The 115,970-nt window shown below is 45.8% G+C and overlaps 9 protein-coding genes across 20 annotated transcripts; 5 read left to right on the top strand and 4 right to left on the bottom strand.

The window, feature by feature from the left end:
* Positions 1-10,200: 10,200 nt before the first annotated feature.
* On the top strand, positions 10,201-17,971 carry dll4 (delta-like 4 (Drosophila)). Its single transcript, XM_077017591.1, has 11 exons — positions 10,201-10,649; positions 10,778-11,035; positions 11,396-11,453; positions 12,080-12,343; positions 13,592-13,652; positions 14,171-14,301; positions 14,685-14,854; positions 15,061-15,280; positions 15,520-16,243; positions 16,680-16,788; positions 16,907-17,971. Exons 1-11 carry the CDS (start codon positions 10,596-10,598, stop codon positions 16,910-16,912), a joined length of 2,055 nt encoding a protein of 684 aa, XP_076873706.1. The 5' UTR covers positions 10,201-10,595; the 3' UTR covers positions 16,913-17,971.
* Positions 17,972-22,605: 4,634 nt separating this feature from the next.
* chac1 (ChaC, cation transport regulator homolog 1 (E. coli)) lies at positions 22,606-24,464 on the top strand. Its single transcript, XM_077017590.1, has 3 exons — positions 22,606-23,339; positions 23,449-23,484; positions 23,590-24,464. The coding sequence occupies exons 1-3, from the start codon at positions 23,169-23,171 to the stop codon at positions 23,992-23,994; spliced, it is 612 nt and encodes a 203-aa protein (XP_076873705.1). The 5' UTR covers positions 22,606-23,168; the 3' UTR covers positions 23,995-24,464.
* Positions 24,465-25,194: 730 nt separating this feature from the next.
* On the bottom strand, positions 25,195-58,184 carry ino80 (INO80 complex ATPase subunit). 2 transcript variants are annotated; one of them, XR_013133248.1, is made up of 39 exons: positions 58,004-58,184; positions 55,823-55,899; positions 55,601-55,662; positions 55,097-55,278; positions 52,111-52,280; positions 51,941-52,008; positions 51,701-51,847; positions 51,453-51,573; positions 51,167-51,369; positions 50,960-51,013; positions 50,627-50,830; positions 50,341-50,539; positions 50,178-50,245; positions 49,862-50,071; positions 49,707-49,787; positions 49,198-49,293; positions 48,614-48,673; positions 48,372-48,514; positions 47,658-47,742; positions 47,438-47,555; positions 47,185-47,270; positions 46,922-47,089; positions 46,687-46,820; positions 46,473-46,540; positions 46,171-46,264; positions 44,125-44,305; positions 42,061-42,204; positions 40,319-40,544; positions 35,494-35,621; positions 33,591-33,685; positions 32,942-33,014; positions 31,985-32,143; positions 31,455-31,557; positions 31,084-31,172; positions 30,808-30,969; positions 30,232-30,391; positions 28,875-29,093; positions 28,643-28,782; positions 26,635-26,773 (listed from the first exon to the last, which is right to left on the bottom strand). XR_013133248.1 is itself a non-coding variant. In XM_077017589.1 (38 exons), the coding sequence occupies exons 4-38, from the start codon at positions 55,237-55,239 to the stop codon at positions 26,571-26,573; spliced, it is 4,662 nt and encodes a 1,553-aa protein (XP_076873704.1). In that variant the 5' UTR covers positions 55,240-55,278; positions 55,601-55,662; positions 55,823-55,899; positions 58,004-58,184; the 3' UTR covers positions 25,195-26,570. The 2 variants fall into 2 exon arrangements, 1 of the variants encoding a protein (XP_076873704.1); XM_077017589.1 differs by lacking the exon at positions 28,643-28,782 and having other exon boundaries at positions 25,195-26,773.
* A 556-nt stretch (positions 58,185-58,740) lies between these two features.
* vps18 (VPS18 core subunit of CORVET and HOPS complexes) lies at positions 58,741-63,413 on the bottom strand. Its single transcript, XM_077017588.1, has 5 exons — positions 62,980-63,413; positions 62,701-62,842; positions 62,338-62,429; positions 59,942-61,812; positions 58,741-59,850 (listed from the first exon to the last, which is right to left on the bottom strand). Exons 1-5 carry the CDS (start codon positions 63,077-63,079, stop codon positions 59,122-59,124), a joined length of 2,934 nt encoding a protein of 977 aa, XP_076873703.1. The 5' UTR covers positions 63,080-63,413; the 3' UTR covers positions 58,741-59,121.
* A 791-nt stretch (positions 63,414-64,204) lies between these two features.
* Positions 64,205-66,746, top strand: rhov (ras homolog family member V). Its single transcript, XM_077017587.1, has 3 exons — positions 64,205-64,559; positions 64,747-64,805; positions 65,067-66,746. Exons 1-3 carry the CDS (start codon positions 64,361-64,363, stop codon positions 65,511-65,513), a joined length of 705 nt encoding a protein of 234 aa, XP_076873702.1. The 5' UTR covers positions 64,205-64,360; the 3' UTR covers positions 65,514-66,746.
* An 11,791-nt stretch (positions 66,747-78,537) lies between these two features.
* On the bottom strand, positions 78,538-80,079 carry pigh (phosphatidylinositol glycan anchor biosynthesis, class H). 2 transcript variants are annotated; one of them, XM_077017584.1, is made up of 5 exons: positions 79,697-80,079; positions 79,327-79,536; positions 79,099-79,182; positions 78,838-78,925; positions 78,538-78,729 (listed from the first exon to the last, which is right to left on the bottom strand). In XM_077017584.1, exons 1-4 carry the CDS (start codon positions 79,874-79,876, stop codon positions 78,851-78,853), a joined length of 549 nt encoding a protein of 182 aa, XP_076873699.1. In that variant the 5' UTR covers positions 79,877-80,079; the 3' UTR covers positions 78,538-78,729; positions 78,838-78,850. The 2 variants fall into 2 exon arrangements, with proteins under 2 accessions (XP_076873699.1, XP_076873701.1); XM_077017586.1 differs by having other exon boundaries at positions 78,844-78,925; positions 79,697-80,078.
* Positions 80,080-80,096: 17 nt separating this feature from the next.
* Positions 80,097-86,820, top strand: zfyve1 (zinc finger, FYVE domain containing 1). 2 transcript variants are annotated; one of them, XM_077017574.1, is made up of 12 exons: positions 80,097-80,563; positions 81,585-82,106; positions 82,196-82,700; positions 82,918-83,132; positions 83,497-83,603; positions 83,698-83,806; positions 83,908-84,005; positions 84,101-84,218; positions 84,318-84,488; positions 84,773-84,953; positions 85,088-85,204; positions 85,625-86,820. In XM_077017574.1, exons 2-12 carry the CDS (start codon positions 81,624-81,626, stop codon positions 85,855-85,857), a joined length of 2,337 nt encoding a protein of 778 aa, XP_076873689.1. In that variant the 5' UTR covers positions 80,097-80,563; positions 81,585-81,623; the 3' UTR covers positions 85,858-86,820. The 2 variants fall into 2 exon arrangements, with proteins under 2 accessions (XP_076873689.1, XP_076873688.1); XM_077017573.1 differs by having other exon boundaries at positions 80,097-82,106.
* A 321-nt stretch (positions 86,821-87,141) lies between these two features.
* On the bottom strand, positions 87,142-91,473 carry wdr21 (WD repeat domain 21). 2 transcript variants are annotated; one of them, XM_077017576.1, is made up of 13 exons: positions 90,885-91,473; positions 90,561-90,658; positions 90,305-90,466; positions 90,117-90,195; positions 89,871-89,973; positions 89,558-89,701; positions 89,416-89,465; positions 89,232-89,311; positions 88,960-89,052; positions 88,769-88,866; positions 88,286-88,465; positions 88,041-88,155; positions 87,142-87,909 (listed from the first exon to the last, which is right to left on the bottom strand). In XM_077017576.1, exons 1-13 carry the CDS (start codon positions 90,977-90,979, stop codon positions 87,650-87,652), a joined length of 1,557 nt encoding a protein of 518 aa, XP_076873691.1. In that variant the 5' UTR covers positions 90,980-91,473; the 3' UTR covers positions 87,142-87,649. The 2 variants fall into 2 exon arrangements, with proteins under 2 accessions (XP_076873691.1, XP_076873690.1); XM_077017575.1 differs by having other exon boundaries at positions 88,769-89,052.
* A 467-nt stretch (positions 91,474-91,940) lies between these two features.
* Positions 91,941-115,704, top strand: dpf3 (double PHD fingers 3). 8 transcript variants are annotated; one of them, XR_013133246.1, is made up of 12 exons: positions 91,941-92,086; positions 98,934-99,094; positions 99,912-100,019; positions 102,556-102,689; positions 102,909-103,004; positions 103,261-103,333; positions 107,360-107,401; positions 108,436-108,576; positions 108,714-108,845; positions 111,588-112,303; positions 113,695-113,807; positions 113,919-113,942. XR_013133246.1 is itself a non-coding variant. In XM_077017582.1 (12 exons), the coding sequence occupies exons 1-12, from the start codon at positions 92,055-92,057 to the stop codon at positions 114,449-114,451; spliced, it is 1,182 nt and encodes a 393-aa protein (XP_076873697.1). In that variant the 5' UTR covers positions 91,941-92,054; the 3' UTR covers positions 114,452-115,704. The 8 variants fall into 8 exon arrangements, 6 of the variants coding, with proteins under 6 accessions (XP_076873697.1, XP_076873694.1, XP_076873698.1 ...); XM_077017582.1 differs by lacking the exon at positions 111,588-112,303 and adding an exon at positions 114,384-115,704 and having other exon boundaries at positions 113,919-114,000; XR_013133247.1 differs by lacking the exon at positions 107,360-107,401.
* Positions 115,705-115,970: the final 266 nt, after the last annotated feature.

Raw genomic sequence — 115,970 nt, 5'->3', positions numbered from 1 at the left:
TGCTAGCTGTTTAATGAGGGCGGCCCCCTGATGCCATCACTACAAGAGAACCAGGCAAGACACCACCACTCATCAAACCAGAATTCTTATATATATATATATATATATATATATATATATATATATATATATATATATATATATATATATATATATATATATATATATATATGAGTGACAATTGTTTGATACGTATCGGATGTGCCTGTGGTAAAGCTGTCTCACATTAAAGATTAGATCTCTACCACAAATCGTGAACGTCCACATTCCCTCGTGTCTATATTTCAACCCCGCAGTAGCACCAGAACATCTCAGTGACGTCTACGATCGCCCACTGTGCTGCCGAAACATCTACCGTGTACATCTACCCGCCGGTACCTTCCCTCCAAGAGCGGCCCGATGGCCGTTTGTCCTTCGCACTTCGAGTTGTCTGCGGCCCTGGTGCTCCACCGCCACGTCCAGCAGGAAGAACGGAATATTCCAGGCCCCGTTTCTACGCCGCGTTTCTGTTTGTGAAAAGAAAAGAGAGCAAACAGGAGACAGTGTTCCTCTGCACAAGAGGTTTTAGCACGTGGGGGTTTATGTGTTTGTTTTTTAAGAGTTTTCTAGAAGACACCAGTCCAGATCCTTAAGGACAGTGCAGATTGTTATCTTGACCTTCACGGTGATCTAGATTTACTTCGTTGTGTAGTGACAGGCCAACCATAAATGTGTGTGTAAACCTAAGACACCTTCTATTTTTGGACAAGCACTTTTTGTTTATTAAATATCATTATGTTGTGTGCATTTCAAGGATGATTCGTGTAAATTCCCTATATCACACCTTGATACAAAGATTTCTTCTAATTAAGTTATTTTCTTAAGTATTTTATTAAGACATGTCAGGGGCTGTGTAAATGTAGGTGCAGAATTTATCGCCACCATGACGGCTGACAGTGTGATTTCAGAGTGTCCATGAATCATCTTGACATCAGCAGGCTTTAAAACAGACTGATCCAATGTCCTCTCATTTAAGGAAGTGGTTGGTAGCCCTGGTGCTTGGGTCATCTGCACATTTTTGGGTTTTCCTAATCTGACACGGCTGACCCAGATAACTGAAGGTCTGATCATTAGCTAACGAGGAATATCAAACTGAGGAAAAAGCACAGCTGACCTGTGGATGGTGCTCCCAGGAACCAGACTGTGAGTCACTGATTTAAAGGTTCGAGCATGTGCATCCTGTTGCATTGTGGAAGAGGGTTTTTTTAATGCAATAATAAAACTGAAAGCTTCGTTTTCAAAGCTGGTTTGCACTTGTTGCAGATTCATGATCAGTCACAGTGTGTTTGGGAGGGCTACATGGTGTACATGGTCTTGTGTAACGCCTACAAGCTTTTATCTATTGTACACAAGACAAAGATTAGTAGTAACTTAGAAAAATGAAGGTTGAATTTTAAATCAAGTGTTTTTCACATTCAAAAGTTGTCTGTCGATGTACTGTTGCATTTGCGGTGCAGAACTATTATGCATTACATAATGACACACTGCAAGTGGAATATGAAATAAATATGCAGAACAAAAAAAATAGAAAATAGAAAATAAAGATACATCATGGAGGGAAACACCAGTGGTCTGATGGCTTTGTTATTGGGGAGATTAACAAAGACAAACCAGCAAACTCGACCCTGCAGTGCACCGCTACCATAGTTAGCCGGAACCTGCCACTTCCCTGATTGCTTTGATATTACATGTGGTTCAGGGGCCTCCACCAGAACCAGACATTTCATTAATTTGGAGTGTTTGACACATTTTTCTTTTAACACTTTATTTAAACAAGCCCACTCTATGTTATGCTTAAAGCAGGGTGTCTTAGGCAGAGATTTACAAAGCGAAGCTTTTGGTTTACTGGACACAGCCTCTTGTATGAAACTAGGAGAGAACACGGCGAAATGTTGATGGTTGGGGTGAGAACGTCGCATGTCATATCCTGCTTGAAGTGACCTAAAAGGACATACTCTTGTCCCGAGTAAACAAACGTCCGAGTCATCCGATGGGTGAATCGTACCAGCAGGAGATAAAGGTAGGAGGCTTCCTGAGTTCAGAATGAATGACAGAACTTGTAAGGAACCGGCATGAAGCCTGCGGCTTAACTAAGAGTTCAAATTCAGTGTCGACTGCTCACCATCGTATGCTGCTCTAGACAAGAGCGTCTGCTAAATGCTCTGCATGTAAATGATTTCACACTTGATTACTGGCCACGCCCACAGATGATTGACAGTGCTCAAGATGCTTTTAGGTCTGCCATGTCATGCACTGCTAACCAGAGCTGTGATACTGTAATGAATCACAAGGTCCATTATTACTCCACCGTCTCCATTCTGACAGTCACCTTAGCTGGGGGGGGTCAGCATAGTAGACTGGAGACAGCTGGGATTATCCGGCACTTCAGCTCTTAATCCCATTGTGGCGAAGGCAAGCAGCGCCCATATCTGCAACAGTTGGCCGCGTTTCCAAGGTGCCATGTGTCTTATGACTCATATCTGCCATCCTGTGCCACGCCTAATCCACGAAGATCAGAAGCCAAAGGTTACAGGAACGTGTGCGGACAAAGGGGTTATAATCTGATAGCGCCAAAGAGGCATATTAAACAGACTCAGATTAAGGATTTGAGAAGGGTTTCAAGATTTGGGAATTTCATCCTAAATATAGAGTGCCCACATCAGGGCTGGTTATGGAATGGCGTAATGCACACGTGCCTGGTGCAGTAAAGCCCTCATACAGCTGCAGGTGGTGTCGTTATTCCAAACTCAGAGCTTCAGCCTTGTGTCATCTATAATGACAGCGTGGATCTAAATACAGAGCCCAGCTGCTCCTCTCTCTATCATCGTGCTATCTGGATTTATCAAGTTCACCTGCTGCTTTGCAGGTTTGGGAAAAGCGGGTGGGGGTGTGGGGGGGGGGGGTGAAAAATGGCACTTAGAGATTAATTCGGCTCTATCCTTAGTCTATAGATTATGTTTCCATGGTTACCTGCATCAAGCGCTATGGTCTTTAAATAGGGATATTGTCAGTCTCAGTAGCATCCTTGACAAGATATCTGGGTAATTTTGTCTTTATGGTGTTTTTTATTTTTAGATGTTCTACAGTTTTCTTTCTTGACTAAGTTTGTCTTCTGAAAACAGAGTTCGTATGGAGAATCCAAAAAAAGTCACAAATTTAACAAAATTATTTCGTTTATACAAAGATATTTCACTAGTCTTTATGTAAATTTTTTAACTAAAGCTATAAATACACTATATTCAAATAGTGAACTACTGTATATTATAATGTATCTTTAAAAAACCAAACCCAAAAGAAATTAAATAAATATTGGTGCTAAAATGTTTGGCATAAAAAATTCCATCTAGGTGGCGTACAGTCATGGGTCAGTGCTTCAGTAAATAATATTGTTTCAACAGCTCCCAGTTGAACGCATTAGTGTTTGAAGCAGGACTGAACTGACCACAGACAAGCACTATTTGCTAAACACAAGAGGGAGTGCACAGCAGTAAAGTGCCAAAGTTTTAGAGTGCACTTTTATGTAGGAGTGATACACTCGCACACTTTCTAGTAGGACTAAAAGCTGCACGTGCAAGAATGTTGCGGTAGTCGGACAAATATGTCATTATATCATCATATCATGTGTCATTGGGAATCACATTTCCTTTGAATATATAGACATACATCTATCACACACTTTTTAGATGTTTAGTAGAAATGTTTATTTGTATAGAAACTTTGAAACAGCTCATGTTGTATAAGGTTTATGAGACATCAAATAAGTGAAAAAGTGACATGGAACAAGATTAAGGATCTTAAGTAAAGAAAATAGAAAACAATAAACAATGTTCACACCACAACCCTTCACAGCTGTTTGGAATAGCAGTGATCTCGATGGAGAGGTGATCCAGGGTGTTGGGGTTCAACTCCAAGTAGCCAGTCACCCTTCAGGGTTCTCCCCACACCGGAGGAGGGCTTCTGAAGAAGCTGAGATCTTAGGGTTCTTGGGTTTATGAAGATGAGATGCAGTATGTTAGATTTGCAAAAGTCAAGCTCATTTAGTACAAAATCAGGAAGCTGTAGACTGATGTGAGATTGGTTTGGTAATTGTGTATTTTTGTGCAAGTGCGCTGCAGCTTTTTTGGACTAGTTTGGACACTGTAGGAGTGTCAGCTAGGACGAACAGTTACAGTCAAAACTGAATGAGGTTCTACACGTGAACCACTTTCTCCAGGTCACTGACATACAAGAACACTTGGATCACACATATATATTTTATACATATGCTATTAACCATCTAAGTGAAGGACAAATGTCCAACATTCACTGAGTTTTGCCTTTCAGGACACACTTTATTTGCAGAGCAACACTCATTTGATGGTCTACCACGTCAAACGCAACACTCAGACCTAATAAAACTCTGAAGTATTTCAAAATATTAGAAACACCTTAAATGTATATAGATGCTATGGCCTTTACTATACAGCACCTAATGAATGGTTAGTTATTGAGCACAGCACTCCTGGGGTCTGGATATTTCTGGGGGGGTCAGACCACTGTCGGTACACGTACTGATGTTTCTCACACTCTGTCCTGCTGCTACTAAGAATCTCAGACCTCTAGAAACATGTGGCCCTGTGATTAAAAACAAAAACAGGAACAAACTAAACAAAATAAACTGATCAGCGATGAACAGGGTACAGGCGGTGGCCAAACTGTATTGAAACAGATGTACTACAGTCTGTAACTGGACACCTAGAAAACACACCTATAATAATATACCTAATATAGTGGCATGACAGTGTACATTCAGTGTAAGTGTTTCTAATAGTGTCTGGCGAGCGCAGATATAATTCACACCTTGCTTTGATGACCATGATTTTACAGACAGATGGATATTTTTAGGAATGCCCTTTAGTTTCCAATGAAGAGAAACCCTGATGTCTGGAAAACACGTGACAGGATGTCTAAATGGTATCAGACCTCTCCTGTGAGACAGCAGTCGTCCGATCAAGAGAGTGTTTTACAACACGACTCAGGCTCAAATCAAACATCATGGAACCAGCTGTGCATTTGTGCAGCAAATACAGTCTGGGGGTCAAACGATCCTAACAGGTGGCTTATATTGCTCCGATATGCCGAACCTTAGCAGGGGAGCACGCCAGGCGGCCGGTGGATCGGCCACAAACAGGTTGCGGCTCAGAGATCAAATGTAGCATTAAGTAGTGTGAAACTGCCGTGTTTTTAATAGGGGTGTAATTCAAGTTGACCAAGGCCATCTGCCTTCTCTGCCTGTGCGGGATAAAAAAGACGTGTTGATGGACGTTTTCCCTACTGATCTGGGGTCAGCACTTACAATCTGGGACAGAGCAGCCCTCAAGGGAGCGTGCGCATGGATCATTTAAAAAAAAGCAGTTGTTGCTATGCTACAGCAAACTTTTTTTTGCAGAAATGGCAGCCAGTGTACATATCGTATCATACTAACACTAATTGCCAAGATAATATTGTGTACTGGCAATGTGTTGTATTAAACACTGTTTGCTTCGAGACGACGGCTCCAATGATGCTATCAGAGGCTGTTATGTAGTGCTGCACACTTATACACATTTTCACTGTAAATATCATCCACTGTAGAAATTTTAATCAAATACATCATATAACAGGCTTAATCTTCCTGGGGGGGGGAGGGGGAGGGGGGTGTTGGTTCAACAAACGCACTTCCAAAACACAAAAAGACACAGAGCACCAGTAACCAGCACAAAATCTCATTCCACTCAAAACAGTTTGAATTAATCTGTCCGTTTAACATCGTTCAAAGAGTCTGTGAGATCGACAACAATCTGAGCAGAGGAGCAGACGTGAGCAGACGTGAGCCGAAGTGAGCAGGCGTGAGCAGGCGTGAGCAGTCATGAGCAGGCGTGAGCTGACGTGAGCAGAGGTGAGCAGACGTGAGCAGGCGTGAGCTGGCGTGAGCTGACGTGAGCAGATGTGAGCAGACGTGAGCAGGCGTGAGCTGACGTGAGCTGGCGTGAGCTGACGTGAGCTGGCGTGAGCTGACGTGAGCTGACGTGAGCAGACGTGAGCTGGCGTGAGCTGACGTGAGCTGACGTGAGCAGACGTGAGCAGACGTGAGCGTCCATGCGTTCTGTCTCCCTATTGCAGACGTCTTCTCCCTGTCCCCAGCCGTGGAGTTAAGGGAAGTGGACTAGACACAGGAGGAAAAACAGTTCCTGATCCTATCTTCCACGCACACCATGGGGCGATGGGGGGGATCACAGGAAGTTTGGTCGAAAAACCCACTTACCCCTCTGTCACAAAGGAACATAGATCAGTTCTGGCATGTATAAGGGTCCGTATAGCCCTGTCTTGTGGTTTTTGTCAAGGCAACAAACGCTCTTGGCAACAAAAATTTTATGTGTCGGTTTCATCTGCTCTGTCATGTTGCAAGACTTACAATAATTCTGTCTCGGACAGACATAGGAGACCATTGTCTTCACTTGTGCTTTGAAACAATTGTGGGGGCAAACGGGCAAACAACAAGCAAATGGACGCACAAGCAAACAACAGATCTGAATCTCATCTCTCCATTCAAACCTGTTTTCATCACTTACTGCATTAAGACTTTTATGTCCCACATGTAAATCTAAACAAAACATTTGGATTAATCTCTCTGTGTACATTTAGCAGTATCCACATGTGAAATACAACTATAAAACACATGCAATTGTTGACATGGGATTCCAATTGTTACCCATTTATGATATTTGTTCAAATAGAGGCATATGGTGCAGGGATAGATAAGACAGGATATGTTTACTAGCGAATCCATAATCCAGCCTCCTGTCATTACAAGCTCTGTAGCGCAAATAATATAAAATGATACCATCTGACTGAAGACCTCCTTTAATGGCCATGTAGCGTGACTTTTGATACCATACAAAATCATAAAATTTAATCAGGACAAATTCAATTTTGAAAAGCTAACAAAGGCAAAGCCATTTAAACAGGTGCACAATTGTTAGTGCAGTAGTATTTGTAATACTTTTTTATCCAGGTAGTTTTAGTTTAAACTCATTTATATAGTGGACTTAATCTATAGTCTTCAGGTCTACAGTACTTTGTTGGTTCCAGTGTGCTGTCTGCATATATGAAGTGTTCTCCTTCTGATTAAAAACAAACCTTTTGGATTATCAACAAGTCAGATATGCCAGACACATGGATTTTTTGTACTGCTTTACTGCCAAAGACAGCAACAACACTTAAGGGTTTTCTCCAAGAGCAGAGAACAGTTAAGAAAGGAGATCTGAAACAGGTTTATTATCATAACCACTTCTAGGCAAGAGTCTGAAACATGCTAACTTCCAGAAGAATTTCCACGAGAGAATTCATAAATAAAGCCTGAACTTATATACAGTTATGTGAACTACGTTTACTTGAGATGGGAAACTATGGTTACAGTTACAGTTACAACTCTGTTCACTCTTTTCTTTTCATGTAAGTGTATATTTCACGAAATAAGTTGTTGATAAACTGTACTAATCACTATTGTCTGTACTGGTGTCTTTTTGAAAAACAAAAATAGCCTAAATGTCCATAAGATTGCGTGTTACGAAAGGCTGAATATCATGAAGTTGATGTAGTTCAACTTTATAAATAATGTAAAAATCTTTCTAAAAAACTTTATAAAAAATTTAAAAAATATATCTAAATCTTTTTGAAAATCAAATTCGCCACTTGGAATATTCAACGAGTTACAGTTAAATTATCTTTTTTTATTTTAATGTGACTAAACCTCCTTTACATGATCTAATATAATGAAAACATATTCTACAGACGAATTATTCGCCATTGTTTGACAGCTCAAACTGCAGTTCCTTTGTACCATTTTGCTAAGTCTCTCTGAACTATATTTCCGTGACCCCCCCCCCCCCCACCCCCTCCTCTGTGTTTCCTAAGCGTCTCCGTGTGCGTGTGCTATGATTTACACCGGCTTTAGATCGCAGCATCTGTGTGCGTGTGATAAAACTTACAATGGGTTAGGGAAAAGTCCGTTATATTACTGAGCAGAGGACGAATATGTAGTCAGTTTAAAATGTATTGTGGCTGTTATTTATCGACTTACATCACTATAGTGAGTTTAAAATGCTAAATTGGCATCAACAAGTGATACAGAAAAACATTTCGGAGACCTGAATGATTTCTTTAATGAATGACGTAAAAGGCGCTTAATAATCCGTCACGTCAGATCTCGGTGAATGACGTGTCGTTTGAGATGCACCTGCACTACTGTGTATATTTAAAAAGTCGTAGTTTCATAGATTAAATTATCGAAAATTATTATCTTCTGTAACCAAAGAAACTGGGCGACAGATTATAGCGGTGAAAACAGCTCAAATGTCAGCGCTCACCACAAAGCAATTAAAGCTTCTTTCATAAGCTCCCACCACCTGTGCCTAAGTCTAGCGTTGTCTTCTGACTGCCACACCGCTCAAAGTGCCCTGGCCAATGCACGCACTGGTTCATGTAATTATTCACCATTCACCATCATTATATTGCAATTAATGTGCTTGTATTCAGATGCACTCGTTCGTTTTCGGTACAAGACAAGCGAAGCCAACTGGAATTTAAATGAACGGTTTTAGCAGCCTGCGGTTTCCGCCGCTAAAACAGACGTGAGTAATAGTGCACGAGCTCAATCTAGCACCAGATGGTAAGTGAAGAACCCTCCAGTGACACGACAGTCATATAGCACAACCATAAATCTCTGTGGATATTGACAACCTATCGAGAAAATTGGAAACTTAGAGAGAGAATGAACCTGTGGTCAGACTGAATTTCTCGAATGAATTTCCCCATCACTTGCATTGACAACTATGGGAATAGTGCAGGTTACACTTTATCAAGGAGCACCCATATAGCTAATGAATTCTTAAACCGTATATCTCAAGTAATCCGTGTACAATTCGTATATTCGTTGTATGCAGTCCTGTAACATAAAAATAAGTGATCTTGGAGCCTTGGCTAGTTTTACATCAGCCCCTTCCATGGTTTTACTACATTGTGTTGCTAAGACGTGCCTGACCGTGATTTAAAATAAACTCCCATCCCACTGTAGATAGAAGGCTATGCGTTATCCGACCACACCAGTCATGACACGACAGGTAGCCTTAATCTTTGGCAGGAGAATTCAGAAAGTGTAATATTTTGTTTATTATTGTTATTATTAGTTACAATAATAACAGTTACCATCTTTATTCTGTCATTTTAAGTCGAGTGCATGGAATATTATACGAATTATGGCAGTTGTGAATTTAAATAAGTGCTCATTAACATACAGCTGAATAGTTATCTCACCCCCCATCTCTGCCACAGGCCCGTATAAAGCCACATGAAAGCGCCCTCTGCACGAGAGGCACGCGCCTCCACAATAAAGCGCGCGCTACAGTTCAGATAGAACCCGCGTGCAAGGCGGGATGCGGCAGGGTCGCTCACTCTCTAGGATTAATAATCCTGTTTATTTTTTACCATTTTCATTTAATTCAGACATACGTTACAATCATTTCATGCTGAATTTAGAGCACAAGTAAGGTAAATAATATAATCAATTCTGAAGGTAGCCTAAATATAAAATACGATACGAATCTTTTTGCAGCCTAAAGGCTTATCTTTAATCCGTAATATTTAAAAGCTTATTATATGATAGGCAGGGTAGCAGTGCATTATATCAAGATTTTCAATGACGTTGTTTAGGGGGCACTTTCCTCCTGAGGAAGAGTGTATTCATTTCGCATTAAACCGAAACTACAGGTCGGGATGTGACCTTGCTGTGGTCGTGCTCTCATTTAATGATGTACTCACTCATGCAAGTGACTGACTGGACCGTACCGCCATACTGACCAAAGTATAGTCATTACTTTTTGTTTTTTTTTTGTGGGGTATTTTTCGCTTATATTTATCCAAAAACGACGTTTAAATATTAAAAATGCGTCCGTTGTAAATATATCCGCAGATAATCACCACAATTGGTGGTCGACATGGAGGTGGTGGGTATTAAACGTGGATATTGTTGTTCTAGCAAAGGGGGCGGCTGCATAAAGTGGGCGGGGTTTAGTGATGGACAGTTGATGTAATGAGCGGCGCGGACACAAAGCCCATATAAATACCCCAGGACGCAAGAAGTAAGACTTTATTCACCACTCAGAAGAGGAGCGACAGGACGCGCACGTTGCAACCCCCAACGCACAAAGTAGCAAAGCAAGATATCACCACTGACACCACACGCATCCAGGAGATCTCTGTGGAATACTGGACCATGCACGGTGGACAAGCCCAGGATCAGAGGGAAAAGACTGGATATTGATATCTTAACCTTCACCTTTCTGGATAACCTGGATATTTGAATGTGCCCTTTGCGCGCAGGAGTGAAGGGCGAGGGGAACCGAAGCTGTCGTGCAGAGGAATATCTTCTCGTTCTCGTACTTTTTGTGTGTTTTGTGGTGAACCCGTACGTTTTGGAGTAGGAGCTTTTTAGGGAATATAACCGTGGGTGACGCGGCTGCCCGGGAGCATCTAAAAGTATGGCAGCTTGGTTCACCATTCTCATCCCGTTTTTCTCGACGCTTTTAACGCAGGTAAATAACTGGAGGTGGTAGGTGAGGAGACCGGCGCTTGTCAACACTCAGAAAACTGCAGCGTCTGTCTTGGCCGTGCAGATATTGCAGTGCAATTGTTGTAATTCGTGTAATTCTTTTCTCTTTAGATATTTGCATCTGGTGTTTTCGAACTTGACCTCCACGAATTCAAAAATTTCAAAGGTTTGCTTGCAAATGGGAACTCGTGCAAACCCGACTGCAGAACGTTCTTCCGAGTTTGCCTTAAGAACTACCAAGCGGTCGTATCTCCAGGAGATTGTATCTTTGGAAGTGCCATCACACCAGTACTTGGGACAAATTCATTCAGAGTTGGAGGTGACACCTTCAGTACACCGATTCGACTGCCATTGAACTTTGGATGGCTGGTAAGATATAGATAATTTGCTTTTACAGACGTATGGACTGAAAGGTCCTTAAAAACCTGTCTAATAACAACAAATGAAGTTTGTAGCAACAAATGAAGCTTGAAGTATGGACTAGCCATAACTCATAAAGTATTGAAATACTGTAGTCATGGTTCAGGAAAATATTGCAAATGTATTTCTATATCACGTGTTTAATTCATTGTTTTTATATATAGAATTTCTAAAAGTTTGTGTAACATCCTATGAATGACCTACCCATGTAGGCAATACAAATTAGCCGTTAAAATGCTAGTATATTTCATTTAATGTCCTTTGAGGATGTAATTACAGATGCAGATATCTGTTTTTCTGATCCCTCAGGGTTCATTTTCTTTGATTATTGAGGCCTGGTATTCACCTTTGGGGGATCCACCTGTAGGTAAGTGGATCTAATTGTGGCCACTAGAGGGCAACACTACAATATATATATATACATATATATACATAGATATACATATACCTTACAGGGCACAAAGCATATTTCTAATTTCTTGTTAAAATTATAGTGTAGGTGACTTTAATTGTTATGTATTTTTAATTTTTCTATTAAAAAGCTTATTCGTAGTAAACAATTTCAATTTTTTTTCACTAAGACACGACACTTTCCTCTTGCTTCAAAACACCTTCACGTTCTCATACTCGAACACAATTGAACTTCCTGGGGTTTATTTTTGGCGTGGGAAAGCGCAGCGGGCTTTGGTGAGAATACTCACCGCTTGCCAAAACCATCCGACTGCATTTTCCTGTATTTTACACCTTTCTGTCTCCCACCCTTTGGAATGGGATAATAGCATGGGAATGTTTTGCTTTACTTAAAGGAAAAGGAAATTAATTTTACCCTATATGTTTCATGAGCCCTGAAAGGAAAAGCAATTTGCCAAAATACAAATCAAAAGTTTAAAACGTATTTCAAAAATACAGTAAAAGTAAAAACCCAGTAAATCTTAAATAATAACACAAACTAGGAGGCTAAAATGTGACTATGTTTTTTTTCTTTTTCCCTAGACTCAAAAAACCCCGAATTACAGATTAGCTCTTTTGCCATCCAAAGAGAGTTGGAAGTAGGGGCTGAGTGGTCTCAGGATGTTCAGACCAGGCAGCAGACGGAGCTAAGGTATTCTTACCGGTTCATCTGCAATGAAAATTACTACGGCGACAGTTGTTCCAAAATATGCACGCCCAGGGACGACCGTTTTGGCCACTACACCTGCAACCCAGATGGGCAGTTATCCTGTTTCCCGGGCTGGAAGGGAGAATACTGCGAAGAACGTAAGAGACCACAACCCACTGGCCTCCAGCTGAATGAGGCTTCACCTTGTGTCATCAAACAGAACTGTTGTTTTCTCATGCGCAAACATGGGCCCTTCTAGCTTATACAAAGCGTCCGTCTGAAGATCTTTTAAAAAAGAAAATACCGAAAAAAGGAAGATAAATATTACTTTCTGTGGAAAAAAATCTTAACATGCTATTTAAAACATAGCGTTCAGTGTTGGTTTATTTTACACTTTATTCATATTCAGCCCTTCCGCTTAATTTATGTTTTTTTTTTATGTAGGCTAATCATTTTCTGGACAAGAGATAAAGATATGTTTGTAGTTTCACGGTTGTGGTTAGTTTGGATATAGCATCAATACAACTTCTATGAGCCGTTTGGAGTGCCAAAGGTTTTGTCATCTTTATTTTATGCGCTGCGGGTTACAAGTTATACATATACGACGTGTACGCCAGAAAAACTAGTTTATCTATGGCCAGAGACACAGATCTTGGAGAAATACACGGGCAGTTATTACACTGGCATACTGGTTTGTGTATACTCCACGCGCGTGCTTGGTAATTTAATCCCGTGCGAGCGGCACGCGCCGGGTTAATCGCGCCATTATTATCCGCCACGCGCCATCAAATTGTAGTCCCCATTGTTGCTCTGCGGCGTAGCAGCTGCAAATATGGCTCGTGCAGACTACATGCAACAATAGGGACAGCTGTCCGTTATTGAGACCGAGCATCTGTTCTGGACTAACCAGCAGCTCCGTGCGGGTCAGATACCAACTCAAAATCAATGTCACATACAGCCCAACACAAACAACAGTAAATCAACCTGCTTACATAGCAGCTGGCCAGTTGAACAGGTTTTCCTAAATTGTGTGTGCTAGCAGAGGAGGGTTTAATCAATCTTTTTATTTTCGTTTTTGAACCATGTGGAAAATAAGCACGCAACCCATCAATACTTGTTTTTAACGTTAATTTGACCAAGATAACATTTGGAATATTAGATTGAAATTCATTTTAAATTCATTTCATCAACTTCTAGCACCCGGTGTGATCTGATACTTTGAGTGTGAATATGCGCTGTGCTGAGTGGTGAATTTAAAATGAGTTGGGCGTTCATTTCAAAGCTAATGCTAACAAATATCCATGTGGCGTCGTCGATGAACTGAGCTCGCCACCAGTAGTCAGGGCTGGAAATACTGGCAGCACGGAGCCTCCTTCTCTAACAGCAGTCTCTGTTTGTTGTTACAGCAATCTGCCTCCAGGGGTGCAGCGAGGCAAACGGCAACTGCTCCAATCCCGGAGAGTGTGTGTAAGTGCAGGCTGGGGGGGGGGGTGGGTTGTGTGACACACTTCTGAATGGATTAGCATCGCTCAAACACCCCTGTGTCATGCCAGGACACTAAAAGGGGACCATCCATCTGTTTGTACAACTCCCATAAAATAATGTCCGCCTGAGCACAGCACGCCTGACACCGTGATCCCGACCTCTCCCCACAAGTCTGTCTTTTCACCTCAGGCTCTGTTCATCCTGTCATTTTATTTTCACTCCGCTGGCCATTTCTGACCTATTTATAATACAAATCCCTGCAATGTTTGGAATTTATCCAAGATTATCTCATTGTGGTTGATGCAGAATTTATTTCCAAATTCCCCCCCCCCCCCCCCCACCCCCCCCCCCCCGTTTGGTTGCTAGTGAGATAAAGCCAGCATAACTGTAGTTAGTAGTAGCTGTGATGATTAACACGCTCATACACTTATAAAAAAATTTGGCCTTTTCTTTAATGGGCGCTTTGCGCTGTGCTAATGTGGATGTGTTGTGTGCTGCAGGTGCAGAGAGGGCTGGCAGGGCACACTGTGCACAGAGTGCAAGAAGCATCCCGTGTGCAAGCACGGCACCTGTCAGCAACCCTGGCAATGCAACTGCAAGGAAGGCTGGGGAGGGCTGTTCTGTGACCAAGGTGAGCCTGAGCACCACCTCCGTCCCAATATTGTTCAGTGTACTTATTGTGATGTCATTGTTATGATGTCATAATGTCATTGTTATGATGTCATAATTGAGCGTAATTCTAATCAAATAACGAAACGCAATTTGAGAGTAACTGAGCACTGCATATAGGGGCTTTTATGCATGAGTCACTTGTATATAAGCTACTGTAGGAATGGGGGGGGTGGGGGGGGGGGGGGGGGGGGGCAGAGGCCGAGATGTTGATCCATAGTCAATCGGCGATAAGAAGTGACGATTTAGAAATGTAACCACCACGCAGTGTGCGCAACTCAAAACAAAGAGTGAAGTGAAAAGTGGTGTCCTATCTTAAGTGGTGTCATTGGCGTTTGACACTAGATTTGAACTTCTGCACTCACCACAAGCCGTGCATGAACGGAGCCACGTGCATGAACACCGGCCAGGGCAGCTACACGTGCACGTGCCCTCCGGGATACACTGGAGTCAACTGTGAGCTGGAGGTGCAGCACTGTGACAGCAGCCCCTGCAGCAACCGAGGACACTGCACCGTAAGTCGTGGCTCCGCCTACATCATCATCATCATCGCGCTGCCGTTTGTAGCATTTTAGGCTGCATTCGAGTAACGTGCTCATCGCATTTTCGCCGTATCCTCGTCAGGTCGACTTAAACGTCATGTCCGGGTTTGTGTTACGCTTAGCAGAAGAGAAAGGGGCCGCGCGGTGCCCTAAAGGCTGTGTCTTCTGTCTCCATTCAGGAGCTGGACGATGGCTACTTCTGCACGTGCCTTCCAGGCTTCGGGGGCACGCACTGTGAACACAGCCTGCTCACCTGTGCCGACCAGCCCTGCTTCCACGGGGGCAAGTGCCACGAACGAGACAACGGCCGTAGCTACTCCTGCGACTGCCCCCGAGGCTACACCGGGCTGAACTGCGAGAAGAGGGTGGACAAATGCATGACACTGCCCTGCACCAACGGTACATTATTGTGTTCTTACTATGCTAACGTGTTTCATTGTGCTTACCGTTTGCCGTAATATCTAAAGTCTGGTTATCGGAGTGGTGCTGGTGCTTGTAGATCAAGCATCGTGTATTTCAGATCTACAGTAATATGATTCATTCCGATACCCCTTATTTCGATGGCCTGATCAACCAGTTAGGGCCCGTTTGTGTCTTTTGCACATGTGTAACTGACGTGCCCCTGCGTGACCCCACAGGTGGCGCGTGTGTGATGCTGGCGGGTGTTCGCGTGTGCAGCTGCCGGGCCGGCTTCACGGGCCCGCGCTGCGAGATCAACGTCAACGACTGCGCGTCCAACCCCTGCGCTAACGGCGGGACCTGCCACGACCGCGTCGGGGACTACGCCTGCTCCTGCCCGCCCGGCCGGGGCGGCCGCGACTGCCGACAGCTCCTCGCCGCATGCTCCTCCCAGCCGTGCCTGAACGGAGGCTCCTGCGGTTCCGCCCCGGACGGGCTGGCCGCCTGCTTCTGCCCCGCCGGCTTCACGGGCTCCCGCTGCGAGTATTTCGCCGTCACGCTGCCCATGGCGCCCGCCGCCGTGGAGGGCCAGGACGGCTTCCAGTGGGCGGCCGTGTCCCTGGCGGTGGGCCTGGTGGCTCTGCTCGTCCTCCTCTGCATGGTGGGCATGGCGTTGAGGCAGGTCCGCAGACAAGCCGCCGCAGAAAGGACCGAGACGGACGCCATGAACAATCGGTCCGATGCTCAGAGGGACAACCTGATACCCACCTCACAGCTGAAAAACACCAACAAGAGAGTGGGATTACAGGTGGACTGTGGCTCGGAGAAGTCCAATTACATACACAAGAACTACCACTTGGACTACAACTCGAAAGATTTCAAAGAGACCCCTTTGCAAGAGGAGAAAAGTCACAACTATGAAAAGTGTTTAGAAGACAAAATACCATTGAGTAGAATGTACAGGTAAGATGTGGCCATTAGCATTTAGCATTATATTAAACCTGGCGCTGCTGTTGAATTTACTGTAATATGACCACGTGGGTTTGTGGCTCTCCAAACTTAAAAGTGTATAACCTCAAAGGCCCCCATCAGCTGTCCTCATATTCACGTGTAACTTATGCAGTCCGTGAGGAAGGAAACTGCAGTATTGAATGACAAAACCTTCCTTGCCTTCCAATAATATGGTTAAAGGGGACATTTAAATGTCTTTGTATACAGTAGAAAACGGAAACATCTCGTAATATCATCATAAAGTCTTGTAGCACAACAATACATATACATCTCCTTATAGTTCACATTTGATTGTGGGAACCTTTCGTCTCTTGACCTCCTGTGCCCCCCCCCCCCCTTCCATGTGCTTTTACTTGGATTTAATGCTGTGTGTGATTTGTGTGTGCAGTGAAAAGCCAGAGTGTAGGATATCAACGATATGTTCCCCAAGAGACTCCATGTACCAGTCTGTGTTTGTAATAGCAGAGGAGAGGAGTGAATGCGTCATAGCAACTGAGGTAAGCACGGACAAGAAATACCCACAATTCCTCGATACGCCCTGTTGTTATTTGCGTAACGAACTCGCTGTACGTAACGTACGTCTCAAACCTTCTTCTCTCATGGCTCTCTCCTCAGGTATAAATGACAGGAGGATGTATATGAAGAAAGGGGCGGGGAAAACACAATCAAAGCAGAACTTTCCGGATTGTTTACAAAGACTGAGAGACTGGAGATGATTAGTTTGTGAGGTCCACTGCTGCTCTGAGAAACTTGAGAAACTGGAGAGATCAGAAGTCTGCTCACTGAACACAGTGTTAGTGTTCTGTTGACGTGTGTTTGTGTACAAACGTGTACAGACCTGGATGGTGTTTTTTTTTTTGTTGTTGTTTTTTTTATATCCCTCCTGCTACGGTATGTTTTTTTTCCCTCACAAACTGTAAGTAAAAAATGGACTTACACTGCAAGAGGAAAAAAAAAATGTCTATGGCAGAGAGAAGTGGTCCCACCCCCACATAGAGTGAGAATTCTGTCTATCTCTAGCTCTCTCCCTCCCTCTCTCTCTCTCTCTCCTTCACCCTCTCTCACTCTCTTGTGGTAATCACGGACACATTATCTGCCAACTAATCATGAGAAGGTGCCAGGGACCGCCAACCCTACAGCCAGCATCGCCAGCTATGCAAGAACAGAGAGGGGGGGGGGGGCGTTCGAAGCCTGCCCACCCCAATCAGGAGAAGAAACGAATGTCTGAAGAAAAAAATGTACAAATGTCAATCATATCAAACAATTCTAAGATTGTATACAGTCCAAATTCACAAAAAAGCCTTAAAAGGAATGGATGTTCATTTTCTTGGATTGCTTGTAAGAAGGGAAAATGTTTCTGTTAAGAACAGGGGGGGAAAGCAGGATTGCAGTGTATCGAGCCATGCCAGGATCCGAGAGGAAGTGTCATTGGCTTCTTTTATGCAATATGGCCCGCCAGTACAAGACTGAAAGGACAAAATCCTGAAACGATGACTGCACACCACTGACTGCCTGGCATTCATTTTGAGACCAATAATGTAATTTTTAAGAAAATGATTATTTCCAGAGTTAATTTAATTATGACACACTGCTCTTTATATGTTTTATACTATTATTTTGTATATAATGCATATTTATAAGAACCAAACATCTGAAGAATAAAAATGTTAATTCCTTTGACGCATGATTTTTGATTGCCTTGAGAAACATTTGAGATGCAACATTGCAAACGTGGATTTTCTACTTTGCAATTGTCTGCATTTCGCTCCATCTAACAGCTCCTCTCAATCCTGAAAAAAAAAACACCCTCAGCACCCCAAACACACACATACACACACACTTCCTCAGTTGTAAATTGGCTTGAAATTCAAATCCGTTGCCTCGGATACAGGCCCCTTGAGCTGGCGTTGAGCGTGCGCACCACAGGAGTGGCCCCTCCTCAGAAAGCCCAAACAGATGCCCCAGGGTGCGACCCTGCGCCGTCATAAAAACAGCGGCATATGCCACCCTCTCTCTCGCCCGGCTCCGTGTGGCCGTGCGCATAGCGTGCGCGGCGACCATAAAGAGCCCACACGCGCTCACGAGAGCCCACACGCGCTCATGAGAGCTCACGGAGCCGAACGGGCCCCGGGCGCCTCAGCCGGCCCTCGCCTGCAGGGCAGGAGGAGAGAGGTCTGCTTCTGCCTATACCCCCCCCCACCCCACCCCCTTCCAGTAAACCACAATAAATGGGTGGGCAGATCCCACTGGCACAACACGCCTTCAGCTACAGGGCGGAAAGGCTACAGAAGTCCAAGTGAGACGAGGGAGCAATCTGCTCCGAGAAGCGGAATTATTTATTATCACTTTTCAATATGGCTGAAACAGGGTCACCTGGGGTCACCTGGGGTCACCTGGGGTCACCACTTAAGGGAGGAAGGGTCAAACTGTCGTCTGTCATGCGGACTAGAGGTAGAAGGAGATTTATGCTGGCCATTTTGTGCTGCGCCAACTCGGGCCTTGACCTCGGTGAGACTCGACGAGAAATAAATGAGATATTGAGAATAGCGCTCACAAGAAATCCCAGAGTGGATGATATGGGCCAGCTATCCACATTATAAGGGTCCACATCAAGCCAGAGTCAAGATCGCCTAATTGGTCGAGACACGCAGAAGAACACCCGCCCTACCCTGTGAACCACCACCTGGGCCATGTTAGTGCTGACAGGACACAAGCAGGACAGGACACTTTAGAAGACATTAATAGAACAAAAGTGCCACAGACGATGTAAACCAGCGGCTGGACTTCCTGTCAGGTGCCTCTGTTATCATTTACACATGCTCTATCAGCAGCAATCCACAACCGATACCGAAGTCATTCTGTCCTACAGACACATACACGCATGGACAGGCCACGAGCATACAGGCAAGCAAGCGGTTCTTTGGGGCTGAGCATAGTTGGACTGTACTTTACTGTACAGCAGGAAGATGTTTTGATCCAAAACATACTTTAAAACATTTTAGAACTTTTGAAACAGGAAAAAACAGCAATGGAAAACCATATGGCCCACACAGTCACAGGAATTTGACCAGTCGAAGCTCTAATGCGAGGAACATGGCCGCTCAGTAAGAACAGCAAGAGTAGCTGTCAGAAATGACTTCTGGAAGTACTTACGTGCCACACCAGTGACTTACTGAAGCTTCATGAAGGGACACTTCAAATATGTCAGAATGCAGTGGAAGCCAATGAAGGATATTTGGAAGAATAGAAAATGTAACAAAGTCAAAAGTTATAATCAGTTATTTGTGTGAATAAATATATTTATTTCTGTCATGTCTTGCACAAATATAAATGTTATTTTGACAAAGTGGATGTTGTTTCCAAATTGCTGGCCTGTAGTATAACATGGTATTAGTCAGTGTTAGCCATGTCTTATCACGAGTCTGAGCGAAAAGGATACCCAGAGTGAAACACACACATTTCACAAGGTTAGGAGAGCGCTTCCTTTAGCAGCCTGAGTGTAAAACACACTCTTTATCACAGCAATTAGTCATGAGCCTTCCACTGAAACCTGTTCCCTAACCCTGTTTCAGGGAGAAAGAGTGAGAGAGAGTGTGTATGTATGTGTGTGCCACACTCTTTGGCCTCTGGGTCTCCATCACATGGCCAGGCATTCTCATTGTGTTATAATCACAGCATCCTGTTTGTGACCTAGTGACATCATTTCCTGTTTCCTTTCTGATTAAAAAATGCAGAACATGCCGGCACTAGCCAAACGGTTTTCTCACGCGTCTTTTTTCTCTTTCTCTCTCTGTGCTCCAGGGTTGCGTGGATACCACAGATTTTAGGATCTCAGTACATAACAAACAAAATGGAGGAGGAAATCAAATTAAGAGTATTATTATTTTATTTCCAGTTCCTGTATATATTGTGCATAAGGGCTGTAGCAAGAAAATGTCCATCAGACACAATTACATTGCACAATTACACTTGACACGTTCTCAATGCAGTAAGATGAGGAGACAGAAATAGTTCTACAGCAATGTTAAGATGCAAATGGTCGTCCTCACTGCAAGATCTACACAGCACACCGTTTTTCACGTCAAATGGCTCAAAATGACTGATAACGGATTCTAACCTGACATCTGCAGTTATTTCTAATTAACGCTAGGGGTCAGTAAAATGCTCACTGAGGAACTGGGGGAGCTGCAGCACTAGTGAAGGTGTTGTGTCCCATTGATGCTCGTTTTAGCATCTTACATTACTGTGAAACCAGCTTTGGTTTATTGGATTTGAAAAGGTATTGGGCAGAGATTAAAAGGAGCTCCTTGCATTTGGATTCCAACTCTCCACATCTGCCTATTTACTAAAACGCTCTACTGTTTCTCATAAAATCCGACGTCCTGTTACAGTTCTGTTTCATATGAAAACATGAAAGCAGTAATGTGTTAGCTGCCCAGTGTTTCTCTCATGGCATAGTGCTTCTCACTTCTCTTGGTTAGTTTGTGTTTATTTACAGATTACAAACCCCCTAGCCCAAGGGCAATGTGTCCCATGGAGCGCATTCTTCAGTTTGTTTGTTTGATTTTTGAAAAGGGTGTTTTTACTTGGCTTTCTTTTTATTTTATTTATTTGTTGTTGTTGTGGGGGGGGGGGGAGGGGGGCTTTTCCTGTAAAACTGTGCCAGCATGTAAAGCACACCGCACCTATAAAGCATGCTCACTAGGCTTGGAAAGAAATATAAATAGAGGAATGAAAACCATCCTGTGGAATCGGCACGTACGCGTTTTCCCTCTGCGCTGTGTTTACTATGTACACAAGGGCACCCAGCAGCCTTGAATGCTGAGGCCTAAGGTTACTGGCAGGGAGTTAGTAAACAAGCTGCTCCTTGGAAGGTACAACCATGGGAGATCCACCACCCAGCCAGCCATTCAGCAGGCAGAGAAAACCCGTGCATCACGTAGACTTTTAAGGAGCTTACGCGCGCTTGTATCTTATGATACCAGCTAATGCCTCTATTTATAGATAATCCTATTTTAACTAAAGAGGAAAGGGGAGCCTGCACTAAAAACATAAGGAAGTGTTGAGAGAGGTGGGGTGGGGGTACTTTGTTTAGCAAGACCTGGAATGGGCCAAATTAGGGCAAAGGTCATATGAAAAAAGAAAGGGTCGTTGGGGGAGGATTTAGGGTTCTAGGGTTCCAACGTTCCGATTTTGTCCTGTAAAACCTGTTGTGTTTCTCAGTAGGTGTTTCTCATACATGTAGCTTTAAACACAAGGGTTAATTACCCGTAAGGCTAGTGCACTCTGTAAATGTACCAGCTCTTTAAATTTATAGACCTGATGACGCCATGACTGAATATATTTATCCAGAGTTACTAATGGGACACTGCAGGGCAATGACAGCGACGCAGGAAGTTGGTTCCTGTTTATGGAGAAACTCAGATATGCTGGCAGAATCTTAATACGTGAATTACAGTGATGTCTCACTTGGACTGTCCTTCCCAGTCTCTCTTTTAGAGCAGGGTGTCGTAACTCACTCCACGGTCTACGTTATTATTATATTCCAGGTCACAGTGCACTTTTATTAGGTATTATTGGTTCAGTTCAATTCAACTAGCCTTTAGTTACTCAAAAGACCAAGCAGTAGACATAAAAACAAATGTCACACACCCTTCACAAATCAAGAGCGTATATGTAATTTTTCCTGATGGCTTAATTCAAGCATGCTTGGACTTTGGATAAAGGACAAACATATGGGTTTAATCAGCTGGGAAAAACTGTCGGTATTTCCTTCTCCAACAAAAAAAAATCATCAAGAGAGTATCGAGACTTGCCAGAGCTGAACCAAGTATCTGAACAAGGACAATAACAAGGATTTGGAAAAATAAACATTTATGGATTTATAACTCAAGGGCTTTTTGGAGCTATTTATTTGTTTTTTTGCTTGAAAGAGAAAATCAGCTTACATTTAGACTCTTACGAAGTGGCAAGAGTCTAGGCCTACTGATGTTCTAGGAGTCCTTGCATGAAATGCTTCTGACAAGTTGCATCAGCCTTCGCGTAGAAAATAAAGACGCAAACGTTTTAAATAGCAGTCCTGTTGACGAATAAGCGTTGGGAACAACTATGATTGACAGATACCCGACCAATAAAGAAAAAGAAAAATGCGGGCTCCAGCGATTCTCCTCGTCCAATAAGATGTTTGAATCATGATGCAATAAGGGTTGTGAGACATCTGAAAAGCAACGATTGGATACCATGACTTGAAGCCCGCCTTTTCTGATCTATCATTGGTGTAGAATTTGTGCGCAATGATGCACACCCATGGATGCCAACAGCATATATGTAGCCAACACCCCGAGCTCCATTTCATCACCCGGCGAAGAGCGACGCGTTAGCGGCGGTAGGTAGTAATTAAGCTAGTTAACGAGCTAGCTAGGACAACATCGATAACGAACTCGTTAATAACGCCGTCGTTACTAGACAGCCGGGGATCACGGTTTCTCTTTTCTCTAAGAACTCTACACAGGCCGGCTAGTGCGCTAGCCAGCCGGGCATTTTCCGTTTTGGTTTTGAGTTAGTTTGAGCCGAAAAGGCGAAATGGCGTTTTAAGGCACTATGCGGCAACACTAATGCGTCGGCATGCACCAGGCAAAGAAAAACGGCTCCCGCAATTCCATCTTCACAACTGCCAAGCAGTTGGGCTCCGGTACCGTTCGCGGTATAGCGGTGAGCCAGCCGATACCTCTCCTTCTTGACCGAAGGAAGCTAACGCTGGGGAGTTAGCTGGCTAGCGTTTGAGCCTAGGGCCAAGCTCGCTGTTTTACGTCGAAGCCATCGAGTTATTCCATCAGTTCTTGTAAACGTCATAATCGAAGATCGCTACGCCGTCACAATGAAGCCCCATGACGTCATGGGTGGAAAGGGCAGCCTCTGGATTTTCGGGTACGGTTCGCTGGTTTGGAAGCCCGATTTCAAGTACAAGAGGAGCAAGGTCGGGTATATTCAGGGATACAAAAGACGTTTCTGGCACGGGGATAATTTCCATCGTGGGAATGATGACGTGGTGAGTTGATGTTTGTTTATAGTTGTAGTTTAATGATCATATTTTAGAGTGTGCATTCGAACTCATTGCGGTCATGCTAAATCCTTTTATTTATCTGACGTCATAACAGCCCGGAAGAGTGGTGACGCTCCTTGAGGAGGAAGACGTAAGTAGAATTTCCACTTGGTTTCAAATCTGGCACCGTTATTGAGTTGTTGTATCATTGGTAATAATAGTAATCATGGTAATTTTAAAATTGCTTCTTACACAGGCCTGCACCTGGGGTGTTGCCTTTGAGGTGACTGGTTCTCAAGTAGAGGAATCTCTCAAGTACCTGAACGTCAGAGAGGCGGTGCGTGGAGGCTATGTTACGCGAGTTGTCGAATTCATCCCGCGTGGTGAGAACCAGGTGCCTGTCCAGGCCCTGGTTTACATCGCCACAGCTGACAACCCCATCTACCTCGGCCCTGCCAGTGTGGAGGAGATCGCTGCCCAGATCTCTGTATCCAAGGGCAAGACGGGCCACAACATAGAGTACCTGCTTCGCCTGGCTGACTTCATGAGGCAGAGCTGCCCAGATGTGGATGACCACCACCTGTTCTCCATTGAAGCAGCTTGCCTGGCTATCATTAGGCCCATACTGTTGGTGGCTCAGCTGCCTGTACCTGCTTTGTAAAGCTTGAACAGGCTGCCAACACCTGGCCCATTCCTGTAACTCCCCAACATGATCATGAATGCCACTGTTATTTTGTTGATTCCATCCCAGGCACTAAGAGCATGAATGTATTCTCAATGTCTACTAATGTTAATTGTCTACTAAGGAAAGTCACTTTATATGTGTTGTAACTAAGTAGTGTGGTGTTTATCCTCATGTTCCTTGGGCCTCTGTTAAATTAACTAAGATAACACTATAAAAGGATGTGTTGCACCAAAACAAATCCACAGAACCTCTGCATAATTGTGATGCATGCACCATGGCTTGGCTACAGATTTCTCAATGCGGTTCTCATTTGGTTTGCACTCCTAAGCCGATATTCGGCCATCCTAATATATTGGATTAGCTTTCATCCATGAAAGGTTTCTTGGTTGTATACGGTTCCTTGGTTGTGATTCATCAGTACGCTTAAATAAAATCTGGAAATGTAATCAATAGTGTTTCATTATTTTGGCTTTTGTATTCCAGTTTGAATGTTTTGGGTTTATTTTATTATTTTTTTTGATCGCTTTTAACGGAAAATTAATTGCTGGTTCTTTTTGCCAGTTACATTTGCAGTCATACAACACTGCCTCCATGTTTCAACACAGCTGCCTGGACCACTTGGCAGGGCTTTGGGCCATGCCCCCCTTCCCTGGGTCCACACACACAGGGTTTTGCAGCTGGAGCAGGGAACACGCTGCCCTTGAGAGACCCGTGTTTACAGCGTGCTCTGCAGGAAGCACAAGATAGTTAAAGCCAAGAGTTGTCTTGGCTATGAACCTGCATGCGTTAGGACAAATCCTACCACCGTTCACGCCATTACTGACAACTCGTCAGGAAATTGGTGCACAAGTGCACAGGACTTTCCTGTTAAACAAGATCCATCCACTTTTATTATAATGAACATTTCCTTACATGCAACTAAAAGAATTCTGCATACCACAAACAAAATTTGCCTCCATTTTAGTTATTTTGTAGCCTATGTATTTTGTCTTGGCAAGTTAAAAATACATAATACCACACCCAAAATGAGCTATAAGAGAACTCGGCCCTATCAGCTGTAGACTTCGGCTAGTTAACTTGCTGTTGCTGGCCTGTGGAGCATTTATAACAAAATAGTTTTGTTAGCTCGTTGTACAGTAGATTAGTAGATTATAAAAATACACAAATGCCTTTGAAGTTATTTGGAATTTTTATTTTGCATTTACTCCAAGTTAGTAAAATGACCACTTTTCTCTCTCCAGTATGTACACAGTGATCTATAAAAATATATGAGCATTATGGGAAATATGGAGGGCTCTGAGCAATAGCCACTGCAGTATTTACAAACACTGGACAATATGACCACATATAGAGACGAAATCCTCAAAAATCACTGATCCCACAAAAATTTGCTAACTTTCAACACGTTTATCTTTTAAAAAATAAATGGCTTCAATACAATTTACAGGTAGCACAAATTTTCATAAATTACCAACTTTTAACTTAAGCTATGATACATTTTACATCCATCAAAGAAGCCGAAGTCAGAACTGACCCCACAGCAAGCAGAGTAGTGACATTTTCAAGCAGCACTCCCCTCTACGTTACAGTCCCTACAAAATACCTCTCATCTCCCTCCAGGTCAAAATATATATTAGTATTTAATGCCAAAATCTAATCTGCAGCAAATAGCTGTACAAAGAGAAGGCTGATTGGCATTTTAAATGGTTAATGTTGAACCTGGAACAACATCCATGAGGCTGTCCAAAGAATGACAGTATTGTTTGGACCGATGGATTGAAAGTGATTTTAGCCTCTTATTATCGTTGGAGAGGTCAAGAGTCATTTTACTGTTCTCCAGTTTGACGGGTTGCGAGCCGTTTTCCAATTGGCGTACGACCCTACGCGGTGCCCCTCTGATCTGGGATCAGATTAAGTGCAAGTAGAGGAGCGACATTTGGAATTCATGCTTTACTCTTGGTCACCAAAACATCACCACCTGTTTTGATGTAGAGACTGCTGAAACTGGAAAGAGAACATGTTTTTTTCCTATACTGAAAGTAAATTGTGGAAGTAACTGAACTGACTTTTATTCCAGAAAGGGGAGAGTGAGTTGGGCATGCTGTTTGGTCCATGATGGTGTTTTGCGGTGCTTTTCAAGTTAACATCTGATGCTGTTTTACTACCTCATACTGCATGTAACATTTCATGTGTTCAAACTATTGGTTGTTTTCTTGCTCATAGTACTCAAAAATATTTTGTCCTTCACAAACCAAATATGTTTAACAAACAAACTGATTGAAATTAACAGGAATCTGCATTTTACCACAAATTTAAATGATTGTGGTCATAATCAGCCCTCCCAATATAACATTCTCCTCTGATCTATAAGGTCAAAATCACTGCAAAATTCCCAGGAAACAAAGCAGAGGTTCACAGTGACAGCAGGGCTGGTGAAATGTTTCGGGGTGGCTGGGAACCCCTTAAACTGTGGGTAGCCCTGTCTCGAGACAAACATTACTGGCCCAGCTAGAAATGCAAACAAGCCTCTCCCACAAACAGTCCACACACCGCTACCGCACCCCATGACTGCTTGGTCCTTTGCCTCGCTTGGAGGGAGTGTGGTGGATGTGTGAGCTGCCGTGTGCCATCATCTGTCCGCTGGGGCCCACAGCGCCCCCTTTAGCCTGGGAGGAAGAGGTGCCCACAGGGATGAAGGTGGAAGCGGGTGAGGAGCGGGCTAGAGCAGGCTGCAATTGGCCAGAAGCGGGAATACCTGAGAGGGGCGTGAAACACAAGGCTCAAATAAACCAGCGGGTTTAGTTCAGGGGAAAAGGCATGATGAAATATTCAGAGCAACTTCAGAACAAGCAGAGTGACTATTCGTTTAACACAGGTGTGTTCACAGACTGGCACATGGTATATGTTTATCAATTAGTGGTGGGCCGTTAACGGCGTTCGTTAATTTGATACTCTTATCGGGCGATATAAAAATTCTCGCCGTTAATCTATTCTTAAAGTTGGGTTGGGAACTGGTATCAAAATGGGTAAGCAAACTATGATGACTTTCAACTTGATAGTTTAGCTCGGCTGTATTCCTAACTAAATTGCACAGTAGGGGCGAGAACGAGTTTTTAAACCTGTGAATTACAAATCGTACGTGTGTTTACATGGATGCAGTCACAAAGTCGCCAGGTTTGCTTCATGGAAAATTCATTTTTAGGAACGTAAAGTGTTACCGGAGCGGAGCTCGGAGCGGTCGTTTTCTGCATGGTCCTAGTGCTAGATTCATTTACATTTACATTTATGGCATTTGGCAGACGCCCTTATCCAGAGCGACTTACATTTTTATCTAATTTTTTATACAAGTGAGCAATTGAGGGTTAAGGGCCTTGCTCAGGGGCACCTCAGTCATGGCCTGGGGATTGAACCTGCGACCCTCCGGTCACAAGACCAGTTGCCTAATCGCTAGGCCATGACTGCCATGAATAGTTTCGTCGCTATTTAAATATTTCTTTTTAACTGTTAAAACTGCAGAGGACCAAAACCAGCTTTTGAGAAAGTCCTCCCCAAATTACGTCCGTAAGGTTAAATGTACTAAATGTCATGTTTAGCTGAATAAACATGTTATCAACCCCTTTTAATGTACAATATGTAGGCTTACAAATTCATGTTTAACTGAATAAACGAGTAGCCTACATTTTATTGAGCATGTTTTTTTTCTTCAAGTATCAAAGTAGAACAGCTTTCTCAAGCAGTCACTGATGCATTTTGGAAACAGGAGATGAGCCCCTGGTCTAATGCACCCTCTGTATTAAGAAACCCTATATCAAATACTGACTTTTAGTCACTACTTGGGTAGCACGCATATGAGCCATTTTAATATAGATTAATCTAGATTAATTTCAAGATTTCAGTGAGATTAATCTAGATTAAAAAAATTAATCTATGCCCACCCCTATTATTAATGCATATTAAAGACTGCATGTAAAAGACCTATTCAAACTTCTGGACCTTTTGTAAGTGTTACCTGTGAGGAATGTGAAGATGATTTCAGGCCGCTGTGTCATGTTAACTGGCTTATACACGTGCATGTGTGCACTGAAACAGATTCAGTGTAAAATGAAATGAAAAAGTTTGCTAGTACGTGTATGTGCTCAGAGCATTTTAAGGATTTCTGGTAATCTGAGATGTTGATGTTGTCATCCAGCTGTGTCATGGCATCACTCTATTTGTGACTATGACTTGACTGGAAAGCAATGTCTCAGTGAGCCCTCATGCCTGTGGTCACCTCTGAACCCCTCCCTTTAGTTATGCTGCTATAGATTAGCCTGCTGGAGCCACATGCTAATCACTGGCACATGAGCTATGTACATTTAAATCAATTATGGTTTAAACTGATGTACATACACTCAGTCTGTATTGTCTCTACCCAAAACGATTGGATACAAGCAACTACAAGCACCTGGGAGATGGTCTGGCTTGTCGGTGGATGTACTGATGCCGGGGTTGGATGTGCCATTGCCACAAGAGGTCGTGCTGATGCTAGCTCCTACCTGAGGCTCACCATCTACACTGAAGAGACTGTGGCTACTTGGCCGAGGAACAAGGACCTTAACTTTATCTGTAGAACCATCCTGCGTACCACGGACTTGTGCTAACGGGCCGCCCAATGGAGGATGGGTTCCCTTTTGAATCTTGGTCCTCCCGAGGTTTCTTCCTAATCCCCACCATCATAGGGAGTTTTTCCTCGCCACTGTTGCCTCTGGCTTGCTCATTAGGGATCTGGACCCATACAATTGTAAAGCTGCTTTGTGACAACATGTGTTGTGAAAAGCGCTATATAAATAAATGTGACTTTGACTTTATGTACCCACCTTTAGACACACTGTAGCCATAAGCAGCGTACGCGGCGGCTGATGCGGCCGCTGCCCCAGCCATCGCCCCAGCCATGGCAGCTGCGCTACCTGCTGTAGACTTCCTCCCTCTGCCTTTCCGGCCCGAGCACTTCCCCGCCCCTCCAGAGCCTTTGGGCCGCCCACGGCTCCGTCCGGATCTTCCTCTGCCTGGGCTGGATGTGTCTTGAGAAGAGACACCTGTGGGGATACAGTGTGATCGTCACTGGAAAGCCTGGTCCCAAAACCCAAACCCCACTTGTCTGGCCTGGTCCCAAAACCCAAACCCCATCTGTCTGGCCTGGTCCCAAAACCCAAACCCCACCTGTTTGGCCTGGTCCCAATACCCAAACCCCATTTGTCTGGCCTGGTCCCAAAACCCAAACCCCACCGGTCTAGCCTGGCCCCAAAACCCAAACCCCACTTGTCTGGCCTGGCCCCAAAACCCAAACCTAACCTGGTGTCCCTGGGCCCAAAACCCAGACCCCACCTGGTTTCCCTGGGTCCAAAACCCAGCTTACACTTAAAACACCAATGCGCCAAACCCAGCAGGCTCGAGGCAGTTCTGCATGGGTGATCATTTCACAGTTGGGCTTCCTGCCTTCCAGTGACTTTTTAGGAAGTCAATAGGCAGGTTTATAGCTCTCCCTCCCTCCCTCCCTCCACCCATCTCCCTCTCTCTTGTTTTCTTGCCCTCTAATCACTATAGGTGCCAAGGCGACCCCAGCTGGCCAGAGAGCGAATCCAGCCTGGAGCCGTTGTGTTTCTATGGAACTTGATTGCAACCATGCTGTACTTCAACCATGAGAGAGAAGGAGAGGGAGAGAGAAGGAGAGGGAGAGAGAAGGAGAGGGAGAGAGAAGGAGAAAGGAAAGAGCAGAACATCTCTACAGTAAATTTAGCGGGAGGCCTGATGTTCCAGAGTCCTTTTGCAAGTGTTAAAGAATACACCGGTGGTCCCGCTAGCCAATGGACTGGTTGCAGTGTCAGACAATACAAATCTGTCAACCTTTTGACAACCCTTGTGTGTAGTTAATAGCTTCTTGTCTCTTCAAGGCCATGGGACCCTTCACTGTTAACTGGCACATGGAGCTCACCAGACACCACGGGCATTTAATACACACACCACGAGCTACGAGTCTCTCTCACTCTCGTAGTGAATATATTTTTTTCACTATGCCTCATTCATGGCACCTCAGCTCACGTCGCCACGCCAAACGCGCCTCACTTCCGTTTACGCAGGTGAACCGCACGTGGGCTCTGTTAAACCCCGACGAGGACCCGGAAGGGACAAAACGGTTGGAGCAGCATGCGACTCGCCGCCCGCGCTCTCACCCACCGTTCATGTTGTCCGACACGGAGCCTGTGACGGAGGCGGGCGAGTTGGTGGCTCGGGACTGCGGGGCGGAGGACGCCGGCTCGTCTACGATCACCAGCATGTCGCTGCTGCTCTCGTCGGCGGGGAGGGAGCCCGCCTGCAGCTCGCTGCTCAGGGAGATCTGCGGAGACGGCGAGACGAGACGTGGGGGACGGGAGGGGAAGAGAAGAGCGAGGGTTTTGAAAGCCATGGTGGATACGGTTGTGTGTGAGGGTTTGAGCCAGTGTCAAACTGGTACCTCGATTTACACGTTTTTACGGACCACACAGCCCAGCACCTAAGAGTAACTAGCCCAAACACACCCATATTTCTCTCAAATTGCATGTTTCTATTCATTTTATTGCAACATTCACTTTACTCTTGGCTTGCATAAATTGTTCGACTATCAAGACAAAACAGCAAGACACTAATTAATGGTTTAACAGGCAAATGAATGACAACTCAGCTGGCTGCATAAGAAAAGATGGTCTCATGTGCCAGCCCAAGCCACACACACCCCCCCACCCGTGAGCGCCCCCTGCAGGGCAGCCGACGGACCTCGCTGAAGGGGCTGGGCATGGCCGAGTCCATGTCCACGCTGATGAAGGAGTCCTCGCCGTCGGCCGACAGGTTGGAGTTGTCGGCGGAGGGGGCGTAGGGGAGCACCAGGTTCCCTCCCTCTTTCCTCCTCCTCCCCTCCACGTCATCCTCCTTCTTCCTCTGCACAGAGAGAAAACAGGGCGGGGGCAGCAGCGAGTGAGGCAGAGGGGGCCCGGCGTGGACAGCCGGACGTCGGCGCCGCGAGCCTTTGCGCCCCCCGGCGGGCGAGGTTACCTTCTCGGCGTACTTCTCCCGTTTCCTCTTGCGCTCCTTCACCTTGCTGCTCTCCTCCTGCTGCCGTTTCTCCTCCTGCCTCATGCGCACTGCTCCACAACACGGGACAGAGAGACAGCCAATCAGAGCAGAGCCCATCCCTCAATCAACCAATCAGAACCAGCGCTGCCTCGTGGGACACATTGTAATGACATTCTGAGTCAGAAGCAGTAAGTGACTTGTAATTTGAAAGCGCAGGAAGGGGCAGGTTGAAATGTGGGTTGAACAAATAAACTAAGACAAAATTTCACACGTGACCGCTGGACATCGCGTGCCTTTGCACACAGGACCCGCCTCCAACCACACCCATCTCACTCCGAACATCCACTCACGTTTTTTCTCCAGTTCCTCGTCATCCAGGAGCAGACTGACCACCTCCTTGGGCTTAAGGGTGTCGGGTTTGAAGTTGCCACCTGAGATCACCATTCTCTGAATCTGAGAGACGGGGGCAGGACTGTGATTAGCCAGAGTCTCAGAGTCTCAGGATCCCAGCGAATATTTCACTCAGGGTGATGCTCAAGGGATTCAACTCCAGACAAAATTCTGGATTCTATAATCACCGTCACTGTTAGCCATCACTGTGATTTCTTCACTTAAATACAATGGTGCAATGACAAAGTGACATGAACTACACTAACAAGGGGATGACAAATGCTTCTACGAACTGTTTAAATATCTACCAGCGATCTCGCAGTAATTACGACGCCGTACACGCCGAATTACGACATTCCAGATCAAAATCATACTCGTAAATATGCCGAAATCGATTTAAATTACAATAAAAACTAAATGCAGTTTGGGCCGGACGTGTCCCAGCAGGGGCGTGTGAGGAGAGCCGGTGTGCGGCGGGGTGTGTGGGTACCTCACTCTTCTCCTTGGCTCTCTGCAGGATTCGCTCCTCGATGCTCCCCTTGCATATGAGGCGGTAGACAGTCACCTGCTTGGTCTGGCCCAGCCGGTGGGCCCTGTCCATAGCCTGCTGGTCCACGGTGGGGTTCCAGTCGCTGTCGTAGAAAATGACCTGCACACAGCAGCACATGGAGGGTCCGACAAACCGCCTGACAAAAGAACCTGCTGCAGAACCCGGTCTAATGATTCTAATGCCAGATTTGACAGGGGGGGGACGGGGACGGAGACGGGCCCTCGTGTTGCTATTTCCATAGGGCATGAGAAGAAAATCAGCTAAGTAACATAAAGAGCTCTAGCTAACCTGCATGTGTACCAGTGTGACAGCTTACAGAACCGAATTATTTACTATACAAATGTACATGTACAGTAACCCTCGATTGGATGGTGCAATGTTGAATCAAAATCTTCACAAGTGTAAATGGATTTGGTTTCCTGGACAGTGTGAATAAATCTCCGTCATTTCTCTCTGAGACTCGGTTTATAGATTGTTGTGAGCGTCTCGGGAGAACTAGTCCTCTCTGCCAAAACGCTTTGTAGAACCTTGGCAGAGCGGGAAAGAGCAACTCAAGAAGTTAATAAAAGATCTGTAAAGCGCGTGAATGCTGTGGCATGCTAGTAAATGATCAAACAGGTGAAGGGTTATTCATTTTTAAACAAAGGTGTGTTTAAAGGTACTTGGAGAACATTGTGATGCATGATGAAGTATGATGTTTGTGTTCATTAAAGGTCAACAGTAATGACAAGGGTGCTATCAGCTACGTAGTGTTTCTGAGGCTTTCCAGCAGTGCTCAGCAGTTTGATCCGGTAAAGGCTGCTGTGTGTGTGTGTGTGTGTGTGTGTGTGTGTGCTTATGTTCTGAAATGCAACACAGTCATCATCAATTAAGCCGTAATGGCCGTTCCTGCCTCACCGTGTCTGCAGCGGTCAGATTAATCCCAAGGCCTCCCGCTCTTGTGCTGAGAAGGAAGACAAAAATATCCGTCCTGCAAGGGAAGGAGAAAAGAAGAGCGATTGAGAGAGAGAGAAAGAGAGAGAACAAACAGAGGAGAGGTTGAGCATGCTACAACAATCACAGCAGGAGTAACAGCGAGAGATATTTCAGCGCACCACATGGACTCCTGCTAAATAGAAAGCAGACCCCACTGAGTCTCCCAGATAATGCAAACCAGATACCAAGAGGGAGGCTGGTCAGGGCCGAGTAGAAAGAGACAGAAACACAGAGAGAAAGACAGGGGACAGATGGGAGAAAAAGGCAGAGAGACAGACAGTGAGAACAGTGTCAGCAAGACAGAAAGGAAGATTGTGACAGAGACAGAGGAAGAGAAACAGACAAAGTCAGAGAACGAGAAAGAACACAAGAGACTGAAACCAAATTCCTCTCAGAGGAGGCACCTTCAGGTTGGTGGGTTTTTTAGACTGTGGAAAATATGCTCAAATTAGCCTAAGAGGAGACAGACATTAACGTCTCCGTCCCAGCCAGTGAAGGACGGGTCCGAAACATGAGCTGCTCTCTGCTCTCCTGCCCCTCCCCCCGCCCCCAGAGTTGACCGTCAGCTCACCGGCTCTGAAAGTCCGCTACCATGTCCCGGCGTTCAGAAATCTTGGACGAGCCATCCAGCCGCATGTAGGTGTGTTTGCGGTACACCATGTACTCCTGAGGATCAGCGAGAGGTAATAAAACTGGGATTAGGCTTTAGGAACGTCCTATTTCAGCTGGCAACAGAAGTCTCATTAGCAGAAGAAGCACATTTCACAGACGACCAAAACAATTCCAGACACATCCCTGGCCAGTTTTCAACACCCCACCCCCACACATCACCCTCGTCGAAGCCTCTACTCCATCAGGTTTGCGACCGCTCTGCCCGCCCCTCCCGAGAGCACATCTGGACAATGAAAAATACACGTAAGCCCTCTTGTGGTCGTGAACGTCAGATCAGACTTGTTCGGACTTGGGTGTTGCCAAAAATGACGCCACAGCTAAAAGCTCAGGTTGCCTGTTAACAGGTCGTTGGAGCTATCTCCAAATATACCGCATCAAGAGCGTCCACCACGATGCGAGCAGAGAGGCGCAAAACGCGACGTCGTTTACCTCGTCGGAAACCTCCCTGAAACTAGAACCGGAGGCGAGTTAATGTGCTAAACGTGTCAAACGTGAGAAGACGGCCAATCCAACTATGGACAGACTGCAAGGTAGGTCAACGCTGAGACCGTAGGACATGGGGTCCCAGACAGTAAGAAACAGCCATGTTCCTATTTCCACTGGGGGTTCAAAGCTACTCAAGCAGTTGTTTGTCATTATACAGATGAGAGATAAGGACGATGCCTGCTCCCAAGTCGGACTACCGCCTTCGTCATGTGGAACAAGGCAGTGTCAAAGCTGGGGGGGGGGGGGGGGGGGGGGGGGAATACCATCACTAACAATAAAGCTAAAGACCAAGATTACAATCAGCAAACCCCTCCTGCCCCACCTCCAAAGAGCCAATATGTGGACTTCAAATGGACTGCAGCTGGGTCTTTTAAAATAAGGCCCAGCCAAGTGAGTCGTTAAAAAAAGAACTGGTCAGGGCATGGCTTCATTTACCAATCACAGTGCCGGGCTTCTCAAACAGCTGCAGATTTGAGAACTCACTGCAATCATGACCGCAGGGCCCGGTGCTGGGTCTTATCACTGGACTGTATTACGAGAACGCGGTGATGCACTATGATCCTTGATCCAAGCAAGTGATTAGTGGAGAAAAAAAACCAGGGGGGAAAAACACATTCCCACATCAGATCGAATAATCAAAGTCAGCACATGCCTGTTTTGTCCCATGATACATTTCCCCCCAAGGAGCAAGTACTACACAAACAGAGGAAGCCAAGTGTGTGGAACCACCTGGAAGCTCCTTCCAGCCTCCGAGCATGTCTTGGAGAGAGAGAGAGAGAGAGAGAGAGAGAGAGAGAGAGAGAGAGAGAGAGAGAGAGAGAGAGAGAGAGAGAAAAATCGGAAGGAATTCCCATGGACGCCGCGGAGGTGCTCGCTACAACTACAAATGGCTTTACTGCATGAAGTCGTCAAGAAAGAACAATAGTTGCAGAAGACTAAAGGCAGCCATTGTTGGGACTGTTAGCGAAAGGTCTGGTTACAAGTCTAAGCTTTACAGCTCAGTCGCAGGCCAAACAATTGGCCTTCTTGGGATTCTTTCGTTCTCTTTTTAAGTCTTTGTCTTTCTGCCACTGTTTCATGCCAGGTCTTTCTACCCCCCTCTTCCCGTTTCATTATTCTCTCCCAGCGGTGCTGCAACAGAAAGAGCTACTGTGGGCTACCCGACAACAAATAAATATGGCCTATTCAATACAAGACGAATCCATTCAGTTCAGAGCGCTATCTGCGTCTCGGGGGAATTTAATCAGATTTTGAATGCTTTCCCGCAAGAAAGGGCTAGTTCTGGTGGCTGAGTGGAAGGTTCCGGAAGCCCTCACCTCCAGCAGGTCGATCATGCGGGTCATCTGCGAGTAGATGAGGACGCGGTGGCCCTGGGACTTGAGGCGGGTCAGCAGCAGGTCCAGGGTGTGCAGCTTGCCGCTGTCCGTGATCAGGCTCTCTTTGTCTGAAACGCAGAAGAGCGGAGCAGGGTCAATACTGAAACACTCTCTCCAAACCAGATACGTAAGGATCTGCGTGATCCTCACACACAGACTGTGACCAACCGGGAGAGAAAAGTCCATCAAAACAGCGCCGTTATACTCTCCTACATTAGAGTAAATATCAGGATGACCAAAATCAATTCAAGACAGGAACACGGAGAGAGCGTATAGGATTAAGTCAATTCCATCACATCTGGTCATCTCGGAAGTCATCAGGTGCACGTCACAAAAGTCTTGAGCGGCTTTTGAATGACAACCATGGATCAAAACAACACAAAAAGAAAAGGGGCTGAAATTTCAACAAAGAGGCGGACTCACTCAACCCCATGACCCAGCGGGCAATGTGAGGGTCTCGGGGTGAGTGGTGTTGACCTCTCTGGTCATGGGGCCTCAGGAAGTGATGACAGAGCAGCAGGACACAGGAAGGTTAAAGCGGCGCCTGGAGAGATCCAGGGGCCGCAGCCAGTTCCACGCTGAACACATGCCACAGCGGTGGCCGATCGGGGGCTACGCCAACGTGACCCAGGGATGAACCGTGACCCATCACCTCATAATCTGGAGAGGTCAAGAGACATTCTCTCAAGGTTATTAGCTAAAAAGAAACAAATAGCTTTGGCGAGGATTGTGAAGTCAGAGATCGTTGCGTTTCCATCACACTGGACGCTTCCTGGGAGACGCCATCCCATCGCTTGTGCTCACGTTTGTAGATCTGCAGGCTAAATAAGTAAGTAGTGTTCTGTTTGAGTGGCCAGTGTGGGCTTGACAAAAAAAAAAAAAAAAAAAAAAAAAAAAAAAAAAAAAAAAAAAAAAAAAAGCTGTCCGACAGACAGGCCAGAACCTGCATTTTAAAGATCACACGTCTATCCGAACACCCCATCGGTCACTGTCAGTCTGCTGCCTTTGCTGTCACTTTGAGGTCAGTGCGGTTGGAAGATGAGAACAGACCCATGTCACGAGCTTCTCCATCAAAGAGTCCTGGTGTAATGGGCGGAGGAGGGGTGGGGGGGCGCTCTGACTGCCAGACCTGCCTTCATTCAGGCTGGAGCCCTGACGCGGTTATCGTGGCGTCCTGAGCAGCCCCTCTACGAGGGTCCCTAACCGAGGCCCATCACCACAGAGCAAGGGGACTTAGAGAGGGCTCCCCACAGCAGAGAGGCCGTCTCATCGTGGGCTCGTGGAAATACTGCACTTCTCATCGCGGTCTCATGGAAATACTACACATACAAAGAAGTAAAGCCTCAATTTTGCTGAACAGTCTCGATTTCGTCACGCTACTCGGCGACATTTGGTCAGGAGGATTTTCTGTTAAATGACATGTTTATTATACAGGAAAATGGAACAAAAGCCAAATACTTCATGTCAGCAGAAAATTAATCAGTCCATTAAGCATTGGCCCAAAAAAGACATTTTTTTGATAAATCTTGTAAAAAAATTAAATAAATAAAATCCCACACTGTATATTTTAATAGAAGCACTCCAGAATGGGAGGAGCCCAAAAGTATCCACTGCTGTGCTTCACAACCATTACCATGGTTACAGTTATCGAACCCAGACACCTGCTGTTGCCCCCCCCCCCCGAAAAACCAGCAAATCCAATCCTTACTTCCCAGGACTGGGGACTGACCTTGGAGAGACCTTTATTTAAAATAAATAAATAAATGTGGGGTCTGCCAGAGAGGGAGACCTGCTTGGGCTAATTAACCCATCGCCTGACACTGAAATGATTTTGCGCTCACTAATTTAATTAAAGGAAAAGGGGTGGGGGGGGGGGGGGGGGGGGGGGTGGAGCCAGGCAGAGACAGCAACGTCAGCACTGGCCAACCACACGAAGCCCAGCCTGCAATTAAGATGAAAGGTCACGAGACCTTTCAGAGATCTGCTACTGATGAAGATGAAAAAGAACCGTTTACTGATAAAGTATCACCATATACTGCCGTGCCCTCTGTGTCTGACCACGTAATCTCCGAGTGACCACTATACACAGAGCTAAAAGGGACAAGACATGTTGTCCATCTACTGGAGTTCTCTGACTTCATTTTCGACATGCTTTTCTACATACTTTACCTGCACAAAATCAGCATTTACAAAGACGGAGGAGGCTTGACGTGTCTTAGTCTATCTTGCTAGTACACGCCCCACATTCTTATGTGATGGATTTATAAATGCCGTTGGTAGAAGAAGCTGTTAGGAGCAGAAGGCCTGAGCGAGCGGGACAGTTTCAGGCCGCTATTAGACAGGTGGAGCACTCTGTTCACAAGTCACATGACCAGCTTTAGAAGGTGAAAGGGCACAGGCCAGTCAGGTTATATGACGATGCCATGACACATGGGGGGGCTTCAGAAGGCGTGAGCGGGATGACGTGGACCCGTGGGCACGGGAGGGGAGGAGGCGAGTCTAATGAGGCATGAAGGCTGTCCTTATAGTGTCAAATATACACAATACACAATGTAGCTGGTCTGGAGTCAGTGAGAGTAACACGGACTCCAGTTTCTCCTGACAGCTTGGCTCCACACACAAAACAGGGCAAAGAGCTCCCCCTGTAGGTCACACAGTCAGTAGCGCGCAGCGTCAGGACTCGATCGCAGTGCACTGTTCCACTGGAGACCCGTTCAACTGTCGCCACAGAGATTAAAACATTTTAAAAAACTCTCTTCGCTCTTTGGAAAACTATTTTGAATGAAGAAATCTTCCCACACCTTGGTGAACTTTGGACTTTCTAGTAGAGCAGATAGTAGGGCCAAGGCGCAGACCGCAAACAATGACGTAGCCGCTAACGTTCAGGCCAAAAATCAAAAAAGGCCAAGAATATTTCCGGCCATTTTGCTGGAGAGCAGGAATTCTTTGAAGGAACAGGAAGGGAAAGCAGAGTTTCCCACAGGCTGTCTGCGAACTAAGACCAATGCCTCTCCACCACCTCCACCACCACTACCACCACCACCACCTCCACACCACCTCCTCCTCCACAACAACAGACTGCAGCAATGCAGTTTCAATTACAAATAAACACACCTCGCTACGCCATTGTGTGAGAAGACCTTCACGCTTCAGTGCTCTGCTCTCTAATTAGCGATTAGCATGCTACCGCATCCACCGTGTTTGCACAACAAAGAGGACGGATGCTCCACGCCAAAGATTCACCTGGCGTAGTGCGTTTGAGTCACGCTGGGGTCGGCACAGCCGAGAGGTCACCAGGAGACGCAGAAGGACGAGCAGGGCTGCCACAGTCCCGCGTGCGATCACAATGCGTCCCGTGTGATCGCAACGAGCGTTTCGATTGGCCCAGCAGGACGGGGTTATGCCGCCACCCGTGGCAAAGTGCGTGCCTTTTTTTGGTGATTTGAAATGTCTATATGTTGATACTGCTGATTTGCGGGAATAACAAAGGGTATCGAGGCTGTCCTCCAACCGCTAGGGCTCCAGGGTCAGGCAGGTGCGAGAGGCGGGGCCAGGAGGCGGGAGGTGGGGCCAGGATGCGAAAGGCGGGGCCAGGGTGCAGGGGGCGGGGCCAGGGGGCGGGGCGGACGGCCTGCAGCAGCACTTCAATCAGCCTGACTCGCTCCCGTGTCACTTCCTTCCCGCTGTACAGTGCGACTGTGAGAAAACGCAGCGAGCTGAGGCACCGTGGGCCTGTGAATGAGTCTCCACAGCCTCTCACACACACACACACACACACACACACACACACACACACACACACACACACACACACTCGCAGCCGTCTGGCTAACAATGTGCGCAAACGATGTCCAACAGTCCAACTTCCTTGCTTTGTCTCCCCCCCCCCCACTTCACATGAGTTCACAGACCTCCGTCTCGCAAACTCCAGCGCATGCAGTCACGCCCCAGTCCAAACCTGCAACGCTCCGGCCTGGTCCGTCCTCCCCCAATCACACTTCTTGGTCTTCCCCACATAAATGTCCCCCCCGCCCCCAACAAGACTCCTGGGTGGTCTCTTCCTGAGTCTCTTCCTCCTGCTCACTGTGCTAAACCCTCCAGCGGTGGATAGTCGCAGGTTGTTAGCGTGTAGCATCCAGAGGCGTGCTGGGCTAAGGGGTTGACAGTGACGGAGAGGTGAGGTGCCCTGACCCTGGACCGGCCAGGGCCCGGAGCCAGCGCGACCCCTGCGACTCTCCCACGGGTGGGCTGCCCTCCCAGGGCCACGGGGGGCGGGGGGTTGGCAGCCTCTCCTGATCCCCGTACGCTGCTTCCTGCGGTTCACACGCACGATGGCCTCTGGGACACAGCTGCACCGAGGGGCCCGACAAGACCGGCCTATAGAACGAGGCCAGCCAACACACAGAGGCACGGAGTCTAGGTGTGTGTGTGTGTGTGTGTGTGTGTGTGGGGGGGGTGTGTGTGCCTGTGGTGGTGTTGGTGGGAGGGGGGGTGGGAGTCTGAAAGTAGGTGTGGGTTTGTTTGTGGGCGTCGGCTCTCTGCGAAAGCCCTCGCTAAGATTTGTGGGCCGTTTTTGAGGAGATCTGCGCTCGGAATCAAGCGGAGGAACTGTGAGAAAGTTTCTCGTCTTAAATAAAAGAGTCGACACGTGAACAATAGCCGGATACAGAGAAATGAAATAGCACTCGGGTAAATGACACGGTGCTTCTAGCTAGCGCCTCTCCACCCAAGACCCCCATCCGCCCGCGTGGCCACACTCGCGTACCTGGGATCCTGATGAAGGACCAGCCGTGTCTAGGCTGGAGAGCCATCAGACCCCCGGGGCTCTGGGGACAGAAGGAGAGGGACCGGTCGGCCCAGGCCAGCGCCAGCTCCGGAGAGCCGTACAGGAAGCACTGTCTGGCGGGGAGACTCCCGCCGTCCCGGAGACGCCGCCATTCGTACTCGGCGCTGCGGTCCGCACAGTAACACTCCACAGGGACCGCCGTCACCTAGGAAACAAACCGAAAAAAATCTATCAATCATATGAGTATTTTTCGTTTGGGTGTGTGGCGTTGGCGTGAGGACCAAACGCACGCACAGATCCTCAGGACCATCAGCAAGACCTCAGGACACACACACACACACACACACACACACACACACACACACACACTGAGCCCTGCAGCTCTGACAGGAAAGAGTGGTGGAGGTCCCGTCGTTAGCCGCCCTGACGGGCCTTCGGGTAGCAGATGACCGTGTCCTGTGGGGATCCCCCCCCCCCACCGGATCACGCCATTCTCCTCTTTCTTTTCTTTCACGTCCCCCTTTCTCGCTCCCTCTTTCGGCTCTGCGGAGAGTTTTACGGCTCGCTGACAAGCGGATGATATTATCTTCCTTTCATTCTTATTGCTGCTGAAAAAACAGCTCAGCTTGGCGTGGTTTGAGGCTCTGGAGCAGACAGCTGACTGATTGGTGGGGGGGGGGGGGGTCAACAGATGGCCCCACCCCCCCACACACTTTCAATAGAAAGTAGAGAGAGAGAGAAAGTGCTAATCTATCTCATCACTTTCCCACAGTGCCCATGCTGCTGGTGACCCTGCCGTGCCAGCTCCCACGGGCGGGGTCGCGAGGTCAGGCAGCGTTTCACCTTCTAAGCTTGGTCATGTGACTTGTGAACCGCACCCACGGGTGTGAAGCGGCGGTGGCGTGGGATGCTGAGCGGTGACGTGGAAACGCTTAGCGGTGACGCACATCGGGGCGGGTGCCTCGGCCGTTAACGAGTTCCCAAACCCCGGGGTAACGAGACCATGTCTGAACCTACTCCGAACTTAAACGGTTCAATGTGAAATGCTATTACACAGATTTTTATCTCATTTTAATCTAAGATACGAATCTTGGACTAAAACTTCCTGACAATCTTAAGTCTAGGGACAAAGTTTTTCCCCCAGTGTGACTAAAATAGCATCGAAGAGCTGGAGAAGCCGGCGTGTCAGGACCGTGCGGTCAGGAGCCCGTTTGGAGCGGTACCCCTCGCAGACCGTCCTCCTTCCTCCCTGGTGGCCCGGGGCTGTTTGGCTGCTCCGGTGACGGGTCGGGCCCGGCGGAGCAGCGGGTCGCCAAGGGACTCGGGCTGGGTAAATAAACAGGTCGCGGGGTCAGAGCGAGCCGTGTCTTTTGAGGTTTTATTTTGGCCGGGCCGTTTGTTTGCCGTGCGGCTGGGGGGTTCGCCGTCGGGTGTCGGGCCACACACACGCGCTCTTGCAGGCTCCGGTGACACGGCCAGGCCCGGTTGCCGCAGCCCGGTTGCTGCAGCCCGTTAACGGCGCTAACAGCCACTACGTGTGGAAAAGCCCAGGAACGGCCAACGTACACAGGAAAGCGGATGATGGATGAACGCGAGTGTGTGAATTCGGCAAAGCTCTCGCTAGATCCGTGAACTCCCGTGGTGCCGTCAGAAGCTGTTCTGTGCACACGCATCCAGATATACGTGTGTGTGTGTGTGTATATATATGTGAGCGACCGTACCCTGGGTGCGACCGTGAGGAGGAACTTGGGCGGTTGGACCGGCTGGCAGGGTCGGAGGGTGGAGGAGGTGGTGGAGCGGCGGCTGTGGACCAGCACGTCTGCGTGGGAGAAGAGCCACGGCCTCCGGGCGGTGAAGACCAGGTCCTGCGCCAGAGCAGAACAGAGATTAGCACATCGAACCACAACCCTGGCCACCTCACACGGGCCTCTCCGCAGGACTGCAGCCGATGTGTGTGGGAGAGCCCGGCGGGGAGAGTAAATGGTAACAGAGCGCCCCCTGGTGTCACTTATTGTCACTGCGGCCGATGTCCCTCGATCTCCGAGGGTTCATGGCTCGCCGCAGCACCTCCAGAGACACCGCAGGGTCTCCAGAGTCAGAACCGGGTCTGTATTTCCAGCAGTTTGCAAACACAGAAACCCAAGATGGAGCTCGGGCTCCAAGTATGTTCCAAGTGTCAGCCATCGAAAAGAGAGAGAGAGAGAGAGAGAGAGAGAGAGAGAGAGAGAGAGAGAGAGAGGGAGAGAGAGAGAGAGAAGCATGCAGTGTGAGCAGAGGGAGGCGGAGTGCTCGTGTCTGGAGACCCGCTGTCTGGGCTGCGTTCCCGACCGCAGGCATGGAGGGCAGATCCTTCTGGAAACTCTCACCACGATGAACACAGACAGAAGAGGAGGCGTCAGTGAAGGCACCGGCATCCAGATCTCCAACATTCTTGCTCCAGGAGAACGCTGAAGCAGCCTTCTGACTACACAACCAAGCCCACCGTCAGAAATGTAAGCGGGGAGACGAATAAATAAAACAGAATATAGCTAAACAGACGGAGGCCGGAGCGGCGTAGCACCAGGGACGCGCTCTTCTGCTCCTGGACGTCCGTTGTTATGCCAAATCCCCCCTCACACACCCAGCCAGGGACGCACGGTTATCGTTAATCCGTGTAAGCACCGAGTCTTCCAAAACAACCATGGAAGGCATTGTTTATGGCACGTGAACGTGAATGCTTTAACTGATGAGCAGAATCCAAACATAACTGGACCGCACGCTCTTGAAGTTCTCACCCTCCGACAGAGGACGATGTCTGACGCGGATCGCCAACAGACACAGAAAAGCGAGATGAGAGTTGCTCCATGCTGGAACACATGAAGGACTGGGGGGGGGGGGGGGGGGGGGGGGTGTCGGGTGGGGTGGGGGTGCTGGAAGGTGAAGAGTGGGGCAGCTGCTTCCTCTTTCACCCGCAGCGGAGCCAGCAGGCCGGGGGGTTGTTGGGGGGGGTCAGGGTTCCTCCGACCCCCCCTCGAGTGTGGTGGCGTGAGTCCAGTCCGGGCTTGGCACGGTGGGGCTGCCGTGCGGGGGAGGGGGCTCTGGTCGCGGTGTAAGGTTGCCACGCACGCCTCACTGGAGCTAGGAGACGCTGAGCGAGGGAGCGGCGGGTGTAGGATTACGCCTCCGTCAGCACCCGACTAGCCCGGCCTGCCCCCGCGCCCCCCCCGCGGCCGCCCGCAGCGCCGGGGACGCCGCCCCGTTCGGGCGGAGCGCGAGTGGCCCTTCGCCGGCGAGAGGCTCGCACGGAGAAACGTGACGCCCGCCAGCTCGTGACTGATGAGGGCCGCTAAGTGCTCCCTTGATCCCAGAAAGAAACAGACCTGCACTCCCAGTCAAATGGCTTCAGTTCACACACACACACACACACACACACACACACACACACACACACACACACACAACCCAAACCCAGCACAAACATTCTGCGACTTCCAGCCAGCAGTGCTCTCCCCTCCCGTTCAAGGATAGTTACTTAAAGTACTTCATTTCTCTTCATTCTGTTGTTATTCAAGAACAGACTTGTAGCGTTTTATTAACAGTAATTCAATATTCAAGCACACAAAAGGCCTAACAGCACATCTACTAGTACGTGTATCCGTCTTCATCCATTTCCAAGGCCCTCATTCTGAATTTCTAGATATCCAACCTATTTCAAAAGGTTTCAGCCCAATAACGGCCTGTTTCTCCTGCTTCATGGCACCTCTCCGTCACCTCTACAAAGGCCGCAGCGGTCTGAATGAGCTCACCTGCAGGATGGCGCTGGTGTGCTTGCTGGGGAAAGATGTGGGCCTGTCCACCCACAGGATGAGGTCTCGGTTGGAGAGGCAGTAGGACCTGGGGGGCGACGGCGGCTCACCCTCCTCGGCCCACAGCCGGCGGTGCTGGAGCCGGTAGGCGGACTTGAAGGAGAGGTAAAGTGCTAGCCATCTGAGGAGGGCAGAGAGGACAGGAGGTGTTTCAGGGACTCGTGGGTCCAGGACGAGGAAGTAGGCCTGTCGCGATAATTACATTATCGACTTATCGTACAATAATTTTTTAACCGCAATCATTTTTGCTGACGTTGATAATTGGCCATTGGGTTTCCGTGCAATATGTTTACACGCAACTACATGAGATTTCAGAAAGGCACGCAGTGCTGCTCTCTCGCACCCCCCTCCCCCTTAAGGGAAGACGAATCTGTGATCAGAGAGCGACACCTACTGGTTAGGAAATGAGTGCAGTACACGGAGAGCGTATGCGTCAATAACAGTGCCTCCACACACACACACACACACACACACACACACACACACACACACACACACACACACACACACACACACAGGTGGAGATGTGTTAGCTCGCGGACGTACTCGAGGCTAATAGGACTAGAAATGATTCGAAATAATTCGCTTTTTATCACATTATTTAATGGTTGTTTATTATAGTGACCGTAGCGTGACTCCGCCCACCTCGCGCGAACGGTGGAAGCGTTGATTCTTGTCGCATCACGTTTCTTTGCAGTGTTCGAAACGATATGTGGTAGTATAAAGAAATTAAAAACAGGGAACTGAACATTTACCTGACGAATTTTAATGTTGCTTTGTGTTTCAGGTTTGAAAAGTGCTGGAACTTTGGCTAAAGTACTTGAAAAATGCTGGAATTTGTTTGTTTCTTGTAATTCCAGGACGAAACATGAGAGAACGTGAAGACGTGAAGATTGGGCGTTTTGAAAATAAACAACCATTAAATAATGTGATAAAAAGCTAATTATTTTGAGTATATGTATAAATATTTAACTTAATTAAGTTTAACGTTCTGAGAAATATAGAAATGGACCTTGAAAGTGACGTAAAAGTGCTTGAATTCCACCTTGTATAGGTGTATAAACCCTGAAAAACATGACTTTGTTAAATGCGCTGAGGCGCGTAGCGCACGAAGTTCGAGAGGTGTACGACCTCGTGAATCGACAGCGCTCGAGGCGAAGCCACCGCGATTACATCATTTTCGCCGCGCGGACCCTTGCGGATCCTTGCGCCGCGTCAAGTACAAACCAGGCTTAACTGCCGTTAAATACAGTCGAAAAGAAAACATTTATAAACATGCTGAAAAAATTTGACAAGCAGTATGAACTGCCAAAGAAAACGTATATCTCCCAAACCTTATATAATGAAGTGAAAGATGGCATTCTGAAGGAGATTAAAGACATCTCATTTTACTCTGCCACTACAGATATGTGGTCAAGCTCAAATGTGACCCCATACATGAGCTTTACAATACATTACATTACTGCAAACTGGTGTAACTGTATTATTATGCTACTATATTATTAGTGTGGCACATTGTCTTAAAGCTCCTTTGGGGAGCCCAGAAGCAAGAAAAAATTCTATAATGGCACTTTAAAATGACAATATTATCGTTTATCGCAATAATTTCTGGGACAATATATCGTTCTGAAAATTTTGTTATCGTGACAGGCCTACGAGGAAGGTCTCACAGCTGAACGGGTTCCTCATACGAGGAGCTTCAGCAACAGCGTTTCCCTTTGCCTCAGCTCTCGGGAACTTAACTAATTTGGTCCGAGTGCCACTTATGGAGCAATCTGTAACATACCAACAGACAGAAATAACAGGAGAAGTGGACTGTGAGAGGGCCTGTCTGAGCGGCACTAACTGATCGGGCCCCAGATAGCGCCGTTCCCATGGTGTCTGAGCTGGGGGGGGCAGCCTGAGAGTGAAGCTGATGTATTACATGTGGTCAGCCAGGGACGTGGAGGGGAGGGTGGAGGAGGGGTGGGGGGGGGGGGGGCAGACCTGGTCAGAGTGCCGCGTTGCGAGACGCCGGCCATCTCCGCTGGAGACACGTCGATGAAGCGCAGGAAGGAGAAACAGCTCCCCTCATCGTCACCTGAGGACGGAGACGTGTGTGAGAACAGCGAGACACACCGAGAGAGACGGACAAATGAAACCATGTTCTCAGCTAGGATTTCACACAATATAATAATAATCCCAATAAGACCGAGTTGAGAAGAGAGAAAGAGGAGAACAAAGAGAGAAAAGGAGAGGCGAGAAAGGGAGAAATGGATAGAGAGAGTGAGGGGATGGTAGAGACTCACTTTTTCTGTGGAATAATGACTGTTGGATGTGCTGAGGAGAGAAAGGGGACAACAGAACCTGTAGCAGCCTGAGAGAGAGAGAGAGAGAGAGAGAGAGAGAGAGAGAGAGAGGAGAGAGAGAGAGAGAGAGAGAGCGAGAGAGAGAGAGAACAACACCATGTGAGGGGAGCACTCTCTCATATGCGTCCATGTTCTCACCTGTGCATCTACTCACCTGGTGCGTTCCTGGGTGCAGGAGTGCAGGAGGCCACGGCGGAAGAGAAGTTTGGACATGACGAAGGGCTTCAGAGACATGTGGAAGGGTGAACGCGTCTCCTGTCGCTCAAACAGGTCTGGGTGGTTACACACCTACACACACACACACACACACACACACACACACTGTAATACGCTCAGGTCCGTCTCCAGCCTGTCTGCAGTTCTCCCTGTGCGGGATCATCACCCCCTACCTTTCGGAACTGCATGACGAGGTTCATGAGGCTGCTGGTGGTGGTGTGAGCCTGCTGGGCCGTGCCCATGGACGACTGCAGCAGGTCCTCGATGGAGATCTTGTTCTTCAGAGCCTGGTAGAGGAGCCGCTGTCTGCTGGTCAGCTGACAATACGTCAAGATCTCGATCTAGAGGGGGGGTTGAAGGAACAGTAGGGGTTCACCATCAAGAACATCCGGCTGGAGGCCCGGGCGGTGCTGCGATGGCCTGCGGGGGGCGCTACCTTGTCGGAGAGCTCGTTCTCCACGTCCTTCTTTATCCTACGAAGCATGAAGGGCTTCAGGATCATGTGTAGTCTGGACAGCTGGTCTGCCGTTGAGGAAGAGGACAAAGACTGCGTTTAACTGGAGGTCCAGGCCTGCTGCGAGTGTAGCGCGTTAAGCAAACGTCTGTCGATATTGGCCACGAGACGCGAACGTGGCTTTGGCGGAACGGGCCGCCTCGCGGGGGTCTCACAAACAAACGAGCGCGCTCACTCTCGTCTATGGCCGACTTGTTCTCAGCGTGGCTCTCGATATCTTTGGAGAACCACTCGTTGAACTCCTCGTGAGAGTCGAACAGAGTCGGCATGATGAAGTGGAGCAGGGCCCACAGCTGAGGAGGAGAAGAAAGGAGTTCAAACGAGAAGAAAGGAGTTCAAAGGAGAAGAAAGCCTCCCCTAGCTCTCCCTCGCACGCGCGTTTCGTGCACGCTCACCTCTGCCATCGTGTTCTGAATGGGCGTTCCCGTTAGCAGGAGTCTGTTTCGGCACTGGAACTGCAGCAGGATCTTCCAACGCACGCTGGGGAGCAGAACTACATTACCCATCAGGCCATGCACTCAGCCCAGAGACAGACCTCCACAGACCCGACAAACCAACGGCACCAGGACCCCGTCTCTGGGCGGGACCGGGGCAGCTGGCGGCCGGGCGAGAGGGTTGGTGCGGTAATAAGTCAAACAACGCCACAGGAGAAGCCACAGACACATGTCTCCCTGCCCGTGGGCTCGGGGTGGGGGGGTTATTGTCAAACTGCTGCCAACTTCTTGCCAGAAAGTCCATGCACAGCCTTTGAGGAACGTAACGGTTAAAAGCCCGACATGCAGCTAGCGCTGGGACACGTTGGAAAAGTCGTCTGTTTGGAATTAACCAGTCTTTGTGCTTGAGGAAAGGAAAACATTTTTAAAATCTGGTCTCGGCATTAGCGAGGCACATGTAAGGATTTAACAGGCTGTCAAGCGTACGAAGCTTCCAAGCAACTCAATTCCCCTCTAATAGTAACGGCTTCATTTCTAAAACATCGTTAGATCACCAACGGTGCCTCGCAGGTACATTTCTAAAAGAAATAAACTTCTCTGGACCGAATCTCGTCTCGCGGGGCCCGGAAAGGTAGAAGGTTCTGGAAGTCGGCCGTTGGCTTGACGCCTGCTCACCTGGAGCTGCTCTTCAGGGCCTGGGCCTCGTCCAGAACCATGTACTGCCACTTCACGCGCTGGAAGTATTTCACGTCCTGCACCACCAGCTGGTAACTGGTGATCACCACGTGGAAGGGAGCGTTCTGGGTGTAAAGGGTTTTCTAGAGAGGGCACAGAAGGAGAAAACGTGTCGTGTCGTCCTCGGGCGAAACCCGACGTTTTTCGCGGCCGCGCGGCTGCTTCCGGCACGGAGGGCTCACCTGACTCCAGAACTTTCGGATTACTTTGCGGTCGTGGGGGTTGCCCCAGTACGGAAGCACCTGGGAAACAGAGGGGTGACGGTTCATTCGCAACGTGTTGACAAACAAACTCGTAGCTCACTCATAACCATGATACTCAGCATTTACTTAAATTATAAGTCATGATCTCCCCCCCTTGCCCATCCTCTGGGCATTCTAAAGACAGGATGAAAACAGCATCGCGCTCTTATTTTGGTATCGATAAATCTCACTACTCCTGTTGTTGAAGGCTATTTTACAATAACTGCTACAATAACTGCTGCAGATTTTGGAATGCAGGGTTTGACTTCAACAATCGTCAGTGATACAAAACTGCCCCCTACAGATCAACAGCACTCCTACAATACGGCCAATTTCTGACATGGTCTTGTGGAGTACTAGGATTGCAAAAATAGGATTAGGTAACCTTGTCTAAATGCTATTGTTCCAACAATAGATCCAGTTCAGTGAGTTTATGAAAGGGGGAGAGAGAGAGAGAGAAGTGAGCGGGACGTTTGAAGGATTCTGCGGGACCAGGTGTCTTCCTGTCCAGCTGCAGGGTTCACCTTGAATTTTGGCACGAAGCGGGCGAACTCCTGGTGCCAGTTGTTGAGTGTGGAGGCCGGCGAGATGATCAAGAAGGGTCCCCAAATGTTGTCCCTCTGTAGAACAGGACACACGTGTCCCCACACGCACACGAAACACAGAGAATAAGCCCAACGCACAGGTGCAGAGGGGTGAGGTAGGGGCGGCAGAGACATGTTGAGGACGGAGGGGTGAAAACAGGAAACAACTAGAGAGAGGGGCGGAGTGCCAGCGATGTTTCCTGTGGGCCCGGCGCTCTCGTATCGAACGCCAAAACGCCCCGAGATTCCATTTCCTCCCCCCGTCCGGACTCCTCGGGGGCCGGAGCGGCGGAGGCAGCTGGAGGCCACGCCGGCCCGCGGGAGCTGGTTCTGCTGTTCCCGTTGGCTGGTCACGTGTGACCCGCGTGTGGGCTTTCCCGACAAGTCGTGGCACCCGTGCGAGGGGCAGCCGTCAGCGTTAGGGTGGGGGGGGGTTGGAGTGCGCTTACCTCCGCCAGGTGAGCCAGCAGTGCGATGCTCTGCACCGTCTTGCCCAGACCCATCTCGTCCGCGAGGATGCCGTTGATGCCCTGAGCCAGGACGAGAGCACGTGATTACACGCGCACACACGCACGTACACACACGCGCGCACACGCGTACACACCTGCTCATAAAGGTTGGCCAGCCAGTTCATGCCTTTGAGCTGATAGCCCTTGAGCTTGCCGTTGAAGATGGTGGGCTGGGGGATGTCGTCCCCGGCGCTGATGGAGGGGTTGGAGAGGCTGTAGCTCTCCCCGAATCCCGAGGTGGAGACGGTGGCGGCGTGTAGCGAGGCACAGCGGCTGTCCTTCGCCTCCTCGTCGAACTGCCTCGTCTGCAAGGCCCACAGGGCAAGCGCGTTGCTACCCAAACGCCAAACCCTCCCCCACTTCTACCCCCCAACGGCCCCGCGAGGCCCAGACGTGCCCGGCCGTACTCACCCGAGCCTGGTGGATGAGGTAGGCGTCCTTCGCGTTTCTCAAGGCCTGACATTTGTAGTATTCGCTGTCTGCCGGACACAGTGGACACAGAGATATCAGGGGCGGGGCGGCGTGACCCGGGTCGTCGGCGTAGAGCGGGAGGCGGAGCGGCACCGCCACCTACCGTAGTCGTCCTGGCCCGCGCCGAGCGTGGAGGCCCCGCCCCCCTCCGTCTGCCGCTGGGCCGCGCCCTCGTCCAGCTGACGCAGGATCTCCTCCTGGGCTCCGGCGCCGCCCGCCAGGTTCTGTTTGCCCCCCATGAAGTGGGCGTACAGCTCCGTCTGCGTGATGAGGAAGTTCAGCTTCCTCTGCTGCCTCTTGGCCTGGAGGGGTGCGAAGGGCGCGGGGTGTCAGGGCCGTCCGGCGGGGTGTGTGTGTGTTTGTGTGTGTGTGTGTGTGTACGTGTGTACCTCTCTCATCTCCTCGTCCAGTTTGCGCTGCTCCAACGCCTCCTTCTCCGCACGTTTCCGGTGTTCCTTCTCCACCTTCTCATACTTCTTCCAATAGAGCAACATCTCTTTGGTGAGGCGCCGTGCCCGGGGCAGCGTCTCCTTACAGTTCTTCTGGGCCTGGATGGCGGCCCGCCTCACCTCCCGCATGCACTGGTGGGCCAGCTGGATGGACACACACACACACACACACACACACACACACACACACACCCCATCAACATCCTCCAACATTCCCGGCAGCAAAAACACACACCACATCTGCACACAGCAAACACCTGTGAACCTCTTTACCTTCTTGGCGTTGGTTAAAACAAAGTTCTTCGCCGAGGCCTTCTGTTTAAATGCCTGCAAAAAAAAAAACACACACGACGAAAACAAAGGTGTGACTGGTTTGCAGGGGAGCGTGAGGACACGTGTGGAGCGCAGCTCTGCGGGACAGATGTGAGGCGTAGATCTGCGGGACAGATGTGAAGCGTAGCTCTGGGGCACGCGGCTGACCTTGGGGTTCTCTTTTTTGGCAATGGTGAGCCAGACTTTTCGCCTACGAGCGTTCAACTGCTCGACCGTTAAGTGCTTCTTCTTCGTCATGGGCAGAGGTGCATCGTGGGAGAACTTGGCAAATATTTTGGTGGCGTACGGCCGGCCCTCCACGGAGTAATCCTCACCACGCTTCTTCCTCTTCTTCATCTTTTTTAACTTGGCTGTGACAGAGCAGAGGAGAATCATGCATGCGCATCTTGGACGAATGGCACCCACGGGTAGAAAACTAAACCTTTCACCCTACCTTTAAACTTCTTTTCTTCCTTAATCTTTTTTTTCTTGGGCCCCAATAGATGGCGCTGTTGCTCATAGAATGGGTCTTGGGTGGACAGGAGTCCTGCGCTGTAGTACTGATACTGTTGCAGCTGTGAACACAGATCATTAGCAGCTTTCTCTGTTACTACCCTTACAGCAAAAGCTGACCTTCTGTGTGTGTGTGTGTGTGTGTGTGTGTGTGTGTGTGTGTGTGTGTGTGTGTGTGTGTGTGTGTACCTCACGGTCAGCCTGAAACTTGCTCTGGTGCACCCTGGTGAACTTGTGCAGCCGTAGCATGTCGTGTAGCTCCTCACGGGACAGGGAAAAATCAGAATTGTCCGAGTCCGTGTCCGAGTCCGTGGTGTCGTCGCTCAGCAAGATGCCCTGAATGTCACAAGAGACCGCTCAGCCACGGAAACACCCAGCAAAACTGCCGGTTTCAAGAAGTCGGACCCAGCCGCCGTGTTCTGCACGTACCTTCAGCCATTTACGGCTCTTCCTCAGCTTGGAGAAGTTGTACAGGCTGCCTTTGTCAGCTTTGTGCTCTGTGGGGGAGAGCGCATATCTGAGCGATGACACCACGACAAACGGATTACCGGTGGAGCGATGGTGAACGGGTGTGTGAAGTGACTCGCCAGGCCGCGCACCCTGCAGCAGAGCTCCGTTGAGAGTCCCGCACTCCGCTCCTGCCCCTCCTAAACCAGCGCCCCTGCCCCCCTCCTCAGAGTCCAGCTCCTCCTTACCCACCAGCAGGGGGGCATGAGGGTTGGAGGGGGCCAGAGAAGGCCCCTCACCCAGACCGTCATCGCTGTCATCACTGAAACACACACACAAAAAAACACCCAGACCGTCATCGCTGTCATCACTGAAACACACACACAAAAAAACACCCAGACCGTCATCGCTGTCATCACTGAAACACACACACAAAAAAACACCCAAACTGTCATCGCTGTCATCACTGAAACACACACACAAAAAAACACCCAGACCGTCATCGCTGTCATCACTGAAACACACACACAAAAAACACCCAGACCGTCATCGCTGTCATCACTGAAACACACACACAAAAAACACCCAGACCGTCATCACTGAAACACACACACAAAAAACCCCCAGACCGTCATCACTGAAACACACACACAAAAAACACCCAGACCGTCATCACTGAAACACACACACAAAAAACACCCAGACCGTCATCGCTGTCATCACTGAAACACACACACAAAAAACACCCAGACCGTCATCGCTGTCATCACTGAAACACACACACAAAAAAACACCCAGTCATCGCTGTCATCACTGAAACACACGCACAAAAAAACACCCAAACTGTCATCACTGAAACACACACACACAAAACACCCAGACCGTCATCGCTGTCATCACTGAAACACACAAAAAAAAAACACCCAAACTGTCATCACTGAAACACACACACAAAAAACACCCAGACCGTCATCGCTGTCATCACTGAAACACACACAAAAAAAACACCCAGTTATCGCTGTCATCACTGAAACACACACACAAAAAACACCCAGACCGTCATCGCTGTCATCACTGAAACACACACAAAAAAAAACACCCAGTTATCGCTGTCATCACTGAAACACACACACAAAAAACACCCAGTTATCGCTGTCATCACTGAAACACACACACAAAAAAACACTCAGTTACCGCTGTCATCACTGAAACGGACACACAAAAAACACCCAAACTGTCATCACTGAAACACACACACACAAAAGCATAAACTGCTTCTCAGAATTATACTTATCAAAAGAGAAATGAAACATGTTTCTTCTCCTTTCGTTTTGACCACCTGTTGTGATTTCAGCTGTGAAGTCCACGGTGGCCAGGACCATCAAATCCCTCATCAACCCTGCTCTGTAAGAACCAATTTCCTGTACTTCGAAAAAACTTCATCTAGTATGAAGATGATCGTGTTCTTCAGGTGAACTGCCCAAATCTCCTCTAAGGTCATAATCCATAAGGTCATAATCCAGCACTCTCAGCTCCTCTTCTGTCCTTAGGCAGGGTTCATAATTACGGGAAGCAGTTGGCTAACCTCCAACTGCTCCTTAACCAAATCTTCTCACCTTCTGACCTTCTCACAAACACACACACACACACACACACACACACACTTCCTTTCTTGAAATAACTTCCCTCTTTCTTTTCCCTACAAATATTTCACTTTTGTAGTTCAGAGGACAAACTGGATGAAGAAAGCATGGTGGTTGCACCAGGACTTGAGCAAGAGGGTAGAGAACCTATACTGAAAATGACAATGCTACTGGGATCCACAAAGCAACTCAACCTACAATGATTACATTGTGTTAACATGCACACAAACACACACACACACACACACACACACACAGATATATCTAAAGAATCCAAAAAAAAAGGATATCTAAAGAAGATTCCAGGACATTCCAGGTAAGTGACTGCTGTGTACCGTAGTAACAGATGTAGAGATATTCTGAGTTGTGCTGAAATACACAGAGTTTCCAGGGAACAGGACGTGTTGAATGGTTGCCCTTCATCAGCTGTGCAAGCAAAGTGCACACCACACAGAAATGTCTACTCTATTATACACTATATTGCCAAAAGTATTCGCTCACCCATCCAAAGTATCGGAATAAGGTGTTCCAATCACTTCCATGGCCACAAGTGTAAAATTAAAATTAAGTACATAAGCATGCAGAGTGTTTTTACAAACATTTGTGATAGAATGGGTCACTTCAGATTAGCTCAAGAACTGTGCACAGAGAGCTTCATGTAATGGGTTTCCATGGTCGAGCAGCTGCATCCAAGCCATACATCACCAAGCGCAATGCAAAGCGTCAGATGCAGTGGTGTAAAGCACGCCGCCACTGGACTCTGGAGTGACTAATCACGCTTCTCCATCTGGCAATCTGATAGAAGTCTGGGTTTGGCGGTTGCCAGGAGAACGGTACTTGTCTGACTGTACTGTGCCAGATGTAAAGTTTGGTGGAGGGGGGGATTATGGTGTGGGGTTGTTTTTCAGGAGCTGGGCTTGGCCTCTTCGTTCCAGTGAAAGGAAGTCTGAATGCTTCAGCATACCAAAACATTTTGGACAATTCCATATATGAGTCAAGAAAGGTGAGCAAATACTTTTGGCAATATCGTATATAAAGCTTCAATAGGCTCAGTGGCAAGTATTTGGTGTGATCTCTCCTTACACTTGAGAAATAGTAGGACCCGGCTCTCTTAAACCTAAACAGAATGGAGTCTGAATGGAATTGTACAAGATCACTTCAGAAAACTCAAAACAGACAAGTCTCCCCAAAAGAGTTCAAGATGTCCTTAGGGCTAAAGGAGGTCATGATAATGCAGATTTTTCTCTCTCTCTTGCTCATATATTTCCTGTATTTTCTGTTTGTATCTTAATAAAGAGGCTGAGAAATAATTATAGATGGTTGTTATACCATTCTCAAAACCACAAACCCAATGATGGCCTAAGACTTTTGCACAGTACTGTATATATAATCACACACACCCACCCAATTGGAAGTGTCCATCAGGACATGGCAGACCTAATGTCGGCTGACGTGCTCCAGACTAAGCCTGCTCTATATGCGACGTGCGCCCTACCTGGATATGTTTTGATTGAATATGGCGGTGGCGTGGCGGAGGAAGGCGTCCAGTCGGAGGGAGCGCTCGAGGTGTTGCAGGTGGAGCGGCTTGGCCAGCTGTGAGCAGGCGGAGTCTCCCAGGCCATCCTGCTCCGAGGCCATAGGGAGACGGTGAGAGTCCTGCACCCGGAGGGACGCTCACTGCAGAGACCGGGTGGATGAGCAGGGCAGATTTCGTAAAATATTTAAAGCATATATCAACAAGTGCTATACCCCAAAACAGAGGCAGGGCTAAATCAGAGGGGTTTGGGTGAGATTTTACCTATTACACCTACTTAAAAATGCTTAAAGTCACCATGACTTTGTTTCAAAGCTAGCTCAGTTCTTGTACACATAGATCTGCCTGTTTAAATACACAGTGGGGAAACAATTCCTCCAAAAATAAATACATTTATCAATTAACCCTTGCCACTGTTTATTGTGTTGTGCTAAAAAAATCATGCCTGTGACATGAATCAAGTACCTTAGGAAAACAAGATTTCATTGTTGCTAGATCCAAGACCAGGATTTCAAGAAACTGTAATGCTGGAGAAGAAAGAGACGAGACTGTTATAGTCCACTGGATTAAACATTAGCAATGGTCAAATTGACAACGAGATTATTTTGTATGAATTAAGCAATAGCACTTAACAAAAACAACTTTGACTAAAACAAAACGTTAAAAGTTTTAACGTTAAGAACTCACCGCTATATGTCATGGGAGCTCTAATCCATATGAAAAGGCCATCTAGTTGTTATTTACTGAAATAAGTGAATCACGGCCTGAACAACACAAATGGTATTTCATTTTATGTCAATGGCTGAAAGAGCTAACAAAATGTTGCTAAAAATTCACATTAAAATTTATATCACGACATGCAACAGAAATATTTAGTGATGTATTCTAGGATTTACATGCAGTAGCCTATATGCACTGTACTACCACTACGATATACACACAGACATACACACAGATTTACTTCGGGACGGGTAGGCCTACTATTAATTAAAGTGAAATCCAGTTGGACCCTAGTACAACATGTCAGTGTAAGACACTGAGACACCAGATTCTGTGTTTGCAGAGTATACAGTGCTGTCTAGAAAACGAATACCTAAAGTCAGTGGTGATGGAATGGCACAATTACACTGAAAATAATATCCACAAGGAAATATGATTGTCATTGACATTAATACCAAGGAACCCAGACAACTCAAATTTAATCAAGGTATTATTTTTCATGCAGGTCCTTCAAGATACTTAAAATAAATCACAAATAAACGGTTGTTTAATTATATGTACACATACAGAAACATAGACTGAACATGACACGTCCAGTAAATGGCCAATGTATTTGTTTCCAGAGACCACAGACTGAAATGTTCAGGGAGCAGACACAAGTAAACTGATGCAATAGCTTTAATTTGAGGTGCATATGCAAAATCAATTGCACTCGTGTTTATACATCAGAAGTATTTTGATAAAACACTTCGACTTTATATTTAATAATATCTACATGTGTATATCCTTAGTTCGTAGTGACAATTATAGCTATGGCTAATCCTATACACTCACTCCCTTCAAGACTACTATGCTAACTGCATGTATTTCTATTAATGTCCTTACAGATTTCTCATGAGGGGCAACAATAACCCAATAATGTGGTTAATAACTCGCTTGTAGTGATAATATGACGGTGGTAATTCAACATAAACGCTACATAAAGATCATGTACTGTACAACCCAAGGGCTCCAATTTCAAACGTGTGCACATGACTCGTGCAGCCCATGGTAGCTAACGTAGCATAGCTGTGTGTTTGCTAGCTTTAGGAGATGTCCACTTTTTAAATTATCAATTATCCTAAAACAGACACATTGTATATTCCCAACTGTGGCTGTTCGGCCGGTTTCATTTAGGCGACACGAAGTGGTTTACTTCAGGTCTACTACCTTCACCGCTAGGACAGCTACTGCTAGTTAGCCGACTACATTAGCCGTAAACAAACTGAAGCGTTCATGATGTCGTTGGGCGTCCAGGGACACATATAACTACTAAAGTAAAGATACTACTAAAGTAAAAATACTACTAAAGTAAAGATACTACTAAAGTACCTCACACTACCGACTGACTGGGCTCTAGTATGGCACTCTGTGGTAATTCTGAAACATAATTTCCTACCCAAAGACGAAAACGTTAGTTAGAAGGCGGCAGCTAACGTTAGCTAGCTAACTTAATTAACGAGAATCTCCATATAGTGTATGTATACCGCCGGCTAGCCAGTTAGCTTGATAAACAGCTAACCAGTTAGCGGGCTAGCCGTTAGCGACCTGGCTACCTCGCATACAAAAGCGACGTGTGGCTAGCGAGGCGTCGTGCTAGCTGGGTTAGCCGTGTGGGTTTAATAGGTGGCAGTGAGCGGGCTAGCTCGGTCTTAAATGTCCCCCACCACCCCCGAGACTGGAGGAATAAACCCCGCACGACGCCTTCGTGTATTAACCTTGAGCGGCTAGCCTTAGCCAGCTAGCTAGCACGCAGGCTAGTCTTTGGGGGGTTTTTCTGTATCCTGTCAGGTTCGCGAAAGGGGATTTTTTTTTATTTATTTTTTGTTTCCATTCCGTTAATTTTTGAATAATTCAAGCGGGCCCTGTCTCTTTAAGACACCGTCCTTCGGGTGTAAAGTGTACAAGTTAACGGGTTTAGGCGGCTCTGGACGTCTCGAGGCCGCCGCGCGAGCCTGCCCTTCACGTCTCCCCCGGATCGCGTGCGCGGCGCGCGAGGCGGCGAGGCCACTTCTCCGCTCCCCTCTTCTAATTCCCGCTCCCTCCCGGCCATCTTACCCCAAACGCTCTCCCCACCCCACACCGTGTGCCTCGTGAACACTGGCTCACCTTGTCCCCCGTGTCCCCCTTTCTCGCTCTGCCTCTGCTGCTGCCGACTCTCAGCTTTCTGTCTCCAAAATGGCGGTTGTGAGCGAGGAGAGAGACTGAGCGCGGAGTCGACAGCAGCAGAGAGGCGGCCACTTTCAGTAGCTGAGAGAGCAGGGACACGGCGCCATGGCGAGGACGGAGCAGGGAACAGGCGTACTAATCGACCGCGGAACGGCGAAGGTGTCGCTAAAAACGCTCGGAACGCAATCACAATACTTTTGTGAGTTAGAAATAAACGCCATTCGCTCTGTCTATCTTCGTTTAGCAACTCGTGGCGGGGTTACTTTAATAATATGGATTATATGAAGTTACCTATCAGTGTTCACATTTCTGAAATCGATTGGTGATGCCTGGAGATTAGGAAGACTGACGGGGTGCGCATGACGTAACCGACGTCGGTTGAAGATATCGCGTGACTAAGGAAGAAGTTGAGAAGTTGGGAGGATTTTTCACCATAAACGCACCGTTGAACGTGTATATTGTGAAAATATCAAACGTGTAGCTGCAACAATGCCAAGAGTTGCAGACTACAACGAAAAACCTTGAAATATACTACCTAGCTATTTCATCCTTTGGTGCCATGATTGCTTCTAATTAAGGCAAAAATATAAATAAATAGTATTATATTCCATATATTGCTCTACACCCACTCCAGTTGGTATCCCACGGTCGTAATTCTACATTAATCAACGATTACACAATGCCTTAAGGTTTATTGTGCAGGGTCCTTTCATACACATAAAGCACTCATATGCATGGATGCAGGCGAACACACAGTGGTAGATGACAAAGACTACAAGTTATATTAAAACAAGTTTGGGGAAATCATTTGCATTCAAGAACAATGAGTAATTCATTCAGGACAACACTTTTGAATTATTAAAATTGTATATCATGAAAGCACTGAAATATTGATACATGAATGGTTACATTAGCAAGAGAACTAATAATTGAAATAGAGTTGTTCAAAAGCGCAAAAACTCCATAACTGAAGCTGTTACACTGTAGCAGTTGTCCTTAATCAGTATGCAGAGATCATCATGGTTCATGAGTGCGTCATTCTAACTCAAAAGTCCGTTTTAAAGCCAACTCGACATCTCTTCATCAAACTTCTGCGGATCAATGAAAGGCTTATCGATGGACTTGATCATCAGCTCACCGCAGTAGGCACACTCAGCGGCAATGATGTCATCAATGTCCGACTTGAGCTGCTCTCGGCTACCCTGGCCTTTCCCCAAGCTGACCGCGTCCTCCTCTTTGGGTCGGTGACGAGACTTGGTGGTCTGGGTGGTGGCCGTGAGTTTTTTCTGAAGTTCCTCCAGCTTACTTTGCTTGAGGGCAGAAAGATGAGGAGTGACCTCCTGGACGAGACAGTCGTGATGGAACATGTGCCCACACAGGAAGAGATAGAAGGGACGGTTGAGTAACGGGAAGTCGCAGGTGGCACATTTCTCCTGAGACTCCACCACTCCGTATTTGTTCCTCATCTCCTGAATGTCCTCGCGTATGCGCTTGGCACTTTCAGTGGCCTCCTCCATCTCGTGCTTCAGTTCCTCGATGTGCTGGTTGTACTCGTCCAAGGAGATGATGATGGCCTCCTTGAAGTGGTCAATTGTGACGAAGTCTGGGAAAAAAGGTAAGATGTCCTCAATCTTAAGCAAGTTGCAACTGGACAAACAGTTCATCGCCTTCTTCACATCCTTCTCCTCCTGAACCACGTGACAGGCGATTTTTAGCCAGAGTGTCTTCCTCAGCTCTTCATCATCCTCTGGGAGGTCAGCACACGACTTGGCCAAATCAACATCAACCTTAACAGACCAACACACTCTTTAGATATTGCATATACTGTATTTGAAATATATTCCATTCATACTGCAAAGCCACCGAATAAATACTTACTTGTAAGGCTAAATCAACAGCTTCCTCATAGAGCTCCATTATCTTGTAAACCAAGACACAGGCTTGAAGGTTCTGATGTTCAGCACAAAGGCGTAAAGCATATTTCAGGTCGTAGTGGATTTCTGAGGCATGTGTACCTGCTTGCTCAAGATACCATAACAAAGAATCTTTCTTATATTTGGCATAGAGCGATAGCAGGTAATTATGGATGGCCTCCTCCTTCACGTCCAGTTGATAAACGCAGAACTCCATATAGCGGATCGTCTCATCGATCTGCTGCGTGCTGCCTGTCTGACTGTAGTTCACCAATGCGGGGATAAGCTTCTTGGGATCTAGCCGGTTCCCCATTTGAATCCAGGCGTCTACCACCTTCTTGGGAATGTGCTGCATGAGAACTGGAGAGAACTTGTAGAAGAGCTTCTCATCACAGTGTTTGGAAAGCACCTCCAGGGCCGCACTGTAGTCGTCATGCTGGCAATAGTGGGAGATGACCCTCTCGTAGTCCTGCATTATAACAGAGAAGTAAACCATGTCCTCCACATTACCATGGCTGGCCAGCAGGTCGTAGATGGTGCTGCGGTTGTTGAAGAAGCATTCCTTGAACCTGGTGCTGCACAGGAAGCTACGGAACTCCTCCCGGGTAACCTGAAAAAGGTCAATTTGTGCCTTATCCAACTCCAGTTGCCCAAGCCGATTCAAGTACAACTCGGTCAACCAAGTGACGAGCAGGGTGATCTGCGTCTTCTCGGTGGATTTCAGGTTATTCAGCTTCTTAAGCAAAAACTCTTTCAGAGCCTCCTCCTGTTTGGCCTCAATGAACTTCAGTGCAATCTCCTCAAAGTAATTCTGAGTCAGAGCGTAGCACTTAGCACTCTCCAGGTAGCGTTTGTTCTGGAAGCAGTGTTCTGCCTCCTTGGCCAACACCATGTCGATGCACTCGGGCCGATCCCTGCAATACTCTTTGGCCAGGTCAAACTTGTTCATGTTCATGTACATCTGCCAGACATCTCTCGATTCTCTCTGAATATGGTAGCGAAATACAGCTTTCTCTGTATATATCCATACCAACCCACCAACAGGATCTTTGATCATTTTTTTGAGGGTGCCAAACTTGTCTGGGAACACGTCTTCATAGACTACTTGCCCGTTTAACGTACAAATAGCCTTAACACGGTCGGGGAGTAGGAGAAGGAAATGGAACTGTGTGAGCACAATGGAGATAGGTTTGTTGAACTTAAAGTCAATATCTGGAGTGTATTCCCAAACCTGCACATCACTAAGGAGAGAGTCCGGCCGTACGTAGTCCAACTGGCCATACAAAACTCCATTTCCCATCATCCATGCAAAGGACTTGGGACATGAACGAAGCTTTGAGGTATAGAAAGCAATCTCGCTGTAGCCCATATTGACAGGAAACTCCTGAAAGCTGGGTAGGAGATCCTGGTTCTGGGCAAAGATGGAGCTCAATCCCTGTTGCTCAGAGCCCTCTGCCAATCTGCCCACAAACTGAAAGAGACGTTTGCGAGTGGTGGCAATAATGAAATACTTTGACTCTATCCCACGTTCCACCTCAAGGCAGCACACAGGTGCCGGCTTGCCATCTTCTTCCAATGAGTGAACCTGCCTGAAGTATTGGTCGGGATTAGTGTTGAAGAGAGTACCCTCTGATGCAGAGATCTCTGCCTCAAAGATTAAGCCTTGGCTCGTTCCAACCAGAATTGGGCCAGTGTTGGTTTCTGTGCCAAATAACTTGTTCCAGCCCACACTCTCGATTAGGTGGCCCCTCCACCGAGAGAGGCTGCGAACCTTTTGGGTGTTTCTGTTCAAGTAGACACACTCGCTTGTGGTCAGACTGATCACTAAATGAGACCCTGCAATACACACAAAAAAATTGTCATGTCATGTCATGTATGTCAAAGCTCACATACATACACACACACACACACCAGCTCTCAGTTTAGAAACAGCAGAACAGAGCATGTGAACTAGAAGGATGAAAAGTGCAGATCAGAAACAGTGATTTGCTTCTTTTATATGTCATTACTTTCATAGGTTATTACTATTCCGCAGGAAAGGAAATGACAATGTGGCTTTACTGTTGTCATTTAGGTTACTGCTGTTAACCTAAATCTAGGTTTGTTTGTGGAGTTTGCCAGCATACCGCTGCATGATTGCGACTGTGATACGACACATTTAGCTTCAAAAGGAAAACTCAGACTCATGCATTGAGACATGGGATTCCACAATATACTTTCATGGTAATATTAAAAAGATCATGGAATGTGTGGTTCATATCCATACAGATACCAATCTAATGATCTAATAATGCATACAGGGTGCCATTAACGTCTAGGACTAGTTATTCTTTATGAAGGCAAACAAACGGACACAATTACCAGTTGGGTCCAGGAACAGTTTATGAACTTTACTATCATCCTTCCTCCCCAGTTCAATCTGGTTTGGCTGGTCTGGTTTTCCAAGGTCAATTCTGTAGGTTAATAAACACACACATTTTCACAACATGAAAAAAAAACTGCACAGATCGTTTCCAAATTGCCACGCGTTATATTTCTGAGTAATAAAATTGGCACTACAGTTACTAGTCAGACTGCAGAACTGCTTAAATTCCAGTGAAGATCAGATAACAGGTACTCAGATCATCCAAACAACTTTAAACACTACCAAATGAAAAGCTCACTCAGGAAAGATGAATTGCCTGGCCATAGAAAGGTCTATGTGGTAATGTAAGTAACATTTACCTCAGAAGAGTGTCCTTCCCCAGACTCATGCATAACTGGTTATTGCAGACTGCGAAATGATTGATCTTTTCAGGAGGTGAAAAGTCGATCCGTTGCTTGTTGAATATGGGCTTTTCTTCTTCGAGCCTTACATTCACAAACCCTGTGAAACATAAAAGTACCCGTTTCCATGTTGTTTTGGCCTAAACCAACAAGGGTGAACACAGAAAGGAGTATTTATTCCTCCCCCACGTAGGTGTGAGTATTAGACAGGCTCCGTGAGGCCTGGTCCCCCCTCACCTGAGTGAGTGATCCCTATCATGTTGGCCGCACACATACGACTCTGGACGGGGTTTCGGATGATTTGCGAGTCCTCGTATTCGTCGAGAATAGATGCCATGGCGCCTCTTTTTTGCTGGATAAATGTAGAATTTACGTTCTCACGTAAAGAAATTCAGTTCGCATTTCCAGACGGGCAGAATTCACAGCTAACGTTACAAGTAGCGTTGTTAGCTAACCAGCTACGTTAGCTCACTAGCTAAGACATATCCGAACTTAGCCAACTGCGACACTATTTAACTCTAGTAACCAGCGAGCGTAGAGTAAACAATGAAGAAAGTATAAACAAAACACGATCTCAATAGAAGGATATACAAGTTATATACGTTAACTGATCTAGCTAAATGAATGTTGGGAGCTTCGAGGATGACCAGTGTTATGTGAAGTGGCCCTTAGTCAGCTGATCTAAATCATGTGATTGAACGTTTGACTACAAGTTATACACCGAAAATAACAGAAATTCAGTTTTTGGCTGATCTCCTAGTACAGTGTGTGCTCCTAGGTGTCCACACACTTTTTTTCTCAAACTATGATGGTTTTACAATGACACCATGAAGCACCAAAATGTATTTAGCTTCAGTTTTTTTTACACAATTTGTCATACATGGTTAAGGGTGTTTTTTGGTCAATTCAGTTTTAACTATTAAAAAATAAAAATAAAAACCTCATGTCCTAATTTAATGTTTTGTTTATCTGTTTGTAAAATATACCTGTAATATGTAAAATACACTTTTAAAAAATGTCGAAACCTTTATTTTGACAATTGAATTCGCAATTGTGACCGTGTCTCCTGAATCTCGATGCGGTGTGTTGTGTTTTACAGTCCACAGGAGGACGCAGTTTAGTTGGCCAAGTTTTAGTTTTTGAGGACCAACGATGGTATTTTTTGTTGTTGTTTGTTGCTGTTGCAGTAGAAGATTAATATAAAAAATAATATAATAACACTTCTAAATCTAAGTCGCATGCTATTGATTTTTGTTTGTTGGTTGATTTTTTTGGACGGAGTAATAATCTATATTCAGTGGACTTTGACAATGAGGAAAAAAGTTTCTTCATTTGTTTGCTTCATTTAACTTATCTACATAAAAGAGCAGGACAAGTGATGATGTCGGGTTGTTGGACTTCTCAATGGGCGGGGGCGTGGCTATGCAAATTAGGATCCTTCCCAGCGCAGAGTTGACTCGGAAATCCAAACGTGTGCCGGGAGAGTCATGAGTGTTGACTCAGCCTGGGAGGGATGAGCTGATCTAGTGCGCTTAACTCTCTGTGCGCGTCTTTCCGTCGTTTCTTTGAGAATCCTAGGGGTTTCCGTCAATAACTTTTCTGACTTAAAGTGTTGGACATGCCCCCTCAAATGGATTATTTCTACCAAGAACCAAGAGTTCCGTCGGTGTGCCTGGATGAGGACGACGTACTGGAACCAGTCATCAACTGTATGCTGGTTGGAGACGGTGCGGTGGGAAAGACCAGTATGATAGTCAGCTATACCTCTAATGGATATCCCACGGATTACAAACAGACGGCCTTTGACGTATTTTCAGGTAGGCTATTGTAACATTTTATTGTGACCATGTAGGCTAATAGTAACTATTTTTCTACTTTTTCTAGATAGTTTTAACAGTCTAACCTGAGGTTTGATATAAACCCCATTTGTACAGTATTGATTGATCGATGACAGTGAATAGCCTATTGTATTTATATTGTATGTATTTAATTTCCTTTGCTTAGGACAAGTGCAAGTGGATGGAACACCTGTACGGATTCAGTTAATGGACACTGCTGGACAGGTACGATCTTGGTACAAATACCTGCTAGACAACTTCATAGCGCTGTAAAATGTGTTTAATTTGAGGTTTAAACCAAAACAGAATGCATGTAAAACGTTGTCTTCTAAATTTACATTATATAGTCTTTTTAAACAAAGTAAACATTTCAAACACATCAAAGAAGTGCTTATTAAGAAGGCTACTGTAAAGTAAAACCATTTTACTGTAAAAAGGAAGTGCTTTTTTATCTTTTATAATTCTATCTTGTGTATTTATCTTCAGGAGGAGTTTGATGGCTTCCGTTCTCTGTCGTACACCCACACCGACGTCTTCCTCCTTTGCTTCAGTGTGGTCAACCCCTCGTCCTTCCAGAATGTCACAAAAAAATGGATCCCAGAGATCCGCTCCTGTAACCCATCCTCCCCAATAATCCTGGTAGGAACCCAATCGGACCTGCTTTTGGATGTCAATGTTCTTATAAATTTGGATCGTTGCAAGGTCAAGCCTGTGCTCGGCACACGGGCACGGAGTCTGGCGGAGAAGATCAGGGCCATCGAGTATGTGGAGTGCTCGGCTCTGACGCAGAAGAACTTGAAGGAGGCTTTCGATGCTGCCATATTTGCTGCCATCAAACACAAGGCCAGGAAGGCCAAGAAGATGAGGCTCTCGGACAGACGCGCCAAAGCGTTTTCGAAGTGCAGCTGGAAAAAGTTCTTCTGCTTCATCTGACCCCATGGGTCAAAAATGAGAACTGCATATGTAATTTATTATTTATTCTGGACAGTGAAGTGTCCGCAGTAAGTCAAATGCTCAGTGCGGATCTAGTGAGTGACTTTGACCAGTGAGGGTGATGATCTCAGCTTTGTTGGTTTGAAGAGCATGTGATGCCGCACTGATGCCAGAATCATCCCATTACGTGTGTTAGTCATGCACGTATCAGTGTACTAGCGGGATAAAGACAGTACATTTAAAGCAAATCAAGTCGGCAATCAAATCTCCAGACCCAATTTAGTCCTAGTGCCTACTTGCCAACCAAAAGCTTGATTGTCAATAGATAATTTCTATTACCCATTTATTCTGGGAGTAATCATAATTCACACCTGGCAACTGACCCTTGGATTTAACTTTTGCCCTTAACCTCTCTATGAACAATCACCTACCGTATGGAAATGTTTGAAATTTGCATGTTTTGGATGGGTGCCTGAAGCTTTGTGGCGATTCTGACATGTAGGCGTTTCTGGGAGCCTAGAGTGGGAACAGAATGGTTTCTAGTATTTCTTTTTGTCTTTAGTGGCACCTTGTCTGACGGGCCCTTTCATATGCAACAGACACCGCTCATGCTAAAGTGTGACTTGTATTCATGATCTCGTCTTTTGAAACTCGTCAGGATTCGAGATTGAGTTTGTTCAGCCCACCATTTTGGCAGGCCATTGTTTTGCAAATTATGACCCACCATGATTAAGTTTGTTTGCCATACATCCTGGTCCCATTAGACCCGTGCTTGTCCTCCAGTATTGTGGGGTTTTGGACACACACCACCTTTCCCTACCTGTCGGCTTTTCTCATCATCTATTGTTTATGTATCTACAAAACAAGAGGAACAGTTGAAACTGTAGACCCCAACCCACAGTGATTTGCTTTGGAGCCATGGTTTGTTGATGTTGATTGCAATATTTATCTTGGGTAGAATGTATTGATTCATTGACAACAATGTATATATGATAGAGTAATACACTACTTGTTTATGCTTCTTGTAGAAGATGTTGATACTTTAAAATGCTGTTTATTTTAAACAGTTTTAACTATACTGATGTAATGCTATGAGCAAGAAACGCTTTCAGCACAGTACTGACATTCATTCATTCATGTCAGTTTTGGTTTTCATTTTGATCTTAGTCAATCTGAAGATCTAAACAGTGTTTAGTTTCATGCCATTGTAATAAACTGAAGTAAAATGCTTAATCTGTATTGTGCGTTTCTTTCTTTCTACAGATGTCCAGATGCTAAAACCTTGTCTTTGCCGTTATCCAAGGCTACAACATGTAAAAAAAAACAACTCGTGTCTAAGGCGCAAGAGCAATAAATTATTAACGGTTTCAACTGTCCTAATGTTATTAGGACATGTCTATGAAAAAGCTAGAAGCGGAAGCTTCTGTAAACGTAAGGATTTCAGCCTAAATAGTAGAAAAAACATTTACTGGTAATTTCAATATGAGAAAAAAATATTTTCCGCAATTTTTGAATATGTGTGAACAGGGTGATTTACTATAATTTGTCATTCAGCCGTCTATACCTTATTTGCTATGCAAAAGTTTCAATCGGTAGCAGTTCAACTGACAACACTTGTATATTGCAGAATAAGACACTTCTTTCTGTTCCAGTTTGCAGTGATGGGTAATGCTTGGGTAATGCTTGGGTAATGCTTGATTAGTCTGTAAACAGTACACACAGGATTCTGTTCACATTACACAATGTGAATGAGGGTTGTCTTACTCAGGTAAATCTGGCTTCATCATTAAAGCCATTTTTGCCTGTGAAGGATTAAATGACTCACTGGTAGAAAGTCAGTAATTGCACCACATTGCATTTCAGATGAGGGCATTCTATAAACGTGACATCATGATTCTGTTGCCTTTCCTGTTTTATATATTTTTTCCTCATCTTTTAACAATTTTTCATTGGACAAAGGTGAATTATACTAAAGGACAGGTGGAGTTAAAGTAATTGTTCTATACTATACAAAATCTAATTAGATATTTTCTCTCTCTCTCTCTCTCTCTCTCTCTCTCTCACACACACACACACACACTCACACACACACACATAATTACACACTTTCAGTTTTTTTAGTCTGTTCTGCCACTACTTTATACATGTTGTGCAACAGGAACCGGGCTTGACAGGTTCAGGTTCCCAGGAGCACTGAGGTGTTCCTCTCGCTTTGTGGTTGAGGGACGGTTACTCACCTCTTTGTTCAACATCTTCCCCGCCCCCTTTCCCAGGGCTTAGGCTAAACAGACCAGCGCCTCCTCTGGAACCGGGCCAGTTTCAGACTCCGAGTTTCACTGTTGTCACTGCTGTCACTCCTAGCTGGATTGGCCAGATGTAAGGCACGTTTTCAGCCTGTAGGACGGGCCTCGTCCTGAACAGGCACCTGACAGCTCACCTTCGACAGCAGCAGCTTCCTGCCAGGAAATTATACAGTCAGTTTCCTCATGGCATTATTTATGTATATTTATATTTCCATGTAAAATTAAAATAAACATTCCGTCAAACAAGGAATTAAGTTAAAACTGATTTGCGTGGAAATGAAAAATAAGAGAAACAAAATAAATTACTAAAAAAACATTTCTAGACATTCATTGGCTGTCAAAAAGAATTGATCAAATGTTGATCAATTTCCTGTATTATCACTGATGCACGCCAAAAAAGATCAAGGAGCAACTAAAAGTGTTAATCAGAATTCAGTATGTTCTCCTCTTGCCTTGATGACTCTGAAACTGCTGTTTACATTATCAGAACAAAGTCCTTTCCATGTCTTTACTGCAGTCTTCTCATTCTCACCAGTTCACACGTCTCTAACTGTGGCCAATGTATCGACAATATTCTTCCTCTGCCAACACACTGATTTATATACTGATTTTAGGCCTAATTTTAGAATTTGAAGCCATTTTGTTTTCTGTGATACTTCTACATCACAAAGCTTTCACAGACCAACAATCCACATTTGCTTTCACACATTTGTATCTTACCACCACAATTTCAACTTCATATCAAGCCAATATACACTTTTTCCCAGCATGCCCAGAATCAACAAGTGATGATGATTGAGTCACGTTTGTCCAATCAAAGAAATGAGTGGTTAAAGGTTTCCATTCCAAACGCGCAACAATACTAATGTCTGCATGTTTAATCAATACTCAGTCTTCAAACAACCGATCTGTTTTGTCAACTCGGTTGGAGTGAAATCTTGCAGCCAGACTGGGCTTTTCACAGAGGAGACTGGACAACCAGGCACATTGGTCCTGTGAAGTCCGATGCACATTGGTCCAGTCTTAACAAAGGCCCTTGCAATTCTTTCAGTCACAGGCATCATGTAAACTGTGGGAGTGAAAAGAATCTTTCAAACACATCAAAACGCATGTTTAAAGCACCAGAAGCAGCTCGTTGGGGTCATGTGACAGAGACCACCACATCTCCACAGCTCTACTACCACACGGCAACTTTGCTACGTCTTATGTTTTATACTTTAGAGCATTTAGACAAAAAAAATGTTCACAGATAATACCAGCGTGCAAGTGTCCAGACAGTCCTGCTGCATAGCCCTTTAAATAGCATACACAATGTAATATAATGGTGGTAAAACAAATAAACCAAAAACATACAGTGTGCTCGCCGACTACTTCAATTGAATTTGCATTAAATCAGGGAAAGCAGATTGTGAGTTTCAAGACCGAGTTTGTTTTATTCTGTACCAGAAGCATACAATATTTGTATAATGTTTCCTAGGTTGGGACAACACAGTCGCACTATAAACTGTCAGTTTCGAGATATGACATGTACACAGCAATGTCTTCCAGCTGTTGTCTGTGGATTTGCCTGCAGGCAAAAACGTTACTCACTCCTTCTCCAACCGCCACGTTTCATGGTGCTGTCCCTAGTTTCGGTGAGCACGGCTTGTAAACTGTTGTGTTGTCAGTTCACACATGCATTGTGGCAGATCAAAACAGCAGAAGAGTTCTTGGTTTTGGTTTAAACGAGTGCAAAGGACTGTTCAGCACCTCATTATACTCGATGAAATTTTGACAAAATGTTTTAGGTGATAGACCAAGTAAGTGTTTGTGCTTTATTACTGAATTTCTCCCTTAGTCAGGAGTGAAGAAATACCCACTGTAATTATTTGTGATTGTGTGTGTTTGTGGTTCTACATCAAAGCAAACACATCGTCCGACCCCTGACCTTCAAACTGCTCCTTTTCCAGAAACCTGACGAGCTGATAACCGCTTCAAAGATTCAGTCAGAGCCTCATTACATTTATTGACGGTGCTAGATTTGAGTCATTATCATCCCCATCTAGTCACTGCCTGATTGGATTGGTTGGCGTGAGGCTCTCAGCTTGACCTCTCAGCCCAGTGGTTCAGTTTGTTATTCTTATCCCATATTTTAACTTCACCTGGTAAAACAGACATAATTTCATCAAGTGGTACATTCTAATCTGTTTCTGAGCAGCAGTAAAATTGAGTTTTACTTGTTCTGTCATTTGTTTCTTGTAAAGGTCTCTGTTTCAGTGTGTAGTGTTGCGTGGGCCATTCTGTATGTAGTATCTGATAATTAGTGGTTTGTTTTTCTGACAGAAGCCACGCTAAATAATACACAATTCAAGCACGGATTGGAGCTTTGAAGCTCTGAAGTACTACATGTTCACCTTCAGGCAGTCTCCAAAAAGTGCTGTCATATCCAAAATGTTACACGCACCATGGCAAACGGGGCTGATTTACATGAATGCATTACGATAGGTCGATTTCAAATGACAGACAGGATGCTGGAGGCGTGTCCGTGTCTGGGAATGAATGGGTTGTGCCTTTCTCACACTCTCTGTTTAGGGGAGGGGGGCGGTGTGACTCAGGGTGACTTTGGCTCCGCAACATGATGACAAGTGAGGACAAAGTACATAAGAGTAAGCAGAACCCCACACGTCCATGTGTGTGTGCAGTGGAGGACAGGGACAAGACACCGACACGAGGAACATGAGGACATGTTCAGCCACGGTGGACGGTCTCGGCTAAATGAATCTGAAGAACGTCCTTAAACGTGTTTAGAGGCCGTCAAACATCACAGGCTTCTTCTCCAGCTCCCCGCCCTGTCCTCTCTGAAAACACAAGTGAACTGCTCCATTTGAAATGAATGAGCTTTCGAACAAAGAAAAATTAAATGGTGTATAATGTGTGTCTGTGGGTTTAAAAAAATCTTTTATATACAGATTTTTCCAGTTTTCAGAACCAACCAACCAAAGAACAGCCTGGCTATGTCAAAAACTAGCATCAGATGAGCACCAGTCCTCACCAGATGAAACAACCCCATATCCTGGAGACTTGGCAACATATCCCGAGACAGTTCACACCTTAATAAGGTTTGTTAAGGATTACACAGATGGGGAGATGTAATTGCCATGCTGTAGCATGTCATATCATTCAATCAATCAACTTGATTTATGTGACACTTTTCTAAAGCAAGGGCACAATAGAAGAATTGTAAAACATTTAAACGGAGCGACAGTAAAAGTCACTATCGTCAAAGCGCCACAAACTCACAAATTAGCATGTTACTCATGACCACAACTCTTTAAAGAGGAAAAATTGGTCTTAAGAAGTTTCTTAAAAGTGGATGTGAGATCTCAAAGTCTGATTTAGGAGCACGGGCAGGAAATAAATTAAGAGTCCCTCACTTCTCCATGGCTGATGCACTGTGGGGAACTCAGAAACCTTCCATGTGTATGGAGGACTGAGAATTCACAAAAGCATTCAGGAGTTTCACCATAAAGAGCACTGCAGTCCTAAATTTCACTCACAGTGGCCTGGTGTGGTTGCTACATGTAGTGTTCGCTAGCAGGCAAGCAGCCACATCTTGGACCACCATCTCGGAAGCTGTGCCCAATCTCTTCGGCTAATTGTAGGAATGGCACCTCTGTGTGAGTCCTGAAAAGACAAAACTCAGCTAATCCTGGCACCATTTCTTAGCTGGAAAAAGCAGGACTGGACAAGTTTTGTAATATGCCTTGAAAACTGCAAACGAGAATCGAACAATCAAATGCCCTATTTCTATCGCAAATGAGTTACCACAAGACTACTTTCAGCTTTTCATTAGTGTCTAAGACAGCTCTGTGAATGGTGAGACCTCTCTGTTTTAGTATTGTGAATGGTGACACTTCTCTGTTTTAGTATTGTGAATGGTGAGACTTCTCTGTTTTAGCACTGTGAATGGTGAGACCTCTCTGTTTTAATATTGTGAATGGTGAGACCTCTCTGTTTTAGCACTGTGAATGGTGAGACCTCTCTGTTTTAATATTGTGAATGGTGAGACCTCTCTTTTTTAGCACTGTGAATTGTGAGACCTCTCTGTTTTAATATTGTGAATGGTGAGACTTCTCTGTTTTAGTACTGTGAATGGTGAGACCTCTCTGTTTTAGCAGTGTTTCTTTAAGCTCTTTAGCTAGAGCTGCCTCATCATACTGCTAATCTTAGATGCCAAACTATCAAAGGTGCTAAACACTGAGCTAATAATAGCTGGAAAATGGTCAGAGACTCACAACTGTACAGATCAATGTACAGCAACATCAGAAGTACTGAAGCAGCAAACTTGCTGATTAGCTTTTGCTGAATATTGTGTAAACATTTTCTCCCCCTGAATGCCTGAAGAACCTGAAGAATCATCATTGAATCACTGTGATGTCAGAGAGGCCATCCCTAATACCGTATACAGATGTTAGAGTAAGTGTGTTGACAGGTGATTACATCTGTCTGTGATTATTGCTTCAAACACATATGTAAGACGGATATGTGTTGCATCTGTATGCATCCATCCCAGATATGTAGCAATATGTTTTATGTTAAATGACTCACTGCTGTTCGGCAATGTCAGAATTAACTGGACCCGTCAGACCAAGATGGAACAAAAGCTATGACGTTTCTATTATAAAATGAATAACATAGATTAACTGACATGAATACGAACAATATCTGTTCATTTTGTTACAATACTAGCAGAAGTACCTGCAAACGTCTGGAGGAAAGTGGATTTTTAACAGGAAATGGTGAATGATAGTCATTTAAATTCTAATCAAATGTAATTCAGTTTGCATCTGTGAATTATTAAAGCCACTTGCATTGGTCATAAGAGGACACTTTTACATCCTCAGGTTTATAAACTCCACTGCAGTGTCCTCAAAAAGCTGCAGTCTACTGAATATCATTCTGTCATTTCTTTTTTTCTATCTATTTAAAGAAGCAGCAAGTGAAACACACTTGTATTTCATTGGAAAAATACAATAGTGAAAACTTGTGGTGTGTTTGCAATCTGTGACTAATTTAAAAGTTCTTAACTGTTTTATCTTAAGACAGGGTGGTATAACACTGTTTAACAAATAAGTCATCTTAAAGATGTGATCAAGGATAATCAGTGACAATAATGTAAAAATTCTTCCAGCTAAGTGCCAAGACAGCCTTTTCTTTCACACATCAAAAACTAAAACCCTTACTATCACACAAAGCCTTAAACGAAACAAACGTGACTTTCCTTTAATTCTAGTTTCCATATCATTTTGCTCCTCTCGTCACTCTCTTAGCTATCGAGTGACGCGCGTACACTGCCTTAACCTCGAGGTACGTGTGCGCATGCGCAGTGCTGATGACGCTAAGCACCTGTCAGAGGTCCGTACGTGACTCAGGCCGCGCTTGTGTACTAAGCTTTCCTCACGGCCTCACCCGACCGGTTCGACGGGCTCCTTTCCTTCCCTCACAAGGCCCAGCGTCTCTGTGGAGTTAAAAAGCCGGTCTAACTGGATGAGCACACACTGGTCTGTGTGCACTTGCTCTCGGCAGCCAGGTGGTGGAAAATCACACCAAGAGCCGATTCATCAAAGTGAGACTGTGCGTGGCTCATTGGAAACTTGACTCCATGTTGGATTTGCACATTTCTGACTAATACAACTGTTTGGTGCAGATTGCTTGAGCATATTTATATATATTAATGCAACTCTGAAATGCTAATATTTCATATAAAATATTAATTTGTTCATAAATTGTTCATATGTGGGCTAACACATCACAGAATGTTTTTACTAGACTGTTACATTTGACACTGGTGAAGGGAGAGGGGTAGAGAAAGGACAGAGAGAGGGAGTGAGAGAGAAAGAGAGCACAGGAAGAGAGAGAGTGAGAGAACAAGTGAAAAAGAACCATGCTTTTTGGTTACATAAGACAATAACTGAAATGGCTGGAACTTTAATTACATGTATTTTAGTAAATGCTGCCACTAAGGAACTAGGAAATTGAGACTCATGGCTAAACCAGCTGTTTCTAAGTGTCTGCACGTGTCAGATGACTGACCAATAAGCTATTTAGTAAGAGAACTTGGAGCCAAAATGAAAAAGAAAATGCTAAAGCCAAAGTGATTGAGGTTAGAGGCTGTGTGGGATGAGACCCTACACAGTTGTGTCATTCAGAGAGTCATGGGGGTGTGAACGGTATTGGGAAAAGCACAGCAGTGAGTCTTTATAATCCAGTTACCTCCTGGCGAACAGTCACGGGTTCAGAAACATGAGGAGGTTCAAAAGGCTACTCTGGCTCCTGTAGACTTGGGATTTTGGCATGTTTGCATCGGTTATTTACTTTTAAAATGTCTTGTGTCAGCATTTAAATTATTTTGCTACTTTACATGGCAGAATAATAAAGTCTAAAGACTTCACCGTAATAAAGTCCTAAAGAGTAAAGAGTCTCACATCAGTACAGAGCAAAAGAAAAAAAAAAAGATATAACGCACTGGATGCACAAATAGACAAATAATTTATCACAGGTAAAAATAAAAGTTAAAACACTGCACACATAAAACACTGCATGTGCATTGTGGTAATGAAGCAACAACTAATGGAGATAGCAAAGAGATGTGTATTTGGTCTGGGGCTTAAACACTGAAATGGTAGAAAAGGCACAATGACTTTGGTGGAAATGAGCTTAACAGGTCTGGGGTCATTACACCAAACAACCAGCCACCCACGGAGGACTGCTGGAACAGGGGGACCCACAGTAGAGTAGAATAAGATAAATGCGTTATGTTTTATGAAGTTATTGAGGCATTGACGTGATTCGTTTAATGTTGGGAAAAGTAACAAATGTGGAAAGTAACAGGTAGTCAGTGGAGTTAATTGAGGGTTGGGAGGACGTGTTCATGACGTTGTGAGTGGGTATGGACCCAAGCTGTTGAATACTGGACATATTGTGATTTAGCGATGATTTCTGCTTGGAGGTCAGGGAGGAAGAAGTCGCAATGATCCAAAAGAGATGGTGAACTCATCTTAGCAGCATAAAGTGCATGCTATATATAGCACAGAAACTGAAACGGTCCTATTGTTGGAAAAAACCATGAAGCAGGCCAATCCCACTAGTTTAAGGGACAGTTTAAGGGACAGTTAAGGGACATACAGGACTGGGGGTGGTAAACTCTCTGTGAGCAAAAGGGAGGAAGAGTAATCCACTTCCTGTACTGTGGGGTTTTCCCTCCTTAACATCCTGGTCTGCCTTTAGGTGGGTTTAGAAGGACCCGGACCTAGAATCAAACTTCAGTTTTAGATTAAGTCTAGATTCAAAAGGACCATCCAGGATTCCTAAAAGCTAAGAATTCATGAAGGTCAGCATGGGTCTCTTGACATTATTAATCTACATAATACTAATGAGAATTCACCTTCTGTCATTAGATCTATATATTTTTGAAGAGATTATTTGTAGAATGTATTAACATTCAAAGAGGATCATTATACAATCTATTAATGTTTATTGCATTTTAATATGTCCTATTATGTATTATTTTATTGCAATATTTTAAGCCACAAGGAATCCTGAGTCATTACTGTTGTAATCCTCCTCTGAAAACCTAAACTAGCAAAAGCACCTTGCTCTGTAATCTCATTTCAAAATGCTCATCACTTGAAAAAACAGTCAATATACACAAACAAAACATTTCAACATACACAAACACAGAATGCGTCCACAGTATTTACACATACGTGGTGGAGTTGACAGAGATTTGAATGGCCTAAGAAGATCGGGTGCCTGTGTGTCAACACAAGGAAGTTAAGTTTATCTGGATATTAACTAGGGCAACACCCAGCAGTTACGCTGCAAAGATGACTTCAGGAAAGTCCTGGACGGGTGACATGATTATGTTATGTGAGTGCTCACAGAAGGCTGGAAGGTGTCGGACTCTTCACAGCCCCCTCCCCTGCTGGGGAGTTCCTGGGCAGTTCACACCTCTAGCAGGGAGGATTATCCTATTGGAAAGCTCCTCACAGCAGGCTCACACACCGCCTCGTGAAATGTCTCCCCTCTGGTCGTTTTCACAGTATCTGAGAGAGGGGTTCAAATGTGAACCACTCCAAATGGTCCAAAGTGAGACCAAGGCCCATGGGAACCCGTATCTGGGGAGGGGAGGGGGAGGCAGGATCTTTGAACTCTGACCTTTTAGTCTATTCTTGTTCAGACATGTTTTAAGGGCATGCATGAGGAACAACTGTTCAAGCTCTTAATAACTGTTGATAAATTGGTAATAAGTGCACCTAAGAAAAAACAGAAAGGTTTGGCAGGACGTAAACACGACTTGAGCCTGGGTGGTTGATCTTTCGTTTCTCTGCAATAGGCAAACCTGTGTAACTGCTCTGTCTGAGAAGCAAGAGACTAGCAGGAAATACTGTTGATTTATGTGCAGATTATTTTGTACAGTGCCATATAAGAGAATGGCTGGGCCTAAAGTTGCTTTAACTCAAACTAGGAGTTAGGATCTCTCCAGCTTTGGAAGCCCCGTGCAGTCATTGCTATGAGTCAGTAATGGGTTGATGAGCAAATTCTCACCAAGCACACTGCAGAGCAGCTGTTCTAGACAAGTCATGTGAAATCACTGTCACTGGAAAGTTTGTCATCAGTTGTCACACGGTTCATGTCCAATCAAATCAACCAAGCACCTCACAAACACATTGCAAATACAAAATAGTTTAACCTCATTCATCCTGTATAATTTGGTTAGACGAACGACTGTATGTGTATTCAATCTCTGAGATGCCTCTAAACTAAAATACTTTCTTATAAGACCTTGCACAGATCTGCAAAGAAGCAGGCTAGATTAACATAATCCCTCAAATAACCCACAATAGTGGCCATGAGAAGGTTGCAAAGAATGTTCATATTATAAAATGACAAAATGTAAGCTAAAACTTCAGGCCATAGTGATCAATTGCCCCAAAACTACCTTTAGTTAACATTGGTGCATTGGTCGTCATAAATGACTCTTCTGTTAATAAACAAAACAATAACATTCACCCATTCTAGATTTGCCTTCTAAGTGCCCTTTATTTAAATAAGATGTATTAAAATAAAGAGCACTTACAACACATTATTGGAAACGACGGGACTTAGGAAAGCACATTTTTACCTAATTTGCATTTACAGACAATATATATAAAACACTGTATACCACCAGACATGAAAACTTTATTCTAGCTGTGAAGCACAATATAAACGGTTAGTGTGTAATAATGTGCAACTTCTTTGCTGCCTCCAGATCTGAATAGTTTGCAGTTAATACTGAAAGGGCAATGAAATCCAAGATGTATGAGGAAAGACAGAATATCAGGCGGTGTGCCCATGAGCTGATACTCGACGGAGGCTGGGTCACATAGCATGACAATAATCCAAAACACAGGAGTCAGTTAACAGCAGAGCAATTCAAACTGAAGACATTCTGTATTTCAGAACCGCAAAGTCCACAATCCCATTTAAATGCCGTGACATGACTTGAAACAAACTGATCAAACAAGAGAAGTAAGCAAGTTAAACATTTTTGAACAGAGACCCACGCTGCTGTGTGGGAATAGTGTGATTAGTGTCTTTAAGAAGTGTTTGGCTGTAGCTACTACCAATAAAGGAGGTAATGAACACTGAATAAACAAAAATGTACCTTCAAAGGTACATGTATTCTCAGTGCATATATGTAGAATACAAATATTGAGTTTTATGAAAAGCAAGAACACAATAGTTGCTAATAATAGTATGCTTGGAATAATTCATTTTGTAACTTTATCAACACAAATACAACACAGAACCATTTAATTAAACCATCTAAATTTCTAAATAATCTAAATTAAACCATCTTTATCCCATGTAATTCGATTATGAGACAGCGTGTATTAAAAGTCCAGCTCCTATGGACTAAAAACACGAAGGACATCTTTATCATCAATTATAGCGATCCTTTAAACCAGTGTTTCCCAACCTTTTTGAGTTATGACACATATTTCATATTAGAAATATCACAAGACACACCAAACAAAAATGTTGCAACTATTATTTATTATTAGAGTACCAATCAGGTGAAATTGGATAATCTTCCACGGCACACTTATGTGCCCTGGCACAGTGCTTGAGAAGCTATGGACTGTGTGATATGACATTAGTGTGTGGAGGGTTATCATTTCATGCAAAGTAAGCCCTTATTTTGCACAAAATGTGTGTGTATGTGTGTGTTGGAATAGTGAATGACTTCCAGATACTGCTTAAAACCATGTGTTTAAATAATGACATGGCCCTGTACATCTGCATTGTCATTATGTATTATGACTTAAATAATGCCATCACATTTTTCATGCAAACTGTGCATCAATCTGATTGAAGGATTTACAAACATTTTCTTGTGATTTTATCTTCATTCCTAATCAGTGTAGAAGAGGCGCATGATTCCCCCCTACTGGATACCTAACGTTAACACTATTATTTTGAAGTTTTGAAAACCCATGAAACATTTACTACAGTAATTTTAATTTGTCACTAATGTGTTGAAAATGCCCATAAAAATATTAAATATATAAGCTAAAAAGACACACAAATACCATGCCATTTTCTGTATAACATAAGAACAACATATATTTTTAAGTATGGTAAAGTAAAAATAACTCTCCGGATATAACGACGAATCAATAAATCATTTAGCAGAATACCATTTATCAATGTTATTTTATTGCAACATACTTACATTTCATACTGTAGAGGTCATGTACACTGATTCACAATACAATGATAAATAAATCTACCATGGATTAATGATTAGGTAAAAAAAATGGCGCAGGACTCTTGAAGGGGAATCCCACACCTGGTTGGCAAGCAGTTTAACCGTCAAGAAGAAAGAACTGGTGGTAAACAGACACAGAAAGGGCTATAAATACACGCCTGGAAATGTAACGTAACTGAAGAGATATTCTGAACATGTGGCAAGACTTGATGTTCCAGCGTTATACCTTTACCATTGTGTCATTGGGCCTGTGCAATTATCTCCTGACAGCTTTTGTATACCTGGACCAGACAATTTAGTCTCGGCTTTGAACTCTGGAGAAAAAAATGCAAAATATTACATATTACTCTGAAAGGTTTTATTTCACTACAGATGCTGTTTTTGACTCATGTTTACTAACCAAATAGACACCTCTACAGCTGTATACTGTGTCAGAGTCTACAGGGTAATAAGCCATTAAAATGTACTTTGTAGAAATACTACAAACCTGGAACAGGGGGACGACACTGGAGACTCCATTGGGATCTGCTGAATCCTTTATCAGAATGCATAGGTAGTATATAATACTTTGCTGGAAAGAAAACACATGCATATCTGTATATGTAAGACTTTAGATACAAGCATTTCGTGTAACCGGTCACGTTTATTAAGCTGTCTTCAGTGAGTGACAGGGCTTGCCTGCAATCGTGTAATTATAAAGAAAGTGCCTCCCCACCATGTAAACCGCCTCGTTGATCACGATGTCTTTGATCCTGCCCATCTCAATGAACGTGGTGCTCTCCCGACCCGAGGCGTAGGAAGTGGACAACTGGACCCCCAGGGAGCCGATTACGAGCAGTGTCTCCCGGTCCACTTTGACCAGGTGAATGTGGAGCATCATCCCAACCAGCGTGACGATGATGGCGCTCGACAGAACCGCGGTGTTCTAGGCGAGAAGTCATCGTCTCACCACCACGAACAGACGCCGAACGCAGCGTGACTTATTTTGAAAAATCCCACGTTAGCTAGGTCTCACCATCACGAACAGACGCCAAACGCAGCGTGACTTTTATTTTGAAAAATCCCTAGCTAGCTAAGCTACTTACCTCTGTGACAAAAAACACAGCGTAGGCAAATAGCCACACTGAACAGGTGCAGACCGTCACCTTGCACAAAGACACCTTTGGGGAGCTGACGGTGAACTCTCTACAAAAGGGGGAGTATGTTTGGCAGTCTAATGAAATTGGTCTCCCGTTTATGTCTGTGAGCTCGTTCTGTTCCGCCATGTTGGTGTTGACCTAACGGCTGCCCGGCTGTCAAGAACGCTGTCAAACTTCACAAAAGACTAAGTTAGTAGTACACTAATTAACTATAACGCCTGTACAAAACAAAGCGTGTAACTATAAGACAATACAATTTCAATTACAATTTTGTTGAACTAAGTATATGCGCATTCCTATAATTGTAAGGTTTGTTGAACATCAGTGCACATCAAGAAAAAAAAACTACTCGGTAACCTCTGTGAACTGTGGGTAATTGAGTTTTACCAAGTGCTGAAAATAATGTGATTATTCAGAGCCGTTAATATATCATTCTAAAACTTTGGTGGCTTTGAAGTCAACGCAATGACCTTGGCCAACTAACTATAGCTTAATGGAATAGTTTGATCAAAATGTAATTATATGTAACGTTTTCGAAATGGTAACGCTCACACATATACTACATATCCCAAGGAACCTTGCGAGGATTACCCTTTGACCTCACGTTGAAAACAAGTTGATCAGCTGATGTGACCTGGCAGCGACACTACGAACCCGACCGGGGAGGGGAATTATTTTAACTAGCTGGTTGGAAAATAGTTCCCTGTTTTTACCCGTTTTTACCTGTTTCTCTGAACGACCGGCATCTTCTACTGTCCTTGTGAAAGAAAGGTTACAGCACACGACGTTTTATGCCTCTCCGCGGCTCGTTAGGTTAAGAATATCCATCATATATTGTTCCAGAGTTGTTGTGTTGTTGTGCTAGGAGGAGGCTGTTGACCACGGACTGTGTCGGTGACGGTGTCTGGGTAAACACTGGAGATATAACGGACATAACTGACACGAACAACATTAGATGTATTGGGTGTAAGATAAGCAAATGTGGTGTTTATGGCCAGCTAGATGGCAGTGTTCCGTTTTCCTGACACGAATGCTAACGTTGCTAGATAGCTATCTAGCTTGAACAAAAGCTGAAGGGGACAGCAGTGCTGGGTGGTCTGTGGCTGGTGGTCTGTGATTGAAGTGTGTCCTATGGTCTGTGATTGAAATGTGTCCTACGGTCTGTGGTTGAAGTGTGTCCTACGGTCTGTGATTGAAGTGTGTCCCACGGTCTGTGATTGAAGTGTGTCCCACGGTCTGTGGTTGAAGTGTGTCCCACGGTCTGTGGTTGAAGTGTGTCCCACGGTCTGTGGTTGAAGTGTGTCCCACGGTCTGTGGTTGAAGTGTGTCCCACGGTCTGTGGTTGAATTGTTTCCGTTACCAGAGGCGAGAGGACCATTGAACTGATCTGGTCATTAAATACACTAACCATAGTTGCTTGTGCATGTATGTTGTGCTTGGTCACTTCAGACAGCTGGCTTTTTTGCTAGGTAGCTAGCTAAATGCATCAATGGCAAGTTAGTATGGTGATAACTGATCTATTTTTAGATCTGTATAGCTAAAGAATTTAGTTATATGTATATAGCTAAAAAATCAGATTATGAGCATTATAGAATTTGACATTACAGCTGTGTTGAGTATAGCGATACATTAAACCTACTGTTTCAAGTGTCCGTTGTTTTAAGTAGAGCTACGATTTACTTTTTTCGACTTGTAAACAATTTTTTATGGCAGTGGTGGCGTTATTTCTCCATGTCATTTCTGCCTTTAAAGTAGCAAAACATTTGAGGGAATAATACTTGCATATTGGTCAATTAAATTCAATGGTTCTAATCCACACGTTTGACGGTTTTAGAAGTTACTCAAAAATTCAGCTTCCCTGGTCAGTCCTACGATGAGCGGGCAAGGCGTGAATGTAGAGAAGGGGGTGAACGGCGTGTTGGTGTGTCAGGAGAGTTACGCGTGTGGCGGCGCAGACGAGGCCGGTTACGAGTGCGACGAGTGCGGCAGCCTGCAGTGCCAGCGCTGCGAACTTGAGCTCCATCGTCAGGAGCGCATGAGGAACCACGACCGCACCCGAATCGCGCCGGGCCACGTGCCTTTCTGCGACTCGTGCAAGGCCTACGGCGGCCCCGGTAACGGCGGTCGGCTGAGGGCGGTGGTCCGCTGTCAAGGATGCAAAATAAATTTATGTTTGGACTGTCAGAAACGAACGCACAGCGGAGTCAACAAGAGGAAACACCCGCTCGCTCCTTATCCGCCTTCCAAACCTCCAGAAGTGAACGTGAGTTCTGGTGATGGGGAGTGGGAGGGCGCCATGGCTCAACTTGACAAGGTTTGCAGCTTTTTACTAGTGGATGAAAAAGAGGAAATGCAGGTAAGTGAACCAGTTGGGTAGAATTAACCCTCATTCATGATGGACATATATTTCCTGTACCTAAAATGTATGTTATATCCTGTGAACAGGTGAAGGATGGCGATGACTTCGTAAACAGGCTGACCTGCGCACCAGAGGAGCTCCTGAAGGTGGTGTCCATCTTTGGGAATACAGGAGAGGGCAAATCTCACACCCTCAACCACACCTTCTTCAAGGGCCGTGAGGTGTTCAAGACGTCCCCCACGCAGGAGTCCTGCACTGTGGGGGTGTGGGCTGCACTTGACCCAGTGCACAAAGTAGTGGTCATAGACACGGAGGGACTGCTGGGGGCAGGAACCAATCAGGGCCAGAGGACGCGTCTCCTGCTCAAGGTGCTGGCCGTGTCGGACCTGGTCATTTACCGCACTCACGCCGACCGCCTCCACGACGATCTGTTCAAATTCCTGGGCGACGCCTCGGATGCTTATTTAAAGCACTTCACCAAGGAGCTGAAGGCCACCACTGCCCGCTGTGGTCTGGACGTACCGCTCTCCACTCTGGGCCCAGCCGTGATCATATTTCACGAGACTGTCCATACCAAGTTACTAGGTTCAGGTCAGTGCACTGGGCCCCTCTGGTTTTATTAGTCAAACAAATGCATGTTTAACTGTAACACCCCTGTGTTAAACAAACACCTGTATAGTTTTAGTACCTCTGCATTCATTTATCTATTTGCACAAAGTGGCTATAGGGTTAAATACACCTGAGCACACCTGAGCTGGTTGTCGGTTGTGATTTTCTTGGCCATGATGCATCAGTTTCGCTTCTGCAGATAAGCCGCTGGAGTCTGCCGAACGTCTTCTCCAGGAGCGCTTCAGGAAGCTCAACCTCTGCCCCGAAGCCTTCAGCTCGATCCAGTACCGAGGCACCCGCACCTACAACCCCCCGACGGACTTCAGCGGTCTGCTGCGCAGCGTGGAGCTACAGCTGGAGAACAGCACCACCCGCTCGCCGCGCTCCGCCTGCGTCATCCACAAAGCTCTCCAGGTGAGGGTGCTTCTGGCTGAAGCGTTGCACTTGCCTCTGTGGACAAGGGTTGCCAAAATTAAGCCTTACCCCCCCCCCCCCCCCCCCCCCCCAAAAAAAAAAGATTAGGACTGTAAAGACTCTCAAAGTCAGGGGTTTGGGGTCGATTTATTTATTTGTGGCTCCTGTATGGCTGGTTTTATGTGAATCAAATGAAGCGTCCTGGATTTGAACACATAATTGAGAAATAATTAAGAAATAATTGAAACAAAACAATCCACTTATTTTTAATGAGCCACTCTTGCTTTGATGTGCGATGTGAAGCTCTTCAGAATGCCGTCTGGCTTATGCAGCCGTAAGACTGTTCACACCTGGGTGCTTTCAGGCCTTGAGCGAACGCTTCAGCGGCGAGATCCCCGACGAGCACCTGACCAGCAACTCCTTCTTCCCCGACGAGTACTTCACCTGCTCCAGTATCTGCCTGAGCTGCGGGTGAGTACACGGAGCCGCGTACCGGACCAGAGCCGGGCGCTGTGGGCGCCACGGTCCACGCCTCCTAAAGCCCTCTGCTTATGTGGCTTTTCAGCGCCGGCTGCAAGAACAGCATGAACCATCTGAGGGAGGGCGTGACCCACGAGGCCAAGCACCGCTGTCGATACTCCGCCCACTACGACAACCGCATCTACACGTGCAAGGCAGGGGCTGACTGCAGGCGCACGCCCTCTCCTCCGGTACACTCTGTGATGCCTTTTTGTGGCCTTTGGATGATGTCATATTGTGCATGTTTGGCTCCTAGGCATGTTATGAGAGTGGTAAGGAGGTGATTGTTGTTCCCAAGACGACTGCGTCCTCTGACTCACCCTGGTTTGGTTTGGCAATATATGCGTGGTCTGGGTGAGTCCTGCTTTCTGTTTTCGTTATATAACTGAGCGTTTAGCTCTGCTTTTGGGGTCGTATCTGAAAGCAGACACTTTTTTTTGTTGTTGTAGGTATGTGATTGAATGTCCAAACTGTTCAGTGATCTACAGAAGCAGGCAGTACTGGTATGGGAACCAGGATCCCGTGGACACAGTGGTCCGTACTGAGATCCAACATGTTTGGCCAGGGGTAAGAACCACCAAGAAGCCCCGTTCTGTTTTCACGTCCCTTGCCTACCTCAGCTCTTACGTTTGGTGTCAATTACACGGTTCGCTTCTGTTTTGAAAGTCCGATAGGTTCTTGAAGGACAACAACAATGCAGCCCAGAGGCTGCTGGACGGGGTGAACTACGTGGCTCAGTCCGTGTCCGAGCTGAGCGTCAAGCCCGCCAAGGCCGTCACATCCTGGCTCACGGACCAGATTGCACCGGCTTACTGGAAACCCAACTCTCTTATATTTGTACGTCTTAACTACTGTCTTGTATTTCGAGTCTTTCGGGGTATGACTGGTTAAGGTTAGTGGTGATGTGTATTGTGTGGTATCTGATTAGGTAGAGTTAACAGTAGGTCTGGGTAAGTTGTGTGCTGTATATGTTAATTAACATTATGGATAGGAGTGCTGGGGTGGATCCATACAGTATCCTATCTGGTTATATCAGCTAGAAACTTTAAAGTTACATGCTGTACAGACGGTGTGGAAGAATTACCGAACCCTGTATGGAATATATTTGTGAATTGTTTCAGAATTGTTACAAGTGCCGTGAAACCTTCAAGGACAGCGACACAAAGCACCACTGTCGGGCCTGCGGAGAGGGCTTCTGTGACGGCTGCTCGTCTAAGAGCAGGCCGGTGCCAGAGAGAGGCTGGGGACTGGCCCCGGTCAGGGTGTGTGACGCCTGCTTCCAGAACAGGGGAATCCCAGAGGGTAAGATCCGTCGTGCCAGTTAACGGGCTACCTGCTGTGCGCCTGCGTGAAGATCGTCCTCGCGAACGGACACGCACGTCCGCTAACGTGGTCAGAGGTTTAGGCGGTCCATGTTCTAACGGTTTCTCCTTCAGAGCTGCTGGACGCTGCGTTGGAAGAAGATGAGAGTGGCACGCTGATAGCCAGGAAAGTGGGAGAGGCGGTACAAAACACTTTAGGAGCTGTGGTCACTGCCATTGACATTCCTCTAGGTGTGTGTTTTAATCTTACTTCAGGAGCCTGTGGTCAGAGCAAAATGGCACCATTCTGTCTTTAATGTAAAACAAAATGATTACATGATTAGGAATAGAACTACATCTAATTTGAGTTTGATTGGGCTTAGGTTTGTTTTGGTTGTAAGTAACTTAACTGAAATTAAAGTGCAGCAGAGTTCAGTATATACTTGCATATATTGTTTAAAATTTTTTTTATTTCCATTGTGTACTGCTGTGTAATTTTAATCCCTGGCACTATACACTGTGTGTTAGCTTTGCATGTTCAGACAAACAACTACTACAGCAAATTCGCTTCGTTGCAGCAATTTACGTTTTTCTGAAGGTTTTCACAGTAATTGCTAAAATATACTCCTAGAACAGACATCAAATCCCCACTTGTGCTCCCTGTACGTGCAGGTTTGGTTAAGGACGCCGCTCGTCCCGCCTACTGGGTGCCCGACCACGAAATCCACAGCTGCCACCAATGCCAAAACGAGTTCAGCGCCCGTCTCACCATCCACCACTGCCGGGCGTGCGGTCAGGGCGTGTGTGACGGCTGCTCCCCCGACCGGCGCCCCGTGCCCTCTCGAGGCTGGGACCATCCCGTGCGGGTGTGTGCCGCGTGCAACCAGAAACCCGGGGACCTCTAGCAGGACCGGGCCTCGCGGTACACCATCGCACGGCCACCCCCCGCTCTCAGGTCACAATGGTTCAGCCCATGTTGGGAGCGACGTGCTGGGTTTTGAAGGTGGCGGTAAAAACGGAGAGGGGCGGCTCTCCCCTCCCCGACGCTCGGCCGCCTTTCGCGAGCTTGTCGATGCCGCTGAAATCCGGCTCCATATTATAATGGAGGAGAAACGGCACGTCATGAATCTTATTTGCAGCTCAAGTCATCAGAGGAACACTTGATGTTATTTTGACAATCCATCGCACATCATTTGACGTAACCCATGTTCACTGTGCCACCACCATGCCCGTTCACCGATCTTTCGGTCATATCTGGCTTAATTACGTTTTTATGGTTTTAGCATTTAGTGGATATGACCGAAACTTGACAAATCACGTCCCTCCACGATTATGGTCTGCATGAATCCAGAGAATGTCTATACTATAAGCAAAGGCAGTTGTGTGGCCACTACAAGGGACTTGCAGAGTAGAATACAGGCTTCTCATGCTACCAGTCCCTCCGTTCTGAATGTCCTTTTAGGAAACACTTAATTTTGCTTTTGAAAGTCACAACCTGGGGAGAATTTTTCTTTAAGCATGACCCTAATATGGTGTTACAGTGCGGTTTTATCCTTATGGTTTGCACTCGTATCCTTGAGCAGTTATCTCATGGGACTGTTTAATAATTTATAACTGCAGTTGTCACGATCAGGCTGCATACTGCTTCTGTTTTAGAGACTGCAGAAGAGGCATAAAAAGTGGCATTTTCCGGTGGCTTTACACCTGTAGGTCAACCCACTTTATTTATAAATTCATGCTCATTGTTCACAATGTTGATATTCATATTTCAATTCATACACTAGCTGTCATCTAGCCCCTTGAATGAGTTATTAGATTTATGGAAAGTGTTTCTCAGCCAAAAACAAATAAAGCACTTGTCTGAGTTATGAGGCGTACGAGAATGACTTAATGCGACAGATGCACCACCAACATGAGTAACTCCTGTTTTATGCACCTTGTATGCTGATTAAATTAAACATAAATACCTGTGATGTAGTGGAGCATCTTTCTGAAGACATGGCAGTGTTTGCTATTACCTGGTACTCAGGTTTCCTAAAGTACGTAGTGTCATTTCCCAGCTCTCTGCATATCTGATTACCATTCACCACTTTGGACATTTTCACACAAAAAACACAGATTTCACAAAAAATCTGTTAAGGCCACTCAACATGGGGGAGAGGAAAAAAAAGAAAATTGTTGTTGCTAGATAGTGTACAAGAATTTATTAAGAATTAAGTGTAAGTAATTCTACTGAAGTTATAAACCTGTGTATTCACTGAAGCTATGATCCTTGGTTGTGACTCTCAAATTGGCTGTGTTTATTGTTATTGTACGGACACTTTGAGGAATATTTTGCCATATACAAAGTCTACATAGACTATACAGTCTATTCATTTTCAAAAATGTTCAAATCTAAAATACACGTTTTCAATCATATCCTGCAGAGATTGCACTTACGGAGGTTAAAATTCAAGTAGCTCCCAAACTAGAAAAAAAAAATGTAATGACCCGTTTTGAGATCTTGTGTGACCCCCTCAAAGATATATCAAGTGTGACAAATACAGAAGTTGAATGAATGAATACCCAGAAGGCCTGGATCCTAAATAATTTCATTTGTTGGCTACAATCGCGAGTACAACTTTTAGTATGGAAACACCATGAATGTGTGCTCAAAACGCATCATCTAGACCGAGGACCGTGTTGTCTCTCAGAAGATCAGATGACAGGCTTGGAGTGTGGGCTTACGGCTGGCCCTTCTGACGTTAGCCCCTCCTGGTAGTCACTGTTGTACGGGTAGTAATAGAGATCGTGGCAGACGGCCATAAGAAGGCCTGGTAGTCCGGTGCGGCCTCCCAGCTGGGAGGAGAAGACCACGTTGGGGATGGAGTTCTTGCCTGCTGGGTGAGGAGACGGGATCGTCCTGAGGAGATGTCCATCTCCGAGGCTCCACAGGCGGGTGTAGCAGTCCTGGCCGACTGTATACACAAGTGTACGATCAAAACTGAAATAACTTAATATAATAATCTAGGTTAGTAAACTCCAAAGAATCAAATCTACTTAGTCGTCAACGGCAAGAGAAAACGATGAGCTCTAAACGAGCGTTTACCTGCTAGCAGCAGCCCCTCCGGCTCACTCAGGTGAAGAGGCAGGTAGGCGTACTCATTATGGTGACCTTCATACTGCCTCACGGTCCGTCTCACACGAACGTCCCACAGCTTGATCTGAGGAGGCCCAACCAGGAACCAAAAGAGGTTAAAAACAAATCAACGAAGCCGGAGTCGTTTCTGAAATACTATTTGGTCCGATCGGCTGTTGCCGTCGCGGGCGATGGCGGTTTCCGTAGGGGCCGACCTTCCCCAGCATGTCGGCGGCGAGGAGGTAGTTCTCGTCCTGCAGGAGCCGGACGGCGGTGACGGCGGAGCCCTGCTGCATGCGACACGCCTTCCAGCTCTGGTCCCGCCCCCTGCTGCGCTGCCGCAGGTCGATGCTGAAGATCTCGCCCGAGCGGCATCCGTTAAACAGCACCGGGTCCTGACGCAGCACACGGGACAGTTACGCCCAGCCCCACGCCCGAAACACTCTACACTTCAGTGAGGAGAAACTTGCTTTGAGAGCAGAATAACATTTGTAGAATTATTATTTTTTTCTGAGGTAAAAGGAGTGGGAGGTTTCTCAGCCTACAAACCCACTCGCTTTGCTATTGACAAGGCCATGCTGTGTACTTTGATGGTGTGATGGATGTTATGAGGATGGTCTGGTGCGGAACACAGCACATTATCTGCGTGTTGTGTGCGCAGTGATCCAGTTAAGCCCCTCCAGGCTGGTCCTACTCACTCGCAGCGCAAACTGCTGAGCCAGAACGTCACTGGCGGTGCTGTACATCTGTCTCCGGCCGGTCACCGCATCCGTCACGATCACGTGACGCGAAAGACCTGCATGTGTAGCACAGAAGAGTCTCACGTTCGGCATGTGAAATACTGCATCGAACAAATAACTGAAAACACACACACACATGTATCTCTCACCAGTACTGAAGGTTTTATCAGCCTGTGGGTTCAGGCACCAGGCACATGACCAGGCTGTAGAGATCTTAAAGCTGCAAAGCATCCCAGGCTGATCTGGTAACAGAATAAATGGAAGCAGATGTGGTGACGTCAGGTGCGGGGGCGTCGGGCGTGAACGCTTATTGACTAATGACTTGTACTTATTCTGTCAGTAGCAGTTCAAAACAGCAGTAAGGGGAGGAACACTGGAGTAGTGGGAGCAGTGGAGGCAGGAAGGAGAACGTCTGTCTCACCAGGGTTGGAGTTACTGAACAGAGATGCAGGCAGTAAACTGACACATCCCGGAGTCTGAGATATACCAACCAAACACAACCTGGTGGGATGTGTCAGGAAAACAAACACTCTCATTGATCCTCTCCCACCACAGCGCTGGAGTGAGAAATACTTCATGAACAAATTCATCATTTAAAAGGATACAGGACATGAGAGTCTGAGTGAGTCACAGAAGCCCAGCACACAGAGTTCACCTGAAACAGAGGAACCAAGTCAGTTAGTCACAGGAAACACACCTCCGCCCTGCCCCGCCCTCATAGCCAAGGTGTTTGAGTCCCGAGCACACCTTGCGATTAGTGAAGTACAGGTTGTCGCACATCTCCGCTGACAGGGAGCCCTTGGAGCAGCCGTGGAAGTTCATGATGCCGTACTTGCACCCTCCGTGCGAAACGTCGTTCACGGTGAACACGCGCTCGCAAGCCGAGTCTGCCTGTGAGGGGGAGCATTGGGGGGGGGGGGGGGGGGGGCTCAGCAAAGTAGTTCAAATACAACAACAAACAATCTTTCAGAGAGGAAGTATGCCTAATCCCATTTGGACATGGGACGGCAATTCCGTGTTCCAGAGGCCTTTGGCGTGCACATACGGACACAGAACTCACCACAATGAGGCGGAAGTTGTCGGTGTTGGGGCTGCTGGACTCGGAGCTCTGGACCTCCAGCTTGTGCCGCTTCATCTCACTAACCTTCACCTCATGGAGCAGCCTGACACAGAGAAGAACCCGACCTCAACACCACCCACCAACCACAGGGCCACCGTACCCTAATCTGGTCGATTTGTCATGCAGTTGGCTGACACTTCTGAGGGAAAAGCAGGCAGGGCGTATGCACGTGTACTGATGCCATACCTACAGTAGGAGCTTGGAGGCAGTACGCCCAAATGTCTTTTCTGCAACAGCAAGGTTGAGTTAAGGCCAGTCCGTGGAGCTTTCTGTGGAGGGATACAAGCTGGTCACAAGCTTATCCACACCAGCAAGCCAAATGTTATTACCCGCAGCCCCAACTATGAATTATCGCTCTTCTGTTTCAATCAAACTTGCCTTTCTGGGTTGTTCATCCTCCGCAAGCAGCTTCGATCTCTTCTTCTCTTGCTCCTTCATCTCCAACATCTCTCTCGTTAACGGATTGCAGTTGTTGTGGCCAGGCAGCAGTCGGAAATAGCGGTTTTTCTCTGCGTCGAAGTAAAAGCCTGGCAACTCTGAAAAAGAAAAGAAAAGGAGAGGCTGCCTGTGACCAGATGTGATTTAAGAGATAACCTGAGTGAATCTTTTTCACCAGAGATGAGAGCTGACCCGGTGCGGGAGCTGAGGGTCCGGACGATGAGCCAGAGAATCGATCCGAGGTGTTTTCTGCAGCCCTGGCTGAGGGCCCTGCTGATGGACTGCCATCGCTGTAAATGAACACAACCGTTAACAGGGTGACACAGACTCTTCAAACATGAAATTTAGGCAATTGGGTAACTAAGTGGGTCATTATGGAACAGACAATTAATATAGTAATGTGTAGAGAGAATCCGCCAACATCAGTCTGATATAGCACTAAGAACCAAGATGAACCTAGTAGATAGCCAATTAAATTATCTGTGAGGTAATTTGTGAGTTATTTATGAGTTTTACCCATCAGTTTGGTCCGTTGACTCAACTCTCCTCCGCCACTCAGACCGTCGATGTAAGTGGCGTCTGGCGTTGCCTCCACAGTCTTCTCTCCTCATTTCTGCTCTGCATATGTAGCTAATAACATCTACAGATACTGGGGGGAAGCTACGGGCGCACAGCTAGCCGACCAACTTCCAAATGAAAGAGAGTTACCTGACCAGGAATGAAGTTACCTGACCGAATGACGGAGAGTTACCTGGCCGAATGAAGGAGAATTATCTGACCAGGAATGAAGGAGCCTGACCGAATGAAGGAGAGTTATCTGACCAGCTAACCCAGCTAGCGAACTAGCCTAGACAGGTTAGCTGAGCTAGTTAGCTACCTTGGCTATAAGTTATCCTTTCTAGTACGCTAACTCACGCGTGGCCAGTTACATGGCCTGGACGTGTTTCTTGATATTCATTCACAAATATCAAACGCTTTGGGCCGATATATTCTGTCTAGTAACCACATACGACCATTATTAAATCGTCCTCAGATGTAAAACATCGACACTTTCTCCTCAGAGTTGTCTTCCCGTTTCGGGAACGTTTTCTCGCGAGGTTTCCAGTGCCCGCCTCTTAACGACTCATTGGTGGATTCCTCAAAAATATGTATTGCTTGAGCATGCGATAGGTTAAAAGGGCTTTCAGTCACATCACAGCGAGGCGTGACTAGATAATAGCATGCAAATATATGTTGTGGACGTCAGGGAAGTTCTGTGAATGACAGTAAATGTATGAGAGAATTTTACGCAGCGGTCCAAATTTAGTTTAAAGATGTAAAACATCCTTGAAGAATTTATATCTCTACTATATCGATCGACACTACACTAAATCTCTGTGTATTATATATTTTCATGTGTACAGAATTGTCCGTTTAGTTGTCCATTAAAATATGCCGTCTATGAATATCTATATATTATAGTATATATTATAATTACATCTTACATATTATATATAGTTACATATAATATTTAGACATATATTTATATATTATAGTTTTGACAGATATAGTAAGCCACGCCCAGGTTTTGAATCCTTGTATTGGTATTGGTCAAAGTGCTGGACACTGAGGTCCGTATTGGTTGTTTTTTTCATAAGGGTCCCACAGAACTCTGAGATTTGGAATATTGGGTTACAGTGTGGCAAAATGGCGACTGTCATTCAGAATCCACTAAAAGCGTAAGTACATATATACATTTATAAAATATATATTTCATTTTCGAAATGTCCTTTGTCAGTGGTTTGAAGTAGGTTTAAAACTGGTCTCGTAACAGCAATAAGCGCAGACGCGTGCATCTTTGATTCTAAGTAAATTCTGCAACCCTCCATATATATATATATATATATATATACTTTTGCTACTTTATTTATGGATATATGTAGTTGCATTCTGAATAGGCTATGTAGCAGTATGTCTGGCCATTGATAATGATAATATGATAATATGTAGTTCCGCTCTTCTACATTGGGAACTCTGACTTGTAGGGTAGCCCACCTGGATGTTTGGGTGTTTTCTGAAGCCTGACTGAAATCTGACTGAAATCTTACCTCAGCGAGCCGTTACACTTTACAATTTAGTTCATATACGAAGTAATTTCATAATCGGAATTATGCGAACAACATTACTGATGGTTCCATTGATATATATTTCATGCTGATTTGTGAAATAAGGAAACATGAGAGACAATATTCTTCTTGACGGGACTGTGTCCTTACGGTGGTGAAGAGTTCATTTTCATATTCCTGCCATTTAAAACGCCAAGTTGCAGAAAGCGCAGCAGCCGGTAAAGTCAATATTGGACGTTCGTGTTTCATTTCAGACGGATGGGTGAAAAATCACTATTATCCCATGCTATAACTTTGTTTGATAAATCGCGCAAATTTGGACACGCTAAACACTCATAAATATAGTATACAATACTAGTATAGTATAAAAACATGCATAAATATATACATACATACATTACATTAAGTTCATACTTTCAAAATCATTATCACTGAGATTTTCATATTTAATGGGCTACTTAGTTTTTTGTCTTTTTTGGAACACTAAATAGCTTAATAAATAAATTCATATTAAATAATGCGTTACTGTTATCAGTTTTTGATAGTTAAACACTTTATTATTTGAATGATTTAACGAATGATTTAATATTTTTGTATCTGTAAATATTCCAGTAAAAATATACAATTTGACTTTAGTCTAGAATATTAAATGCCCATTGTGGTTTACAGTACCTCAAAGCCTTTCCTCATTTTCACACTCATGACAATTAGATGCTACCTTACATTCTGGAGTCACAATTATAAAGCCAATTTTATAATAATGATTATTTAATGTTTCATATGTTTAATTTACATATGGTATATTTAAACATCTGTGTATATAGTAGGATCACAACTGCTTTTACATGGTAGGGTTGCACACTTTTTAAGTGGCTTTATTTCATTTTTTAGGCTATCACTGTATAATAAATCTCTAAGCAGCCACAGAACACTAACCAGGAAGGTCTGATATTTACTGTATACAAATATAGATTTTGTGATTTGCTGGTATGCTCATTTGCATATTGTGGGCAGCAAAGTACTGCAAAGATCAATATTAGGATAGTAATCATGAAACTATATTGGACAGCTCCAGTGTTTGGTGGTGCTTGATGAGTGATGAGAGAAGCTTTCGTTTTAACATTCCACAGTGATGGATTTATGAAGGAAGGAAAACTATGTATTTTAATTATGGGTCTCTTTGAACCACATTGGACATTGGATTTCCTGTTTATTTATCTATAAATCTGCTTTGTTGTCAGGGTGACCATAAAACAGAAACAAGATTTATTGTCTTGCAAAAGGACATTACAGAGTAACTGTCCATTATATAAAGTATCCACAAAGTCCCCAAGTCACATTTTCACAGTGCATAGCCACTGCAGCCTGATATAAATGGGAAAGCCAGTGTTCTGACCCTGGATCAGTTACAGTTAGGCATATGCCCTTATTAGCCAGAGCTGTGAATAAGCCATTCTCATTCTGTTTCTCCATAGAATAAACTAGGGAGGTCACAAATCATTCATCAGACACTGCATATGCGGATTTGTCATTGTGAGCGTCGGGGATGTATTGTGGGGGTGGTTCTGTCTGCAAGCACCAGGGTAGTGCAGATTAGCGGTATCCCAAGATCCTTCAGGGCCCATCTGTTCTGAGGAGCAGCCTCAGAGAGGTGTCACACTGCTAGAGAGGGTGTCCCATCTGCTCAAAGATCTGGGGTGCAGCACACACACCACATGCAAACACACACACACACACACACACACAAAACACACACCTCAAGAAGGACGATGGGGAGAATGAGGAGCTGCAGACACGCACACACACACACACACACACACACACACACACACACACACACACACACACACACACACACACACACACACACACACGTGTCTTTAAACACTTTGTTTTATCTTCCATCATTCTTCGTGCTCTTCTATTTCAGACCTCATCATGTCTTCTAAAGTGTTACAAAGGAACTATAAAGTGGTTGAAGACGAAGGTGTGGTTCTTCAGGAACTGGTTAGATTAGATTAGATTAGGTTAGATTCTTCTGTCTGCGCACATCGCAGTGTTGCACAAATATATCAACATGGAATTTTCTATTAACCCAGCAGATGAGCGAGAACGTAGATAGATAGTTTATTAAACGATACACATCGGTGGCAGTACACATTTATAACCTATCAGTGGCAATAGGAAAACAGAGTCAGGTGGTGTTCATTTTGTTCCAGAAGGGGATGTGTGTGTGTGTGTGTGTGTGTGTGTGTGTGTGTGTGTGTGTGTGTGTGTGTGTGTGTGTGTGTGCTTTTTTTTCTTGGGAGGGGGTGCCTGTTTGCAGGAGTCTGCTCCCCTCCCCCATTCTGAATGTGAGCAGTTGATGGTGAAACTGTCTGTCTGAATTTGGTGCACGCAACAACGCTGTGCTACAAATACACAGAAGTCTTGCGTGTGCTGAGGCAGGAGCTGATCCCTGCGCCGCGCTGCCGATGGCATGTACACGTATTCTGGGGTGAACGTGAGCGTAAGACTGGGGCCACGCTCAGGCTAACCACCCCACCCCCCCACCCGCGCGGTTTATGTCAGTTAGCAGCTTTTCTCCGCAGCTTTTCCTGGGATTAAAACAACAGGCAAAATGAAGACAAACACAACAAACGTCTCCTTTCAGTACGAAAGTGCACCAGCCCAACTTTGTTTCTATCCTGCTCCCTACAGCCGAAAAAACCGAGGAAACGTGACCTTTACCCCTCTCTTCTCCTCTTACCAAAGCACTTCCAAAACTTCCCTGCTCCTGCTTAACCTGACCAGTGAGGCTAACGTAACTTAGCCAGTGACACTAATACCAGAAGCTACAATGCTTAGCTTTGTGACAAAAAGCTGGACAGAGATTGATGAGAATGGCTGTCTGCTTTGCTGTGGCCTCAGTCTTATTAGTTTGGTCTTTCCTGTTGACACAAAGTGTTTTTCAGAGGAACCTTTTATGGCCACACTGCTATGAATGTTGATGTGTATTATAAAAACAAGCCCAACCTTAATTTGAGACCACAGTAAAGTCTGTCCCTATGTTGAATTGCCTCTGGAATTACTTGATTACCATTGAGACTTGTTTTGGTATTCATCAGGTGTCATTGTTTTAATTAGAAATCTTTCCAGAATCATTTGTCACAAATGAGGCAGCCGTTCCGTCCCATAAAACAGGCCAGTGGCCCTAATGGCCCAACAGCAGCACTAATGAATCACTTGTCAGTTGAATTAAATAGTGTGCAATAAGTCCAGGGCTGTGTTCTCCTACACCTTCAATCTCCAGTCCACCTCAATACACTCAGAGAAAGCAACCAGACTGCAATGAATCTCTCTCTCTCTCTCTCTCTCTCTCTCTCTCTCTCTCTCTCTCTCTCTCTCTCTCTCTCTCTCTCTGGATTTTCCCATTTTTTGCTGAAGAATTCAGAGTCTGTGTTCTTGTAGATGTGAAGGTGTTAATGTGTCTAAGCCTCTGAGAGAGGAGCAAGTTCACAGACTTCTGTCTATTTTTACAGATGATTGCCATGTTGTTTCAGACACTGTGGAGTGATGGAGAGAGAGAAAGATGTGATTCTGCATGAGATGGAAACCTCGCCTTAGCTGTACAGAGATTAGAAACACAGAGAACAATTTAAACTAGAGCTCACAATCTTATTTTAATCCACATAACAAATTCATGTGAAACTGTTTAAATGCCTAAGATTAGTTTGAGTTTGAGGTGTTTAGCATGTGCCACAAATTCATACTCAACGTAATGCAAAAGATCATACAGAACATCACTCCATTCTACATTTACCCAGCGGAACATAAGCTGGTTCTGTAGCAGGACATGGGCTTGACTCACTCGTGGGTTTGACTCACTCATGAGTTTGAATCACTCATGGGTTTGACTCACTCATGAGTTTGACTCACTCATGAGTTTGAATCACTCATGGGTTTGACTCACTCATGGGTTTGACTCACTCATGAGTTTGACTCACTCATGAGTTTGAATCACTCATGGGTTTGACTCACTCATGGGTTTGAATCACTCATGGGTTTGAATCACTCATGGGTTTGACTCTCTCATGGGTTTGTCTCACTCATGGGTTTGTCTCACTCATGGGTTTGACTCACTCATGGGTTTGACTCTCTCATGGGTTTGACCCTCTCATGGGTCTGACTCACTCATGGGTCTGACTCACTCATGGGTCTGACTCACTCATGGGTTTGACACTCACTCATGGGTTTGACACTGACTCATGGGTTTAAGCAGACTCAGACTCATGGGTTTGACTCAGACTCATGGGTTTAAGCAGACTCAGACTCATGGGTTTAAGCAGACTCAGACTCATGGGTTTGACTCAGACTCATGGGTTTAAGCAGACTCAGACTCATGGGTTTGACTCAGACTCATGGGTTTAAGCAGACTCAGACTCATGGGTTTGACTCAGACTCAGACTCATGGGTTTAAGCAGACTCAGACTCATGGGTTTGACTCAGACTCATGGGTTTAAGCAGACTCAGACTCATGGGTTTCACTCAGACAGATCAGCCGTTCCACAATACATGGCCGTTGAGAAGAAAATGGATGAACTCTTTTGCTGAACAGCTTTGCATAAAAACTCTTTCTTCCTCCCTTTCCTCTGAGGTTTTCAGGCAAGTCGCTGTTTCTGCATGAAAGCGTTTTCATATTCCAACGTCTGGCCTAGAAGTCACGTGTTCAATTAAAATTCAGTAGCGATTATCATAGCAGAATGCATGTGGATTGCAAAAGGAGCAACAATGCTTCACGACACACCTCCCTAAGCCAATAATTATTCACAGACACTTGTCCAAAGGAGGGTTCTTTAAATCCATCCAAGAGCTATTTGAATATGAAAGGCTTCTCCTCTTTGGAGCGGAGGACGCCGTAGCACAGCTGAGCTGCGGCTGGCTCCGTAACGGCCACCTCAGATCAGCACAGCAGACACTAAACATGGCCCTGTGTAGAGGCAGCAGTGGCGTTTGGCTATGTGCTCTGCACTGGTTCTTTAGGTTCTCACAGGGTTCTTTGTCTCAGAGGCTGCGTGGTTTTCCACTCTGAGATACCTGAACGTGGTCAGTGAGACATCTCGTGAAGATTCAGATGTTGCACTGAGATGGTGATCCAGCCACTTAGACATTTACCATTTTCATTAGCATTTGGATTTTGAATATTTCCTTTCAACTCAGGCAGGAAGGACTAGATATTACATTTTGTTTTTCCTTGTATTATTAGTCTATTACGGACAAAATAATTAGACTATATATTATTACATTACTATATTGAGATAACACTATTATGCTCGTTTTGATTTTATTAGTGTGATACAAATTGTCATTTATTAATATCAAATTTTGCTAGGTCAATAGAAAATGATAATTTATTTATGTCGGATAGCACCAAGCCAATCAGATGTGGCCAACTTCTTTTGTCCTGTTTCATCTCATTAACTGTAAGGTCATGGTTGTGGGAGAGGAATCTGAACCCAGATCAGTGCTAAGAGAAAAGGACATCGTGGCCACCCGTAAGAGTGTGGCTCCATGGCGTGTGACATCAGCGGGAAAGGCTCTCATGCGAGCTCAGGGCATGATGTTGTGTGGTGCGTTCTGCAGTGTCCGGTGAGATAACCTTGGCATGTAGTTTCTGAGAATGAAATAACGCACACAGGAAATCCAGACATGGTGAGGAGAGGGTGGGTTAAGGAGACGTGTGGGGAGTTAAAGATATGCATAAGGTAAACAGGAAATCCTTCATTTTCTATTTAGATCTCTGTCATTAGATGTACTTATATAGATCTGTGCTGTTCCATTCAGATTGTATATAAGCAAGTCAGAAGACATGTTAATCAGTTCTTGAATATGTTCAGATCTGGAAAGGTTGTCAGCTTCAATTAGTCTGTTGTCGTAATACCATTCATCTTCTCTCCGGTTCTCCTGCCTTTCTACCCTGCGTCTCACCGTCTCTCCCTCTGTCTGTCCATCTCTGTGGACACTGAGGCCCGTTGTGTCCTTCTCCTGGGCCGGCGTGGTCCTCAGTGTCAGCTCTAGCATTCCTCACGTATCTTGTGTGTGTCCTCCGGCCCAGCGGAGACGGGATCTAATCGGGAGTCAGTGGTGGAGAGCAGGGCTGCACTGGCAGTCTCACGGCTGGCAGAGACATTTTAGCTCACTGGTCAAAGCCAAGACAAAATCGATTGGTTAGTCTGTAGACTGAGGCAAAATTGCACTGGCCAACTGAACAGTTCTGCAGAGACCACCAGCGAATCTTCTCATGAGGTTCAGTTCTTCAGCGTCCTTGAAGCAGAACGCGCCACCTTCACGTATCTTCCAGGGGTAAAAGCCAAACTGAGGTACCAGCATGCAACTTGAATGTAAGGGAAATCAGTCCAGTGCCCCACGTTCTCCTCAGCTTGGAGAACCTGTCCCGCTCACTGGCCGTTTCCTCTCACAGGCTGGGTGACCAGTTCTACAGGGACGCCATGGAGCAGTGCCGCAGCTACAACGCCCGCCTGTGTGCCGAACGCAGCGTCCGCATGCCCTTCCTGGACTCTCAGACGGGCGTCGCCCAGAACAACTGCTACATCTGGATGGAGAAGAGGCACAGGGGTCCGGGTGAGAAATCCAAGACCCTGATATTATTTACATGTTTTGTTATTGTTGTTGTTGTTGTTGTTGTTGTTTATCCCCTTTACAAATACACAGAGGACACAGAGGAAGCAGGCTGAGGACGTCACTAGCACCTATCCTACTAATCTAATCTAAATCTAATCTAATCTACCTACTAATCTAAATAACACCTGCATGTCATACACCTGTCCAATGTGAGCAGTAGTCCTGTGTATCCAGACCAGTCGGTTGTGATAATCTATGGTGCTGAAACCCATTTAAAATACTTATGTTTGTTATGACATTTCACATAAGACTGCGTACAAACTTGGCAAAAAGGTGTTTGTTGATATCAGTGAGCACTAGTTTCTGCCAAAGGGCACAGTGTGCTACTGGGAGCCGGACACAAATAGAATCAACATCTTGCATGCTAAAGGCTCGCGGACACACCCTGTACTTTGTGGTAAACTAGTGTTTATTGCATGCTTTTATTTAGGGTATTTAAGGCTTATCTGTCCTCTCTTTCTCTCTCTCTCTCCGTCCCTTCCCTTCTTCTCTCTGACTCCACCTCCACTGCCTCCATCTGTTTTCTACTGAAACATGTCTGTAGTTGCAAATGTACTGGTGAAGAATGGTCAAAAATAAAAGTCCCAGGTCACGTGACTCTGCTGTCTAAATAACGCAAAAGCTCTATCGGGTTTTGTCTCGTCATGTTTTGTATTTGCTGGCCGACGAAACACCTTCTAACAGCGCTGTGTGTGGCGCGCTGCGTTGAGTGCTTCACCTGAGTGTGTGTAAGTGGTGCTGGTTGTGTGCTGGGCAGGTTTGGCCAGCGGTCAGATGTACTCCTACCCAGCCCGCAGCTGGAGGAAGAAGAAGCTGCTTCATCCCCCGATCGACCCCCAACTCCGACTGTGTGAACTCAGGCTTGGTATGAATGTAACAGAAGGTTTCCCTGTGTTTCCTACACACACACACACACACACACACACGCTATACACCTTGGCGTCATATTTCCTTTCGTCTCTCTTTCTGACTCTCCTTCCTTTTCTTTGTGGTCATTCAGAGGCTGGTGCCCCATCTGGTTCTCATTACCCCTTCTCTCTCTCTCTCTCTCTCTCTCTCTCTCTCTCTCTTTGCCCTAACTGGGCCCCTTAAATCTCTTAGCCATGCAGTGGTAGAACCTTAGAGATGGTGATAGTGACGTGGTTCCTGGGTGGAGGTTGTTGATAGGGGGAGCCGTGGAGCTCGAGGAGCCAGATAAGGAGGGTGTAGAGGTCGGGCGGTGTCTGCAGGGAGTTCGGGGCATTGTTTCCTTAAGTCTCACCAGCAATCTAATACTCCGCAGTAAAAGGCCGCTTTTCAGCCTGGAGAAAAACGCTCGCCAAGTGATTTCCAAATGTCACTTAAGGAAAGAGACACCAGCGTTCACCAGAGACGAAGTGAGATCCGCAGGACTGCGGGACGTGCGATGACCGGCCAGAAGGCCAGTGACACTCTCCGTCTGCTCCTCCGAGCTCAGAGAGGCGCTTGCTGCGTCCTGTCCTTTCAGACGGGGACAGGGGACAGGACACGTCCTCCCCCTACGAACAGACTCGCTGTTCAGCAACCCACACTGCAGAAAAAAAGTCCATTTTAAAACAAGGCAATCCAACATGCAGAGTTAAAGTGAAGTCAACTGGGCCAACCTTTCTTTCTTTAACTGTGGGATCAGTGGATCAGTGACCACCTCTTACCAGCAAGAGCTACCAAAATGACTTCCTGTGTCCTGGAGACTTTAAGCATTACGTCCTCCCAAGTAATGATTTATTTTGCTGTCGGTAGTTGCTGCTTTTGTGCTAAAGTAGGGCCAGCACTGGGATTTGTTTCCCACAAATATTATATATGTCATTAGACCCAAAAGGTATTTCATCTTAACCCTTATGACAGTTTAAAATAACAGCATTTGCCTGAAGACCCACGGCTGAAAGGAAGCAAGATTGTTTCTGCAGGTTTCCAGGAAAAGTCTCCAGTTCCTGGCTGGGTTTCCCAACACGTGTGGGTCCTTCACCATCGCACCTCTGGAGTCTTACACGGCTGCCATGTTGTACAGCCATTAGTATCTGGCAGACGCACTTAGTGCAAACAAACACCTCATTATATGGTACACTTCATTACTGTATACACGTCATTATTGTATGCACGTTACTGTATACACTTCATTACTGTATATAATTATATGGTACAGTAATTTATTACTGTATATACTTCATTACTATATACACTTATATGATCATTACTTGGTCGAGGCCGAGCTGAGGTGCTGGTTAAGAGTCCACGTTGATCAGGGGGGTTCAGATTTGTGTCCTGAAAAGAACTTAAACAAAGGAGAACCTGAAGAACTGCTCGCATCGCCAGACCCTCCACAGCGAGACGTAAAGACTGCAGCAACGAGAGACTAATGTGAAAAACAGGCGTGTTTGGTGCAGGTCCATAACTGACCGCGTGTTCGGTGCAGGTCCAGAACTGATGGCGTGTTTTTGTTGCAGAATCAAAGTTAACTTCACGTATGCAGGATACAAAAGAAACCATCATATGAGATTATTGAGACTTCATCTTACACAGAACCTCAGACTGCTGGATTTTCAACAGTGTAGTGTGTGTGTGTGTGTGTGTGTGTGTGTGACAAAAACCACACTTTTGTAAAACCACTATATTCTATACATCCCTTTTATTCTATACATATACGGAATAACATTTGAGATAAGTTCATGCACTATAATGCACTGCACAATAATCCAACACAGTAAAGTATGTTTTATTGATGACCAATGATTGGTGAAGCCAATCCAGTGATCTAATACATTCAGACAGTTCTAATGGATGTCCGTTGTTATGAGTGGTCTGTGCTGGAGACGTGAGTGGTTGATGTGGCCGTTAGCCACTGCGGCGTGGCCTTGTTACCCAGCGAATGAGCTACGAGAGAGAGGGAGGAGGATCTCAGTATGTGCAATCAGTCAGTGAGTGACAGCTCCTCTCTCGGGGGACAGGAGTGTCTCAAAGGGCCAGACACAAAGAGGGCTGAGACGGGGACAGAGGTTCTGTGGAGGTGTCAGCCACCGTGACGTCCACCACGGCAGAGACGAGCCACGTAGAGAGGTGGAGGACAAAGCCGGGGGGGGGCTCCCTCCCCCCTCCCTCCATCCCAGCCCCCCCCCTCCTTTCTGCTGCTTTCATCTTGGGCACCTGGAGACTCTCCTCTCCTGTGTCAGACCAGCCCAGTGGAATAAATGTATGAAGAGCAGGTGTGTGTGAGGCGAGGCTAACCCCACTGACCATGACGTGATGAACACACTCATGGGCTCACACACACACACACACACACACACACACACACACACACAGGAGCGACGCTTTCTCTTGCTCTTTGTTCTCACTCTGGCCCGCGGTGTCCTAGCTGACCATCTCACCGTTCCCCTCTCTTTAAGAAGCGGAGCTGATGGCCAAGAGAGAAGCCCCGCCCACTGAGTCCACAGCCCTGGAGGCTCTGCTGAGGGGGGAGGGGCTTCTGGACAAAAGAAGCAGCAGTTCCAAGGAGGAAGAAACCCTGCTGGAGATCCAGGTTCAAATCCACACCCACAAACACATGTAGTGGTTTGGACTGCACTATGAAACGTCCTCTGATTGGCCCTGGGGAAGAGAGAGCTTTAGTACCGTAGTTCCCCATTGGCTGGTCTTTCTCTGAGACTCCCTCTTTAAGTCCCAGCCCAGTAACAGCCACCATGCAGCGCATCACCACCATATCTATAAAATATTTCTCCTCATCACCTCCTGCCATTAGAGGGTGCTAGAAGCTGAGGAAAATGCGGACGGTTTCCATGACGATGACGACTTTGATGTGGACACACCGAAGAGGAAGCAGCGAAACAAAGGCAGGGTGAGTGACACGACAACACGGCCAATGAGAACGCAGAGATAGAAGACCCGCCCCCTGCCCTGCAAAACATGTAATAAGTAAAGGAGATGAGAGGGAGAGGGAGGGAGTGGTGTGGGGAAGGTGTGGAGAGAGGGGGAGAGAGAGAGAGAGAGAGAGAGAGAGAGAGAGAGAGAGAGAGAGAGAGAGAGAGAGAGAGAGAGAGAGAGAGAGAGGTGTGTGCTGGGGTTAGTGTATATTAACCGTGTATTAAACTCAGGGCCGAGGCTCCGGACGCAGGAGGACAGAAGCAGTGACCAGTGATGACCAGGACAAGCCCTACGTGTGTGACAGTAAGAACATCTCATCACACCTCACAGAACACACACCACACCTCACAGAACACACACTATACCTCACAGAACACACACTATACCTCACAGAACACACACTATACCTCACAGAACACACACCACACCTCACAGAACACACACCACACCTCACAGAACACACACTATACCTCACAGAACACACACCACACCTCACAGAACACACACCACACCTCACAGAACACACACTATACCTCACAGAACACACACCACACCTCACAGAACACACACCACACCTCACAGAACACACACTATACCTCACAGAACACACACCACACCTCACAGAACACACACCACACCTCACAGAACACACACTATACCTCACAGAACACACACCACACCTCACAGAACACACACCACACCTCACAGAACACACACTATACCTCACAGAACACACACCACACCTCACAGAACACACACTATACCTCACAGAACACACACCACACCTCACAGAACACACACTATACCTCACAGAACACACACCACACCTCACAGAACACACACTATACCTCACAGGACACACACTATACCTCACAGAACACACACCAACACCTCACAGAACACACACCACACCTCACAGAACACACACTATACCTCACAGAACACACACCACACCTCACAGAACACACACCACACCTCACAGAACACACACTATACCTCACAGAACACACACCACACCTCACAGAACACACACCACACCTCACAGAACACACACCACACCTCACAGAACACACACTATACCTCACAGAACACACACTATACCTCACAGAACACACACCACACCTCACAGAACACACACCACACCTCACAGGACACACACTATACCTCACAGAACACACACCACACCTCACAGAACACACACCACACCTCACAGAACACACACCACACCTCACAGAACACACACTATACCTCACAGAACACACACCACACCTCACAGAACACACACCACACCTCACAGAACACACACCACACCTCACTGAACACACACTATACCTCACAGAACACACACTATACCTCACAGAACACACACCACACCTCACAGAACACACACCACACCTCACAGGACACACACTATACCTCACAGAACACACACCACACCTCACAGAACACACACCACACCTCACAGGACACACACTATACCTCACAGAACACACACCACACCTCACAGAACACACACTATACCTCACAGAACACACACCACACCTCACAGAACACACACCACACCTCACAGAACACACACTATACCTCACAGAACACACACCACACCTCACAGAACACACACCACACCTCACAGAACACACACCACACCTCACAGGACACACACTATACCTCACAGAACACACACCACACCTCACAGAACACACACTATACCTCACAGAACACACACCACACCTCACAGAACACACACCACACCTCACAGAACACACACTATACCTCACAGAACACACACTATACCTCACAGAACACACACCACACCTCACAGAACACACACCACACCTCACAGAACACACACCACACCTCACAGAACACACACTATACCTCACAGAACACACACCACACCTCACAGAACACACACCACACCTCACAGAACACACACTATACCTCACAGAACACACACTATACCTCACAGAACACACACCACACCTCACAGAACACACACCACACCTCACAGAACACACACTATACCTCACAGAACACACACTATACCTCACAGAACACACACCACACCTCACAGAACACACACTATACCTCACAGAACACACACCACACCTCACAGAACACACATCACACCTCACAGAACACACATCACACCTCACAGAACACACATCACACCTCACAGAACACACACCACACCTCACAGAACACACACCACACCTCACAGAACACACACCACACCTCACAGAACACACACTATACCTCACAGAACACACACTATACCTCACAGAACACACACCACACCTCACAGAACACACATCACACCTCACAGAACACACACCACACCTCACAGAACACACACCACACCTCACAGAACACACACTATACCTCACAGAACACACACCACACCTCACAGAACACACACCACACCTCACAGAACACACACTATACCTCACAGAACACACACTATACCTCACAGAACACACACCACACCTCACAGAACACACACCACACCTCACAGAACACACACTATACCTCACAGAACACACACTATACCTCACAGAACACACACCACACCTCACAGAACACACACTATACCTCACAGAACACACACCACACCTCACAGAACACACATCACACCTCACAGAACACACATCACACCTCACAGAACACACATCACACCTCACAGAACACACATCACACCTCACAGAACACACACCACACCTCACAGAACACACACCACACCTCACAGAACACACATCACACCTCACAGAACACACACCACACCTCACAGAACACACATTATACCTCACAGAACACACACCACACCTCACAGAACACACATCACACCTCACAGAACACACATCACACCTCACAGAACACACACCACACCTCACAGAACACACACCACACCTCACAGAACACACATCACACCTCACAGAACACACACTATACCTCACAGAACACACACCACACCTCACAGAACACACACTATACCTCACAGAACACACACCACACCTCACAGAACACACACTATACCTCACAGAACACACACCACACCTCACAGAACACACATCACACCTCACAGAACACACATCACACCTCACAGAACACACACTATACCTCACAGAACACACACCACACCTCACAGAACACACACTATACCTCACAGAACACACACCACACCTCACAGAACACACATTATACCTCACAGAACACACACCACACCTCACAGAACACACATCACACCTCACAGAACACACATCACACCTCACAGAACACACATCAAACCTCACAGAACACACACCACACCTCACAGAACACACACCACACCTCACAGAACACACACTATACCTCACAGAACACACACCACACCTCACAGAACACACATTATACCTCACAGAACACACTCCACACCTCACAGAACACACACCACACCTCACAGAACACACATCAAACCTCACAGAACACACACCACACCTCACAGAACACACATTATACCTCACGGAACACACACCACACCTCACAGAACACACATTATACCTCACAGAACACACACCACACCTCACAGAACACACACCACATCTCACAGGACACACACCACACCTCACATCCCTAGGGGTTCCTCCATTTCTGTCAGCTATTACCGAGAGAACACACACACACACACACACACACACACACACACACACACACCTCACATCTCTGGGGTTCCTCAATCACTGTCATCTTACAGACAGAACACACCTCACATCACAACACTAGGTTTCCTTCTGTCACCTCTTGCTAACAGAACACACAACAACACACACACACACACACACACACACACACACACACACACACACACAGCACCATACATCATTAGTGTTTCTCCATTACCTTCACCTATTGCAGACTGCACATGCACATATGGATACATACATAGATATGTAGGTATACTCTGTAGTCCAAGTGTTGCTTTATTCCAATGTATTATAGCACTAAACATATTTTTTAACACATCATATTTTTAAAGATATTTTTTAACACCATTTATTCGTTTTAGCTATGAATAAATAGCTAAAACAATTTTCAAATGATCATTTCAAGTCCTGTCATATCCACTCTGGTTTGAACAGGTCTTCTGGTTTATGTCAGTGCTGAGGTCTGTGATTGTCCCTCCAGCATGAACCGCAGGTCTGCGTTGTCTTTGGTCTGCGGAGCATGTGTCCGTCTGACAGACGTCCAGGGGGCGTGGCCAGGGGGGGCGGGGCTCTGGCTCCCAGACGCCTCCTATGAATGAAACCGTTTTGTCTTTCTGTCTCTTCTTTTGCTTTGTCTCCTCTGTTCCAGACAGATACAAACAAAAGCATAACTCAAAAACAGCTGACTCAGGTATACGGCCATGACTTCCTCTTGCTCTGGCTTTTGGGCTGGGCGAATGACCAGGCTTACCACTTGAGGGCTGTGTGCAGTTACGGAGGGGTTGACTCTTATCTGGCAACCACAGACCTCTCCCTCAGTAGCGCATACTGTGTCCTGCTTGCTTTTGACTATAAAGCTAAAGCTTGCATGCATGGCTAACAGCTCTCTCTTCCATTTTGGCTAATGGCTGTATGCTAAATCCCAGATGTCATTAACGTCTTCCGTGCTGCAGTACGTCTGACCCTGGATGCTGCATGAAGCGAATTTTCTGTTCCATTATGTTGTGTTATGTCTCTGTCCGTGTGATATGGTGGTACCAAAAACACATTAGCGTCGATATCGTCTGGTACCAGTGTTGAAACTGTCATTCCGTGTGGTTGTGTGTAGATTTACTGAGTAAGGAATGGAAGTCGAGTCACCGCAGTTAAAAAATGAGGTGCCCTGTGGTCAACCACAGATGAGCCTGTCAGCTGAAAACCATCTTTACTGTATACGCCCAACTACGGTTAATTAGGGGAAGAAGTTGTAGACTGCAAGTTAGAGTAAAACTAGCCCTAATTTATTTCACTCAAGAGTATTACAAAACACTTGCATTACTCTGAATAGCAAAATCATCACTGCGTACCTCTGGGTTAACCTTCTGTTCAACTGATAACGATGTTATGGTCTATATTATAATCACCATGGTGCCATATGATGGTGGTGCAATAGCGGTGCGTCCCTGCCAGACAGCACGTGCCATAAATGGTTTGGTCTCAGCCTGTGATGTGATTACTTCAGAATTATAATGCTGTTCTGTTTTGAGCTTTGAACTCAGTTCCTGTGTGATTACTCCTTAGGTTCTGTGTTAGTGTCTTAGGGCCAAATGTGTTGGAGATTCCCCAATAGCATTTAGATCTCCCTACTGGTACATGGCGATAGCGTTGTGCTTAAAATCAACCCCCCCCCCCCCCCCCCCCTTTATTGTTTTCATACTGACCTCCCTTTGCACCTCCTCTTTTTAGTGTGTGGTAAGCGTTATAAGAACCGGCCTGGTCTGAGCTACCACTACACACACACACACCTGGCCGAGGAGGAAGGTGAGGAAGAGTGTGAGATGGAGATCCCACAGTCTCCGCCCAACCACAGCCACGAAAACCACAAACGTGAGCTTAACCCTTAACCCCCCCCCCCCCCCCCCCCCCCCCAATCTCCACCACACACCACCTTTGCCATGCCGCACGAATGCAATCGAGCCTGCGGTGTGGAAACGTTTGACCTCTTTGACCTCTCCTGACCACAGTAGCACGGAAGGCATCTGACAGCGCGGTCATCCCCAACGACTACTGTGACTTCTGCTTGGGCGACTCCGCCTCCAACAGGAAGACGGGCCTGGCCGAGAACCTGGTGTCCTGTTCTGACTGCGGCCGATCTGGTCAGTACACGCCTGCACTCACAGCCCTGCTCACGGGACGGTACATATGAGTAACCTCTATTGTCTCTTCACTCTCTGTCAATGCGTTCTGATGTAGCTTCACTTATGGGTCAGTGAACCATCATTCAGTCGTAATAAGTGGGTCTCCCTGCTTGTGTTGACTAATGTTCTGGTTTTCTGGCCTTTCAAGCATGCAAACAAACAAACAACAAAAAACATTCTATGAGTTTAATTCGTTTTGACATGTCATCATGTTACATGTTCCACTCTTTTACGTACGCAGTAGATGTTTCATATGTTGCTTGTGCATGTCATGTGTGCAGGGCCATTAACTGGTCTCCTACTGGGTTTAGTTTCTTATAGTGTTTAGAGTGTTTCCAAAGACTAGGGGTGTGATGATACACTCAGCTCACGAGACGAGACACGATATTGGGTTCACGAGATCGAGATGAGACGAGATTTTAAGAACACTAAAATTACAAATTATATGACCGGTGAACAGTCTTTTATTTAACTCAGTTACACATGCATTTACTCTTAACATGCATTATGTAAGCATGAACTTTTAATAAACTTCTTCCTCTACAAAAGTTAAAATAAAATAAATAAAATGAAATATTTCTCCTTTTTTCAATCGCAAACAATATTACAGTGAGTCCCCGCTTAACGACAGGGTTTAGAGACTGAAAAGTCTGTCGTAAAGCAGTTTTCGTCGTTAAGCGTGACCCTAGATTTAGATACGCTTTTGATCGTAAATACAGTATAGAAAAAAAACTAAAAATGTTCTCGTGTGTGCAGCGTGAGAAAGAGCGATCATGCTGCCTCAGCTTATCGTACACAACACTCCACTACACTCCACAACACTCCACTACACTCCACTACACTCCACTACACTCCACAACAATCCACTACACTCCAAACACTCCAAACACTCCACACACTCCACAACACTCCACTACACTCCACTACACTCCACAACACTCCACTACACTCCAAACACTACACACACTCCACAACACTCCACTACACTCCACTACACTCCACTAGGGTAGTCATGTCCTGGTGAATAGGGAACTGGTCTTGTGACCGGAGGGTCGTGGGTTCGATCCCCAGACCTGAGGCCATGACTGAGGTGCCCCTGAGCAAGGCCCTTAACCCTCAATTGCTCACTTGTATTAAAAAAAAGAGATAAAAATGTAAGTCGCTCTGGATAAGGGCGTCTGCCAAATGCCATAAATGTAAAATGTAAAATGATTCAGATCATAGAAGTAAATTCAAACACTTCACAACACTCCAAACACTCCACTGTGCTGCCACTGCTCCTCCGCTCACCGCGTCGTAACTCTGGTCCGTCGTTAACCAGACCTTTATTTTCATACAATGTTTGCATATGGTCCGCGTCTTATCAGTCACTCTCTTGCCATTTATCATTTCCGCCGGGTTCCCAAAATGCTGCCAAACAAACGTTTTGAAAGTGGCGGGGCATCTTCAATAGTAATACCTGTATTTTCCGACGTTGAGCTGAGTTACATCTTGTGACACGAGATCTCGTCACACCCCTACCAAAGACTGATAATCATCAGATTTGACTATCCAAAATATGGACTTCTTTTTCATCTACTAATCAGTTTTATGAATTTTATTTGATCTATTTTATTGTATTCCAAACTATCATTAATGTGACAAAGGTTGTGCTGTATAAATCAAATACAGTACAATAGCAAGTGTTAGGGTACAGTGCAGTGTCAATGAGGAATCAGTTTTTAGTCTCGTCTTAAGCTTGACATTAATCTTAGTCCATCGTTCATCTCTTAGCTCTTAACTGATCCAACAGGGACCCCTCTTATTTGACATTTTTCACATAATGAAAGTGATTTTGTGAGGTCATTGTCAGACTTGTGAGTTTGTTGGAGATACTTATGGATAGTGAGCTCTGAGCATGTGTGGTGTCATTCTTGGGTCCATGGCCTGGGTTGGGTCACACTTCTTTTTAAACTCGCAGTTGGCTTCTTCTACACGGAGGGGCATCCAAACGATGAATGTCAGAGGAAATCATAAGCCTTCACTCTGGCCTGACCTTTGACCTGACCTTTGTTTTGGTTGGGCGTTTCTGTGAGTGCGCTACACCTACAGGTCTTTGGCCTGACTGGTGGCCATGAAACGTTTTTAACAGCCCTCATGATGTTCCTACCCAGAGCTGCAGGTTTATTTTTCCTTCTTTATGGCAGCAGGGGTTTAGGACATCATCTGTTTGTCCTCAGTTCACATGCTTCACAAAACATTTGTACTTTTTTGCTTTGTCTTTCTCACATTTGACATACTTCATGTTTCTTGTTTCTAATGTCCTTTGAATATGTCACTCATTCTCAAACTATTTCCCTGCATATGGACGTGTGGTGTAACTAGTACAGTGAGAGACAAGATTGTCTATGATTAAATACCAAGATAATGAACAACACACAGATTAAAAAAAAAGAAAAAAACCTTGCGACATTGACACAGTAACTAGAACCTCAGCAGAATGAACCATGCAATTGGACAAGCATGAATAAACACAGCTCACTCGTGGCCTCTCTCTCTCCGCAATATGGAAAAAGCAGGAGAAAAAGACCCTACAAGCAATGTTAAGGCCTGTCTGTGTAAAATGACCAGAGCCCCAAGCTCAGACGCGTTCCTAGCTAAGTGCAGTGTTGCTTGTGTGTGTTTCTGCTGTGATCCTGTGATGTCCGTCATGCACGTCAGCGGGACACGTCAGCGGGACCCGGCCCGGCGGACTGCTGGATATGTTCGGCGACACTTCGGAAAGCGAGGCGTCCACCTTTCACGGCTTTGAGGAGGACGAGATGGACAGGCTCCTGTCAGATGACTCCACCACCGGCCCCGCCCCCGGCCCCGCCCCCGGCTCCACCCCCTGCACGTAGGCCAAGGTGGCGGAGGGGAAGAGACCGGCCTCCCGAGAAGCCTTGCCCCACCCACGCTGCATGGGCTTTAGCCTACTGTCCATGCCAACTGGTGGACTGGGCTTTTCAGCTCTTTCCCAGTGCCGGTGGAACTAGTTTCTACAGAGCCATGGGAGGGTTACTTTCAAAGCTTTCTTGTACCAAGAGAAATGCTGTCTGTCAGACAGAATAACCCTGGCTTTGAGACTTGAATAGCAATACGGACAACGTGGAGGGGTGATGTATAATAACAGTGTTGGCATAGATGTGTGCAGAGAGGATTCTAAACTTGAACAGGAAATAAAGGATTACAAACCCGACCTCTGAGGTCACGTGGGGAGGGAGGGAGCCCGTGCCCACTGGCCTGCTAGGGGAGGCGACACGTGTCTGCTCCCGCTTCTGAACGAACACAGCTGAAGAACAGGAAGACGTCACCAGGCCCGGCAAGCCAGGCGAGCTCGAGAAGACCGTCCTTCGGCGACTCGGACGCAAAAAGAAGGAAGGACAGTTAGCAGAGAGGTAAGAGACAGCCGGTGTTTGCGTGTCCATCTCTCGCCCAATCAGGGCTCATCAGTCCCTCTGCAGGAAGTGCGAATCGTCTCACGTGCGCTCTGGCCACCTTGCAGGGAAAAACGTTGAAAGAATGAGTGGCATTCACTGGACCCTGACTGTAGTGTGCAACACATCACTGGTTTTTTTTCTAACATAAACTCAACTTTACCATCTCAATTTATGGTCATTTTAACGTAGGACATCATATCGTAGCCCAACATCCCAGGAGTCACAGCAGTTGACATGATGTCACCATTATGTTTGTGCAGGGCTTTCACTATGAGTGGTGTGAATGAGTGTATATGATCCGAGTGATTTTTGCTCCTACATAGATATTTTCCTCAGACACGCTTTTATTCTGCCTTTATTTCACAGTTTGATAAACAATATTTTGTAGTATTTTTGTATTTACACAATGTCACTGACAGTGAACTACAGTCTTGCTAGTCTTGTTCTGTTCCTGCTGAGGTTGTTGCTACGTACATTCTTTAGATTGGAACTTGTTTATCATCATGCTAGCTTTTAAAACCTATCGTATGGGCATGATATATAATGAATCTCCCTCATTTGTCTTAAAATTCCCTAACATAAATTTATTTTAGTCTAAATAAAATTGAAAGCATACTTTAGCGTTTATGTAAAGATAAATGCAGATAATGATAAGATACGGGTATGCAGTGTAAATTCTGTCTTTTGTAAATCTCAGAGAGACGTTGAGAAAACAGTAACGAGGTGACTCGTTAGCCAAAATTTCCACAGTCGTTCAAGTACAGTTTTAGCATGACACAAACCAACTTGTCTGTGTCTATGCAAATGAGGACACTCAGCCGTACCTGTTACCTAATGCCTGTGAAGTTGATGGTGAGGACTGAATGTCCTGATTGCATATGAGAGCGTAGTAGTGCGGCTGTGGCACCAAAGGGTGAGAGCACTGCACACACTCGACGTACTTCCCTCCCTAGACAGAGAGATGAGGGTGGGACGCACTTTACCTCCGCAGGAAAGGGGTAAGGAGCCTTTCCTGGTGGCTCCTGCAGGGGGCGCTCCTGCACTCCTAGCGTGATGAAGGCAGCAAGCTGGCCAAAGAAATGGCAAATGCACACAGTCAGGGAGAGGGGGGGCCAGAGTCCCCTCTGAGAGACGGGGGGGGGGGGGGGGGAGGCAGAGTCCACTCTGAGAGACGGGGGGGGGAGGGGGGGGGGGGCTTATAGTACTGTGAGGAAAGGGAAAGGTATCGTGTACCATCACATAGTGTTTCTTGACCATCCATCCGTCCATCAATCCATCCGTCCGTCCCAACGTAATGATAGGATTCCTGTTAGATTGGGGACTCTCTCTCATTGGCTCTCCCTCTGCAGGTCACCCGACGTGCCTCCAGTTCACAGACAACATGGTGCGGGCGGTGCACACGTACCAGTGGCAGTGCATCGAGTGCAAGTCCTGCAGTGTGTGCGGCACCTCCGAGAACGACGTAAGAGCCCCGCCCTCTTGCGCTGGGAGGGAACAGCGCGGTCATGTGACAGCATGGTCATCACTGGTGTGTGTGTGTGTGCGTGTGTGTGTGTGTATGTGTCTCCCTCAGGATCAGCTCCTCTTTTGCGATGACTGTGATCGGGGATACCACATGTACTGTTTAAAGCCGCCCATGTCCCGGCCTCCAGAAGGTAAGACCCAGTGCGTCCGCATACGCGGCCCAGACCCGGGCAGCTTCAGGACGTTCCCCTTGGCTGCAGTACCGCTCGTCACGTATTTTTAACCCATTAAAAACCACTGATGTTAAAACGCACCCAGACCAGATCTCGCATATGCGACTCCCGAATGTAATAATGTCACCTGAACATCAAAGCTGCATGTTTATATGAGATGAATGGCTCATGCATTATTTCCCATTGTATCAAATTTGATATTGTACCAATGATTTGTATCAACAATTTGATTATGAATCATAGTAATATGTGCACATAATAGTATATGCAATTCTTTCCCCCAAATCCAGGACATAAGGCTTTTTTTTTTACATAAAATCCATCACTTCTTGTGCTTACAGGCAGCTGGAGTTGTCATCTGTGTCTGGACCTGCTAAAGGACAAGGCATCTGTCTTTACAGAAGCATAATGGAGCTTCTGTTGTCTGTATACTCCCCCCCACCCCCCCAAACACACACAAACACACGTGGCAGCTGCAGCTTTAGACCGCAGTCTAAATGTTCGTGGACACAGTGGCCTGTCCGTCTGCGCAGACAGACAGCTGTCTACCTCACAAGTGAGCTGCAGAGTCACAGGTGCTACAGGGAGTCCTTGTTAAAAGCAGACACGCTGAGCACACCAGCACATTCTGCTGAACATCGCCGTCAAAGTCGTCCTCGCGAGGTTGGACAGAAAGCTCCAGGGCTAAAATGCAAAACTGTTGGAACACAAATTTATTTCATCACCCAAATTCACCTTGTTCAGGTTTTGCCTGTATTTACTACAGTGAATGATTATTAGTTGACATCCTCTAATAAGGAGTGACAGCCAACAGGTTTTTACAGTTTGTGGCAGAAACATGCCAAAGCCCGTTAGCTTTCTTTGTATTTCTCAAGTAAACTGCTCAAGTTTCTAAACTCAAGGAAAGGATTGCTCCATACATCAAATAAGAACTTCAGTGGAAATAGAAGTAGTGTACAACAAATAAAACCTGAGTAGGAAAACCGAAGTATCCCGTAGAACTTTAGAAATACTTACAGTGCAAACCACCTCATTTTTTTTACTTTTTTAACTTGGTTATTAACAGTATATATATAGCATAGAGAAAAATATTTTGCTTACTCAAACTTACTCAGTAAAGCACAAATTCATCAAAATGTACTTAGGTACACTTAATCAATTACACGTAACTAGTTTTTGCCCATGTTTGACTAGAAAATGCAAGATTCTTCATGAAGAACTATTGTCCTTGCACTGAGTCATTGTGACCACGACCAATATGATTGGATAAAGGAAGTGCTTCAGATACATAATACTGAATATTTGATTATTGAATTATAGATCACTTGTGAATGCAGTCCTAAAAGTATCAATGTTCAATCAAATGTTTCGGTCTATTTAAAAAAAATATGTATTTAATGTTTTACAGAGACACTATAACTTTATTGAAACTGGGGGGGAACTTTGGTGTTTTTTCAGTGTAGATGTTCCACAGACAATCATGACGTAGATCACACACACGTTATTGCACATCGTGTGGATACTCCAGCCGTTCGTCCCAGGAAAGCCAAGATTTCTGAATACTATGTGCTTCCTGTTTCTGTTTTTGGGGTTGTTCAACTTGCACATTATTTGCATTGCAATGAACAGGAAAAGGAAAATAAAACCCATGTTCTAAGTGTTGATTTGTTAACATATTGATTTGTGTGGAAAACATTCCAGAATCTTCCAAGCCCAGCTCCATGTTGTGTATCTGTGCTCGTGAGAGATCAGAATCTCTACTTCCACTGGGAGGTTGGCACTACTGTCCCTCCTCTGGTCTGTAGAAAACGTTAGAGGCTCTATTGTCAGAGCCAATTTATCAATGCAAATCCTCCAAATCCACAGATCTGTTGAATATTTCATCTGTTTCTAGCAATAGTCAGCTACGTTGAGCCTAACAAACAAAG

This window comes from Brachyhypopomus gauderio, chromosome 9 (assembly GCF_052324685.1).
Source record: "Brachyhypopomus gauderio isolate BG-103 chromosome 9, BGAUD_0.2, whole genome shotgun sequence".
In the NCBI taxonomy this organism is placed as follows: Eukaryota; Metazoa; Chordata; class Actinopteri; order Gymnotiformes; family Hypopomidae; genus Brachyhypopomus; species Brachyhypopomus gauderio.
The sequence above is the reverse complement of the archived record's forward strand: the minus strand, read 5'-3'. Positions and strand labels throughout refer to the sequence as shown.

What these genes read in the sequence shown, in the direction of transcription:
- dll4 (XM_077017591.1), top strand. Translation starts at nt 10,596, where the DNA reads ATGGCAGCTTGGTTCACCATTCTCATCCCGTTTTTCTCGACGCTTTTA. An exon ending in TTTGGGGGATCCACCTGTAG is followed by an intron (nt 11,454 to 12,079) that starts GTAAGTGGATCT and finishes CTTTTTCCCTAG; the next exon opens with ACTCAAAAAACCCCGAATTA. An exon ending in AGGGCTGTTCTGTGACCAAG is followed by an intron (nt 14,302 to 14,684) that starts GTGAGCCTGAGC and finishes GTTTGACACTAG; the next exon opens with ATTTGAACTTCTGCACTCAC.
- chac1 (XM_077017590.1), top strand. Translation starts at nt 23,169, where the DNA reads ATGAAGCCCCATGACGTCATGGGTGGAAAGGGCAGCCTCTGGATTTTC. An exon ending in ATCGTGGGAATGATGACGTG is followed by an intron (nt 23,340 to 23,448) that starts GTGAGTTGATGT and finishes ACGTCATAACAG; the next exon opens with CCCGGAAGAGTGGTGACGCT. An exon ending in CGCTCCTTGAGGAGGAAGAC is followed by an intron (nt 23,485 to 23,589) that starts GTAAGTAGAATT and finishes CTTCTTACACAG; the next exon opens with GCCTGCACCTGGGGTGTTGC.
- ino80 (XM_077017589.1), bottom strand. Translation starts at nt 55,239, where the DNA reads ATGGCCTCGGAGCAGGATGGCCTGGGAGACTCCGCCTGCTCACAGCTG. An exon ending in GGAAGAAAAGAAGTTTAAAG is followed by an intron (nt 51,370 to 51,452) that starts GTAGGGTGAAAG and finishes GCTCTGTCACAG; the next exon opens with CCAAGTTAAAAAAGATGAAG. An exon ending in GTCATTATTCCACAGAAAAA is followed by an intron (nt 46,265 to 46,472) that starts GTGAGTCTCTAC and finishes CTCCGTCCTCAG; the next exon opens with GTGACGATGAGGGGAGCTGT.
- vps18 (XM_077017588.1), bottom strand. Translation starts at nt 63,079, where the DNA reads ATGGCATCTATTCTCGACGAATACGAGGACTCGCAAATCATCCGAAAC. An exon ending in GATAGGGATCACTCACTCAG is followed by an intron (nt 62,843 to 62,979) that starts GTGAGGGGGGAC and finishes TATGTTTCACAG; the next exon opens with GGTTTGTGAATGTAAGGCTC. An exon ending in GGGAAGGACACTCTTCTGAG is followed by an intron (nt 62,430 to 62,700) that starts GTAAATGTTACT and finishes ATTAACCTACAG; the next exon opens with AATTGACCTTGGAAAACCAG.
- rhov (XM_077017587.1), top strand. Translation starts at nt 64,361, where the DNA reads ATGCCCCCTCAAATGGATTATTTCTACCAAGAACCAAGAGTTCCGTCG. An exon ending in GGCCTTTGACGTATTTTCAG is followed by an intron (nt 64,560 to 64,746) that starts GTAGGCTATTGT and finishes TCCTTTGCTTAG; the next exon opens with GACAAGTGCAAGTGGATGGA. An exon ending in TAATGGACACTGCTGGACAG is followed by an intron (nt 64,806 to 65,066) that starts GTACGATCTTGG and finishes ATTTATCTTCAG; the next exon opens with GAGGAGTTTGATGGCTTCCG.
- pigh (XM_077017584.1), bottom strand. Translation starts at nt 79,876, where the DNA reads ATGGCGGAACAGAACGAGCTCACAGACATAAACGGGAGACCAATTTCA. An exon ending in CTGTGTTTTTTGTCACAGAG is followed by an intron (nt 79,537 to 79,696) that starts GTAAGTAGCTTA and finishes CTTCTCGCCTAG; the next exon opens with AACACCGCGGTTCTGTCGAG. An exon ending in GTGTCGTCCCCCTGTTCCAG is followed by an intron (nt 78,926 to 79,098) that starts GTTTGTAGTATT and finishes TTTTTTCTCCAG; the next exon opens with AGTTCAAAGCCGAGACTAAA.
- zfyve1 (XM_077017574.1), top strand. Translation starts at nt 81,624, where the DNA reads ATGAGCGGGCAAGGCGTGAATGTAGAGAAGGGGGTGAACGGCGTGTTG. An exon ending in ATGAAAAAGAGGAAATGCAG is followed by an intron (nt 82,107 to 82,195) that starts GTAAGTGAACCA and finishes TCCTGTGAACAG; the next exon opens with GTGAAGGATGGCGATGACTT. An exon ending in GAACAGGGGAATCCCAGAGG is followed by an intron (nt 84,954 to 85,087) that starts GTAAGATCCGTC and finishes TTTCTCCTTCAG; the next exon opens with AGCTGCTGGACGCTGCGTTG.
- wdr21 (XM_077017575.1), bottom strand. Translation starts at nt 90,979, where the DNA reads ATGAGGAGAGAAGACTGTGGAGGCAACGCCAGACGCCACTTACATCGA. An exon ending in CTCAGCAGTTTGCGCTGCGA is followed by an intron (nt 88,466 to 88,768) that starts GTGAGTAGGACC and finishes GTGCTGCGTCAG; the next exon opens with GACCCGGTGCTGTTTAACGG. An exon ending in CCGCCGACATGCTGGGGAAG is followed by an intron (nt 88,156 to 88,285) that starts GTCGGCCCCTAC and finishes GGGCCTCCTCAG; the next exon opens with ATCAAGCTGTGGGACGTTCG.
- dpf3 (XM_077017578.1), top strand. Translation starts at nt 92,055, where the DNA reads ATGGCGACTGTCATTCAGAATCCACTAAAAGC. An exon ending in ATTCAGAATCCACTAAAAGC is followed by an intron (nt 92,087 to 98,933) that starts GTAAGTACATAT and finishes TTCCTCTCACAG; the next exon opens with GCTGGGTGACCAGTTCTACA. An exon ending in AAACCCTGCTGGAGATCCAG is followed by an intron (nt 102,690 to 102,908) that starts GTTCAAATCCAC and finishes TCCTGCCATTAG; the next exon opens with AGGGTGCTAGAAGCTGAGGA.